General features: G+C 38.6%; 13 protein-coding genes across 22 annotated transcripts; 8 read left to right on the forward strand and 5 right to left on the reverse strand.

The window, feature by feature from the left end:
- The first annotated feature begins 743 nt into the window (after nt 1-743).
- Nucleotides 744-12,937, forward strand: epn1a (epsin 1a). 3 transcript variants are annotated; one of them, XM_041044189.1, is made up of 13 exons: nt 744-812; nt 3,749-3,909; nt 4,197-4,298; nt 4,634-4,792; nt 5,403-5,531; nt 5,877-5,997; nt 6,163-6,320; nt 6,458-6,529; nt 7,812-7,895; nt 8,474-8,753; nt 9,407-9,571; nt 9,818-10,060; nt 10,975-12,937. In XM_041044189.1, exons 3-13 carry the CDS (start codon nt 4,230-4,232, stop codon nt 11,439-11,441), a joined length of 1,947 nt encoding a protein of 648 aa, XP_040900123.1. In that variant the 5' UTR covers nt 744-812; nt 3,749-3,909; nt 4,197-4,229; the 3' UTR covers nt 11,442-12,937. The 3 variants fall into 3 exon arrangements, with proteins under 3 accessions (XP_040900123.1, XP_040900125.1, XP_040900124.1); XM_041044190.1 differs by lacking the exon at nt 744-812 and adding an exon at nt 911-930; XM_041044191.1 differs by lacking the exon at nt 6,458-6,529.
- Nucleotides 12,762-18,000, reverse strand: foxj2 (forkhead box J2). 3 transcript variants are annotated; one of them, XM_041044204.1, is made up of 11 exons: nt 17,774-18,000; nt 17,138-17,496; nt 16,888-16,962; nt 16,673-16,765; nt 16,064-16,222; nt 15,484-15,973; nt 15,238-15,378; nt 15,022-15,123; nt 14,124-14,228; nt 13,890-13,985; nt 12,762-13,458 (listed from the first exon to the last, which is right to left on the reverse strand). In XM_041044204.1, exons 2-11 carry the CDS (start codon nt 17,468-17,470, stop codon nt 13,352-13,354), a joined length of 1,701 nt encoding a protein of 566 aa, XP_040900138.1. In that variant the 5' UTR covers nt 17,471-17,496; nt 17,774-18,000; the 3' UTR covers nt 12,762-13,351. The 3 variants fall into 3 exon arrangements, with proteins under 3 accessions (XP_040900138.1, XP_040900137.1, XP_040900136.1); XM_041044203.1 differs by having other exon boundaries at nt 13,890-14,228; nt 15,022-15,120; XM_041044202.1 differs by having other exon boundaries at nt 13,890-14,228.
- A 279-nt stretch (nt 18,001-18,279) lies between these two features.
- isoc2 (isochorismatase domain containing 2) lies at nt 18,280-21,106 on the reverse strand. Of its 2 annotated transcripts, none has more exons than XM_041044343.1 (7): nt 20,990-21,106; nt 20,689-20,773; nt 20,083-20,207; nt 19,745-19,957; nt 19,113-19,183; nt 18,867-18,984; nt 18,280-18,453 (listed from the first exon to the last, which is right to left on the reverse strand). In XM_041044343.1, coding segments are annotated over exons 2-7 (594 nt in total). In that variant the 5' UTR covers nt 20,690-20,773; nt 20,990-21,106; the 3' UTR covers nt 18,280-18,387. The 2 variants fall into 2 exon arrangements, with proteins under 2 accessions (XP_040900277.1, XP_040900276.1); XM_041044342.1 differs by having other exon boundaries at nt 20,948-21,081.
- Nucleotides 19,205-24,246, forward strand: atg12 (ATG12 autophagy related 12 homolog (S. cerevisiae)). Its single transcript, XM_041044347.1, has 5 exons — nt 19,205-19,301; nt 21,052-21,207; nt 22,293-22,429; nt 22,530-22,592; nt 23,956-24,246. The coding sequence occupies exons 1-5, from the start codon at nt 19,220-19,222 to the stop codon at nt 24,013-24,015; spliced, it is 498 nt and encodes a 165-aa protein (XP_040900281.1). The 5' UTR covers nt 19,205-19,219; the 3' UTR covers nt 24,016-24,246.
- A 1,532-nt stretch (nt 24,247-25,778) lies between these two features.
- Nucleotides 25,779-32,319, forward strand: si:ch211-149k23.9 (germ cell-specific gene 1-like protein). Its single transcript, XM_041044277.1, has 6 exons — nt 25,779-26,995; nt 29,477-29,659; nt 29,862-29,909; nt 30,070-30,222; nt 30,412-30,523; nt 30,638-32,319. Exons 1-6 carry the CDS (start codon nt 26,800-26,802, stop codon nt 31,008-31,010), a joined length of 1,065 nt encoding a protein of 354 aa, XP_040900211.1. The 5' UTR covers nt 25,779-26,799; the 3' UTR covers nt 31,011-32,319.
- rcvrn2 (recoverin 2) lies at nt 32,296-36,683 on the reverse strand. Its single transcript, XM_041044344.1, has 4 exons — nt 36,152-36,683; nt 35,467-36,028; nt 33,306-33,417; nt 32,296-32,777 (listed from the first exon to the last, which is right to left on the reverse strand). Exons 2-4 carry the CDS (start codon nt 35,845-35,847, stop codon nt 32,689-32,691), a joined length of 582 nt encoding a protein of 193 aa, XP_040900278.1. The 5' UTR covers nt 35,848-36,028; nt 36,152-36,683; the 3' UTR covers nt 32,296-32,688.
- Nucleotides 36,684-38,377: 1,694 nt separating this feature from the next.
- LOC121185864 (transmembrane protein 100-like) lies at nt 38,378-40,027 on the forward strand. The gene is made up of 2 exons (XM_041044348.1): nt 38,378-38,578; nt 38,846-40,027. The coding sequence occupies exon 2, from the start codon at nt 38,922-38,924 to the stop codon at nt 39,354-39,356; it is 435 nt and encodes a 144-aa protein (XP_040900282.1). The 5' UTR covers nt 38,378-38,578; nt 38,846-38,921; the 3' UTR covers nt 39,357-40,027.
- Nucleotides 40,028-40,930: 903 nt separating this feature from the next.
- si:dkey-17m8.1 (C-Jun-amino-terminal kinase-interacting protein 4) lies at nt 40,931-51,388 on the forward strand. Its single transcript, XM_041044170.1, has 28 exons — nt 40,931-41,048; nt 42,658-43,052; nt 43,199-43,393; nt 43,549-43,669; nt 43,944-44,014; nt 44,136-44,200; nt 44,375-44,447; nt 44,544-44,713; nt 44,818-45,074; nt 45,600-45,657; nt 45,877-46,029; nt 46,180-46,222; nt 46,377-46,498; nt 46,612-46,665; nt 47,066-47,206; nt 47,334-47,457; nt 47,715-47,801; nt 47,906-47,953; nt 48,108-48,249; nt 48,417-48,459; nt 48,598-48,678; nt 48,777-48,844; nt 48,964-49,112; nt 49,194-49,365; nt 49,711-49,824; nt 49,925-50,023; nt 50,128-50,217; nt 50,355-51,388. Exons 2-28 carry the CDS (start codon nt 42,954-42,956, stop codon nt 50,471-50,473), a joined length of 2,958 nt encoding a protein of 985 aa, XP_040900104.1. The 5' UTR covers nt 40,931-41,048; nt 42,658-42,953; the 3' UTR covers nt 50,474-51,388.
- Nucleotides 51,389-51,496: 108 nt separating this feature from the next.
- Nucleotides 51,497-52,733, reverse strand: LOC121185873 (transmembrane protein 238-like). Its single transcript, XM_041044363.1, has 2 exons — nt 52,555-52,733; nt 51,497-52,157 (listed from the first exon to the last, which is right to left on the reverse strand). The coding sequence occupies exon 2, from the start codon at nt 52,148-52,150 to the stop codon at nt 51,821-51,823; it is 330 nt and encodes a 109-aa protein (XP_040900297.1). The 5' UTR covers nt 52,151-52,157; nt 52,555-52,733; the 3' UTR covers nt 51,497-51,820.
- A 378-nt stretch (nt 52,734-53,111) lies between these two features.
- On the forward strand, nt 53,112-57,608 carry ccdc106a (coiled-coil domain containing 106a). Its single transcript, XM_041044260.1, has 8 exons — nt 53,112-53,198; nt 53,698-53,767; nt 53,859-53,957; nt 54,094-54,315; nt 54,446-54,502; nt 54,656-54,937; nt 55,054-55,221; nt 55,312-57,608. The coding sequence occupies exons 2-8, from the start codon at nt 53,698-53,700 to the stop codon at nt 55,626-55,628; spliced, it is 1,215 nt and encodes a 404-aa protein (XP_040900194.1). The 5' UTR covers nt 53,112-53,198; the 3' UTR covers nt 55,629-57,608.
- A 786-nt stretch (nt 57,609-58,394) lies between these two features.
- u2af2a (U2 small nuclear RNA auxiliary factor 2a) lies at nt 58,395-68,167 on the forward strand. Of its 5 annotated transcripts, XM_041044240.1 has the most exons (13): nt 58,395-58,755; nt 58,868-58,983; nt 59,898-60,039; nt 62,271-62,306; nt 62,635-62,738; nt 62,928-63,079; nt 63,214-63,330; nt 63,437-63,593; nt 63,712-63,791; nt 64,247-64,369; nt 64,788-64,874; nt 65,622-65,870; nt 65,971-68,167. In XM_041044240.1, the coding sequence occupies exons 2-13, from the start codon at nt 58,935-58,937 to the stop codon at nt 66,103-66,105; spliced, it is 1,431 nt and encodes a 476-aa protein (XP_040900174.1). In that variant the 5' UTR covers nt 58,395-58,755; nt 58,868-58,934; the 3' UTR covers nt 66,106-68,167. The 5 variants fall into 5 exon arrangements, with proteins under 5 accessions (XP_040900174.1, XP_040900173.1, XP_040900175.1 ...); XM_041044239.1 differs by having other exon boundaries at nt 58,395-58,983; XM_041044241.1 differs by having other exon boundaries at nt 58,395-58,983; nt 63,437-63,575.
- Nucleotides 68,168-71,322: 3,155 nt separating this feature from the next.
- cacng6b (calcium channel, voltage-dependent, gamma subunit 6b) lies at nt 71,323-79,584 on the forward strand. Its single transcript, XM_041044307.1, has 5 exons — nt 71,323-71,404; nt 73,284-74,079; nt 76,678-76,752; nt 77,573-77,710; nt 77,933-79,584. The coding sequence occupies exons 2-5, from the start codon at nt 73,716-73,718 to the stop codon at nt 78,151-78,153; spliced, it is 798 nt and encodes a 265-aa protein (XP_040900241.1). The 5' UTR covers nt 71,323-71,404; nt 73,284-73,715; the 3' UTR covers nt 78,154-79,584.
- Nucleotides 79,585-111,885: 32,301 nt separating this feature from the next.
- Nucleotides 111,886-118,419, reverse strand: cacng8b (calcium channel, voltage-dependent, gamma subunit 8b). The gene is made up of 5 exons (XM_041044261.1): nt 118,284-118,419; nt 117,214-117,438; nt 114,321-114,404; nt 113,013-113,153; nt 111,886-112,682 (listed from the first exon to the last, which is right to left on the reverse strand). Exons 2-5 carry the CDS (start codon nt 117,434-117,436, stop codon nt 111,886-111,888), a joined length of 1,245 nt encoding a protein of 414 aa, XP_040900195.1. The 5' UTR covers nt 117,437-117,438; nt 118,284-118,419.
- Nucleotides 118,420-131,256: the final 12,837 nt, after the last annotated feature.

Below are 131,256 nucleotides of genomic sequence, written 5' to 3' on the forward strand. Positions count from 1 at the left end.
CATTCTTAATATTAAAGGAGCGTTAGAGTATTTATAACTGTTTCCCCCAGCTTAAGTTTAAAAACCCATTCACATTTTCAGAATAATCCTGAATATGATAATGGTGGCAGTCAGAGTGATGTCTCTTTTTGATTTTCGCACCATTTGAACAACGAATAAAGTTTAAATTAAAAAAAAAAACTATGTTGCAATGAACGATATGCATTTGCCTAGGTTGTCCACTAAATGTAATAACAGGTAAGGAACATATTTTAAACTTTTAACGTTATTATTTATTTAATTTTCATTTCATTGCAGTTACTGTTTGAGGGATTTTAAACATCATCATCTCCGATTCGTTACTTAACAACTAAGGTAACTAGTAGGATAACTATATTTGGCAGATGAATGTAGTGGAGTAAAAGAATAACTGACGCTAAATTGAAAACAAATTGAAAAGTAAAAGTAGAGAAAAGCTGTTCTTAAGTGGAGTATTTGAGTAAATGTTCTTTGATACTTTCCACCACTGTACACATTAACTCGAAACAGAATGTGATTTCTTCTGCCTACATGACATAATTTGAATAATTAAACAACCGGTCAAAATATTACGCGCCTGTCTATCCCCGTAAGGCTTTGAACATTAATAAAGCATTGTTTTGTGTATCTTTTTATTTGGGACTTTAATTCTGGCTGTTAAAAAGTCAATTAATTATTCATGAGTCTCCTACTACATCCCTGGGAAACAAAGCTAAGGGGGGTGCGGTCTTTCCTGTAACCGAGAACGGAAGCGGAAATTCGGCCATCTCCTCGTACAGGCAAGCTACAGCAGGGTCAGTACACACTTTATTTGGTTATTTATTGTGGTGTGTTGTCAACATTTTTTTGGCACTTTGGCCTGTGATTTGAATGTGTATATTCCGCATTGTCCTGAAGCAGGATGTGTCCTCGGTAAGGCTTGTACAGTGTAGCAGCCCTGTTGCCAGTTGCGAGCTAGCAGCAGCTAGCTGGCTAACTGCTAGCTGGCTAATATTTCCTAGCAGCAGTAAGTGATTTCTCCCATCAGTCAAACTGGCAGGTAACCTTAACCTTAGTTTCTAGTCCGGTGGGATTCAGGGCTCTGACGGGGTCTGCTGTTTGTCCGCTCATTGTTACCCAGCTACAATCTTCTGCACCCCTGTTTAAACTTTACCCAGACCCCGGTGGCAAAGTGCTAGGCAACTGTTTCGATTAGCTTGGGTGAGAATGGGAGAGTTGCTTGCTAATTTGCTAATGTAAGCTAACAGCATCAAATGACAGCTAACGTTAGTTGGCCAGCTGGCTTTATTAAGTGTTCCTGAACTTGTCATTCGCATATGGACTTTGTGACACAGATATACTCTTGAGAACACTGTTGTGTAATGTGGGGATACCTGTTAACTCACTCTACCAGCGTCAGTTTACAGTCTCTGGTTAGCTAGCAAAACTAACGTTGGACTGTTTGGTTGCTAGCACTACGGTAGCTAGCTAACTTGGTAGGTGTGACAGGGAAAGCTGCAGTTGTGTGTCTGTGCAACGATTGTTAACGTTATCTGTTTGCAGGCTGACTGGGTGTGGGGAAAACTTCTTCGTTTTGCTGTGCAACGTCAACTGCATGCAAGTGATATGAGGGATAAGTTATCTTATGTTTAAATCCAACTCTTTGCGTCGTTGTGAATTTATATAGAACCACATAGTAGAGGCTGCCTATTGTAACATAGCTGTTACTGCGATTTACTGGTCTTTAATTATTTGATGCAACAGGCCATTAAGCGCGACCGTAGCTAGCTGTGTGCTGATCGCAGTAAGGCACCAGTCTGTCATAGAAGCATGTGAAGCATTTTGTTTTTCTTTCTCTCACTTGTTTCACACAGTTAAACATTTTTTTCTAAGATTTTCTTCCTCATGGGGTCAGAGATTGCAGAGATATGAATCAATGAGAAGCCTGACATATAATAGGTATATTATGTCCCTTATCAAAGATTAGTTGGCGTGTCTGAACTTTGGTCCAGAGCTTCAAGAGTTCCTGAACTGACTTTTGCAATGGTTACCTTATGTTCAGTTATGCAACATGGTCTCATATTTGTCTGACCTACAAATCTATGCCAGCTATATGTGTTGGGCTAATTTAGATCACTTTAAACAAAAGACACCTGTGGCGTTTGTATATCTATACATAGATATATATTTGTATATATATAGATAGATATACAAATATATATATAGAAAATTGCACAGAGAAAAATTGCACAGTCCTGCTTCAGGAAGGACTGCTGGGGGGATGGGGAGAGCAAAACTTTAACTCAGTTGCCAGCCGGTGTTCATGTCCCTGGTTGGAGGGGCATGGTCATCCAGTGGGTGGGATGGGTTCATCGTCTTATGTAGCACAAAAATTGTGCCTTTGTCCGTTTGTTTCTTGACAGATGGCAGTTAAGGGAGTGGCCAGGCACTACTTTTTGAGACTGTGTTAAATTCCCTTTATTGAACTTTCTCCAACAACCTCCTCTTTTCTCCTTAATGCAGTCGAAAAGATGAACATTTGGTTAGAGTATGCAGATTGTGGCAGTAAAATGATGAATGTGGTCAGCAACGACATTTCAGCCTGCTGTATAAACAATCAAATACAAATAATCCTCAGATCACAAAATCATTTTCCACATGCCGTTACTTCACCAGCAGGAGACAGGATGAGTTCGTGATGTTTCTGTCAAATTCAGGCACAGACACAAGTGTGCCATAACAGAAATCACTGGTTATTATACCAGACAATGGTTTTCCCACTTGTCAGTAATCAAGTTTTGCTGATAACATGCTCACTTTACACTCAGCCTCTTGTTTATAACTGACAGGAGTAAAACCTTGCATGTTATTTTTCTTCTGTAGACTGGTTGCTTCAAGTCTTCATGTTCTGAGATGCCCTGGTGCATACTGTTTTATTAAGTTTATATTGTCTTGCTTTCTGTTAGCTGAAACCTCTGTTTCTCTCATTATCACCTTTGTAATACAGTCTTGTCCATCTTGGGTAAACTCTCAGTCTCTGAGGGCTACTAGGTTTTTCCGCGTGGTAATATTAATTCAAGTTGATAGTGTTGTCACTCTAATGATAAGGAACATTATTACTTGGAATTAAGTAAGTGGATACGTTATCATGTTTCTGTTCAGAAAAAAACTAATTACTTAGTATTACTTTTTACTCTGCATGGAAAATTAGAAGTTGCCTAATGTTTTGAAAATGTGAAAGTACTGACTAGCTCATCGCTGAGTTTGACATAATGAAATGTGTAATTGAGCCATGGGTCTTATTCCTAAAATACCTGGATCCCAACTAAGCTGAACCCACTGCTACAGTTTAGGTTTGTCAAATGAGGTTATTTTTTGAAGTATGAAAAACAACACAAGGCTCTTTTTTTCTGGCTCTTATTGGTTTTGGTATAGTTTGTTCATACAACCTGTTGATTCCTAAGAAAATAAAATTGTACTTATTTTATCATTATTTTATCTTCAGGGTCTAAGGGCCTAGACTTTGATAAGTAAGATAAAGCATATAACTAATATGTTGTATCTCTAACTATGAACCGTCTGTGGATCAGCAACAAATCATGTGATTTTTGTTTCTGAATATCTTCTTTGTCCTTATTTTATAATGGTTGCTTTGGAATTAGTCCTAGCATAAGTTTTAGCTTGACTGTTGTGATGCAAGCAAAGTCACTATGCGTTTATTCTTAATGTTGATCTCAATCTTGCTCCATAGTTTTCATCTCCCTACGCCTGTGGTTTTGAGACCCAATGTTGCCACAGGAAGAACCAGACAAACTGAGACAAAACACTCCGTGAATGAGTGGTGCGCAAGATAGAAAAACGAAAGGACACCAAGAGGAGAGACCCATATTCTGCATCTTTCTCGTCTAACAGGTGTGCATGATGTCTTTTGCCCTCTGGTTATACCAGCAGTCACATAATTCAAAATTTATTTCTGGCGTAAACGCCATCTTTCACACTCTGATTGTTCTTCTCAAGGTCTCCCCTCTGCCATTCAGACTCTTGTACTTAGATACATCTTCTCAGTCTTAATAACTCTTAATCTTTTTTCTTTCTTCTACTAACTCTTATTAATTTGTGTCTGTAGTAAATAAAAATGTTCTTTGCCGCATGGCGTTTTGTATTTTATTAACTATACTTCTTCTCTATCTGCTGTTCAGATTGCAGCAGAACTCGGTGGTCAGACCGTTGCCATGTCGACCTCATCGCTACGGCGACAAGTAAAGAACATCGTCCACAACTATTCAGAGGCAGAAATCAAGGTTGAGTGTCCCTCATGTGCTTATCTGGCTTTACTTCTTCTCTCTTCCACACCCACATCCCCCATATTTCCCCGACTTAAGTGTGTCCCATGTATCTCTGCAGCACAAATGACATTATGTAGTTGCTGATAATCTAATATTTCTTTGAAGCAACTTCCTCACTCTTTCCCCTTGTTATATGCAGTGTGAACTAATCTAATGATATTATCCATTCGTTGTTCTGCCTCTCTTGAGCTTGTGACGTGATTGATTTTGTCACAAAGTGATGCCTCAGAATTCTTATCACGGACAGGTTTGATGGAAGATAATTAAACCCCTGCTGTGTTGTTGTCCAGGTTAGAGAAGCAACGTCCAATGATCCATGGGGTCCCAGCAGCTCTCTGATGTCAGAGATTGCTGATCTGACCTACAATGTTGTGGCCTTCTCGGAAATCATGAGCATGGTGTGGAAGCGCCTCAATGACCACGGCAAGAACTGGAGACATGTGTACAAGGTGTGTGTGTGTGTGTTGAAGTTGGGAATATTTGTTTTCTGCCATATTATTTCAGTTTTTGTGAATGTAGTAGTTCTCTCCAAAACAACAATAATGGAATGAAAAAGGTATGTTACCTACCACTGCACGCCCATGACATGTATTTTACTATCTGTGAACAATCCCACAATGCAGTGTGTCCCTGTGGCTTTATTCCCACTGTAATAATGCAGAATGACAATGATTCAGAAATGTCAATAATCCCAATTTGCTGCTCACTACATAGTAAACTGTTGAGTGTCTGTTTTTACAGTAATAGGCAATGAGTAAGCAAGGGAGTGATTTCAGACACAGTCCAGATATTGCTGGTTTTATTAAATGCATGGGGTATAGATTTTTCTGAAACCTAGATTAGGTTTAATGATTTTGCAGTAGTTAGTGGTTTTGAGTTTTCACATTACGACTAATTTTGTGATTCACTACAACACCAGCTGTCTGTGTATTTGAGTGTGAATAGATGTGGAGTGTAATAAAGGGACATGTTAACTTCTCTAATATTTGCATTTCTACTACATGATTATAAAAACCTTTTCTGCAGTTGCTCAGTAGCTGTGATTTGTATTTTCACCAGGCTATGACTCTTATGGAGTACCTGATCAAGACTGGCTCAGAACGTGTTGCCCAACAGTGCCGAGAGAACATATACGCAGTCCAGACCCTCAAGGATTTCCAGTACATAGACAGGGATGGCAAAGACCAGGTACACAAACACACCCATTCACACAAAGCTGTATAGAAAGTTAAACTGTTAGTTTAGTGACTAAGGTCCACATTTGTGGAATGTAGGCACGCTTTGTCAAACATCCCTCTTGTGGTTTATTCAAGGACATTTTACAATGAGTTTCTGATCTCTTGTGCAAACATGCAAAGCCAGCTGTAAAAGTTTTTATGGGTTGTTGATAGCTGAAACTCTGGTAAGCCGTTACACTAACTAACTAAGTTGTACAGTGTAACTAACTTCATTAGTAACTCATTTTATGTTTGTGTAATATTTAACATTAAAAATTATAACTTTAATTGTGTGTTTGTACCTGTATTTTTCTAGGGGGTTAATGTACGAGAGAAAGCCAAGCAGTTGGTGACACTGCTGAAAGATGAGGAGAGACTAAGAGAGGAGAGGATCCACGCCCTCAAAACCAAAGAGAAGATGGCACAGACCTCCAGTGGTGAGATGACTACTGAAACCACTGTTTAAACAGATTCAGCCAGAGTTAGTTTTACACTTTGAAAAAGCTTTGGGCTCACAAAAGCACAAAGGGCCTCCAGTTCAGAGCAGTTAACCTAGGACAAGCTCTCATCTGTGTGTTTGTGTATATGTGCTTCTGTTCTAGCCTCCTCAGCTCCCTCAGCACCAAGCCTGGGGGGCAGCCTGTCACTGGGCTCCCACTCTGGAGGGGCAGATCCTGAGCAGGCTTGGCCACAGAGCTCTGGAGAGGAAGACCTGCAGCTCCAGCTGGCTTTGGCAATGAGTAAAGAAGAGGCAGAGCAGGTAACACAAAGTAGCCTACTAGAGGCACTCGGCTATGTTGTGGTGCAGCACCTGTGTACACAGAGGGATATTACTGATATTATTCACTACATACACCTAGATTTGCTCTCACCATGTAACCCCCTGACCTCTCCCAGACTAGCACGGACCCTCTGGAGGACGCAGAACTCCGCTATGCAATCACACTCAGCAAAGAGATGCACCAAAAGGTCAGGGGCAGAGAGTGTGCCCAGCTGACTGGCCAGCCAGTCATCAACTATCTGTGTTTCTCTTGATTGGAATTTCTCAAACACATATCAGCTATTGATCAATCAAGAAAAGGAATTTCTGCTCATATCATGTGTGATTTTCCTTAAGAGATAAATTTGCAGTCAAACTGTTGAGATAATTTACTTTGCTCTATAGTGTCACATTCTTTTGTAGTGCTTGTGCTCATAAAAAATACTTTTCAAATCCTTGTCAAGATGTGTTAAAACGGCACAAAAGTGAGCACCAAAAAAATAAATGAACGCTAATTTAAATGTTGAATTTGCATGGCATTGGCAAATATTTATCATAATTAAACATGGAGTGCTTTATGAGCATTGATGATTCTTTCCTCCTTGTTACCCTCTCTGATAGCATGCATTCATCTGTAGTCTATGACATACACTCTTTTCCTTACTTGTTACACCTGTCTGCTGTTGTTGTAACTTTCTTGTGCTGTGTTTAATGAGCTTGTTGTATGCAAGTGGTTACAGTCTTGTACCTACTGCCTCGCTTGACTGGTTTAGTTCATAAACTAATGCAGGGTCTTTAAGGGACAATGCCATTGTTATTCTTACTTAGAGGCATCTTAGAAGCCTTAGATGAAGCATGAGACGTGTTCAGTTCTTGGCAGACAAAGCCTGTTTCCTCATGGATTAGTTAATGCACTGCTGTTGGATTGTCAGTCTTCCTTATAATGAGGTTGGATAAAATAGGAATTAGGCAATCCACAAGATCTGTATCAAGGTAGGAATTTTTTATTGATGAGCATTGGTAATGTAAAGGCTGGTCCATTTCTACCCTTTTTTTTTTTTTTTTTGGTATAACTTCTTATGCCCCAGCTCGGCTTTATGATAAAGAATGTCCACTACGTGCAGGTCAAAGACTGGATTCAAATCTCAGTATTTTGTTTATGCTGGGGAGGTCTTAATTTTATTTTAGGTAGCCTTGTGACACCAGTTCTGAATGAGCTTATTTTCTGTGTAAAACTGCATGAAAATGTACAAGCACTCTTTTGACAGAACCAGGTTTTGCAGAAGTAATGTGGGATTTAGAGATTGGTCTATTTGTGTTAATTATCTTTTGACTGTAGGTCATGATTAAAGGTCGAGTTTTCAGTTTCCATTCCCACTGATCCAGATTTGAATTGTGGAATGGTAAACTGATCCTAAATCTGTACCTGTATTGTGCTTTCTGAGGTTGTGTGTCTCAGGTTGCTGACATCACGGTGTGTGTGATTGGCAGGAGGAACGATTGCGCAGAGGCGATGACCTGAGACTGCAGATGGCCATCGAGGAGAGCAAGAGGGAGAAACCGAAGTCAGAGGAGGTGCGTTTAAAATATATCTGTATGTCTATCACTCTCCTGGCTTTACTTCCTGTAACTGTGTCTCTCACTGTCTCTCTCTCAGTTCTTCTAACTTTGTGAACATCAGTGGTTATTTAAGTCTGTCACATTGAAGTCAGCCACAGATTTGAACTTTAATCTTAAAGGTTTCACATGGCAGTGGTGATGCATCAGTAACAAAAACATGTTCAGTTAAATAAATTGGATGCTGAATCTTGACTGGTGTGGGCTTTGTACAGGTTGTCCAATTTAGAAGAGATCAAAATGTATTGCACGCCCCTCATTCCTATGTAAAACCTGTCTCAATGTAACAGTCCCATCCAAATTGGGCTTCACGTTGAATAATTTGTGTTTAGAGTCACAATACTGAAAATGTATACTGCTGTTTGTCACATCAGATAGATTGTCTGTATTTCTCTCCAGTTCCTGTTACTACTCAGTTTTGTGCATTTGCTATTTAAATGCTCTTAACTAATCTCAGTATGTGAGGTAAGTGTGTCCTCAAATGTGTTCCTAAAGTCGGTTACATGTTGTAATCCATAATATATTCTCTTGTTCAGAGCGCTCTGATGGAGCTAAGTGCCGTGGACCCCTGGGGGGGCCCTTCTGCTGCCACTGTTGGCTCTGCCGGCCCCTCGCCTCCACCCACAGTTTCTGCCCCTGCGGCTTCTGGCCCGTGGGGCGCGGCACCCTCAGACCCATGGGGGGTGGCATCACCCACATCTCCTACGAGCTCTGATCCCTGGGGTGGGGGAGCTCCACCCACTATAGCCCCTCCTCCGGACCCCTGGGGAGAGACGTCCAACAAAGTTAACAACGTTGACCCATGGGGAAGCTCAGGTACGCAGCTACAACGCTTGTCACGCATTTCCTCTTTAGCCAGTAAGGTTAGTGGGAATGTCCTCATGACTGAGTATCTAGAGAGAACCGTGTCCTGCTTTGTGGATGAAAGAGGATGTGAAGACCTCTTGACTTGTACTCTTCACACCACCGCTCCATTTCTTGTCTACACAACAGCCCTGTTACATGTTCTGTCATGTCACCATGCTGTCATATCTTCTCATCCACTCACATGCTTTCAGTTTGTAATGAGGAAAGCAAGCATGCTAAATCCATTCTCCCTCTGTGTCTAAACCAGGGATTTTTATCCTCTTGTTTCTACTCAGGACTGACTGTGGCTGTGTCTCAACCAGAGCTCTCGCTTCTCTTGCCCTTTTGTACCTTTTTAATGTATGGGGTAGTTGCTTATTATCTCTCCTTTACCTCCACCGAGCTTCAGATATTAAATAAGCTAAAGTAACATGGTGGACAGAAACAGAAATTCTACCTTCAGCTGTCCTTATTTGTCCAGGCAGTGGTATTGCAGAGGTTAAGGAGAGAAACGTCACTGTTGGAACCCAGCCCAGCTTCCTGCTCCCTCCTTATTGTGAATTGTACCTGTAAGGTGTTGTGTTAACCCTCCCCTCCCCTGCGTCTCCTCCCCTCCCCTGTAGCTGTGACCCCCCCAAGTGCCGACCCCTGGGGCCCCCCAGTGCCTCCCAGCACTTCCTCCTCGGGGGGGCCAGTAGACCCCTGGGCAAGGGACGGGCCTGTCCCTGCCTCTGACCCTGTCACCTCCGACATCTGGAGTGGCACCGCCAAACACACTAATGGCACAGGTACATTCACACTTAAAGCTACATGGACTCACAAACGCAGAGGTACTGGTACATCTTCATAGTTAACGCATACAGCTACAGACCTGTCAAGTGCATGCACACAGAACAGTTGTCTTGTCCTACATTTCATCCTCCTCCAGTATGTGTTGTAATGCTGTTTGATGTTGTTTATTAGTCAACGTTTTTCTTTCAGTGCCTGACTTTCTATTTCTCTTCCTCCTCCACCCCCCCCCCCCCTCCTCTCAGGAGACCCAGATCGACGAGGGTCCTCAGCAACAGGCTGTGACGGCACAGGCTCACCGGTGCCCTTTGACCTGTCATCTCTCGGTTCTTCACTCCCTGTTCGTAAGACTCCTGAGTCCTTCCTTGGCCCCAATGCTGCGCTGGTGGATCTCGATTCCCTGGTGTCATCTAAACCCAAACCCAAACAGCCACCACCTCCCTCCATCTCTTCCTCTTCAGCGCACAACCCCTTCCTTCAGAACACAGGTTAGTCACAACTATCGTGTAAATTGTGTGTAACAAGACTTTTGCAAACCAAAAGATGAGATCATTGAGATCTTTCCCTATTTGTGGAAAGTATTTGGCATTATTAGGTAGGTCCATATAATCTATACAGGGTAAGATACCATCATCAACTTGTTCATATTCATAATTAAAAACATGGAAATGCAGCTGGCAGAAAAGCACCATCTGGTTAAAATACTTTCTAAATAGATCTAATTAAATGTCTCGAACCACAGTGTACTACCATTAACTCATGTGATTGGAGAGTTTGGCTGGAAAAAAACTTGGTTCCTCTGAACACTCCAAATCAAAAGAAGGCAATTATCCACCAACAACTGTGTTGAATTCTCTGTGGTGACCTTGGGGGCAAACCATACTCATGTTTTTCTGAAGTTATACTAAACTAAAAACTTTCTGGGACAATGTGAAAGCAACCATCAAAGAAATAATGGGAAATGCCATTCGAAACAACTGTGCTGTGATGTACCTAGGAAACACTGAGGCAGCTATAAGTGTAAAAACAGTACCTCTCAAAAAACTGACTAGAATAAAAAGCTTAAAAATGAAATGATCCTCAGTTTCAGGGTCCTTGGCCTGAAAAACATTGAAGACCCCTGGTCTAGAGTCTATGAAAAGTCATCTGAACGCATGCTACATCACACGTGTTTAAATTGCATTCTAGGTTAGAAAGGTGTGGTGTCACAAAAACTTGATCGTGGGTACTTTCATCCAGATATATAAAGAAATGTCACAACATACACTTCATAACATAATATATTGGCAAAAATCGGTTGATATCGGTTGAAAATTGGTATTTTCAAGTGAGGTATGTTTGAGGTAAGGTGAGGTATGAGGCTTGTTTTTCTCTGTTGTTAACCCTCACCTCTGACCCTCAGGCTCATCTCCTGCTCCTGGCATGGCAGTGACTCCAGGCAGCACCATCTCCAGCAGGGGGGTTTCCCCAACACCCGCCTCCTCCAACCCGTTTGGTGTGGCCCCGCCTATGACCTCCATCTCACCTCAGCCCTCATCGCTTGGCCTGAGCAGCCTCCGCACCAGTCCTGTGCCTCCCAATCCCATGCTGGGCATGGTGCAACCAGGAATGGGCATAGGGCCAATGAGTGTGGGTATGGGGGCTCCAGGAATGGGCATGGGCATGATGCAAGCCAGCCCCATGGCAATGCCCTACAGCGGCCTCTCCCCTATGGCTCCCCCAGGCTCGGCTCTGTTGGGGCCTGGAGGTGCAGCACCTCCTCAGCTGATTTTGGGTGGGCCCGCTGGAACAGGAGGAGTGATGGGGGCAGGAGGATCAGTGGGAGGTGGGGGAACGACGGGAGCAAGCACCAACCCTTTTCTCCTTTGAGGAAGTGTCACCACTCCTTCACCTGTTTCAGCCTGTCGTACCTGCTGCCCCCTTCATCCATCCCCCTTTCAACACAATTTGTGTCCAAAAAGAAAAATGTCTACATCTCTATATTTAAAGAAAAAAAAACAAAAAATCAAAAATTCAGTTTCTTTTCCTTTGAAAGCATTATTTCATTTCAGAATGATTTTCCACATTTAGTTCCTTTCATTTCAGTATGGGTTATTTTTGGGTGGGAAATAGAGATCTATTTATTTTGTTTTAATCCTGTTCTGTATCTTTCTTCATGTTGTGTTTCATTTTTTTCAGTCCTGTCTGAGATAAAGGTAAGTCTGTGAGAGCAGGGGGCTTTTTCAGTAGTGTCACTCTGTTCTAATATTACTGCACTGAGAGAGAGAGAGAGACGGAGGGAGAGGGGACATAGCCACTAACAAACTGAAAAGAGAAACTGTTGTACCTGCCTCTTCCTCTTTTTTTCCCTCTAGGATGAAAACAAACACTGAATCACTGAAGTGAAACGAGTGCATGAAGGATGATTTTTAATGAACTCCAGACTGAGATACGGACTGAAAAAACCTGCATTAACATTTCAGGCACAATGTGGTCAAATTGTTTCAGTTATTTCACTTTTAATTTAATTTAATGTTAAATGTAATTTATTTTTTTCCAATTTTTGGGAACAAATAAACAAGGAAAATCAAATACGACGATGCCATTTAAATCAAATGCTTATTTTCTTTTTTTTTTTCTTCCTGAAAACTAAAGAGAGCTCTGACATCTGTGGTTTGATGGGGAAAATGATGGGATGATTGCTGAATGTGTGAATGCGCAGAAATGTGTGAATGAGACCATGAATGCTCATTTGTGAGTGTGCAAGTATGCAATATTGCAGATGCCTGTTTCTGTGTATATGTGTCAATATGTCTTCATTTTTTTCCTGTGTCTGATCTTTTTTCAGTGACTCAGAAAGGAAGGAATGACATCCATTATTTTTTGTTTTTAAAAATTGTCACTTGTATTAATACTATGTAATGTTGGGATTTCCAATGAGGTATTATAAGGGTCACACATTTATCTGCCAATCTTATTTCACACTTTTTTTCCTCTCCGTTAATCAGAAACATTAGTTGTTGTTTTTCTTTTCCCACACATTTCACATGGGATCCCTCGCGCACAGGTGTCCCAGATCACCACTGTCCTTGTGTCATCCCTCTTTCCTTTGGGGAGGGAGAGCTACTGATGCTTCTTAACAACAAAGGAAAAAAAAGACAATTATTTCAATGAATGAAAGAAAAAAAAAACAGGGACTTGACAACATGCTCCATGCTGTTCTTTTAATTTAGTTTGATGAATTTATTGTTATTTTATATCAACAAGAAAAATATCTCTTTTATCGGGTAAGGTTGAATTTTGTGTGGTGTTGACTGTGAACATTCACATTTGAAAAGTAAAATGGAAAAAAAAAATCAAAAGAAATTTATGAAATAAAACAAAAACACAGGACGTGTTTGGCTTGTCTCATACTTGCTCTGTAGTTCATGCTTAAGTCTATATCCCATATATGATTTTTTTCTTTTTACTGCTGCAGTGTACAATAATGTGACAAGAAAAAAAAATTACACTTTATTTTCTTTGGTGAACATGTTTACAAAAGTACAGTCCACTGGAAAACAACACCCTGCAAAAGTAAGCTAAACAAAAGTTATTACAGCATATGAATTTGAATACAAGTGAAGAAACAACTATTTCAGCCTTGAAATACAGCATTCAGTCGTATGTGATATAACTGGATCCCAAATCTGCACACCAGTGAGGCAGCCTCTGCATGGAGTTTAGTGTACATGGCTGTAAAGAGTCACATTTCTCTGTAAAGTTCTGTTTTGTTTGTTTCTCCACGCAGACGGTGAGAGTCAAACGAGAGAATCCCAGTCAAAGTCATCCTGGATCTCCTCGCTGTTGCTGTGCAGATTCTTTAATGGAGGGCGCTGTCGTGGTGTCGCAGACTGAGATGGCATCCCTGTGGAAACAGAAAGAAAAACACAGACTAAGTTAGTCTACAAGTAAGAGGAAGTGAAAGAATATTACACTTTTTTTTCTATTTTACTAACTTCTCCTTTACAACGGTCAGACTATTCAACATAAAGGTTAGGTTCACATTTTCTCAAATGTATCTTATATAGAACAGTCACATTTCTAACCCCTGCTATTCATACTGGCTGTGATATTTGGAAGATCCCTTCCTAATATCTTTTTAATGTAAGTGACAGGGGAACACTCCTTGTCAACACTCTTTGTTCTATGTAAAAATGCATTTGGAACAGCCAGTATTGTTCTAAAACTGATTTGAAAAAGGTGAAATTGTCCTTTAAGAGTCTTCCTGAAGCCCTGCTGAATTAAGTTACCATAAAAAGAGAACAACTACTAATCAAAATTATTTCCAGGTCTTACCGGTGTTTGCGGGCTGTGTTAGCTGTGGTCTTTGAAGGCCTGGTCCCTGCATGTGCAGAGCCCTCCTGGGCGGCTGTGCTCCGTTGGCGGGGGGAACTGCGGGAGAGTAGGGGAGGGGTGAGGGGTGAGTGAGGCTGGCAAGGGTTGGAGTGGGATTGGAGGAGAATGGTGGGCCTTGTAAGGAGTGAGGTGCACCGAGGGCTAGAGGGGAGTTATTCCCAGAGGTGATCATGCCTTTCTGAGTGAAGAAGCGGTTCAGAGAATCACAGAGGGATGTGAAGAGCACTGGGTCCAGGGCCCAGTCGCACAGCTCTGCCTGCCTCATGCTCTCCAGCAGGTCTGGAAACAGAAAATGAGGAAGATGTTGCAGACAGACTAATCAAAGCATGAAGGGTTTGAGTTGTAAATGCTCTATAATAAAGTCAGCAAAAAAGCCAGAGCCCTTCAAACATATAGAACATAACATTACACCAAATTTCTATCATTTTGCAAAGGTCTCAACAATTTGTAAAAGTTGTTGCATAATTGCATTAATAATGATAAAAGCATTTTGTTGCTCAGTTCCAATGGTATTTAGCCATGGAAATACTCTTTTATCAGTTTTTATCTGTTGAGATTTCTCCATCCAACCCAACATACAGGCAAATGTGAAACAATATTAATGGCGGTCACCGCACTGAAAAATACTACATTTAGATAAATATATCTATAAATAAATGAAATTGATGGATAATTTTACCTATAAAGTGTCAGAAAATAGTAAAAAAATAAATATTAAAGGTTTAATGTTCAAGTAGATTTTCTTATCTGATCAAAAGTCAAAATCCCAAAGATATTCAGTTTACAATTACATATGACAACAATAATGCATCAAATCTTCACATTTTAAAAGCAGAAACCAGAAAACGCAACACATCCATATTTGAGGATAATAAGAAACTTCGAGGAGCATGCACAAATGAAAGTAGGAAGAAGTAAGTTTTTGGCCTGGGATTGAAAGGACTGTCACTTAGAGTTCGATATCTCAAAACCTCAGCAGATGAAAACCAAAGTGAGAAATAATGGGTAATGGGTTATCTTGTGATTTCGATGAAATGACCTTTTAAATAAGACTGAGGTAAAGAGCACAGACCTGGGTGACCAGAGAGGTCTATGTTTGCCCAGTCTAGATTGCTGGCAATGCGGAAGCTCTCCTTCAGAGAATCTTGGTTACTGAACCAGTCAGGTGGCACTGCTAAAGGAGAAGGGAGGAAGGTGACTTTAGAAAGCAATGAACGTTCTTATGCTATGTTGCTGGTTTTAGTATGATTCAGGCATTTCTGGGTTGATAAGATAATGTTAGACTCACTGTATTGTGAAGGAGGGTGTGCAGCTGGTGCAGATGGTGCAGATGGTGCAGGAGGTGCAGGGTGAGGAGACATTGGTAGCAGAGTTGGAGTGTGTAGTGGGGTAGCGTCATTGTTTGGGAGAGCCAGGGGAGCAACATCCGCTGGAAGAAAAGAAAAGTCATTCATCCAGGCCATTGTGTGTGTGTAGTGTGTAATTTATAAAGCTAACGCACACAAACACACACCTACACACACATCGTACTTACACTGTGAGCCTCCCCTCTCACGCATGGTCTTGAAGAGAGATTTGAAAGATGCATACAAGTCTGGTAAATTCATCTCATCGAAGGTGAAACGCAGAGGAGGATCAGTTGAAGAGTTTAAGGAGACAACAGGAGGGGCGACAACAGACGCAGAAGAGTGAGTGGGGCCCGACACTGTGCAAACAGGTACAAGCGTTGTGCTAGGAGCACAGGAGAAAGTGGAGACAGGTACAGGTCCTGAAATAGCAGGAAAGGACAGGGCGGCAACAGAGAAAGACGGAACAGCAGGAGTAGTTGTAGACATATTGGCAGCCGACTGGGGTGTAGCAGAAGCAGTGGGGATGGATAAAGTTTGGGGGCCAGGTGGATGGGGAGGTGGAAAAGAACTGATGGAAGCCATGGTGGCAGCAGGTGGGAGCCCAGCTGAAGGAGAGACAGATGGATGAGGGACAGGGAGACTGGAGACAGGGTTTGGCATGTAGAGTGACGGTTGCTGTGAAGGTAAAAGACAAGATAATTCATCGGTATGCTGTTAACATTCAGCAAACTTGGTAGAGGGAAATAATGAGGGAAGTGGCTCCACCTTGCACGGGGGAGGAGAGAGTGAGGCAGACTGGGGTGATTGTTGCTCTATGGCTCCCAGACGCTCAGTGTTCAGAAGCTGGCGGTCTGTGTGGGAGGTCGGTTGTGGTTGGTGAGGGGAGGGTCCTCTGTCTGCTTGTGTCCCAGGTACATCAAGAACCTGTAACAGAAAGCAACACAAGAATGTCCAAAACACTCATTAAAAAGTTTACTCAGCTTCAAGTGTCAGTTCACCCAAATAACATGTTCACTAATTACCAACATCTAACAGACATCTACCTCCACCACATTACAGTGCAAGTGAAGAGCAGATAATAGAACACATTATCAACTGTTTTCATTGGGATAATTTCTTTCACAGAAAGTAGTTCCTAAGAGAAACTCTGACAGCATATTCTGCAGGTGATCCCAAGCCCATTACTGCTGGAAGGACATGTTGATTTTGAAAAATGTAACTTTTTTAATTTTTAAGGCTGTAACCACAAGCCAGCATCCGCTCATTGTTTAGGCCTGAAGGCAGAAATCGCAAAAACAGATAGCTCAAACTTTCAAACTCTGGGCAAAAAAAAGCAGAACATGTCTTTGGTTAACTTGAACTTGAACCACGTACATCCTGCCTCTCCTCTTCCTCCTGTGGATAGGGACGTTTAAGTGACCTCACTTGATTCACCTCTGCAGGTCCATCCATCGTCCAATAGGAGCCCTGCAAATGCAGTACAAGTAGTTTAATGCTCTCTTAACCAATCGTCTCTCCATCTCATATGATGCCAATTCTAACAAAAGTTCATACATGCACACAACACACTTATATGAAAAGTAATTCACCTTGCCAGGGTCGTTCTGTGGCCGAGGAACTTTCCTGAAGCATTTATTGAGAGACAGATTGTGCCGAATGGAGTTCTGTTAATGATACATGGTACATAATAAAATAAATCAGTCCTGAACCAGCCGGAAATGCAAATATTATTAAAATTAGGGACCAGTCACAAAACCGACCTCAAAATGTTTATACATTAGTAACAAACTTAAACTATTCTCACACATTGATAATATGTTGTTCTACGTTAAAGCATACCTTCCATCCACGGCCTGCTCGGCTGTAGTATGGGAAGGTGTCACTGATCCAGGTGTAGATGTCATTCAAACTCAACTTCCTCTCTGGTGCAGCTGCTATTGCCATGGCAATGAGAGTGGCATAGCTGTGAGGGGGTTTCCCTTTAGAGTTAGAAGGGGAGGGGTCCTGCACAGAGGGTAGGAAGTCTCCTCTCTCCCTCCCTCTGTCTTTCTTCTTGTCTCTCTCTCCTCCTCCTCCTCCTCCTCCTCTCTCTTTCCCAGAGCGCAGGCTGCTGATTCCCAGCTGAGGCAGCCAGTCAATACTGGTTAGACTAGAGTCCAAGTCAGAGGACATTGTCTCTCTTTTTCTGTGTCCAGGTTCTGGGGGATCAGAAGATCAGGTACTGGATCAACATGGACAAAAAAAAAAAATGGAGTGATGCCGTAGTAGATTCCCCTCTGCCTGTAATACAAAACTGTCAACTGTTCTGTTCCTGTACTTCCAGCCAGTGTCAACAAGTTTAGACACAAGACACTTTGTGCGGCTCTGGAATTTATCCATTCACAAGCAAAGACATTGCATGAATCTGTCTACAGTTAAGTGTGCCAATTTGATCTACATCCTGTATTTTCTGTGGAAGAAGAATAACTTGCTTACCACTCTGTAGTCACTCGAGGCCCAAGGCCTTAGAAAGTGTTAATATTTGATGTTGTCATCTGCTGTACGCAACTGCAGACAAACTGGTGTCCGTCCTCCTCTTCAGATCTCTCTCTTCAGCATGATGAACCCGACAAGGCCTCCAATCATACCCGTGGCTTGTGAAAGTTTGTGTAACTTTTGAGAAATATACACAAAAACTTATCGGAGAGCTTCCTTTTTCTCTCCCTCCCTGTCTCCCTCCCCTCCCGTTCTGACTTTACCAGAATGACGTAACTCACTCCTCCCCCTCCTTGACATCAGTCTTTGAACCCCGCCTCTGTGAGCTGGTCCCACCTCTTCAACCTTTCACCAGCATTTTCTCAAGCTGTGGGCCTGTCAGGTTATCAATACAGAGAAATAACCTGTAAGTTTCACCCAAATTTTCAACTATGATGGTCCAAACCCTGTGTCACTCAAGGCATGAGGGTTTGATTCAGAAACATAAACACAAAAGCACAACAGTACAAATTCAAAGTAGCAGCATCGCTTTATTGGATCAATTTATCAGTATGTTGGAAGCAGTGAAAGTCCTGTACAGTTTTTATGAAACAGAATGACAGGTGATGATCTCCCTACAGAGCGCTGAAGAAGGCAAGGAGGCCGGTGTCAGGGGACGGGTGGGCCAAAAGCTTCTGGATCTGCCAATAAAGTTGATAAAACATATATTAGTGGCTTTAATTACTCAGATTGGCAGTACACTGAGAATCAATTTTTGTATGTTTGCAAGGGCAAGATAATAGCTTTACACACAAAAAAATGCACGGCATTTGGGTGTGATCACTGCAAAATGAAGTCTCACTGCACCATAGTATACAGTTACCTGTAACTGGTCAACAATGTCAGTGATTAAGGTTGTAGGCAGTGTATTTTTGGCAGTCCTGAAGCTGCAGCTGCAGACTGGAAAGTTATTTGCATAACTGTTTTTGACAGCAGTCTGAGGACACCCCATATTTGTTTTTGTTTGATGTATGCTGTCAGGCATATATTTCAGACACATCTAAACAAAGAAAAGCAAATCATGAGTGCGACAGGGAGCAGCTGCAGTGAGCACCTCCTTGAAGTTGGGGTGTTTGGCGTCTTGGACCAGCTGCAGCAGAACAGCCTCTGTGGTGGTGAGGTAAGCTCCGCTCTGCTTCAGTCGGGACAAGGCAAACAAACGGTCTGTCTGGCTGTGGAGGAAACACAAAAGTCTGTATTAACACATACACATCTACAGTTTACATACAAAGGAAAAAATATATTTAATGAAGGTGATGAGAGTGTTGTAAAACAAACAAAAAAAATGCAGCACAGATACCTTCGGGATGAGACGGCATCAGCCACAATGTGAACCTCCATTCCCTTTTCAAGCAGGTCAAAAGTTGTGCACTACGGAAAAAAACAAAGAGCAGAGCTCTGAGGGAGATGTTTTTCCACCTAGCTCATCATTCATTAACTACAACTGTGGAAGCTCTGTGGCATACCAGGCTATGCCTTCTCCAACCAGGTAAGTTGTAGTTTACATCCATGTCTGTTCAGACTCATATAATATATGTAGTGAAGACTCTGAAGAAGCCCAGTGTATCATTTTCTCTCCCTCTCCTCCCTTTTTGACTTGCAACACTAATGTAAAAGTTTCATCTTTTATATTAGGATTTCATGCAAGAATATATAAGACACATGATGCTTCCTTTTAGAACTGTAGAAAAGCCAACTGGAGAATCAAACCTGCAAATGACTGTGTTGCCTTATAAGTAAGGTACACACTTAATAAGATTTCAAATACACTGGGGAAAAGGACGCTTCACAGAAGCTTGATGATGTACCTTTGTCAGCAAATGTACTCAGACTCTGAGAGCATTTAGCTTCCAGTTGTCTTCACGTTGTCTTTTACAATGCAGAGAAGAATATAATGTAATTTCTAAATTGCACAAACAATGATGGTCTTACCGCAATACAAGCGTGTGCTTCTATTCCACACAGTATAGCCTGTTTGGGGTTTCCAAGGGCCTGCAGCTCTTTCTCCACCTCCTCTATCATCATGGTGAATGAAGTTTTAGAATAAGCTGTTAGGTCTCCTGCTCCCAGCTCTGGTACTGTGGGACCCAAACCTTTAGGGTACTGCTCTGTCAAGATGGGAGGAATGCCCAGAACACGGCTTGCCTGTGAGCCGGAGGAGAGAGCAGGCAGACTTAATCCAATCTGTTTAAATAATAAATACTTACAAGCTGATAACTGGTGCGACTGAGGGACACTGAGATAGCTGTGTGATGGTGACTGTAACCAACCTGGAGCAGTCTGGCTGCATTGCTGACAATGTTGGTGAACTGGAAGATGTTGGGTCTGAACTTTTCTTGCATGTCACATAGAAAGAGCACTGCATCCTTGGTGGAGAGCCTGCCGATGTTTGCCACTGCAAGAGCAAGGTCACAGAAAAGGACAAGTCGTATTCAAAACATACATGAAATGGTGTAATATGTTTTGTTTCACCGTCATTAGAGAAATGCAACGAACATTTGCTGAGGAATGATGTCCCACTGAACATCAAAATAGCTCTGAGGTGAAGAATAACACTTAAGCCTTGAATGTCAGGTTTGAAAATTAGTGGCCTCTTATTGCTGTTTGAGCATTATTTGGTAAAGGATGGACTCTCGCTTTGACAGTCAAAACGAACTTCCAAGTACTTGTTTTTAAACAATGGTGCATTTTGTGTATACCTAAGGAGGAAAGACGTTTTCTTCCTTGTAAGAAATATTTCCTCCAGGGTGCTGTACCCTGTTGTTAACGATGAAACCAGTTTCATAGCTAAACACAAATGAATTGGAGAAACCTGCGATCATACCATGTCAAGTGAATAAACTGATACATACTGAAACATGATAAACTTGACTTACTGTTGCTGCTTGAATGGTCCAAATGTGAGGAGAGTGTAGAAAGTTCAACTGTCAGGTAGAAGTATTATTTCCCATGTGACGCCCCCTGTGTAATTGGAAACCAACAGAAAATGTACCTATTTTACTTCAAAGTGAAAGAGGAAAATGCATTTAATATTGGATATGAGAAGATTAAGGAAATACGACGCTAACGTCTGAATTCATCATGAAACAACTGCGTTATTTACAAATATATCCTAAAGTCAAAATTATAACTAACCTAGCATGTAGCCAACAAGAACACGTCCAAGCACCACCTTACCAGAGGGGTATCAACCAATAGGATTACGTGTTGTTGAGATTGATATTTCTCGGAACCAATAGCAGCCAGAGGTCGTCGCGAGTCGCCTCAGAACTACAAGCCAACCCGAAGTGCCCACCTAGAAATGTCTGACAGTGCAGAGTCCCCGACAGAACAACAGAAAGATGAGCCACAGCCACCGTCAGACGACTCGACGACAAATGAAGAGAAGAAAAAAAGTAAGAAAGCGTAATATATCAGATTTAATCACCTGTTTACAATGACTGTTGCTGATGCTATAGAAAACAATTCATGGTATGTGACGTGAGAAGCGAATGACAAAAATTTTGGCCAATAGGGTGGCTGTTTTGTTTCAGTCCAACCAATAAACATTTAGCTTCTTAACATGTGGTACTACCGGTTTGGGGTATGGCTAAAGCTAATGCTAATATTTATGAAGGCAGTATATTATCTTTTTTTGCCTTACAGGTTACATATTCCTACAGCGAGTCAGACTGTTTCCCAATTTATAAGCTGTCTTTGACGCTTATAAGTCAAAGTCTTAACTACATATCTTGCACCTAAGAAGAAGTTATTTTGGCTAAGTTAGCTTGAAACTGCCAAACTATCAGTTTACTGATAATATCTAGTTTAACGTTTTGGACCTTAAGTTTGTTCAGGAATCGCTAGAAATAACCTCCTTTTTACAGTTTCAGCAACACTTTACTGTAAGTCCCTGTCTTTAGCAGTTATATAAAATATATAACACCCTATAATATCGTTGTAAGCAAATGTAAGGACATTTAAAGTGTTTATTAATGAACAATATTTGTCTGCAGTTATCACTGCACTACGTCAAATACATTAATAAACACTTGAATCTGCTTGCAACTACATTGTAATGTCTTTCAAACAAATGTTTATATACCACTTAAAAATGCGAATAACGTTAAGATTTTAAAGAAAATCGAATCATATTACAATAAATAAAAAATGAACAATAATGTTCTTTGTGTATAATGTTAGAACCCTGAGCTAAAACTTGAACATGAGTTTATTTTTAGTGGTTAATTCCTGAGGATGCAAAGTTTTATGCTTTACACTGCCTATTTTGATTCATTCACATTTTATAAACTCATAAGATTAAATATCTTTTGTGTGTAAAATGCTTGGATTTCATTAAAAAAAAAACTTTTATATGGAGGTCATTCATCCACACAAAAAGCACTTCACAACAAATTTCCCTGAACAGTTAACATGTAGATTTGCCTGGACTTGTCTGGGTGACAGCAATAATTTCACTTTCATTTTCCTCATTTCATAGTTGATGTGCTGTTGAAGGCAGTGGGAGACACTCCTATAATGAAAACAAAGAAATGGGCAGTAGACCGGGGGAGGACAGTACAGTCTCTGGCTCAGTTCATCTCTCGTTTCCTCAAACTTGATGCTAGCGAACAACTGGTAAGAAATACGTTTCTTTCTGGTTTATGTCCGAAAATCATCAGACTTCCATGTCTTTCAAGTCTTTACACATAACTGGATCTATTTTTTTCCCTTTCAGTTCATCTATGTTAACCAGTCTTTTGCCCCCTCGCCTGATCAAGAAGTAGGTGTCCTCTTTGATGTGAGTACATTTAAGCACCTGTTTTAATACCCTGTGATTGTAGTGTGCATATGCACAGATTTAGAGTTTATTTTCCTTAACTTAAACACATATTAGACATGGCACGGTGCTGCAGTGGTTAGCACTGTTGCCTCACAGCAAGACGGTTCTGGGCTCAAATCAACCAGCTGGGGCTTTTCTGTATGGGGTTTACATGTTCTCCCTGTGCTTGCGTGAGTTCCATCCGGGTACTCCGGCTTCACAGTTAGGTTAATTGTCGACTCTAAATTAAATGAGTGAGTGTTTATGGTTGCTTGTCTCTATATGTCAGCCCTCTGATAGACTGGCGACCCTGTCTCTCGCCCAAAGTTGGCTGGGATTGCCTCACGCCCTCCGTGAACCTTAAAAGGGAAAATGGATGGCTGGATTTTCATGGCAACGCTGTGTGTTAGTAAACAATCTTGAACTCCAAAATCCACTAACTTTTTAAGAGCTTTTTTGTCTGAGCTCACGGCATCATCAACAAATATATATTCCATTCCAGATCAATTCACTCATGAAGAAAATAAGATGCGGTTTAAAGCTCAGAGAAGCTAGTAACTGAATATTTGAATTGCTACACAAATGTAAACCATTTCTCCAGATAAAACTGCAACATGCATACCCAAAAGATGGTTTTATTCATGTTTGCTAGACTACTTGCAACAACAAGATGAATTTAAGCCTTTTTTTTGGTTTGTTTTCTTTAAGTGACGCAAACTTACACAACCTTATCAGTAAGACATTTTCAAGAATGTTGACCCACTCTTCACCTTTTCAGTCAACTTGTCTGAGACTGTTCTTTGCTTTAATGTGTGTGTTACCTGGTTATAAGATCAGTCTTAACAAGAAAGTATCTTTAGTCTCTTTTATAGGTGACATGAGATACTTACATGTTCTAAGACCTTATCAGGCTTCAGCAGGGAAGAGATTTAGGGTATTTAAACACGGTATAACTGTCATTACAGTTATACTGTGATATTGTATGGTGATATAGAATGGGATCTTTCACATAGAAGTGAATGGGTCGTGTTGTGCACTGACCAGCAGAGGGGGTAATAAATTGGAAGCCCCATGTGACACATGCCAAAATCCTTGGCCACTGATTAACGTCTTGATAAGTAACAGCGAAGAACTCAAAGTCCAGATTTCACCGTGGCCATTTGGTCATCCCACTGCTCTCACTACTTGAGTCTCTTTTTTTTAAGGCTGGCAAATTTAGACAGTGAACAGTTTATTAGTCTCGTAATTTTGAAACTACATTAAAACATAATTTCTGTGTCTGAGTGTTTGATTTAATATTTACCTTTATGTCTTTTCTTATCTCTCTTTTTCTCTGTTTCAGTGTTTTGGTAGTGATGGCAAGCTGGTTCTACATTACTGTAAATCTCAAGCCTGGGGTTAAACTCCTTTTCTACAACTCCTCATTTTCTGACCTCTCCTTTCTTTAATTCATCCCCCAAACATGCACACAATGTTACCTTTGCATCTTTGCTATTTGTTGTTTTTCAGGTTTTATGTACATACATATTGTAAATAAATTATTGTGACAGTGTAAAGCTCTTTCCACAATTTCTTTCTATTTAGGCGTCACATTTGGCACCCAAAAATAAACACTTAACTTGTGGGCACAGGATTTGGCTTTGCACAGTTCTGGTGTTCTGCTGATTATGGGAAAAGCACAAGTGCGAGTCCATTCACGTGGATGTTGGCTCACAGTTTCATCCTCCCTCTTAGTGTAAAAATTACGTGAAAGACAAAGTTGTAACGTAGTGGAACATAAAGCAATCATAAAGGTTTCAGGAAGTTGAAATGGAATCACCTCTGAAAAGGGACAGATGTAGGAAGAGAGGGGGCACTGCAGTAACAGATGGACTTAGAGGGATTACATGATTCAGGATGGGTTTCTGACATAAATTCCCAAGAAAGACAGGAAAGAGAGTAGAGTGGAGTGGAGACAGACTCTCTCTGCTGCTCCACCAGTCTTGCATCTCCATCTGACTATTGGCCAGGAGGATTAAAAGGGCGAGTGCAGCTGGAGAGGTAAGGGTCACTGATGCTCATCCTGGAGGAGGAAGACTGGTGACACATACAGAGGGGAAAGATGAAGGGGGTAGTGACACGGAGAATCTGTTCAAGATGGAGCAACTAAAAGCAAATCCTTAAAGAGCTTTTTGATGAAGGGCTCTTGAGCGAGGCAGAGATAACCGAGGACTGTAGGTTCAGAGGACTGCAAGAACTGAAAGTTGTTTTTCTGACCTGATGTACCACAGGGGTACTTTGGTAGGTACTTGCCACTGATTATTTTAATATTACTAGAGCTGAAATGAATAGTCAATAATCAGAACTACTGTTTTGATCATTCTTTCGATAACTTTTTTAAAAGAAAAAAAACTAAATAGTTGTTCCAGCTTCTCAAAATCACTTCATTTGGACATATGTATGGATATATGTAAAGCTTTCACTAGTCATAATACAGCTTTGAGATATTTTACTTGTGAATGCAGGTTAAATGAGACAAATGGTGTGTGTCCAATTTTCTGTCTGACAAACCTGTCAATACATCTGAAAAACAAACAGCAATCTTAAGTTACAGTTAACATAACTCAGTTTATGTCAAAGAATGAATTTCCAAGTTCTCTTGTAAGGCTAAAATAACTATTGATCTCATGGTCTTCATCCTAGACGTTGGTAATTCTCGCAAAATCTTGAGTGGATTTGCCCGCATCCAACTTATATTGGGCACACTGTATGTTCAGTATTTTATCAGTATGATCACACAACCAAGACTAAATTTGTAATGTTTTGATTTTTTTTTTTTTTTTTTTTTTTTGTTACATTAGAGAAAATGATGGTGGTAATGTATTATGAGACTGAGCGGTCCCTGTGCTTTTACTTTACCTACAACCAGATTTATACAGATTATAGGCTAGCATTGAAAATGCAATGTTATAATTGGCACAATACTGTTTTCATGCTTGTTAGTTGTGCCACTATGTTGGTTTATTTTTACTGTCACTTATTGTCAATATTCAGATCAGCACCATGAATGGGTTCTTATGTAGATCAGTGACTGGGCCAAATTCAGCTGGTGTAATCTGTGTTCTGTTGTATTTCAGAGGCTGTGAGCTGAGAGAGAAGGTGACAGCAGATATGGTCAGAGTCACACTGAAATACACCTAAAACAAACAGATTAAAGCAGATTATCAGGGATTACTTGCAAAAATTTCATTTAAATCTGTGGCTTATCCATAATTTCATCAAAAAAGTAATCTCTTGTTTTTGCTCCCCTCCGTCGTGTCTTCCATTTAGGATCCCAACTGTGGAGCTGATAATGAGTGGCAGGGTCAGGCCTGAGTGTGTTAATCAGGATGTAGGAGGACATTAGTGTGGGTCACCAGACAGCACGCATTACTTATTTCTCCATAACCCCCTTCTTATAAACAACTGGAGAACTTATGTGACCTCAGACTCCTTCTGACTCAAGGAACATTCAACAAAATTACATGTCACCATATGGACACCTCGGTTTTAGTCTTTGAGTGCTCCATTCAACCATTTAATTTGACTTTCTTGTTAGGTGACAAATTCCATTTGAGGATGTCCTCTATTTCATCTTTAGATACACAACTTTTAATGATAAACTGAGGTCAAGGGATGTATGGCCACATATTTCACCCCAGGGATCAATAGTAATATCACATTAAAGCTGTATGCGCAGCATATTCTTATGTCCTTGCATCCCACTCTTCTCTCCTCTTGTGAACCCTCTTCTACCTAAATCCTCTCTTGTTCATTTTTTTCTTCCATCTGTCCTTTCCCACGTGTATCAGCTTCAGAGCATCTTGTCCTGCTCCCTCCCCTTTCGCTCTCTTTATGGTCCTCTCTTTTAATCACTCCGACTTTCCAGTATCTCTTTGTCAGCTTTGTTTTCTTATCTTCAGTCTGTACTGTTACGTCACGTTTATCTTTGCTTTCCATTTAAACCTGGCAGCTCATCACCTCTTAAAACCACCCCAAAGCATCTGTCCTCCCCTTCTGACTCCATCTGTGACTGTATTCATACCCTCTGTCCCGTTTGTCTTATTTTCCACATTCAGTCTCCCCCTTCTGCTCCCTCTTTGCCTTACTTTATCCCTTCCGCTCTCTTTCGAAACATTCCCCTGCCTCCCTCTTGTCCTTCGTGGCCATGCTGGAGCGTCTGTCTCGTCGCTCTCGGTCCCTACTGTCTCTGACCTTGACCACTCTGGCTCTGGCCCTCTCTATCCTGGCTCTCTGCACCTCCTACTGGTGTGAGGGCACTCACAAGGTGGTCAAGCCCCTCTGCCTGTCACCCGTCAAAATGAAGAACTGTGGTCAGAACAACAGCGAGCCTTACACCACAGGTACTGAGATGCTACTTCTCTATATCAAAAAGTGTTTTTGTTCATCCTTATTGTGCTTTCTAATGCCTTACTGTTTATCTTTATTCTTTCTTTTAAGTATACTGTAACTTAGACTGCTCTTTTACTATTATCACTGGCCCTTGGACACAAATTTATGCACATAGATATATTTTAATACATCTATTTATGCAAGCAGCTCCCTTGTGATTTTGAGTTATTTGTGTCTCAACGGTGACTATATTTATCTCATAAATAGCCATGCTGCTAAGCCCTTTTTAGGTAAAATCTTATCTTTAACTTACTCCTGGGCATCACATATTCTAAGATGGTCATATGTTTTTAGTGTAAAATATTAATCCGTGAAATTACCCAGTAACTATACTGTATCTACAATAGCTTTCAAATAAATTTAGTGGAGTAAAAGTAGAATTGTCAACCTTGAAATTTAAAGAAGTTAAAGTATAAAGTTGCGTAAAATGGAAATACTCAAGTAAAGCACACACATCGCACTGGCAAATAGCATTCAGAGCACTAAGCTTTGAGTTGGCCTAAAGCGAAAGAAAACAACACAGAGTTTCCCTCCTGTCGACCAAGAACAAGTGGATACAGCGTACAAGGCGTAACAACACTGAAACCTGAAATCTGATGAGTGGGAAAAAGTTTTCTGGTCAAAATCTGTTTCAACATGTTCACGGTCATGTAACAATTTTTTATTCACAGCATGAGTTCATGGATTCATCTTACCTTACGTCAACAGGTGTGAGGTTCTCTCGGCATTAGGTTTTCGTAATAGCCACAGCCACAGGTTACTCCTTTTCAGACATACACTGTCAAAAGGATCATTGTTTTGGCCTCTTAAAGATGCTTTAAGAAACATGACTTTTGTTATTTCCAGTGGCCTAATTGCTAATTCTCACTCCAACAACAAAAAATTGCAAAAATTGGGCAAAATGTAATGTAAATGTAAATGTAAGCTGCTTCTTGGTGTAAAGCAGATGGAGTTTGCTCACTGACTAAATTTTAATCTGCTTATTAAGTCTGACTTTTTCCTAATTTAAGAATGAACCCTCATGCTCAATAAATATGATGCCTCTTGGACAGAAATGTTTCTATCCAGTCTTAAATTACTGTCTAGAGAATTCACACCATCCTTGAGGCAAACTGTTTGCAGTACTGGATAGGAGTACCAGATAGAATGGATACATACATGTGTACAAAGTGAGTCTACATTGTGTGTACAGTAACATATTATGTTGTGTGTGTATGTGTGATCAGTTTGTTATTGTTTACTATTTAAGGAAGTCTTCTAAAATGCAGCTTTCTGATGTTGACTTTACCAAAAATTTTGGCTTTGACTTTAGAACCTGATTATAAGTATTGAATTTTTTTTTAATCTTTGCACACTGCATAACAATCAGTACCTAGAACTAATCTGGCTGGATAAACTGACAGGCTTCTCCCCCTGTTACAAAATGATTGGTGTGTACTTGGTTATGATGGTTTAATCTCTTTTTACCTATATATTAGTGTGACAGTGAATTTAATTATGGCTTAGTATTAATCTGTGGAGGGTGAGGATGGCTCCCAAAGGTTTATTCATCCGTGGAGGAGAGGGTTACACTGCCTGCTCCCTGGTCTTTTTTTCAACAGATATGCTTAATCCACACTGAGATTAACAGCTCTTACTGCATAAAGGAATCAACTTTGATCACTACGTGTACTTTGTTTACTTGCACAAAAAAGATCTACCTTTATTCACAGTGGTGGATTTAACTGTCCCTTATGCTCCTAAACCTGATTTACCAGTACACATTTTGGATGACAAAGTGCTGACTGACAAAGCTGCGTGTGATTACAAAACACAGTGGCATGTTACGTTAAAGGCCAGGGTGTGATTAACAGTCCTGCAAATGTTTTGTGCCCCCTTTTTTCTTCCCTCTCTCATTTTGATGTACATACTCTTTTCCAGTATATTTCCATCAACACACACCTGCATGCAAAGTGTGTGTTTGCTAGTCCGTTCTCTCTCTAGACTTTTGGTGCATTAAGTTTTTGACAAAGGAAAACACTGAGTCAGCAAACCTTTTAAGATTGTTGTGAAGTAAGAGTGCATTTACAGTGCGCACCACTGTGTGTTTGTGTATCTGCTTGCCTGAGCATGCATTTACAGTCAGTCTGTGTTTTGGATTTTCCTCAGAGTGGATCAGTTGTCAGTGCATGCATCTCACAGGATGTACGTCCTGTGTTTGTTTGATATTTGCATGGTTTTTCTTCTGTACATGTGGGTTTCCTCCCTCATTCAGAGGAAATGCAAGTCTGGGCAGGTTTAGAGAATATAGATGTCCCATGAGTGTGAGTATGACATCTCCAGAGAGTTTTGAAGAGCTGGTGACTGACCCAGTGCATGTTATAAAAAGTTTTATACATATATATGCAACCAAAATGTTCTTCTCAGTGTCATCTTCTTGTGTTGTCACACAGAGAGTCCCACTCAGAACCCCTTCAACCGCACACTATCTCCAGCCAGAAGAGAGGAGCTGGCCAAGATCAGACAGAGGCAGCTGGCCAACGCTGTGCACTATATCTGGGAGACGGGAGAAGACAAGTTTGCATTCAGATATTTCCACACTGGCTTCTGGGAAAGCTGTGAGAAACACAGTGATGGTGAGACCACAAGGCACATGTGCAGTCACACATAAAGTGGCTTACTTGAACCTGGCCACAATAGAAATTAAGCCTTCAGGCCAGTAAAGGCACTTTTAGATTTTAGCTTTATATACACACAAATGCTCTTTATTTAAACTGATGTAATGTTTCCCATACTCTTCAAATGTTTTGTTTTCAAATTTGTAAATGTTGTTGGCAGGGGAGAAATGTCGCAGCTTTATAGAGTTAACTCCAGGGGAAACACAAGGTGAGTTGTGTATCAACTAAGTTTTCTACTGTAAAATGTCCATTTTTTGTAAACCTGTAAATATTGTAATTAAATGAATGGTTCTTTTACTACAATATTAATACAGTTTTCTGAATGGATGTGTGTCTATCCATTGTGTATATGTTTGTACATGTTGCAGGTGTGCTCTGGCTGTCAGTGATTTCAGAGTTTACATACATTGGCCTGCTGGGGATGGGCTTCTTACTGATGTGGTTGGAAGTTTTGTGCTCACATAAAGAGATGCATTCGCTAAAAATCAATGCCTATGCAGCTATCTGTACAGTGCTATCAGGTGAGACATAGTGTCCCTCAATTTTTCTTTATTTTATTATTTCATAATCACTTCCTCCTCCATTTAAGCACAGTAATCCTCTATCTCTCCCCTCACCTATGATTTTCTTGGTAATCTCTACTTTTCTTTCACTTGGCTGACAGTTTTTTTTTCTGTCTTTTTTTGTTGTTGCTTTCACCTCACATGTAGGTCTTCTTGGGATGGTAGCCCATATGATGTATACCACAGTGTTTCAGATGACAGTCATTGTGGGCCCCAAAGACTGGAGGCCTCAGTCCTGGGACTATGGCTGGTCATTTGCGTAGGTGTCTGTCCGTTAGCACAACAGCCTGTATTGTTCTAACGTGTATAAAACACCAGTTGTAATAGTATGCTTCTCTTTTCTCCTAATTATTCTCTTATCCTCTGTTACTAGTCTTGCCTGGGTGTCCTTCAGTTGCTGTATGGGTGCAGCTGTTGTCACACTCAACTCCTACACAAAGACCATCATAGAGCTTCGTCGCAGACAGAGGCTACGATTGGAGGAAGCGAGAGCCGGCAGTCATGCCCCATCCTATGATGAGGTTGTTCCAGGGGGAGGGCTCTACTCTGTCAGTGGCCTATTGCAGTGTCCAGACGGCATGATTGATGTTGCATGGGCCCCGAATGGCAGCATGGTTGGAATGGGAAATGGAGATGTACCAACGCTGGTTTTGGTGGGAGGCTGTGGGCCAGAGGGGTGTGAAGACTGTGAGAGAGAGATGGATGAGATGGATGAGGCCATGGACCGAGTTGATTCACCGTGTTAGGGAGTCAGTTACATCCATCAACTAAAAGGGCTGAAAAACTGAAAAAGGAAAGACACTGTCACTGTGCTGGAGAAGATCTTGTTTTTCTTTTCTTCCACTTTGATTTTCAGTGAACTTTGGACCAACCAAGCTTGAAGGCGTTGAACTCCACACATCAAAATCTACATTGTATGTATAGGCCACACTAACATGCAAGAGTGCATGTTTTCTTGGTATTTCTCTGTGCCTCATGGTAGGAAAGTAAATTGTCTCTATATTTTATTGTTTATATGTTATTTTATTGCCCAGATAAGTGGCAGATGATGACATGACATGACATGTTATTTTATTGTTTATATATTATCTTGCAACATATCAGGATGACAGTCATCTCAGTGATCTTTTCAAAAACAGGATGGATGTTTCTTTTTCTGTTGATCCCCAAAAGAGCAGCCTGTTCTTAATGGTAAATATACAATATATTCTCAATATAAATTCTTCTCTCTCTATGACAAACATTTCAGTTCAATGCATTATTACCAGAAGCTACAACAAACACAGTCTCTGTGCAGATGCACAGACAAACCCATAAGACAGACACATAGAGATAGAAAGATTACAGAGATTTTGAAAAGTCTGCTCTCTGATGTTGAACAGAAGATTATGTGTAAACCAGTAATCCCGAGTTGGATGGAAAGAAAGAGGAACAGAGTGAGGAGAGATGGAAGGCATGTGAAGGGATGGAGATGGATAGGGAGAGGGGTGGAGGGGAGGGGGGCAGGTTGTTGGGGGTCAGGATGAAAGTTGGATGGAAATGCAAGCACGCACACCCACAGACTACAAACATACACATTTGAACAATCTGCACCATGAAAACATCACACTGTCAGGGAAATAATGGTTTGAAATGGATATTACTTAATATGTTTCTCTTCAAATTATATAGGAAATAATTTCTAATATGTTAAATAAATGTACTTAAATTTACCTCAAATGCCTGTAGGTTACTCATTTGGTATAATCCTGGATTTACTGTCTGGGATAAATACAGCTGAAAAACTGAAGACCTAAAGCAGCATTTTTGTCAACCACCCATATTTTATTACACAGCATGTTTCTAGGTCAAAGAAGAATTTATTGTTTTGTGAGAGAGATAAATAAATTGACTTTCAAAGCACACATGTATGAGAAAACCTTTTATTTATTGTACAGCGATTAGAGTACAACACTTTTGAGCTACAGCCGCTATGAAGACATTTTAAATTAGGTAAAAAAAAAAAAAAAGCTTTAAGCTAACAATCTGGTATGATACTTATATAACTGCCATTAACAACCAGCCAGAATGTTACTTGAACCATTTAAAAGTTTAACAATAGAACATATGTATGTGTATATATTATGTATTGCATCAATATAGTCATCCTATATTATTCTTTTTGTCTGTACACATTTTGAAACACTATGCCATAATTTGCCTCTATAAGCCTCTATTTGATATAAATTCATTGACAAACAACAAAGGAAAATTACTGAAAAGTTAGTTGCAACAAAGACACTGCAGAAAAGAGTATTTACACAGAGGAGCTGAGTGGATTAAAGAGGAGGGAAGAGAAAATATATGTGGCTTTTAGAGGAAGAAGGAAAAGTATGGAAAGAACCTACTGAGGGAAAGAAGAAGAAGGGATGAGTAGGACTGGCTTTACTGTTTGATTGGTTCATAGTGGATGAGACGCATTGCATTCTCGTTTTCAATCACTCCTTTGATGAATTCTCCCTCAGCCAGTCGCTCTGTAAAGAAAAAGGAAAGAACAAAAAGATGTTACAATGGGAAGTGAACAAGACATACAGCGAGGAGTGTGGGGCAAACATGAGGTTGAATAATGACTGTATATCAGCAAAGAAATCTGGTCTTATCTCCTGTGTGTGTGCTTGTGTGTGTGTGTGTGTGTGCGTGCATGCGCGTGTGTGTGTGTGTGTGTGTGTGATAGTAGCATGCAATGCAGTGGAGTCGCTTAAGGTTTTGTGGTCCATGGCTGGAACATACATATTAAAGCTTGCATTACACAAGAGATGCTGTAACTGGGGATGTGTCCCCAGGTGGATTTATTGCTTGTATTATTGTTAAGCCAAACAGCTGATTGTAAAATGTAATCTTCGCTACAGGATGTGGGAACAGCTGCTGAGGAAAGGTAGTAAGAGCTTACACTGATTTTATCTCTCTAATGTAAGTACATAGTGATAAGAACACAATGGCCTGTCATGCACCGTGGGGATATAATGTGTTTACACGCGTCGCATGTGTGTTGTTTCCGTTACCGTTGTCTTTCTTTTCAAAGTAAGACCACAGCTTGTCGGCTCTCTTCTCGGGTGTGTTCTCATCCTCTGGTAGCTTGCTCTGCTCCTCCTTGGGGATCAGCTTAAATATGGCCTGAGAGGGGGTTGGGTATAAGATGGGTGATAATGTCAACTCAGCACATAAAACAAATGTGAACAAGTTAAGAAGCATGTGGCCTGTAGGACAAGTGAGTAAGCTCACAGCACTCTTAAATTAATTAGTGTCTGCGTACGTGTGGTTTGTCGAGGCTCCGATGTGAAACAACTTGACGTTTAGTGAGAAACTACAAGCCAGTAATTTCTCCCTATGACTCTAGTCTACTCCCTGAATACTCACTGTCTGCTCTGTGAAATTTGGCTGAATACAGCCACATCAAGTAGCCTCTCCACATTCAGGCCTGTGTGTCATTTTTCAGAGATAGTTAATCTGCAAAGGGCCACTTAGAATCCAACGGATTGTAAATGACTGTGCACTTTAGGTTCAGGCCTTTAAGTGTGTGTCCCACTTAGAGGGGAAGAACTCATCTCCCACATTTAAGACACCTAGATTAACATGGATTAGTGCCAAGACTCAGGCAACAGGCCAAACACCAAGATGTCATCTCTTTTCTCTCTGGACTCTCCCTCCATCTTGCCCCTCAGATCTTGTGGTCTCTACAGAACGAACTGTCAGCACGTAGAAAACAAAGCCATGATGTTGTAGCCAGGTATAAAATATAAATCCAAGCAGTGAGAAGCAGCTGCTTACCACCAACTGAAGTATGCTTGACCCTGTTTGTACCCTTGTCTGGCCTACCAGTGTAGTATGCTATACATTTTTGCAGTTTCTGCCAAAATTTTGGCTATTTCTGCCTTTCACACGTATGTTTCCTACATCACATCTGGAACAGACCAGCTCTTTCAAAACTGTTCTGCAGTTCCTGTGCATATAGCTGATCTATTTTTTTCCCTACCTCTAGAGTGTTTTACAGATTAGGAACTATCTAATTGTGTTGTATGTTTTTGAATTTCTAGCAGGGCTTTAAAATTCAACTATTTTGCGCAGTGGTTGTAAACATGATGCATATGGACGCCAGCCAGTTGGCCAAGAATTAAATCCCATTACAATGCCAGCTGGAATCTTGGATGATCTGTCTAAACCTCTTACAACTCTATTTTATTTGTCTTAAAACAAAAGATAAGAAAAATGACTGCTTCCATCACACTGAGTTTTGATCGTATGAAAGCAATGACTAACAATTATTCTGCAGCATGGTATACAGTCAAAAGTGACAGTCTCATGAATAATAGAAACATGGATTAGACTCAGGGATGATGAGACTCTATTGGAAGTTCAATTTAAGAGTAGCCTTGCTTAAGAGTGGGAGTGCCTATATTGTCTGAGAGCTAAACCTGTAATCACAGAGATTATCAGGAGTTTGAGGCTCAAATAAGCTGGCTAATTGGGCAGGCAATTAGGACTGAGACCTACATACCATGAGAGGGATGGCCACTTTCCAACAAACAGAAACACATCTAAATGGTCCTTAAGGACAATGGACAAAATAACAGTCCAACAATAATTCTACAAACCTCAAAGTTAATGCCACAGAACTGAACCACTGACATAGAAAATTCAAGAAAACTGAACCTTGTAAGCTTTGAAATATAGTGTTACAAATGTAAGGTAATTGTGTTTGATTACATTGTCAGTTCATCCTGTAATATTTTCCTTCTAATGTAGTTTTGACAGTTTAGAATAGAGCATTTCCCTGAAGAATGTGAGATAGAGGATATTCTGGAACTATCCGATATGATCTACTATAAGTAGATAAATATTATGGTAATGGATATGGTATAATTATTAAACAAAACATATTTCTTGTATCAAGCACGCTCAAGTGAATATTGTTTTTGAGTTTTTTTATTTTCTATTCTCCACCATAACTATCTCAGTTAGCTTTTGAGAGAATAGTAAAAAGCCAATATGAGATATATGTTTAGAAGTAGAAAAGAAAAGGAGGCATTTTTTGAGCAAGATATATTACCACACTGTAGAAACTGTGAATAACATTAACTGCTTTTTGTCTTACTAGAACCATGGTTAAAGTCAATCAGCCACTGGTTATCACGTTTCAAACACCACCTCATGAATCACTCTCACCTGGCAGATCTCTGTCACTTCTGTCTTGTTGATGTATCCGTTCTTGTCTACATCAAACAGCGAGAAGGCCCATTCCAGTTTTCGGGTCGTCTTCCCAGTGGAGGTCATGTGCAGAGCAATAATGTACTCCTTGAAGTCCAAAGTGCCGTCATCGTTGGTGTCAAAGGAGCGAAACACATGTCGTGCGTAGCTCTTGGCGTCGCTTTCAGGGAAGAAGCGGGTGTAGATCTGCTCAAACTCCTCTGGAGTAATGCGTCCCGTTGGGCACTGCTTCTGAAAATTCTCGTACCACTGGCAGATCTCATTTTCAGTGAATTTGGTGCTCAGCTTGAGGTCCTCCAGGATCTCCTTGGATATTGCGCTACTGGTGGCATTTCCCATGGTAGTTGATTTTAGTGCCTTAGTGATATGTCAGTTCTGTCAAACTCCTCGGCAAGAATCTGCCTCTTGAGTTCTTCAGAGGCTTTCCTCTTCTATGGTGCTTGACCGTCTCCTTTGTCCAAAATATGTTCTTGTTCACTGGCTTGACCTCTTCTTTTGATGTTAGAGGCCAAACAACACCCTGTAGGTGTAAAAGAAACGCAATTTAGAAATGTGATACAATCTACTTATGAAAACTTGAAATTATTAACATTACTCTGTAAATAACATTGTCAGGATGATCGATAATGCAGAGAAATCTTACCTGTGTGTTGAGTCAGGAGATGATGGCTGGAGAATTGAGTGTCTGTCTCAATAGTAAGACAGAGTGAGATAAGGACGGCAGGGGTAAACTCGCTCCAACAGTAGATGACTGAGTTAATTCTGTTAATGCGGGATTTAAGGTGGCTGAGCTTTTGACTGAAATGAACCCCCAGATCCTAATTTCCTATATTGGGTCTGGAAAGATCTACCTTATTTGACCATGCTGAATTCATTCTTACATTAATTTATTCATACTGGTATGTCTTAGGGTGTTTTCTTAACAACTTTATTTAATTACACAATATTAATCATTTAACGGAGGTTCAATTTCACAGTATATTTGTGGTTATAAATTGAGAAACTGAGAAGTATTAGAGTGCCATGAATCATAAAAACTTAAACACTAGTTTGGTAAACTGGTCAAACAGACTAGCAAAATGTTGAGGGAAACTGTGAACACGGCCTCAGGTAGATTTTCAAAGCTAGCTTTAGGTTTTCCAGCAGTATGTCTGCTATTTCAGTAGTGGCCTTTCAATGCGTTTAGTTGACCACTAACGTCTAATTCCAGACTACCATCTGTCTAGGCAGTTTAACTCCCTCTACCTCCAATCCCACCTACGCCCCTCTCATCATGATTACTGGTGGCCTTCTCTGTGCATGACCTCCTTCCTGTCCTGTGTAAGCTATGATGTTACCCTCTTTTGAAGACTGATTTTCTGTCCTAGACTTGACTCTTTCCTTCTTGTTTTACACGCCAACACAAACATACACACCTATTACTCCGCCTTCATTTTCACTGGTACAAACTTTTCTACCCAGTCCCTTGTAATTCAGTCCCAATCCTTTGGGTATTTTACTGTATGTCATTGTCAGCGCCCATCACCTTACAGCAGGGGTCACAGTAATCAGCATGTCAAACTCACTTCATGATACTTTGATTGACATGTTTACATCATCAGTTGTTGCCTTTGTGTCTGCTTTGATTAGACTGAAATTTATCTTGATTGTAACAACTAACTAACTGTTCCGGATTAACTGCATTAAAAGCATGGTGGTGGGGATGACGCTCTTTGATTATCATTCATGTCTTACTTTTGCCACAGGATTTTCTTTGCTCCATAAATATGCTCACTGAGTCTATTTTATTGGATTACTCACACCCCGCCCTGTCCCACCCAATCCAACACTTAGCCAATTATCATCATCTTCATCCTGTGAGCGCCATGGCCAATAGAATTACGCCCTCCTCTCCACAAAACAATCCCTGACATCTGACCTATACCCTAGGCTGGACTAATTGCTAGAGCTGGAGCAAGCAAGGATTTGTGGTCACTTTTGAAATGTTTTTCTACTTGTGGAGAGGGTGTGGACTCATTTAATGTGAATGTCTGGCATCTAATCACAATAATGGCACTCTGAGAGTGTCTGACATTTGATAAAGGAATGATAATAATGTCTCTTTTGTAGCTGTTGCGTTGCTTTGCGGCCCTAAATACGATATATATTTGTTTTGAAGGCAGTATTGTATAATACACAAAAAAACTCTGTAGTAACAGGTGAAATTTTATCTATTGTGGAAGTCAACAATTCTAAAAATATCTGCAATAGGCTAGCGACTCAACTCTGGCGACATCCCAGTTGGCAAGGTAGCATTATAGCCTATTACCTGACCTGTGAAACGTCAGCACTGACATATATACTGCAAATGTGCTTCAGTCAGCATCAACACACCAGATTAGGCCCATTCGTTCATGTATTACTTGAAGCAATTCTGTGTAATAATTAATGGTTCATTTTCTGAGTGAATGTGACGAGAGGGAAATCATTCTTAAAACAGACAATTCAAGGAGCGTATTTCCCAGTCATGTTTCAAGATAGTCTCAAAGTTTACCAGTACACCTCAGGTCCCAATGTATTAGAAGTAAGAGCACTGGTGCAATAATATGCTCCTCACTACCAATGACATGAGGAACGGGAACACTTAACAGGAAACAGGTTTAAAAAAGAAAAGCCCTTTCACAGTCCAAACAATGTCTTGGTGGAACAACACACAAATCTCTGGACTGAAAGAGAGAGGAAAAGAGGAAGGGAGTTGTTCCTAGATAAATATCTGGTAATGGGTTATAATGACGCTTAATGACAGACAAGAACTTCCTACTGAACACAAGGAAAGAAGGGAACAAACAAATGACAACAATCTTGACAATTGTGTCCACCATCTTGCAAGGCCTCAAGTTGTGACGTATTTGATAAAGGTAACAGCACTTGGGCGACCTGCTCCCATTTCTATACCCATTATCCAGAGAGAAAGTGGGCAGCACCTTAAGGTTTTCACTCACAGAGAACAAAAAAATCATATTTGTGAATTCATAGGACCACCACTTGTCACAATTTCTGCTGAAATCTAAGCTTCTGACTCAACACTGAGGTAAGCAATGCTATGATTTTTAAGGTGAAATACATTTTTGTTTTTCTAAATTTATCAGTAATGTCTTGATTTTGCAGTTAAGAGCCAATCCATGTATATATACTATGCATTTTACCAGTCTTTGTATCTAAAATTAAATTGAGTGCTTGATTTAATTCACTACAGATATTCTTAGAATGATTTCAGCTATTTTTAATTTAAATTAAATTGTTGTAATATCATTATTTGTCCATATATCCTTAATCAACGCTCTGTGTTGCGATGTAGGTGTAACAAAGAGGAAGAAGCTGCAGTGCCTGCAAAATTCACATTTGGCTATCTGACAAAGGAATTAATACCAACCATGGCAACCAAGAGGGAGATACTTGATCCTTCAGCTCTATCAGACATCTCTTCTTCTGTCACCTACAACCCTAAATCTCAGACAGTGACCTTACCAGGAGGGATCACGTCAGTGGCGGGCATCACCGTGGTGACCGGGGGTGCTGAAATGTCCTGTGGATCCTGTATGCTGGCCTTTTGTTTTTGGAAAACTCTCATCGGCTTCAGCTGTGTAGCCGTGGGACTGTGGGACCAACTGAACCTGTCTACAGGAGGAATTTCGCACTTACTGGGACTGGGATTTGTGATTCTGGCATTCAGTTTCGTGGTGGTGGGAAGTGTAGTGGCGTATGATCTCCTGACAAGGAAAAAGAGAGAGGTGACACGAGAGCACAGGGAGGATGGAAAAGAGGTTCTTGTAGAGAGTGAGAGGGTTGTTAAAAAAGTCACTGTTTAAAAAAACCCATTAATGACAGAATTTAAGATAAGCTGATAAATATAACTTTTCTGTATATAGCATACAGTCATACTGGGCAGGAAGAAACATTCCTGTTGTGCACACTCCATGTCAGTACCACTCTGCCTCCTGCGCTCCCTTTTTATCTTCAAATCTAAATTATGTAGAAATGCAACTCATGTGTTCCAAGGTAACAAAACAAAGCCCCTCAATTTTATGCTACTCTCTACTCCACTACAATTTACTGGGACATTTGTACTTTTTACAGCACTATATCTCATCACCAGCTCTAATACCTGATACTTTGATGATCAAGATACACACAGAAGATATGAGCAACATTTGAAATATGATTAGCCTAGGCAATAGTAAATAAAGTGGTAAAATATTTTACAAATACATCAGCAATCATGATCCAATAGTATAAGAATAACTTTTAGAATAACTTCTGCACCTACAACTAACACCACTGGCATGGCTCAATATTCATATTTTATTTCTGATTTTAATTTAAGTGTTACTTTATGGGTAAATTAAAGAGGATGTGAAAGATGCAGAACATGTTCTTGTTCTGTAATGAATAAATGAAGAAGTAAAAAAAAAGCAGGACAGGATTGTCTTTTAAATGCCTACTGAGTGCAGGCCGAGAGAAGAGAAACCAACAACATCAACAGAAATCAAAAGGGAGAAAGAGGAGGAGGAGGAGAGGGCAGAGTCGGGGAGATGTGTTGATACCTCCATCTGCTGGAAGAAAAGCTGTGCTTCATCCAGTGATATGATTTACAGAAAATGTTATTTCCTACTATGCCTCACTGTGTGAAATAGTATCTTCACTTTCTGTTTAAGCTGTTTTCATTTTGAATGTTTCAAGCAACATTTCTGTAATAAATACAGGCTTCTTAACAGATGCCTCTAAAAGGCATTTGTCTCTGTTGTCTTTTACCTTTTGATTACACTTGAAACCTCAAAAAACTTTTATATACTAGCACAGTCAGTGGTAACAAGTGCTCTACTTAAATACGCACTTAAAGAACTTGAACTTTACGAAGAGTTGTAAAATATGATGCATTGCTATAAATTAAACTACCCATCAGTTTATGCAAATAGACCTGAAATAGTTAGTGTATTAATCTTTAAATCAACTGACAGAATAATCAGGCATTTTTCATACAAAAATGCCAAACATTTAATTGTTCCTGCGTCTCATGACTAATAAATCTAATGTTATCTAATTATATAATAGTCACAGAGACTATTTTTTTGCATTCAGTTTTACTCTGAATACAGTATTATAATACCTAAGGGTTATATAGGAAAACAGACCAGCTAGTGCTCAGGTATGTGAGGCATTTAGACAGGTATCATACCGGGCTGTGCTTTACTCAGATCACCTGACAGCCTTCTGTGGTCACATGTTAACGTTCAAGTTTCAGGAAACTTTTTTTCTCTGTCTGAAAGCAAAACTGCTCGTGTCCCGCCTCCGCGTGTCGTCTATTGGTTAGAGCAGACGATCGCAGCTCTCTGATTGGCCCCACAGGGGACATGTATCCGCTTGTCAAAATCAAACAACACCCCCCTTCTTCAGACTCGTTTATGTGTAATTGATATCGTCCCTGAAGGAAAAAAAAAACTTTTGGAGTTTCTGTGTTTCGAGAGAGAGAAATTAAAGTTACCAAGGAGTCCGCTGTTAAGGTGAGTTTATCTAACGGCAGTTGAACAGCGCGACGACTCGGCGTGTTGTTTGTTTTTTTTTTGGCCAAGTCACAACTTTGTAAAGTTGCTACCAAAGATCTGTCACGGTGTCCACTGTCAGTCGTGTTACTTATTTATGCAGTGCGTTAGTTCAAGTGTGTCATTTCCAAAGCGTTGCTTTCGTCTTAGCTAACCGAACAGGCTAATGAGGCTAATTATCGGCGTCTATAACCTGTCCCTGTATTTAAGGTTGTCATGTTTGTGTGTTAAAGTGTTAACAGTTTGAATCTCTGCGTGATGTTTGTGGCGGTGTTTCTGTCACACAATCACACACACACACACACACACACACACACACACACACACACACACACACACACAGACGGACTCCCCTTACATAATCCTTACCAGAGATGCATAAATATTAAATATATTTCTTTCATGCGTATATACCAAGGGCTTTAAAACACACTGTCGACACGTTAAAGCCAAAATCTGCTGTAAGAACCATAAATTACATGCAGCTTTGAACTTTCATAAGACGCCTTGCCAAACATGTAGTTACTGTAATCAGGGCTGCAACCAATGATTTTTTTTTCCCAACACCAACCTGCTGGGTTTCCTCGATTAATATATTTTTGTCTACGAGATGTCACATAATAGTAAAATATCCCATCACAGTTTCCTGAAATTCAAGATGACACATTGAGATGGCTTGATTGCGCTATAGCTGAAAGAATTAGCTGATAAATCGATTATTTAACTGACAGAAAATGTGTCAAAAAAAAAGTCTGTTGGTTGGAAAGAACAAGCAATTTGATTATGCCACCTCTGTGACTGGCACTCTGTCATTGCGTTTTGTCATTTTGTAGACAAAATGATTCATTGATCAATTCAGGAGATGATTGGCAGATTAATTGGTCAGATTATTTTAGTTGATATTTTATTAATTGTTAGTTCCAGCCTTGGTTTTGTCTGAAGAGCTATCCAAAAGCCACAGATATTAAGTTTACTATTACAGAGAACAAAGTAAAGAAGGAAATCCTCACAACTGAGAGCCCAAAACTACAAACGTTAATGAATGATTGATTATCAAAATAGTTGTGGAATAATTTTATGCCCATTGAATCAGCAGTTAATAGGCTAATCATGTTACTCTAACTCACTGAACAACTGATGTAAGAACAGACGTCTGTCTGGCTTGAAAAATGTTGGCTTTGAGGGGGAGTAAATACAGGCATGAATTTGTGACCAAGTGTAGAGTGATTGCCCTGTTAGCCTGAACACCTACAAGTGACTGATCTTTAGTCAATGTCTTTTCAATTTACACCCTGACTTAAAATCAGCCATTGGAATTTAAATTTCATCCTCACTGTGCAGATGCTTTCTTTTTTTTTTACTGCTAAACAAACCATGTTAGTCACAGATTATAATAGCAGGAAACCACATGACCGTGTTCAACCAATTACCATCTTACAGTAATTAGTTGGAAAGAAAATACATGTCTAAGCTTGTGTATTTCACAAAGCAGTTGACTGTACTGTTGCAGCAGTACAGAAGAGATTGATTATCATTACATATCATTATATTTTCTTATTTTCTTTTTCAGGATGGACCCTGAGACACCCCCTGACCACAGATAAACCTTACAGTACAGAAACGGCTTGCTAAATGCACTGTAAGAGGATGCTGCCTTTGTCAAGGAGAAACGGAACATAAAGTTGTGGAGGATGGGTGGTGCTAGTGTTAGCAAAAATGTTAGAGAGCTAGATGAACTAGTTGTATTAGATGGTGAGGAAGTGTAGAGTAGTTCTTTTTGCCACTGAGTTGTAAAATCTTAAGCTTTGCCCTTGAGTCCGAGAAACCATTTTGACAGTTAACACAGCAGATGAATAAAATTGGCTGATGGAGTACAATGAGAGAGTGCTGTGTGGGACAGGGGAGGTGGAGCTAGACCCCAACATTGTGAGTGAAGAGGCAGGAAAACTGTATTCAGAGCTACAGGTAAGGCATTTCATTAAGTAATTTTTCTTTTCTGTGCAAATATCATTTCCAAGAAATATATATGCCATGTTTTTCTGAACAAAATCATTTTTTAAATGTGTTTGCATATAACTGGATTCTTACTCTGCTGCTTCACACTATCACAGACAGTTATTGAGACCCATGGGGAAGGTGTGGTGGAGTCGCTGGTACCCATATTTGTGTGGGTCCTGGAGGGGCTGGCCAGCTGCAAAGCCCAGCTGAGAGACAGAGAGGAGGAGGTGGAGAGGGAGAGAGCTGAGCGAGAAGAGCTGCTGGAGAGATACCAAACAGAGAAAGCACTGAGGAAAGACAGTCAAGAGGTGGGAATTGATAGAATTTTGATTCACATCACACAGCAAGTGTTGATGCTGTGTGATGTGGCATGGGTTACATGGTTTTAAAAGTTAAAAAAAAATATAGGTGTTTGACTGTGCTCAGAGCTGGTAAGTCATTTTATTTTGTATGGGTTTTTCAGAGGTATCTGGAGCTGGATGATCAAATTGAACAGGAGAGAAGAGCCATGAAGGGGAGGGAAAAGGAGAGAGAACGGAGAGAGAGAGAGCTGGAGAAGAAAGCAAGAGAGCAAGCAGATCAGTGTGAGTATTTGAATATTAACTGTGACAAATGGCATGTTAGCCACGGATTTCAAACTTGTAATCATTTCTTTTCATCTTTGTTTTTTTCTCCTTCCAATTTCATTCCTCCTCCTTGTGCATCATCATGACTAGATACACTCTGAATCTTACTGAAGAAGAGTTATAGTGTATAAAGTTTTCAGTGATAGTAAACCAGATACCTAGACTGTGTCCTGTTTTATAAGTAGAGAGTGATACTGACAAGCAAAGCTACATTTGTTGTGTTTTCTTACAGTGGTGGCCTTAGAGGAGCAGAAAGCAAACCTGAATAGAGAACTGAGCACTCTGAGGCTTACTCACAATAAGGTCAGATAGTGCTGCTTAGACTACAAACTGGTGTGCCGTTGCATCCCCAGACAGTGTCATATGATATTTAGCATTTTTTTGTCATTGTATTTCTTACATATCACTGATATCTCCCTTTTAGCTGGCTCACACATATCGGGAACTTTTGGAAAAGAGAAAGGATTCTGAAAGAGATTCTCCTTTCAGGTTGTTCATACTTTTAATTTTTTTTTTTAAATCTAAAAGTAGTGGTGTTGATCATTAAGTCACAACGTATAATTCAGTGATGTAAGAAAGTGGTGCAAAGTGTAAGAAAAACATACAGTGATACTGTTTATTCGGATGACTTTTCCTCACTGTGCAACACTACGTTACATTTAGGAATCACATGCGTCCCAAGAATGCTGAATTCCCATCCAACCAAGTTTTGTCAGAATCCAGTGTTAATGAAAAGGTAAACAGATTTTCAATTTTTCACATCTATATTTCAAATAATACACACAAGATTTTGGCAGATAAGTAGCTATGGTGTTCTGCTCTTCTTTACCAGATGATTCAAAGACCACATTCACACTCTGGTCCCCCCTGTCTGGAAGATCTAGTAGCCAAGGAGGAAAAGTCGATTGACATTGCAGTAAAGTCCACCGCAAATCACTTTGTCAATGAAATCATAAGCTCCACTCCTGAGCTGGCACAGTTCCATGGCTGTGTGGATGCAAGGTAGTTCTCTGTAGCTGATCAACAATTTCACACACAGCACATCAGCTGTTCTTGTATTTTCTCACATTTCTTATTCTTTCATTTGACATCATCATCATCATTAGTACCCCTGTTAGACCTAACACAGAGGAGCCACCAGGAAATGAGTCAGAAACCAGCTTGGAGGATGAGATGAGGGAAGTGGACAAGGAGGAAGACAAGGAACATAAAGAAAAAGAGGGGAGGCATGAAAAAGATGAGGAGGTGGAGGAAGATGACAGCATGGAGTGGGATCTACGCAACACTGACTCTGTGTTTTCTGAACTGTCAGAGCTGAGTCGGGATTGTGTGGAAAGTGTAGACCAAGGGGCCAGTGTCAGAGGTAAATTCATATTGAGAAAAACACATTCATAGACAATTTTCACAAACTGGTTGATTCTTTCTCTTCATCTTATCCAGAGGTTTTATTAATGGTTACAAAACACTAACTGCACACGAATTACCCCATAGCATTTCCAGACCCTTCATGTGGCTCATACAAATATCTTAATAACAATGACCATGTTGTGTCATAAAGCTTCACTTAAACGCAAACTAAGTGATCACAGTTTGTGTGTCACCTCCAATGTGATCACAGACATTAGAGGTGACAGAAAGTTGGTTTCTAAAAATAATCTGGCAGCAGTGAGAAACTATTTATATCCTGCTAACCTGAAATACAAGCACATCAATGAAAAGGGTTTCTTGCTGTAGGTTTTGCTTTTTGATGAGTTTTACTTTTTACCTTTTCTTCCATTTTGCTCCATCCCATGTAGAGTAAATAATGACATTTAGACATAGTGCATATTGCTGACTTTAGGGTGTTCAACTTTGTTGAAAATATTTTAATACCCTTTTTTCTGTGTAGGCAGTGCAGACCAGTTTGAAGAGATTGTTTCTTGGAATGAGGAACTGAAAGTCGCCCAGTGAGTCCTGCATTTAATTAAGTACTGTGTGATTTTTGAGTGTACACGGGATTTTCCATACAGTTGTACTTCTTTCTCTAGTAGAAACAAATCAGTAAGAGAAGAAATGATTACCGTTACTTATTTGTTGTAACTGTTTATTCTCTTTACCAAGGTGATTGTGTATTTCTTCATAATCTTTGTTTCTTCGTTTCTTTTTTTTTTGTTTTGTTTTAACAGTGAGTTAGTAGAAGCTGCCCGCAAGGCCTTGATATCTCGGGTAGTAGAGCTGACTGATGACCGTGCAGCTCTTAAACTGGAATTGACCTCTGTTCAGGAAACAGTCTCACGATTAGAGGGGCGGATGAAGGAGAAGGACGAGGAAATTAAGAGGTGTAGAAGTTTGTTCTTGATAGTTTCCATATTTGAACGTTGTTAATTCTTTGAATTTTTTGGAAAAAATTGTTGCATTTATTGCTGCTATAATACTAAATATACTGCTGTTACAACAACTTTGTGCTGTATATCCACTGTTTTTCATAGACTTCGTAAAGAACTGGAAGCATGCCAGTCAGGAGATCCTGATGTAAGGAGACATTGTTATTTTCAAACTTTTATCTCCTGTAACACTGCAGCGGTGAAGATATATATATTTTTTATCCATTAACTGCTCAATGTAAATTATGATGTATAAAACTGATATGTGTACCTTATTAAATAGTATAAATCTTACTAAACAGGGCTCCCCATCCATGCGCCACTTTTCTCGTTCTGAAATGGCTCGTGTTGTTATGGAGAAGAACCAGTACAAGCAGCGTCTGTTTGAGCTGCAGGAGGCAATAAGACATAGTCAGGCAGTCAGGTAATTTTATTCTGTTTAAAGTTGATATCTTTTCCAAGAGAGAGTTTACAATTTTGTCCAACACAGCTGCACATCAAGTTCTTGCTTCATTTAGCATTTTTGTTTTTTTACAGAGCAACAAAAGAAGAGAGATTAACAGAGGACAAAAGGTCAAGTGTTTGGAGGAGGTAAGTGCTTATATCACCTCTCATCCCTTCTCATTGTCATTGCATGTCCTCATAACATACAAAACATTAGCAGGGGCAGTTTTTGTTCCCCGAAACAACAGGGGTAATCTGGTCCTGCTCTGAGATACTGAAAAATTATAGTTATAGTATAGTATGGATAGAGAACCTTAAAAACAACCCAGAAATGGGGGAAACATATGCCATATATAAAAGCTAAAAGAAAACTTGAATTTTGCATTCTGTATCTGTCATTAAAACCACTTGGCAGTAGGTGGGCAAGTCAGAAGGCTGGAGATAAAAAAAAAATGAGCAAACTAATTGCAAGATGGGTAACATGCTCTAGTCAGATGGCAGTTTTTGGTCTGTATAAAATCTGTATCTTATTGTTTCTTTATTAAAGATTCAACCGCTTGTTTGGCCTGTCCAAGGAACCCTTAATCCCAGCTCCTGCTTCTGCATTCGCCCTGCCAGTTTCCCCATCACTCACTCGCTCTTCTGTGGGGTCTCTGCAGCTACCATCTATCAGTCAGACTCAGGCTGAGTAAGAAACCGTTTCTGGCCATGTCACTCTTGTGTACACTCTTCCATTTACGTCATTATTTTCAGCAAAACTGATCCATTTAAAATGGCTCAGTAAAGCTGATTAACAGCCAGAGCTTCCTCTGTAGGTCTACTGTTCTCTCACCTCGTGTCAGGAGGAGGGAGCTCTACAGAGAAATTCGCTCCCATGTTTGGGGTGCTCTGGGAAAACGGCAGATACATGGCTGGAGCACACCACTGGCTAACACACAGGTAGTAGAAAGGTGTACACAGGAAACTGAGAGGGAATGTAGAAGAGTGCATAAGACAGATTGGCTGAAAATGTTCCTTGTTTTGATATGAGTCTGAATTGTGCAGTTTTGTTATTGCACACAATTTTTATTAACTAAACCAAGGGACAAGGTCTGTCTTTAATCCACTGACTTAGCACAGAGATTTTAACATACCCAGAAATGTGTACATATCCACAATCCCTTCGATATCCTGGTGATTAAATGTCATTTTTGTAGGAGTCCCATGAACCTGTCCCAGAGCCTAAAGATGTGCCTGTTCTAGTGCAGTTGAGGCTGTTGGATCAGAGAGACTCCACAGCTAAGGTAAATCTTGCCACTGCAATATTAATATAAACTTGTAAGACTTTACATGATACCCATGGTACAGTTAAACATGGTTCCTCACTTATTCTCTTTTTTTGTCCCAGCTGAACTGTGCAGTTGCAGTCACACCTGAGGTCTCAGGAGAAGCCACAGTAAGTCTGTCATTATCCTGGTTAAATAGCAACTGTAGTCACACTCTAATCACCATGTACATGCATAGTGCCATCCAACCATAACTAACACTTCCCGGGGACAAGTTTCATGCCACTCATCTTTCCAAACTCCATGTTCGTCCTTCTTTGCCAGTGTTCTGTGTGGGTAGTTTCTGGTCCTGCCTCCAGCAGTGATATTACAGTGATTGATCCAGCACGGTCCAACACAGTACTGGATCAGTTCAGCCTCCCTCCCACAGCTCCTGCACTCTGCATTTGTGCGGTACCTCCCATAGGTCAGTGCCAGTGTAATGGGTTTCAGCAGCTGCCTACAAACAACATGTCTAATGTATTCTGTAATTGTATTATCCCCTCATATCATACTGATATTTTACTGGAAAGAGTGAAAAAAAGTAAACACTGCTTGCTAAGCTGTTTCTTTGACACAGTCTTGTTTTTTCAGGTGACACCGCAGGAACTGTGTGGATTGGAACTCAGGAAGGAAGGTAGTAACTGCTGAATAAGCAGCTCACTTCAATAAATAATGCTGTATGTAACTAAAATACTTGTTGGCAAAGCTTCTGACTGACTCTCTCGCTCTCTTCCCCCCCTTCCTCCTTTCTGCCACCATCTCTCTCACACAGTATACTAGTACACTCAGCCTCTGATGGCAGGAGGCGCTGTCTGCAGTCTGTTTTCCTCTCAGAGGGTGTTCATTCTCTCACGTGAGTTGTCTGCTCGGTGTTTGAACTATATGTGAATTAGTATTCATGTACTAGCATTTAATGATAATGATATACTCTGTGTTGACCCAATCTCACAGATATTCCCAGGGTCATGTCGTAGCTGGTTTAGCTGATGGGACATTAGCCTTTTTCTCACACAGTTCAGGTAACTGTTTTCTGTTCCCTCTTAATAGTTATATCTGACTCTGTCAGGTACTCTATCTCTCCATTTTGCAGCACATAACTCAGTGTTTGGTGAGAAGTAATGAGTGTTTTGATTGACAGGTGGCTGGAATCTGCAGTCACACTCGGTGATGCCGCTTGGATCAAACCCTTTGCAGCCCATTCGCTGCTGCCTTGCAAAAGGTAGCCGTCTCTGGGTGGGATATTGGAACAGAATCCACGTGGTTGACATTGACAGCAAGAAGGTTGAGGTAAGACACAGAGGAGTACCAACATTGTTCATGCTCATTATCTTTGAACTCACCAACATTATCCCTCATCTTACTTTGCAGCAAACGTTCTCAGTCTCTGAGCGCAATGAGCAACAGGTCCGTTTCCTGTGTGCTGGTGGAAGTGGTGTATGGACGTCTTGTCGACTTGACCCAATCCTCAGGCTGTTTGACTGGTCCACTGGACGCCCACTACAGGAAGTCGATTTTACTGCGTTGGTCACTAAAGCATTAGGTGCTAAAGCTGTATTTTTTTTTCATTACTAATCAATTTTATATGTAAAAGATACATTCACATTCAGGCATGTACTTTCTGTTTGATCTGGATTTATCTAAAAACAAACAAAAAGTTTTGACAGTTTAGGCTCAAAACGGTTCTACTAACTGGTTTATGATGAGCACTCTGATGGAACTCAGAGAGAAATCTGTTGATACTACCTTTTGTTTAGTTTTTTGATTTGTTTTACGTACTCATGCCCAATCTGAATTGAAAATAATTTTTTTAGTTAGTTTTGTGTCACACAACTTTTGAGTTAAACTCTTTCCCTGCAGTTTAACACATTTCTGTCTCCCTCTGTAGGTCAGCCCTTCCTGACGCTCTCACCTCTTCAGATCTCGGCTCTCACAGTCATCTCCGGCCGTCTGTGGGTGGGCACTGGAGGGGGTGCCATTTTCTCCATCCCATTATCCATTAGTGAGTTTTTTTTAAACTAAGAGTACTGTTACTTGAATTTTATTTTGACTGAAATATGCTCTATCCAGTATTTCATATATCAATATATCACTGTCCACAGCATCAGAAGCCATTTCCATCCCATATTGCTCTGTTGCATCAGCCCAGCTGTGTTACCATGGACACAGACAAGCTGTCAGATTCATCATTGCTGCACCTGGTAAGAATCTGATAGCCGTTATTCAAATATGCAAAACATTTTCAATGACTTCAGGGAGATCCCGCAGAGTGCATTTGAATTCTGTGTTCATCGGTGTCCCACAGGTTGTTTGATGACCTCTCCTGGCAGCAGCACTGTTACTACCTCTCAGCTTATCCTCAGTGGAGGAGAGGGCTACATCAACTTTCGAATTGGTGAGTTGAAAACCTGGGAAATACTATTTTTGTGTCAACTTATTTAAATTTGGCAGTTTTGCACTTCATGTCGAATTAGTTTACCTTTTACTCTGCATATGTTACCAAATGCCTAATTGAGCCATCTACTTCCTCAGGAGACGATGCAAATGACGCATCGGCTGAGTTGTCCCAAACTACACCTCAGCGGTCTGAACGCAGTCACATGATCATTTGGCAGAATCCCACGCCCTCTGTGCCCAGCTCTGCCCTCTGACATTGTTCATCTCCTGGTTCTTTTGGAATAAGATAAAGATGAAGCAGACATAGACTGTACACCAGCAAAGCTAGAGACAACACTGGAAGTGGTGCTCTCATGAAACTGAGCGAACCAACATCTCAGTGTGGCAGCAATTAAAGTATCCTTTATAAATATATAGGACACTGTTTTTTTTTTTACCTCATTCATTTTTCTACTGCTTGTTGAAGAACATGCAGAGCTGTCATTCATATCCTCATTCCACCAAGGGACACCAAATTTTTCAGTCATACATCTTTTGATCATAGAGTTTAACTTCATTATGTGACTGCTCTTGAAGCTGCTGTGTACAGACTTTGTTGTTAACTGTGAACTGGAAACGGATATTACTCTTCTCTCAGCTCAAAGACAATCAGTTTTTTTTTATCTCTTATCTCCTGATGCTGCATTGAGGTTGGTGAAAACTTTTGTGATGTATATTTTGTCAATTTCTGCCACGAGTATGAACTAAAATTCTACCCTTCCACATTGCATGTGGTGTAATTACAAATAACTGCACATTATCAATGTGTGTACATGTGTGTGTCTGATATCTCATCTCCTAAATGAACAATTTGAGTGCCTGTCCTTAGAAATTATTTATTTTCTCCATCAGCTCTTTGCTTGGTGTCTTTCTTTGAATGGCATGAATTGCTTTTTGGTATCTTAATTTGTTTTACGTTTTCATTTAGTTTCAATATATTTTGTAAAATAAGGGAGAGACATTCTTTCAAGTGTCCTTTGAAGTATTTATGTGCAATTACAAGTTTGTGCACACTTTGATTTTATAGCAGCACCTTATCCATCTTGGAAAGACAATCAAGACTAGAGTATTGGTGTTGACTCAGCTGTGTTCAAACACTATCATTAAAAATGTCTTCAGTGGTTAATGTACTTTCCTTCTGAGTGGTGGATTATTGCCATAATCTGGTGCAGCAACACAACACAAACAGTAAAATCAAGTGCTGGAATGAATGAGTCATGAGAAAATTGACAAAACAATACTGGAGAATAATCTTTTTAATCTTTATACACTGGAATTTATAGTAGTGCATATCAGATTATAATCTGGATTGTACTCCACTTACAATTTATTAACCAGAGATACAAATTCTCCAAGTTTTCCATATGAAAACACAATGAATTACTTTTTTTGTGTGTGAGTAACATGTCTGTTAACTCCACAAGAGGATAAACAGCAGTGACACTCCTGTGACTCAGGCAGTTTGGCCTGCCACCTGGTTAAGGGCATCCTAACCTGGGGCCTTTCATGTAACAGCAGTCAAAGTCAGCCGGTTAGTTTCTGGTATATTTTGGTTCCACTTCTTATGTTGGGCTGCTGCGAGTCCTGGGGAGCCTTATTCTGCGGCTTAGAGAGTGGGCAAGGCGGTCCACAGCTCCACCCACAGTTCCTCCCAACTCCTTTTTGGAGGTCAGACCCTCAATGTTGCCACTGTACCACATGACCCAGCCTGCCAGGGACAGTAGCACCAGCAGCGCTCCTGAATACACTAGTAGGTCCCCAAAGTCTTGCCCATGTATCTCCAGTGGAGCAAAGACCCCCAGCAGCAGGGATATCACACCCAACAGGTCCATCAGAACAGCAAACACTAGGGCCAGCTTACAGTGGGACAGGCCGTCATACTTGGTTGCCATAGCTACACTGAAAAAAGAAAGGGAAGGATGTTAAATGAAAAGGTGGCCTTGTGTTCAGGACATTTCTGTTCTTTACATCAACTATCTTCTGACTCCATGATAAAAAAGAAATATATTATTCACGGCATCTACCAAATAATTAATTATACAGCCAAGTGGCCTTTTCCCTCTACACCTAAAGCACACATAAAGTAGTTTTAAAATAACTCAAAAAAGCATATTTACAATTTCCAAATTACAATTCTGGCTTTTGTTTTCTTACACACGCAACAGGCAAAACAAGTGCCACGCCTGTCCCTTGTCCCTAACGAAACGTTTTCTCTATGCAGACTCATAACAAACCGGCGAAGTCTTCATACTTACTATTTCATATTTAGGAAAAATACAATCCCAGAAACACTCACCTTAACGGAACCAGTTTGCGGACTATTCCAAATTCAAATGTGTTTACAATGGAAATCGTGTGTTTTGAAACTTTCCGGATCGGCTGTGTGGGAAAGCCAACAGTCGACACTGAAACCTGACACCGCGTCACCTGTTCTACCTGTCCTGCTGTTTTACTGGCGCTCCGACAACATATTGTGTCACATCTGAAAACAGAAATTTATTACTATTATTATAATACTTACATTTCTTCTCTCAGTGCCCATTTTGTCAGGGTTAAGGTAACGTTAATTATTATTTATCAAATATCTGAAAATTGCCCCCGAGTATGTAAGTGTTCACTGCACTTTAAAAATATATATTTTTTCACATATGTATTATACATGCGTTTTAAAAGCTTCGTCGCTCAAAATTCTGCCACAAGCTACAGAAACAAACTTTACAAATAAAGTCCCTGCAGTACTACATATCAGTACCGTTTACTAAGGACGGTCATTAATTTTATCACTTCCGGAAATGACGTGAGAGAGTGTTAAAAAAATAAAAGAGCGATAATTGTTATTGTTAGCTTGTTAGCTAGCAGATGAACTCGAGAAATGGAGATATGACAGAGTAATAACGACTTATTACATGTGCACGATTAAGTTATTACAAACGTTAAGTGGTATGTACCAATTTCTGCAGAATATATTTGTAGCATAGCGGTTCTGGTAATGTCTGATTGACGGAATTAAACTGTGGAGTGTGCATTAAGAAGGGGATTGTAATTTTAAATTCGCAGCTAAATTTCTGCTAACATTACAGCAAGCTAATAGAGTGTGGAGCTAAGCTCGCTTTCTTGTTACCAGGCCGCTACAAACTTATATTTCAGTAACACATCCCGTTTAACTGTTACACTTTATACGTGCATGGCCGGAGAGGCATATAATAAAACTAGCTTTGATTTGCTGGCTATCTGTGTTTGCATAAAGTACGACAGTCCACGTTATGAAAGCTTATCGATGAACTGTACCTTATAAATAAAATACATATGAACATGCATGTTTGTGTGACTAAGTCTCTACTGTGCATTTGTGAGAAACGTCCTTGTTAGTTCCTACGCATAGCCTGATGACATTTCTTAAAAACCATAAACTAATCTTATATTTGTCTATGGGTATGAGATGGAGGACGGAAACAGGACTGATGCTGCTTCCACATCCAAGAGCCACGCAGGCTCACTCCACCTGCAGAGTAAGATTTAAAAGCTCAAAGCCAATATATTACTGTTCTGCCTTTAGGTCAAGCTCAGTAATTCCTCACTATGCATGTTTTCTTTTCTCAGCTCCAAAAAACGAGGATGCCTATGAAATTGCCATCCCCTATGAGGAGAGCAACTTTGAGCAGCAAGGATTTTTCAATCAGAGTGATCAGAATTTTGATGGTGAATAACAGGATCAGACCTTCAAAGTTTATTTTTAACTGCATAATAATTTAAGATTAAGAGTTACTTTATTACTATTATTAATTTCACCCTTCACACAGTGTTTCTTAATAATAACTAAATAATAACTCCTCAGATTCGCCCCCATCGGCTGGCCCTTCTCCAGTCAACAACTCATACATGGTGATCACAAACCTGCGGACCCAGCTACAGATCTCTCTAGAGAAAAACTCCTGGCTGCAGAAAAGAATTGAGGACCTGGAAGAGGAGAGGGACTTCCTCCGTTGCCAGCTGGACCGCTTCATCTTTTCCACAAAGAGCCAGGGACAAGAACAGAGTCAGAGCCAGTACAGTAATGGTGAGGACAGGGGACAGGTGTCTGTCCAACTAGATTTTGAATAGTTTCTTATTCAAAACAGAAGTCTTGCGAGGTAAGTTTTTCAGAATGGGAAACAAATTCTTACCTATTGGCATTTGTCTCTCGGTAGGTTATGAGTCCAGACGATTCAACTGGAGGGCAAGAAGAGAGGAAGATCGTCCTGCTGGTAAAGACAAATATTTGTTCACTTGCTGATAAATTAAGCTTCCCAGTCATGGTTAGATATGGTTGTACTTCATCATAGCCTGTTTGTTGTTTATTAAGCCTACGTATCTTAGATTGCAGATTCTTAATTATTATGGCTGTCTTCTCCTTACAGAGCAACAGAAGTCAGATGCACAACATTTCCCCTCACGTCAGTTTATCCAGCGAAGGCCTGGACCTCCAACTATGGTGCCTTCCAAAAACCATGTCTCCAGTCCACTAACCAATCAGCTTGCCTCTATGAATGCATTGTTCAGCTCTACACAGTCTCAAGCCCTCTTGCAAGGCCATAGCCATAGTAGTCCCAGTACCACAGCCAGTGGCAGCAGTGGCAACAGCAGTAGTGCTACAAGGTCGTCCATGAATGAAATGAGTGGACATGGCAATGTGGGTCCAGGTAATATTAATCAAATGGCGTAAAGCTCTGTATCACCCTAATTAATATTATGAAATCAGTGTTTCATACATGTGGCTTCTGGTTTTCTTTAAGGAGATAATTCTTTGTCTTACCAGATTCCCTTTCACTTCTGGGAGAATCTGACGAGTACTTGGAACAGGACGCCTACCTTGAGGAGGAAGAAATGATATCAGGGGAAGATGTAATGCCAGATACCATTAACAGCAACAGACACCCGTTGAAGAGAAGGCGAGTCTTCCGAGCCCCTAGAGAGCGGCAGAGAGGTACATGGCATAATTCAACATTTCAGTGCCATAATTTAACCATAATCTGTTATGAAGCTACTGTAGCTGATTGCCATTCTTACTCTTCAGTGAAAGATGCTGCTGGAGTGCTGTTTCGCTACAAGAAAATCCTGCTCACATACCAGCGTCTGAAAAATATGTCCAAAGCCTTCCAAATCCATGGTGTGGACCGCAACACGGTGGCTTCCACCACACCCATTGCTGAGTTGCTACTGGTGGCCCCAGAGAAGGTGGCAGAGGTGGGCGAGTTTGACCCATCCAAGGAGAAGCTGCTGGACTATGCCCGGCGCTGCTACACTGCCCTGGATGAGGAGACTCTCAGCAGGGTGCAGGCCCTAAAGAAGAATAACCTGCTCCTGCCCATCTCCTACAGGTTCAGGCACTGAGGGGAGAAAGACAGAGGGATGGAAAGTTTCTCTAAAACAGTGGCATTGGTGGTTAAGTGAGTAGAGGAGAGGCAGTTGGGTTCTCCTGCAGCAGGGCAGCTCACCTCCGAGGCACAGAAATGTCCAGAGGGATGAGGAAATTTATTAATTCACCGTCCTGGATGTGGCCATGTAGGCTGCAGCTGAGATCTTTGCTTCTCAGACAAACTTTTCACCTCTCACTTTTATTACCAATACAGAACAGGTGCGTCAAGTTCTCTTGACAAATTCTCACCATCATTCCACTAATATTGAGGATGTGGGGGGTGCCTGCTGCAGCTGGAGAGGGAAAAGACATGGTTTTCATTTCTCAAAGAGCAAAATAGCATGTCTGTGTGATTCAGAATTTGTGAACAAGAATGTGTCTTTACTCTTAGGGTTATAGAGGAGATTGCTTTTCTGCAGTTCTTAAATGAGTGTAACCAACATAGCTCATACATGTTTTGGCGTTTAGGTTTGCAGAGACGCACAGACATTTTCTTTCCTGAACTATCTGACTCAGTTTGGAGCCACTGGCTCATTAACTGATTGTCTAGATCATTTCAGTCAGTTCCTGACATCCTAAATGATTTATAAGCACAGCAGTTTTTATGACTTTATTTGTGTGCAATTTTGACATGGTCCTAAAAATATGGTAATCATAATCTCTGTGTATGTTCAAATGACACTGCACACCATAGATTTTGCCATAGTTTTAAGAAATTGTCACCAATCCTTTATGTTTATATTTCTCAGTGTCATTATTCTATTATTTTTTTTATTATCAATCAATCATTTTCACTTGCCTTAAATCACAATTTTTGTGATTTCCTTGTGTTGGAGATATAACTGTTCTTTTTCACTTTCACTGTCTGAAACTCACTACATTAGAATCTGGTCATTTGGCACTCTCTTTTCTGTCTCCATGATCCTGGCAACAAGAGCTACTTGATTTCAGTTAAAAATCAAAAACAGACACACAAATGTTGGTGAAATTGAATGTGTTTGCCTCATAATAATTAGGCCAACTGCTGGTCAAAGGCCCGGTTTTAACAACAGTACTGCTGCATTACTCTCTTGTTCCACTATACGTTGTACCAACCCTTTTTGTAATTACCTGCACTAAAAATACTCTAAATGTCACTTCTTATGCTTCTGATATTGAGGCTCTTGAAATGCTTTTGTGACAGTAATACCTTTTGTAAAAATGTGGTACAGAGCATTTACACTACTTATTACTAAAATGACTGTTTGTAACATTGTGTAACTTTTGGTTCCTTGTGAAAAATTGTGGACATTAATCATACAAACAATTTTACTGTGTGAGTTACAGCATCAGCGAAAGCAACTAGCTTTTGCACACAGAGGATCTGTTATTGCTTCCCAGTGTCCCGCTACAAATGCATGTGAAAAGAGCTCTTTGATGATTCCTAGCTAATAGAGATCTTGTCACAATTCATAATTTTCAAAGCAGCAGACACATTGTCTATATTGTATGATAATGTATGGTGTTTATGCCGGTGCAGTCAAAGATCTCTTGTATCAGAACAGATTAGGCTACAGTGGAATACAGCAACTCTTGGCTTCAATTTTCATTCTAGACCATTTTCATGGTACACAGAGACGGGTTCTCCAGTTTGTGTGTGTAATGTGCAGTGCAACTGCTAAGCAGACCTTGCAAAATCATACCAGGGTGCAATTTATTTTTTAAATAATCTATTTGTATCATTTCTGTGTCTCATATTTATGTATATTGAGTGAAATGTGTATCTCACTTAATGCCAGTTACTCACCAAATGTGTTGAGATTCAAATGTAATTGACACATTTGATTTCCTACAAATATGTAGATTTATTAATCTGTAGAATTGAACACCATCCACTCACTGAAAACAAATGCTTATGATTCACAGACTGTACTGTTAAGACAGAAATGTAATTAAAACATTTGATTTCTTATAAATGTTATTTCTTATTCTGTTCTATCCATTATCATACCACAGTGAATATTCTCATTTTGCCAAGATCTGTGTCCTACCATGACCGAGGGTGTAAATAATTTCTATTATTATTATAGAAAGTATGGCTGCAACTGATGTTTATTTTCATTATTGTTTAATCTGCAGATTATTGTCAGAAAACAGTGAAAGATGTTTGTTATAATTTCCCAGTACCCAAATTTATGTGTTCATATTGCTTGGTTTATATGAACATTTTATATGAACATTCATCCAAAAATCCCCAAATCTTATGTTTTCAGGTAGATATGACAGTTGATCAATCAACTAATCATTGCTGGGATAGGCTCCATCCCCCCTGCGACCCTGACGGATCAAGCGGTATAGAAAATGAATAGATGGACTTCAACTCTAATGCAAAGATAAATGTGTTGAATATATACACTTTTTTTTATTAAAATGACCTTAATTAGGATATTTGTGAACAAGATAATGCAAGAATAATACACATTGAAAACTTAATAATTACGTGTTAATTAGAATTTTAGAATTTACTTTTTTTTTTAAAACATGAATTGTCGTCTTGGCCTTGATCCTTTTTATATACAGTGTATGCTTTAACTTATCTCTTGAAACTAGATGAAACTTTGATCCCACTTCTGACAACATGTCTTTAGCAGACGGTAATGAAAAATAACTTATTGGGAAAAAGAATAAGGGAAGTGCAGAAATATGTGTGATTCCGAAGCTCCTTCTCCACTCACCGGAAACCTGTCATTCATCAACTTCCGGTGTCACGGGGTACCAGGGAGACGGAGCAAAAAAAGCGGGCATACCGAAATCTTTATTGTTTTCATCAGCCTTGAAACATTTGAAAGCGAACGCGTCTGACTTATAAAGTCAAACAACTGCGCCTTACGGGCCAGTGACACCCGTGGATTTGCATTTGGCTTGAAAAGGAGTCTCATTCATTCGGTTTTCGTACTCGCTAGCTGGCTAACGAGGCTCCACACCAGCAGGCCCGTTCTTCTGGACTTTGCTATAAGCTAGTTAGCTAACGTTAGCAGGCTAACCCATGCGAACACGTTTTCTTTCTCAATGATTCTGCTTGTTACGTTGTAAATAAATACCACACCGCGAATGTGTGTGCAGGTAAACAAATTTTGTTGATTCTGTTTTAAGTAGGCTGCTACTTGAAGCTAACTTACTCGAGTTACATCAGCGAGGCGCTTGTTTTTAAAAGTGTTGATCACTTTGTTGCTAGCTTAAGCTAGCCACCGCCAACTGAACAACGCAGTCATTGAAAGCGGAGCAGCGTTCAGACCACAGAGATGTCGGACTTCGACGAATTCGAAAGACAGCTCTCTGAAAACAAACAAGGTAAATGAACCAGTTGCACACAAGCAACTGAAATTACCGAATTGTTGTTTTTTTTGTTTTTGTAATCGACGTTATCATTTCAGTCAGACGTGGATATGTCTATTTACTGGGACAATGTAACCGCAAATATTAGTCCACATTCTTGAACCCTTTGAGATGCAGTGTAGCAGTAAACACTGTGGCTGGGATTGTCAAATAACGTTATGCTTCTGTTGTATGCGAGTGTCGATAGCTGGCTTTATTATATAAAGGTAACTCGCATTGTCTTTTGAAGGCAGGACCAGGCTATATCATGTAGTGTTTCTGCCAATGCCAGCTGACTGAGTAGTTGGGGCAGCCAGCATTCATTCTGTGCAGCTGTTGCAGCTAGTGAACATATCCAGTGTTATTGCCCTATTATTGTCTCCACTTTTCTTACACCCAGCTGGTGACATCGCCAAACATACTACTATACTACAAAGATACTACCTACTAACCTTATTCCACATTAAGCTCTCTATAACCTAGATTTGCATTTACACACAATACTTGCACTTAAGTAGTTGTCTAGGAGCTGGCTAATTTACACATCATGTCATTTTCAACCAAAAGCACAAACTATATACACCTGCCTTTTCTATTATTCTGTATTCAATTGTATGGATACATTGTATTGATTGTTGGGGTTATAATCTTTGGTCAGAAGTGCTACCATATTTCTACCAGTATTGTTACCTATTGTATGTTGGACAGTTTCTTATTTCCTATTTAAACTCTAAGGTCAGTTATGTTACCAGCCTTTAAGATTAAAGCTATTTGGATATTCCCAGTGACACTGATTAGTAGCTATAATTTATTTACTTGTTCGGTTAGCAAGCTGTGTGTGATTCCATGTTTATACCTTTTTATAATATTAGTTAACACTATCCCTGCAGCTGAAAGGGACAAAGAGAATCGCCACCACCGCCGGTCCTCTTCCCGCAGCCGTAGCAGAGAGAGGAAAAGGAGGAGCAGAGACAGAGATAGACGCAGCAGGGACCGCCGTGGGGACAGTAAGGAGCGCAGGCACAGACGCAGGTTAGTACTTTTATACAAATATGGATGTACCATAAAGCTTTGAAAACACATCATCAAATATCCCTCCCTAGTGGTCTTGCAGTTCATGTCATTACCACTGGGTAAAAAAAGAATTGTTTCAGTCAAGCACAAGACACTGTTGAATGGTTTTGACCACATTCATTTAAATGCTACTCTTTGGTACTCTTTGGCTGTTTTACACTTGTGCCACACCTCTTAGCTCACCTGTGTGTGACCGCTAACTCGCTGAACAGCTGCAACTTGCATGCATGTGTGTCCACACCGCCAGCATTGCTGCTACTGCCAGCTCTGGTTTGCCTTTGATAATCAGTAATAAAATGTTTGATTTCATTTTGTTATAATTTTAATTTATGTTTAGAAACAAGATATATATATATATATATATATATATATATATATATATATATATATAGAGAGAGAGAGAGAGAGAGAGAGAGAGAGAGAGAGAGAGAGACTTTAGCCATGAGCTATGCCCCAAACGTTCATCTCATGCAGGCTGTGCAACTTCTCTAACCTGTTAACTTGGGCACAGAAATGAAAAACAAGAATTTCCACAACAGTCACACATGGGGGAGGTAAGCAGTGTGGCATGGGCCTTAGTTCATTAAATGAGTCAGAGCAAACATGGGTCACAGAGATGTACATGAGTTTGCACACACATATGGGAGTTTGGCGTTGCTCTGAGTGCTCACACATATGTGTTTTGCCACACCAGCAAGTCTTCTCAACACCCTCAACTTAGTCTTGCCATCTAACCATTCGCCTACTATACTGTAGGTGGCTGTAAATTCCAAACTCAAGCAAATGCACACAGAAAATGAGTTGGCATTAGCATTGATTAAATCACTCCCACCGTCTATACATTCTGTCACAAAAGAGAGCAAATTAGCAAAGGTTGAGAGCAGTCTGCATGAAGTTGAAAAAACTGTGATTGTGAGGTGTATCCACTGATATTTTTTGACAGACTTTAGATGAGGTAGTTGGGCTCCTAGAGTTAAAATGGTAGAGAACTGACTACTAATGAAATATTATTCCCTTGAATGGGATTTCACTAACAGATTGACTTTCATATAGTCTATTTTGGATAATGTTATTTTTATGATGTCTGTCCCTAAGCCCTCTGTCACAGGTTCTAATAACATTGTACTAATTTTGCCTCAAGCATATGGGACAAAGTTGAGAAAACACAAATCGACAGCTGCTGCAATCTCTTTTCCATCCTTGATGATTGAACACAATAACAAGACCAAGTCATAAATGGGTTTATTAAGAATTTCAGATCCATCACACATTCACATACTACATTTATTGGTATTAAGAGAAGTCCTTTGAGAAGAATTTGCTTATTATTTTTTGATTCTTTGCATATTTACTCTGTTGCATAACATTTGATGTGACACATGCAGCCATGCAGTATTCCTGTGATTGTCTCATGATGAGTCTGAGCTATGCTGTTTGATAGAATCTCTTTAGGCCTTTTGTGGTGGGAATATCTTCATACAAGTGCAAGTTCTTCCCACAACACTGCCAACACCGGTGATAACTGCCTACCAACTCCCAGACAGTTGTTGTCAGGGAAACATGCTGGCTAATGGACTTGTAAAACCTTGTCTTTTTGGAAATGATTAGAAGTTCTGAATGATAGCTTTTGAAAAATATGCTACCATTTAAACAAGTGCTGATACTGAAATCTATGGATTACATTTAGGCGAAATTCATTATCAACAGTTTGGAGCCATGTATCTCTTTAATAACTGCTTCAGTACATTAACACACACTTTTGTAAAACTTGTCAACTCTCTACTTCTTGTTGGCTGTGAATTATTGTGGTTCCTTGTCTCTCAGTGCTAATTTAAAACAAGTCCCTGGGGGTCACCCAGTGTGATCCCTTGGTCAGAAGAAGTAATGTCTCACCGCTTCCATTTGCAGCTGCTGTGTGTTTTTTAGGATATAATTTCTGCTTTCATTGCATCACTAGTTGTTCTCAAATGGTATTGCATGTCAGCAGTGAGTCTCAGAATGTGCTAGTTTGTCAGCTGAACTTGAAAGGACTTTGCGCTTTCAGAAAGACAATGATCGCCAAGGCTCTTCATAGTCTTTTGTTTGGTGAGGGTCGTAGAAATTTGGGTTCTGTTTTTGTGAAGTGAAAATGTTGGTGAATGTCATGATTGATTTGAGAGAAATGTGAAACCCTTCCAATGTCATTTCAGCTCACCATCCAGCTACCCCCAGGACAATGCTGGAAGGTAATACAGCAAACTAACACAAAGCTGGTTTGTGCATTATTGCAACAACTGCAAATTAATGATTTGCCTCTGATTCTAAGTCCTATTGACTCATTGTATAGATATCTGCCTGGACTGGGTTTCTATCCCTTCTTCTCCCTTTACCATCACTTTTACAATGTTTTGATTGATGGAAGTGTCCACAAAAGTCACTAGATTTTGTAGTATACTTTTTTGAAGACATGACCCATCATCAGATCTAGTAGTTTACTGCTGAGCTAATGAGAGATGTCTGTTTGTAAGCATATTGTTCTGCTCTTATTTCACTTGTCTTCTCTTCCTCCAACAGCCGTTCTCCGCACCGTGAAAAGAAGAAGAAGGTGAAGAAGTACTGGGATGTCCCTCCACCTGGTTTTGAGCACATCACTCCCATGCAGTACAAAGCCATGCAAGGTAACAGTTGTCTGTGTCTTTTCGTATTTGATCCATTTATAATATTCTTCTTGTCTTCAGAGTTGAAATTTGTGATGTTGTACTACACCTTGTTCTACTGCAGTACTTCAAGCTATTATGTGGTTAGGGTAGAATCTATACATATAATTAGATTTTTGAATGTTTCCTGTCTTTGACTTTTCTCTCCAGCTGCAGGCCAGATCCCAGCCACAGCCCTCCTGCCGACCATGACTCCAGATGGCCTGGCTGTTACTCCCACCCCTGTACCTGTGGTGGGCAGCCAGATGACCCGACAGGCACGTCGGCTCTATGTGGGCAACATCCCCTTTGGTATCACAGAGGTGAGGAACAGGACAGTGTTTGGCTTTTGAATACTGAATACCTCATATGTCTGTTTCATCCATGTGTTTTTTTTAATTGAAGTTCATTATTAATTAAAATTGTTTTCTTAACTTTATCTCTATCTTCTGTGTAGGAGTCCATGATGGACTTCTTCAATGCCCAGATGCGTTTGGGTGGTCTTACTCAGGCCCCTGGAAACCCTGTCCTTGCAGTACAGATCAACCAGGATAAGAATTTTGCCTTCCTTGAGGTGAGGCAATACCCCCATAGACATGTCATTTGTTCCCCCCTGGGTGTACCTTTGTCTGTTTTGAACAGTTTTGATTTCAATCACCTATAATATTCTTTCTGTGTAGTTTCGTTCAGTGGATGAAACAACACAGGCCATGGCCTTTGATGGCATCATCTTTCAAGGCCAGAGTCTCAAGATTCGCCGTCCCCACGATTACCAGCCTCTGCCGGGCATGAGCGAGAACCCCAGTGTCTATGTGCCTGGTACACAGACAATTAATGGTTTTTAACCCTATCTACTTGTGGCATTATTCATAAGTAATCAGTCTCATTCACTACTTGAGTTTGTTTGCTGTGCTTCTCTTGATGTTCTTGTCTGTTTTCCTTGTGTCTCATGTAGGTGTGGTGTCCACAGTGGTGCCTGACTCGGCTCACAAGCTCTTCATTGGTGGCTTGCCCAACTATCTGAATGATGACCAGGTCAGTAAATCTGCATGAAACAACCTGGGGTACAGCTGATGTACCCCACTTGTACTGCACAAATTCCTTTCTAAAATAGGATTTGCTACCCCCAGCTACTAACTATACCTGGATTCCCTTATTGATTACTGCTCAGAAAATTCAGAGTGCCCTGGATTATCTTGTGTGCTTCATCCTTATTGTTGAATCATACTCTGCTTCATAAAATTGTATGCTTTTGGAATCTTTGACATTTTCAACATTATTGGACCATGAAAGCAAAGTGACAGAACACTGGGTCTGAAACAGAAGAAATATTATATTTTGCTTTTAAAACTTGCAGTAATAAAGCCCTGTCATCAGCAGCAGTGCTAAACTTTTAGCTGTGTACTTCACATGATGGGAAAGTCTTGTGTCAGTGGAAGTTTTCGTAAATGACTGAACTTTTAGTGACCCTTCTGTCTCCTGTGTCTCAGGTGAAGGAGCTGTTGACGTCATTTGGCCCCCTGAAGGCCTTCAACCTGGTGAAGGACAGTGCCACAGGCTTATCTAAAGGATATGCCTTCTGTGAATATGTTGATGTCAACCTTAATGATCAGGTAAGCAGCTCAACAGAAAAAACATGTTAACAGGATATGCTTTAGCACTGGTGACAGCTTTTGCCAGAGGCATTATATTTTTGAATTATCTGTCTATCCCATTCTTGTGAGCATGGTTTCTCAAGAACACCTTGAGGTAATCTCTTGAAATTTGGCTTAAACTTTCATTTGGACTCGAGGGTGAGCTGATCAGAATTTGGTGGGCAAAGGTCTCTGTGACCTCACAAAACACGTTTCTGGCCATAACTCAAGACTTCCCATGCAAATTTCTACCAGGATAAAATGATGAAATGATTACATTTTATATTCAAAAGGACAAATGTCAACTTCATTGTGACATCATACTGTTTTTCATATTTCACATTCGGTCGGACACTGAATTGCTGACTAAAACTAAAGCTTTATCCTATCATTACAGGCTATTGCTGGGCTGAATGGCATGCAGCTGGGAGACAAGAAGCTCCTGGTGCAAAGAGCCAGTGTGGGATCCAAGAACGCCACTCTGGTGAGTGTCCAGGGGCTGGACAGATGACAGCAGGGTGGTGGGAGGCTGGATGCTCTTTTAGGTTCTGAAATGGATGAGCACCAATTGCTGATCAGACCTACTTTAGCAATTTACTGCTACTCTTCAAACACACATGCATACATCAGAATCTCTTCTCTTGAGTAAAGTTAATTGTACGTTTTAGTCCAAGCAAAGATTTGACGCACACATCATATATTGTCTTCTGTACAGTCTGTGCCAGTGTTGTGCGTGGTTTCATGGCATGAGCAGTATGCACAACACTGCACTGAAATTCAGTCAGCTTTAAACCCACCAGTATGACTGATATTTAACCTTGCATCTACTCACGCAAAAGAAGCAACAAGGGCCAGATAGGGCCACACACTATTTTTGTTGTCTTGATGTAATTCAGTAAATCTCTTTCCCCTCAGTTTAATAACAAACAAATAGCAAACAGACAGAAAACAAACCAAAATGTTTTGTCATAACAATAGGCGTTGCAGCACTTTCAGTATTATTCGTTGTGTAAGCTAAACTTTATCTAAAACTTCCATGTATGTATAATCCGGTTCAGAGGGATATGGTACAGTATGCTGAATGTGAACCAGTGCTTCAAGGAGTTTCTTAACAGTGGTGGCAGTAGGAAAAGTCCTGTCCATATCAGCATGTGAAAATGATGTTTCTGAATGACATTGTGGATGTCCTTGAGAACAAACTGAGAACACTGAGAACAAACTGCCCTTCCAGACAAGTATGAACCAGACCCCAGTGACGCTGCAGGTGCCAGGTCTGAACAGCTCAGTGACTCAGATGGGAGGCCTGCCCACTGAGGTGCTGTGTCTGATGAACATGGTGGCCCCCGAAGAGCTGCTGGATGATGAGGAATATGAGGAGATAGTGGAGGACGTCAGGGACGAGTGCAGCAAGTACGGCCAGGTCAAGAGCATTGAGATACCTCGACCTGTGGATGGCCTGGAAGTACCTGGGACTGGCAAGGTAGGAAGTTGTTAATGTAATGAGAATACTATAAACAATCATAGAAAATATGAAGTCATTAACCTCATGTTTGTTTGTTTGTTTTTTTACCATTCTGTAGATCTTTGTGGAGTTCACATCCGTCTTTGACTCCCAGAAGGCCATGCAGGGGCTGACAGGAAGGAAGTTTGCCAACAGAGTGGTGGTGACCAAATACTGCGATCCAGACGCCTACCACCGCCGGGACTTCTGGTAGAGGAGGCAAGAAATGAAAAGGGTAGGGTAGGGTAGGGTAGGGAGGGGGGGCGGGGGGGGGGTGTACTACCTATATCCAGTTCAGCCCCCTGATTGATTTGGTAGAGCTACATTTCAGGTAGATCTGAGAAAAATAAACATTTGACAAATGGTTTTGGTGACATCTAATTTATCATTTGAGATCTACATGAAATGTCCAGCAGTTGAAACAGATATTTGGAATTTGGACAGGAGAAGACTGGGGAGGGTTTATATTCAGACCACAGGACAGGGGGCAAGGTTTGGGTGGTCAGGGTGCAGCTGGGTGGGCGGGGGCGTCAAAGATTTTTGAGAAATGTGTGTAATAATAGGTTCTGGGGTGGGGTCAACAATTTTTATACTTTGTGAGACAGGGATGTCATTTTGGGTGGGAGGGGGGTGCCACACTTTAAGGTTTGTATTTAAATGGAAGTAGCCTGTTTTAAGTACATTAGGAAGGGGTTGCAGTAGGGAACTAACTGGATGATTGTGATTGGATGGAGGAAACAGGAGTGTTTATTTGTGAAAGGGAGATGTGGGGGAGATGGAGAGGAAGATGAGGCCATTTTGTTTGACCATCTAATGTAGATATACAGTAGCTGTAACATCCACTTCAGTTTTGCCATCATCATTAGAAAGCCAAGGGGAGAGTCTTTATTGTTTTGTTTTTTTATGATTGGACATTTCCTCATGTTCCTTCATTTTCATCAGACTACTGCCCCCCTCAGGACGATTGTTAGAGAATCTGTTGTGTATTTGGACTCTATCTGAATGTCAGCTGTAATTGTTCCGATACTGTGTGTAGCTTCTCTGATTTGAGCTGTAATATCGCCTTGTATTCAGGCTGCAGAAAAACATGAACTGCAGAAAAGAACATTTTCGATTATCGCAGTTTGATTTTCTTTTTTTTTTTTTTTTCTATTTCCTGTAACCTTTTCACACCCTTCCTTTGTGCACAGCTTTTTAACAGGTGAGGTTGTGTTGTCTCCACAGTTTGGTCCTGATTTAATTTGAGAGGAAATAAACAAAGAAAGACTGGGAGAGGCAAACAGATTGGTATCTAATGGGGATTTCTCTCTTCCTTACCAAAAAGCCTTAATATTATTACACGTCAATTTGCTATGGAAAGAAATTCGGCTTGCCCCTCTATCAACGATGTCTCTATGTTCGTAAATGTCACTATCTCGTGCTATAGCTTTGCATCACCAGTTCTCATTCTTCCTTATTTACCTGCAGGTTTGGGATGTAAGATGTGTTGGATCAGTTTTTTTTTTTTTGTGCGACATCTCACCTCTTTGACAAGACCAAATAAACATGTGACTAATACCCACGACTCATGTTGTGCCACAGCGTGAAACCAAAACCATGCAACAACACAACAGCTATTCTGTCACCTTCCAGCCTTGTTAAAAATAAATACTCAGATTAATTGATAGGGAACAGCTAGTCCACACTGAAGATTAAAAGTAAACCAAACACTGCAATGGCTTTTCTCAGACATTCAGTGAAAGCTTGCAGATAGAGAACTCCTATCTCACACTTAACTAAATTTCAGCAAAGAAACTAATGGTGCATTTTCCTTTTCAGATGTCATGATTTTATGGTTTCACTATGTTTGTCTTTGGGGGATTTTCACAAAATCTTAGAGGTAGTTGTCATGATGTTGGAAACTGTCCACATGTACTTAAAATCTGCTTTTCTCTAATCTCCCTCATCTTCTGCCCTTGTTTCTCTGAGGACCACATGTTCACACTGTATGGGCTTGAGACTATGCTTTCATTTGATACTGTACTTTGGGTTGCTTAAGACAGCGCTGAAGAGAGTTAGTGTCAGTGATAACACTTTCGAGATGTTACTCCTTACTTTCTGAAAATCTGCTTTTTCAGTGTCACTGTGTCATTTAATTTCTTCTTTTTCTCTGAAAAAAAATGTGATTTCTTAAATGATTTAAAACCTTAAAACCACATCTAGTTTATAAAAGCAGAAACAGTCTTTCATTTGTCCAATTTGTTTTCAAATGTTGATTAAAAACTGAATTTACATGATGCTACACGCTTCCTTTCTTATGTACAACCACCAGAGTGCAGCACAGTTTTATTCAACCAGCAAGTGATGACATTCACAGTTAATTATGGAGATGGAGTAGACTGGAGCCATGTCCAGTCAGTTTCATTCAGATGATGGCATAATTTATCAAGCCCTGTAGTTAATGGAAATGTCTGAACAATGGAGCTATTTTACAGTCATAAAATACTCTCATATAATGAAGAATACTGGCAACCCATTGGTTGCCCAAATATGTATTTTTTGTTTTTAAGGTACAATTCAAACACGGAAATCATCCGGATCATCTCGGGGTCTTGTTTCGAAACTGATTCACTGTTATACTCCAACTCATCCAGTATCCAGTCTATCAACCAAGACAGTCCGAGGTACATGTTCAGTCAGACACAGGTATCCAAAGTTTTGGAACTCTTTCATTTGGTTAAATTTGTACCATTCTCAAAGTCTGTGAAAGTATGTCTAAAGACACTTTTGTTATCTGTATTATGTTTCTCCAACTCATGTCATAACCCGTATATTTTTAGCAGTGTAAATATGTTTTTTTTTTCATTTTAAGTTCTTTAGGTCGAAGTAATCAGGAAGTCCCTGCACATGAAGTGTCACTGTTTATATTTGTCATTTGCTTGATTCAAACCTGTGCAAATAAGCTAAACTTAGGAATAGTATCTTTCTCTTACATCAGCAGCAGCATCTGTGCTTCCTGTGTCAAAATCCACCCAGAAATAGACTGAAGTTATTTCGTCTGTTTTTTTTTTTTTTCTTTCATATTTCACTCAGTCCCCATGAGTACACAGTCTTGCTCAGCAGCAATAAACGCCATAAAGGCTGTATCCAACTGGGACATATTCAACAGGGAGTTCCTGTAAAACGGTTACAAGAGAGCAACAAATCTCTGACATGGAATAACGCCCTGTGTCAGCTCTATACTGCCCATCTCCATCTGCATCGCTGCACCCCACTGCACAAAGCCCCAGCAGTAGGGCCACTGATGCAACACTCTCTACTCTGTTGTTGCCTGAGGGTACAGATAAAACAGCATCTCTCTCAGGCAGCTGAAGCCATATCCACCAGAGGAAACATGTAAAACTGACCCAGCCTCTTATACATCAGGACATTCAGGCTGCTAAACATGTGACCTATAAATGTTATTAGCAGCCCTGCACAGGCCTGATGCAGCAGTGAAGATTGTAAATATATTATCTCCCTCTAGTGGTGAATGTAAGACTCTGGTGATCGTCATTGTCATTCTAGGCAGTGCCTCTCCATTGATCTTCATTCAGAAAGATACAACACTGCAGCAGTGGGAGAGTGCAACACTGGTGTAGGATGGATGCAGTACTCTGTGTACATCTACCCGTTTGCATTGAGCATATGGGAGTAGTCATGGGATTTGTCAGACAGGCAAACTACACCTGCCAAGAGCAACATCGGTCACAAACATGGAGACCTAGTGGGTTGAGTAACACTGTTAATTGACATAAAACCTAATATGACTCACCTTTGTTTGCACCATTTGCAACAGTGATTTAATTACTTGAATGTTACAGTACTTCTGAAGCTTTTGAGATATTTGTCTCATTGTCTCTGTTTTTGTTACCATCGATAAAGCTCTGGTCTTTTCATGAGCTTTATAAAACAATAAGAAAAATATGAGATACTGCCAAATGTATCCTTTAGCTGGAGTCAGCAACATCATGGTGGGGAAAGGATGCAGCTGTGATGTGCACTAGTATGGCCAGTATGTGCATGGCTGCATACATAAGTATATATGTGTGCAGTTCAGTGTGCTCAAGCATAAATCAGCACTGCTGAGAAGGGCACTTGAGTGATGTGGAGACAAGATTGTTCACATCAGCATACTGTAGATTATTAATGGCCTCAGACTGTGTGTGGACACTTTCTATCAATCTCACATGATGGACGAGTTGAGATAGGCTGCATAATTAGAGGCAAAGTCAGTTTAAAGAATAGACACACGTGTGCATGAAAAAAAGATTGCTGTCCTCCAGCTGAATCTATCAATCATGGTTGTCATGTGCCCAACATGCTTCTTTCTCTAAAAGAAACTCCATCTGCAAACTGCACCAAAATCAGCACTGTGGCTTCGCTGTAATTTCTCCCATAAAAAAAAAAACAGGAACAGGACTTGACTGTTTTGGACATTGTAGGTGTTTATTTTCCTGTCACAGCCTACAGCCTGTTTTGTCCCTTTTGTCTGATTCTCTCCTGTTTTGTCTCTCTGTCCTCAGCTCACTCTCAGTTTGTGCCCCCCTTCCCCTCCTCACCCCCTGCTCCCCCTGAACGTAGCTGGCTGCTGGGGTTGGCCTCTCTCTAGCTGTGCCACGTATGTAACCTAAACTGCGGAAGAGCCAAGCAGGGCTGGGCCACGACAAAAAGCTTTCCACAAGACCTGGCTGAGTCTTTAGTCTCACTGGACCTTGTTCAGCGAGGAATGAAATGGGGCAGCACATTCTCATTTTCCTCTCTGAGCTGCTTCATTTTCAGCCGGTGTAGTCTGTTTCTGCACCTACCTCAGACATTAGTGTTCTGTAACCATTTTATTCCTCTGTCATCTCCTTTTCCCGTCTTTCTTTTTCTTTGTCCACATGCGTCCCTGCCAGCTGTTCTTTCCGCCTCCCCGTTTCACTTTCACTCTCTGTCTCTGTGTCAGATTTTCACTATCCTCACAGGGTATTGTGTTGCTGTAAAACACTGTCCTGGCCCCTCTCACATAAACACAGGCTCCTCCTTCGCCCTTACTTAATGTCATTAACAGGTGGCTGTCTAAAATAGACACATACATACACAAACAGCAAGGCTGTCTCAGATACAGACATGTTTTTAATCATCCTGGCAGGACTGTCGTCATGTGAGCGGACCACCCTGCAGCACCTTCACTCACTGGTTTGAGATTTCAAAGATGTACAGAGTAGGAACAGGGTGCAGTCATTGAGACAGGACATGCGTTGCAGGGGCAGTGTGAGGGGCACACACACACACATTTAATAATCAACAGTGTGAACCAACCAGATTGCAGCCCCCCCCCCCCCCCCCCCCCCCCCCGCCCCCCTTACACTCACTTTCCATAACCCTTACGTACCTCATTCCCACCCACTTTCCCTCTCTCTCTCTTTCACTAACTCTCCCATCACCACTCTCCCCCTCTATTAAGTTTCAAGCGTCTCTTCCTCCTGAACTGAACAACACACACCAAACAGGTCAGACTTATGCTTCTTTTCACTCAAGTGCATTTGCTAGTTGTTGCTTTCTTGTGCTCACAAGTCACACAGGTGGCTGGGGCTGTTGTTGGTGAAATGATAGAGAGAGTTCCTCATTTTCACAACATAGAATGTACCCGTGTGTACAAGCGTATACTTTGCTCAGCTGCTGTAGAACTTAAGTCAGCACACCGTAGTTTTTGTTGTATCCTAAACCACAAAAACATATATAAGCACACTGCTTTATGTAATCCTTTATTACAAAGTAAGGATTTGTCTCAGTTATCCCCCCTTACAGTAGCCTGGCATACCCCCCCTTTAACTCCCCCCTCCCACCACCAGTCCTCCAGTGGTTAATATGGATGTAATGTGATCGAGGTTTGTAATTGTATGACTACTAACTTGGCTGTCAGCAGCTGCAGTCTTCATATTCTTTATTACAGTTAATGTTGGAGGGGTGTTCTAATGCACGGTTGCTATTTCAAATCTTTGGTTAATTAGAGACAAGAACAGATCTGCTTTTTTGTTAGCACTTTAGATATAAAGATTATATCACTTTACAATGGTTACTGTCAGTCAGTGATACATGACAAATCAATACTGTTGTTCATCGACCTTTGTCAGAATAACATCATGATGATGACAACTTATGTGATTGGTCTACAAATTTCTGTTGTCCTTTCATGATTCCAAGCAAGTTGTCATAAAAATTGCAATTACTGACCACCATTAGTACACCATTAGTGGTCAAAACAGTCTCACCACAAAGTCCCTTTGTGGTAATTTCAGTTATTTTAATAGTATCACATGACCTTCCTTAGCAAATGTAGTTTGCTTTTTCATATGAACTTTTTCACTCTCATTAGCTTGATTGTGAGCTATGATTTTTTTTAGATAGATAGATAGATTGATAGATTGATAGATAGATGACAATATTACTTAATTTTGAATTGAAGTACACACTTAATGTTTATATTCCGCAAAATATTGTACACAGTACTCTTAGAAGGTGCATGTGGTGCCTTGCCTATATAAAACCTCTGATGCTGTCAGCGCAAAGCTCTGAATTAAGTGATCTACCAACTGTGTGTGGCCTGCTGGTGCTGCCTTCCTAACTGGCCAGGCCTCTTACCTCCACTATGTGACCTGTTGGACTGCACAGCAGAGTTAATCACCACAGCCCCCACTCTGTCAGAGGGTTCAGGCTTGAATTATCACCTCTCATGCACCCTGCGCAGAGTGGCGACGCTGTTGTGCCCTGTCACTCACGTTGTTTAAACTGCTCCAAAGGCCCTTCACTCACAGTTTGGAATAACAGAAACAGCTTTATAAGCCAAGGCCCATCTAAAGTGCATATGTCACACACACTTACAAGCATGCTGAAAGTCAGCCATGGCTTGGACATGGACAGTCATGGTTGCAGATTCCCAGTGTTTCCTGGTACACATAATGCAGGATTAGAGGTATTTGTGGCAACCTATTTTCCCCTCAGATCAAAGGGGATCTGTGTCTAAGCCAGAGTGGCTGTAACTGCTCAGGGATGAGGTCTGTTGTCAACTCCTCTGGGAAAAGAGAAGATGGGTGGTCCAGTCTGGCACTGTATTGTTATCTCTTACCTTGACCCTATACCAGCTAACTCCACTGGCTCATCCAGCCCAATTGTTTCTTCATCTGAAGCAAAATCTGCCTTTCAGGGAAACGCCATATGGCTTATCTATTGTTGGCTGAGAGTGTGTCATATGGCTTTTAGGGAGGGAATACTGTAGTTGCTGATAAAGCTGTTGGAAATTAAATATTGCGCTGGTGATGAAAGGATTTTGCTCTTGTGAAGCATATGCCGGCTGCTCTTTCATCTTTCTGTTTCATCTTTCTATTTCAGAGGACTGGATGGAAAACAGACACTGGCTCTCCTGGTCCTACCTCCATCTCTTCCCATTTTCTCATTTCCTTACTTCAACCGCCCTCTGCTCCATTGTGGCTCCATTCATATCTCTTTCTAAGAGATATGAATCTCTTAGAAACTCTGTCTAATTTAAGTGTACAGTGCACGTATTTTTTACTTGATCTGTTCACTGCTTTTGCTCAATTTACCCATCCATCACAGGGTATTTGATAACTGTGTCTCCTCTTTTTCGATATACTGTTATCACTTCTAAATCTACACCCTATCCAACTCGAATCTCTCCCCATTTTCCTCTTTCTTAACCTTCCTTGCATCTTTTCATCTATTATTTGCTCTCCTAATCTTTAGCCTGACTCTGTTGTCCCATTCCCTGGTCTTCCTGGTTGGGCCTGGCCAGTTGAGATCAGTATGTGGTCCAACTTCTTTGTACAGCAGGATGAGGAGGGGCGCATTGGGGTAGCAGGGGCTGGACAAGGTGGGGGTTTGGGTGGAATGAAAGGTGGAAGGGGACAGAGGCGAGCCCATAAGATGAGTGACAGCCAGGAGGGGAAGATCAAGCTGGCCTTCTTCGTGTCTATCATTGGGGTGACCCTGACAGTTTTGGGCATGGGGACAGAGTTTTGGGTGGAGCTGGCCCAACCAAAGAATTTCAGCGGCAACCAGACCTGCCAGATGGCCCACTATGGCCTGTGGAAGGGCTGCATCCGCACCCTATGGGTGGCTGACATAGACCCAGAGAGGACGAGCTGTGGCCCTGCTGAGCTACCTGGAGGTGAGACCTCTGGCTGGTGTGTATCTGTGTGTCTTTGTGAGTTTGTGTTCTTCTGTCTGTCTGTTCTCTGTGCTGTCTGGAAGGTGAGCAGGTGAGGTTTCTGGAGGGAGTGTGTCGGTTTTGTTTCGCTGACTGTCTGCTCACGTCTGCTTTTCTGCAAACTGAATCGCCCAGCCATGCAAGTCTACCTTGAGGCTTCCTCTATGCTACAGTACGTGCATCAGTATGGAAGTGAATTGATAGAAAAGGGTCAAAAAGATGTAAGTTGTCGACGTCATTGAGAAAAAAAATGTGGACATGATTTTTCTTTGGCATCATCACTAATGTGAAAACAGAGGGAGCAGGCATATCTAACATGGTGTATACCCTCTGGGAATATGCTTACATCTGTAGGTTTTTAATCTGAACCCATAAGGGAGAAGTCGAAACCATGCCATCACCATAGGTTTAAATAAAAATAATTTGCGTTCCCTTAGCACAATGCAGAACTATCTGCAACAATGAATTTTGACATACATTTATAATGTTTTTCCCTAAATGTATGCTGCATATGTACATCCAGTGTAACCTCACAACGGGATAGACAGAGGATAGTTACGAATGTGAAGCTGCCTGCATGCATATGTATCTAGGTCATCCTACAGATAATGTGCAAATTGAATCATTAAAGAAATACGATGCTCAGAAGCGGATCCTTTGGAATGAAACAGTGCATGCAGAGGACCACAGTAAAGCTCTTTTCAGTCCATCCATAACAATACAAATGAGTATGCAGGAATATCTAGCATTATGCAATAATATCTTTGTGATTTATAACATTGTCAGTGTAATGAAGCATTATTACTTTCAAGGTTTTCTCTTCACTGGGTACCTAATCAGCTCTTGTTGAACACTCGGTACAGACAGGTGATAAAGGGGCAGACCATCCATGTTTAGAGTTTTGACAGCTCCTTTCTAAAAGCACTTTATTCGGCTTGACCGTGGTTACGTTCTCCAGAGTACGTCGATTAGCTGCACAATGACCTATTTCTGTCTGAAAAGCGAGTCTAGAGTTAGAGAGAGGCAGGTTTTGGAAGACAGAGACAGGCAAGGCAAGGCAGGCTTTAGGAGGAACTGCTCCTGGGATCGCTGCCTGTGTGCTGAGAAACCTAAAAATCTCAACATTCGGCAGAGATCCACATCAGAGACCACATCAGAGATCACATATATACATAGATACTATTCATATACATCAGCTTGCATGATGTGTCACTAGATTGTTTTTACATGCAGTTTTCAAGGACTACTTCATCTTCCCTGTCAAATGTCCTGCATCTCTGGCTGCCGCGCAGACATATATCTCTATGCTTCCAAGATGGTCTGTTGGTGTGTGAGTGCAGCCAGTATGCTTCTGACAATCTTTCTCACACTGTTGGCCCATGCCGCCTGTCGCAGATGGCTGTGGGCTCCTCATGTTTGGAGAAAAACAACTGTTTTTGCCATCTCTTCTTCTCTGTTTCACGTCCCTGTTTACATGCCTCTGGCTCCTGTCCCGAGCAAAGTGCGGCCCGCTGATGTCGTGCCTGTCATCTCAAGACCAGCTATCCATCTTTGCTGCCTGCTGGAGAGGAACATGGCAGCTCAATAATTATAGCCTCAGCAGGGGTAGCGAGAGCAAAATCAGTTGACTGTGATAGTGTAATGTGTTTAAAAATCAGTAGGCTGATAAATGGAGTGTCTGCTTCAATGAAAATGTTTGCAAATCTGTTCATGCACAAACATATTTGTGTGTGAAAGAAATGTGTGAGAAAAGTGTGTGTGTGCACAAGCATGTGGTCTTCTTGGACCACATAATATTCAGTGGGTGAAAGTCATCACTATGTGCTTGTGAAGCCAAGTGGAATCTGACTACTTCACAGTTTTTGTCTAAATATAGAGGGGGGGGGGGGGGGGGGGGGCAAGGAAGAGGGACAGACAGGGACTGAGGGAGAGTGTATGTCTAATGCAGTATTAACCAACCCCTCTGTGTTTCCTCCCCCTCTTGACATCTCCTGCTCCCCTCACCTCCTTCTCCATCTGTGGCTTCCCCCTCTCTTCCCCTTCACTCACCACCCCTCCATATGCCCCCAACTCACTCCTCCTTTTCCCCTCTATCTCACCCTCTGAGCTTCTATCCATCTCTCTTGCATCCTCCTTCATATTTTGCTCACCCCACATATCCTTTTCCCCTTAATCACCAGCGCCTCTCTGTTTCTATCCTCCATCTGCCCCTTCTCTCTGTCTACCTCTCCTTATCCCCTTCTGCCATCCACCCTCAGTGTTTTGCTGTCTCTCACCCTCTCTGGCGGCACCATATGTGCAGTGCTGGGCAGTGTGTGTGTGTCTGTGTGTGTGTGTGTGTGTCTGGGTATTCCAGTTAATGCTCGACACTTGGATATAAATAGGAATGATGCCTGGAAGGACAGAGAGCAAGGATGCATAGGAGGCACATCACAGAAGACCAGCAGCCATCCATAGGAGTGTGTGTGTGTGTGTGTGTGCGTGTGTGTGTGTGTGTGTGTGTGTGTGTGTGTGTGTGTGTGTGATCTCTTTGTCTTATCTTTTCTTTTTTACCCACAGAATCCAACTGCACCTACTTCAAATTCTTCACCTCTGGGGAGAACGCAGTCATATTCAAGAAGACAACGAACAAGAGTGAGACATTATACCTTCCCCTGCAATTTCTGAAATACATACAAATACACACAACAGTTCCACAGCAGCTGCTATTAATATAAAGATGCTCACAGGACCATGCTTGTGGTTTTTGCATGTTTTAGCCCATTAACTTCTGCTGCCACCCATTTTCCACAGCAATCCCATAAGCTATCACACTGATTAATGTGATTACCTTACCATCCATGGAGCCACTGGTTTCAGTGCAGTTTGAAGATCAGCTGGCTGAGACTTGATACTTACATTATACATGGCAATCCACCTAATATTACAGTCTGCACTCAAATGGTCGATAAACCAACATGTCATTCCAAGAGACATTTCTTCTCCTTTTCACCAACAAGCCTCATTGCTAAAGTTCTTATCTGTTGAGGATAAATTAATAAAATACGAACAATATCTGTGTGTCAAAAACACAAAACTGGCATTAGCTTTGGTAGAATGCTTTTTGTGTTGCACCTGTTCAGGTTTACAATGCCAATAAAATCTGTTTTAAATGAAGCCAGTACAAGAAGAGGCAGGATTCACTCCATTTTTGTATTTTCATATTTCAACTATAGTACAGCGACCTAGTATAGCTATAGGTCCAGTAGAATCATACTCTGTGAGGTGGTGCAAATGTTGCAATGTCCAATTCTGCTAAATGACCAGTTTCCACACAGCATTTCACAAAACCTCTTCTGTCTTTCCTGTAGATTTCTTGCTGTATAAAGTTATTGACAACAGCTTCAAATACACAAAATCTTTTATACACTTTTATACCCTTTTCTTATTTTCATGTCTCTGCTCTCCATTACAGATCTGAATCTAGCAGCAGCTATCTTGGCCCTTTTGAGTCTGACCCTGATGGTCATGGGCTCCATCTGTATCGCCATGTCCCTGAGCAAAGGAGTGCAGTTCTTTCTCAAGCCAGCCTCCTTCTGTTTCATTCTGTCAGGTGGGACTTCGACTCTGGAGTGGATTCAGGGCTACCATTTTACACTGAAGCAGAGTGATATGTGGCAAGATTATGATTGGTATTTATACTCACTTGTTGTAGATATTACTTAAAATGTCATCCACAGCGCAGAGAGGATATTGTAGTAAATTATCTCCTGATGTAGTTTTTATTTTGTTTTAATTTCTCTCACACCTCCAATTCTTCTTTCCCTCTGTTCAGGTGTACTTGTCCTTCTCTCTATCCTGGTATTCCACCAGTCTGTGCTGGCCTTGCTGTCCAGTGATCACTCAATACCTTTACACCACAAGCTGTCCTGGTCAGTGGCCTGTGTGGGCTCAGCGGGAGCCGCTCTTATTTTCGGAGGTTTCCTCTTCATCATCCTCTCTCTTCCTTTCAGCCCCTGGCAAAAATGCTTGCCACACAAGAATAGCGCCACCTAGCACTTGACTAACGAAATATACGTCTAGTGTTTGTGATATTTTGCTTGGGAGCAAGTAAAGCATACAGGCCCATTTCCTGAGGACTGCAACTTTGAGCTCGCTCTTGGTATTCAATTTGTAAGAGAGGTTATACTAGGTCTTAATCAAGCATTTGAAGAAAAGTCATTAGCACATGAGGAAGCCCTTTAGAGTTAGTTTAAAATTTGTTTTGGTGTTTCATAAATAGGAAATACATGGAGGGAGTGACAGGGCTACTGCTGGCTGTTTTAGCTCTATGGTGTGCTTACTTCAAGAAGTGTCAAAAAAGGCTTCAAAAAGGCTTCAAACAGCCTACCTGTAGCCATACAGCCACACAGGAATCTAGTCTTTCCGTTTCACTAGAGTGAATACTTTTTTTTTAAATCATCAGTTTTAAAATTTGCTTAATGTAAAAGTGTTTGTACCCTTTTGAAAATGAAAGCCCATTTCTGCCAAGAAAATTTTAAAAAACACAAAAGAACTCACTAACAGGTCCTTTTTCCATGCTTCAATGGCAGTGTTCAATATCGGAACCCGATACCGATACTGGATTGGATCAGCCCCGTCCCTGTTGTCAGCTAACTTCTTCCATTGCTCCCACTAGATTTCTACAGCTGCTGTGGCTTTGTAACCTGAATGTAAACATGTAATTTTGAGGCACTTGCTGAAACAACTGACACTGTCCTTCTTCTTGGTAGAACAGACTCTAAGCAAGACATGACACAGTATTATGAGTTGACTTACCGCTTCATAGTTCTGACTTACTTACTGGGCATTTTTATTTATTTATTTTATCTACTGTATTTTTTTTTCTCCTGGCAGAAATGGCCTTCCATAGTTTAAAATTTCTAAAGCACCATCAAGATGCATCACCATCAGCGTAGCAACAAATAATTACTTTTGATAATGTTCAGTATAATCAGTATAGAAAATATCCTGATTACTTTCAAAGAAGTTGCTTGTCACATCTGCTATATGTTGCCTTATGAATAGAGCCAGTGAGCCTGAGAGAGGTTTTAGTTGTCATTATGTATTACATATGTGTGTTTTACAACTATTGAGTGAATGCTGTTTCATATATATGAATGTAAGATGGATGAAATCAACTGTGAGAAGAGATTAAAATAACATTTTGTATATGAGAGAATTGTGTGGACTCACACTGTAAGCTCAACTCTGTACATAAAAATGAATGTGTTTATATTTTATGAATGGCCACTGTTTGTTGTGTTGTGTCAGTTACTTTATTTGCGATATGTATGCAGTAAATACACTTTATTTGTTATAGCATCCTCACCTTTTCTCTCTACAAAGACATGCTATTTTACACAACATACACTGCACTCCTTTCTACTCATATGTATCCACAGTATGTGGCACTAGTTCTGCTTTTCATTAAAGGGATTTGACATGAAATGATGGCCTCCCTTTTGTTTGTTGGCGTGACACACCGCCTGCCCTCAAACTTGACTTTCACCCATTTTCACCCTTTCACAGTGTGACTCCTGACATCTCTGCCAAACATCCCCCTCCCCCAAACCTGCTCCTCTATAATTAGGCCAGAGCTCATCGCAATGCATTTCACTGCAGAGGTTGGGAAACCTTACCCCTGAATTTCAACTATGTAGCCGTCCCCCCCCCCCGGCCTATCCTCATACCTCTGTGCCCTCTCCTCTCCCTCTCCACCCTTCACCTCAGTGCACTACTTTCCCTGCTGTCTCCAGGGGAAGGCCAGAGTGGCTAATACTCCACCGCTCAGCCCCCACGCACACAGACAACCCATCAAATCAGAGATATCCCAATAACTGTTCTCACACCTGGCACGCTGGGGAGTCGAGTGGCATCCAGGCAGTCACATTCACTCACATGCTCACCTTCATGCACACACACTCATACACACATGCTTTTAACTCCCCATGGACAGAAACTGAATCCACATGACACACTATCCTGGTTGTATATATAGCTGTTAATAGTTCTACTGAGACTGTGTGACAAGTGGTGCACGGGCACTAGTTGCATGTTTGTAAATGGAAGTGGGGTTCCTGGAATTCTTGGGGGACCTGTAGATTGAAAGTGAAAGCTCACAGAACAGGAAAACCTCAGCTGCTATTACTGATATGTTGCCAAAATATTATTTTAAGACATATTACCCCAAACTGTAATAAGGAATGGTGCCTGTGTATTGGATGACATGAGTTTGCTTTTGCAGCCTCTCATCTTTCTTCCTTCAGTCTCTCATCGCTGCATCACTGTGGCTGTTACTAGATTGAGAAAGGTATGATAATAGCTGGGTAGGGCACTCTAGATAATCCTCAAGGTCCAGAAGCATTGCTAACAATCTTAGACCCCTTGTTAAGGATGTGACACTGCCCTCCCGCTGCCCTTATGAATCTGTATCATCTCTTGTCTCTGAAGGGACTCTTCCAGCTTGATCCACTCTGGAAGTATTGTCACATTCATTCCTCCTGACAGTGATGATCCCTCTGAGGTCAAGCAGAACCTGCCCAGTGGGCTGAAGAGACCAAAGCAGACCTTGACAGCATTTTATAATTGTTCATGCAAAATCATGCATGAGGTACCAGATGGGCCCATCAGAAAAAAAAAAGAAAAAAAAACATAATGTATTCAGGAAGGGCAGTGGTCACAGAAAAGCACACTGAATTAAAGCTGTAAGCAGCGATGGGCGGGCCCTCGCACCCCTTGCGACCCGTGGGAGTTGCAGCCAAGCAGCAGAGTCCTCCTATGTCGTTTCCTCTCTCCTGCTCATCTCCCCAGAGTAGCACAGCAGTATACAGCAACAGAAAAGACATGGGCCCCCTTCCAGCAGGGGGCGATATGAGTGTTTCATGTGAGCATATAAATGAGTTGAGAGTCTGAAGGTTATCCTGACTGTAAACTCTGATCCACAGTGAATGAAGTATGTGGGAGATGCAGGCACAGATAAATCCATTTCCTATGTTTTGGCGAAGGGTCAATTTCGTGGTGGCGCCACAGCCAGACCGTGTAACCCAGACCAAAGTTTTTCACAACTTTTAGTTATGATGGCCTTAAGAGCAAACAGAGCAATTTTCAGCATGATCGGACCATTCTCCTAGGATGATTTTGTTAAAGTACAAGCTGTGTGAAACGCAGAATGGTGGCATTTTTCCAAAATGGCGGACTTCCTGTACATCGTAGAACGTTACTCCAAGAGACTTTTTATCCCGTACTTATATTTTCTCACTCTAGGGGATGTTACAGAGCTGTTTGGCCACACTCGGTCGAACGGAAAGTGATTTTTTTTAGCAAGACCTCAAAATGTCATAAAACAAGTCATAAGGCCTCAAAATATGCCAAAAAAAGAGATTTTTCAATAGGACCTCAAAAGGTCATAAAAAACGTCATAGTATAGTAAGGCGTCAAAAAATGCCAAAAAAAGTCAAAATTTTTTTCGACCTCAAAATGTCATAAAAAACGTCATAGTATAATATGGCGTCAAAATCGGCCAAAAAAAGTCAACATTTTTTTCGACCTCAAAATGTCATAAAAAACGTCATAGTATAGTATGGCGTTTTTTTTTTCGGACAAAAAAAGTCAAAATTTTTTTCGACCTCAAAATGTCATAAAAAACGTCATAGTATAGTAAGGCGCAAAATCGGACAAAAAAAGTCAAAATTTTTTTCGACCTCAAAATGTCATAAAAAACGTCATAGTATGGTAAGGCATCAAAATCGGACAAAAAAAAGTCAAAAAATTTTTCGACCTCAAAATGTCATAAAAACGTCATAGTATAGTAAGGCGTCAAAATTGGACAAAAAAAGTCAAAATTTTTTTCGACCTCAAAATGTCATAAAAAACGTCATAGTATAGTAAGGCCTCAAAATCGGACAAAAAAAGTCAAAATTTTTTTCGACCTCAAAATGTCATAAAAAACGTCATAGTATAGCAAGGCGTTTTTTTCGGGCAAAAAAAGTCAAAAATTTTTTCGACCTCAAAATGTCATAAAAAACGTCATAGTATAGTAAGGCCTCAAAATCGGGCAAAAAAAGTCAAAATTTTTTTCGACCTCAAAATGTCATAAAAACGTCATAGTATAGTAAGGCATCAAAATTGGACAAAAAAAGTCAAAAAATTTTTCGACCTCAAAATGTCATAAAAAACGTCACAGTATAGTAAGGCGTTTTTTTCGGGCAAAAAAAGTCAAAATTTTTTTCGACCTCAAAATGTCATAAAAAACGTCATAGTATAGTAGGGCGTAAAAATCGGACAAAAAAAGTCAAAAATTTTTTCGACCTCAAAATGTCATAAAAAACGTCATAGTATAGTAAGGCGTTTTTTTCGGGCAAAAAAAGTCAAAAATTTTTTCGACCTCAAAATGTCATAAAAAACGTCATAGTATAGTAAGGCGTCAAAATCGGACAAAAAAGTCCAAAAATTTTTTCGACCTCAAAATGTCATAAAAAACGTCATAATATAATAAGGCGTCAAAATCGGACAAAAAAAGTCAAAATTTTTTTCGACCTCAAAATGTCATAAAAAACGTCATAGTATAGTAAGGCGTTTTTTATGGGGAAAAAAAGTCAAAATTTTTTTCGACCTCAAAATGTCATAAAAACGTCATAGTATAGTAGGGCGTAAAAATCGGACAAAAAAAATCAAAAAATTTTTCGACCTCAAAATGGCATAAAAAACGTCATAGTATAGTAAGGCGTTTTTTTCGGGCAAAAAAAGTCAAAATTTTTTTCGACCTTAAAATGTCATAAAAAACGTCATAGTATAGTAAGGCGTTTTTTTCGGGCACAAAAAGTCAAATTTTTTTTCGACCTCAAAATGTCATAAAAAACGTCATAGTATAGTAAGGCGTTTTTTTCGGGCGAAAAAAGTCAAAATTTTTTTCGACCTCAAAATGTCATAAAAAACGTCATAGTATAGTAAGGCGTCAAAATCGGCCAAAAAAAGTCAAAACTTTTTTTGACCTCAAAATGTCATAAAAAACGTCATAGTATAGTAAGAAGTCAAAATCGGCAAAAAAAAGTGAATTTTTTTTTTCACCTCAAAATGTCATAAAAAACGTCATAGTATAGTAAGGCGTCAAAATCGGCCAAAAAAAGTGAATTTTTTTTTCGACCTCAAAATGTCATAAAAAACGTCATAGTATAATATGGCATCAAAATCGGACAAAAAAAGTCAAAAATTTTTTCGACCTCAAAGTGTCATAAAAAGCGTCATAGTATAGTATGGCGTTTTTTTCGGACAAAAAAAGTCAAAATTTTTTTCGACCTCAAAATGTCATAAAAAACTTCATAGTATAGCAGGGCGTAAAAATCGGACAAAAAAAGTCAAAAAATTTTTCGACCTCAAAATGTCATAAAAAACGTCATAGTATAGTAAGGCGTTTTTTTCGGGCAAAAAAAGTCAAAATTTTTTTCGACCTCAAAATGTCATAAAAAACGTCATAGTATAGTAAGGCATTTTTTTCGGGCAAAAAAAGTCAAAATTTTTTTCGACCTCAAAATGTCATAAAAAACGTCATAGTATAGTAAGGCGTTTTTTTCGGGCAAAAAAAGTCAAAAATTTTTTCGACCTCAAAATGTCATAAAAAACGTCATAGTATAGTAAGGCGTTTTTTTCGGGCGAAAAAAGTCAAAAATTTTTTCGACCTCAAAATGTCATAAAAAACGTCATAGTATAGTAAGGCGTCAAAATCGGCCAAAAAAAGTCAAAACTTTTTTTGACCTCAAAATGTCATAAAAAACATCATAGTATAGTAAGAAGTCAAAATCGGCAAAAAAAAAAGTGAATTTTTTTTTTCACCTCAAAATGTCATAAAAAACGTCATAGTATAGTAAGGCGTCAAAATCGGCCAAAAAAAGTGAATTTTTTTTTCGACCTCAAAATGTCATAAAAAAACGTCATAGTATAGTAAGGCATCAAAAAATGCCAAAAAAAGTCAAAATTTATTTTGACCTCAAAATGTCATAAAAAAACGTCATAGTATAGTAAGGCATCAAAATCGGCCAAAAAAAGTCAAAAAAAATTTTTCGACCTCAAAATGTCATAAAAAACGTCATACGGCCGTAAGTCATCAAAAAATGCCAAAAATTGTCAATTTTTTTTTTACCTCAAAATGTCATAAAAAACGTCAAAGTATAGTAAGGCGTTTTTTTCGGGCGAAAAAAGTCACAATTTTTTTCGACCTCAAAATGTCATAAAAAACGTCATAGTATAGTAAGGCCTCAAAATCGGACAAAAAAAGTCAAAATTTTTTTCGACCTCAAAATGTCATTAAAAACGTCATAGTATAGTAAGGCGTTTTTTTCGGACAAAAAAAGTCAAAATTTTTTTCGACCTCAAAATGTCATAAAAAACGTCATAGTATAGTAAGGCGTTTTTTTCGGGCAAAAAAAGTCAAAAATTTTTTCGACCTCAAAATGTCATAAAAAACGTCATAGTATAGTAAGGCGTCAAAATCGGGCAAAAAAAGTCAAAATTTTTTTCGACCTCAAAATGTCATAAAAAACGTCATAGTATAGTAAGGCGTTTTTTTCGGGCAAAAAAAGTCAAATTTTTTTTCGACCTCAAAATGTCATAAAAAACGTCATTCTATAGTAAGGCGTTTTTTTCGGGCAAAAAAAGTCAAAATTTTTTTCGACCTCAAAATGTCATAAAAAACGTCATAGTAAAGTAAGGCGTCAAAATCGGCCAAAAAAAGTGAATTTTTTTTTCGACCTCAAAATGTCATAAAAAACGTCATAGTATAATATGGCATCAAAATCGGACAAAAAAAGTCAAAAATTTTTTCGACCTCAAAGTGTCATAAAAAGCGTCATAGTATAGTATGGCGTTTTTTTCGGACAAAAAAAGTCTAAATTTTTTTCGACCTCAAAATGTCATAAAAAACGTCATAGTATAGTAGGGCGTAAAAATCGGACAAAAAAAATCAAAAAATTTTTCGACCTCAAAATGGCATAAAAAACGTCATAGTATAGTAAGGCGTTTTTTTCGGGCAAAAAAAGTCAAAATTTTTTTCGACCTTAAAATGTCATAAAAAACGTCATAGTATAGTAAGGCGTTTTTTTCGGGCACAAAAAGTCAAATTTTTTTTCGACCTCAAAATGTCATAAAAAACGTCATAGTATAGTAAGGCGTTTTTTTCGGGCGAAAAAAGTCAAAATTTTTTTCGACCTCAAAATGTCATAAAAAACGTCATAGTATAGTAAGGCGTCAAAATCGGCCAAAAAAAGTCAAAACTTTTTTTGACCTCAAAATGTCATAAAAAACGTCATAGTATAGTAAGAAGTCAAAATCGGCAAAAAAAAGTGAATTTTTTTTTTCACCTCAAAATGTCATAAAAAACGTCATAGTATAGTAAGGCGTCAAAATCGGCCAAAAAAAGTGAATTTTTTTTTCGACCTCAAAATGTCATAAAAAACGTCATAGTATAATATGGCATCAAAATCGGACAAAAAAAGTCAAAAATTTTTTCGACCTCAAAGTGTCATAAAAAGCGTCATAGTATAGTATGGCGTTTTTTTCGGACAAAAAAAGTCAAAATTTTTTTCGACCTCAAAATGTCATAAAAAACTTCATAGTATAGCAGGGCGTAAAAATCGGACAAAAAAAGTCAAAAATTTTTTCGACCTCAAAATGTCATAAAAAACGTCATAGTATAGTAAGGCGTTTTTTTCGGGCAAAAAAAGTCAAAATTTTTTTCGACCTCAAAATGTCATAAAAAACGTCATAGTATAGTAAGGCATTTTTTTCGGGCAAAAAAAGTCAAAATTTTTTTCGACCTCAAAATGTCATAAAAAACGTCATAGTATAGTAAGGCGTTTTTTTCGGGCAAAAAAAGTCAAAAATTTTTTCGACCTCAAAATGTCATAAAAAACGTCATAGTATAGTAAGGCGTTTTTTTCGGGTGAAAAGAGTCAAAAATTTTTTCGACCTCAAAATGTCATAAAAAACGTCATAGTATAGTAAGGCGTCAAAATCGGCCAAAAAAAGTCAAAACTTTTTTTGACCTCAAAATGTCATAAAAAACATCATAGTATAGTAAGAAGTCAAAATCGGCAAAAAAAAAGTGAATTTTTTTTTTCACCTCAAAATGTCATAAAAAACGTCATAGTATAGTAAGGCGTCAAAATCGGCCAAAAAAAGTGAATTTTTTTTTCGACCTCAAAATGTCATAAAAAACGTCATAGTATAGTAAGGCATCAAAAAATGCCAAAAAAAGTCAAAATTTTTTTTGACCTCAAAATGTCATAAAAAAACGTCATAGTATAGTAAGGCATCAAAAAATGCCAAAAAAAGTCAAAATTTATTTTGACCTCAAAATGTCATAAAAAAACGTCATAGTATAGTAAGGCATCAAAATCGGCCAAAAAAAGTCAAAAAAAATTTTTCGACCTCAAAATGTCATAAAAAACGTCATACGGCCGTAAGTCATCAAAAAATGCCAAAAATTGTCAATTTTTTTTTTTACCTCAAAATGTCATAAAAAACGTCAAAGTATAGTAAGGCGTTTTTTTCGGGCGAAAAAAGTCACAATTTTTTTCGACCTCAAAATGTCATAAAAAACGTCATAGTATAGTAAGGCCTCAAAATCGGACAAAAAAAGTCAAAATTTTTTTCGACCTCAAAATGTCATTAAAAACGTCATAGTATAGTAAGGCGTTTTTTTCGGACAAAAAAAGTCAAAATTTTTTTCGACCTCAAAATGTCATAAAAAACGTCATAGTATAGTAAGGCGTTTTTTTCGGACAAAAAAAGTCAAAATTTTTTTCGACCTCAAAATGTCATAAAAAACGTCATAGTATAGTAAGGCGTTTTTTTCGGGCAAAAAAAGTCAAAATTTTTTTCGACCTCAAAATGTCATAAAAAACGTCATAGTATAGTAAGGCGTTTTTTTCGGGCAAAAAAAGTCAAAAATTTTTTCGACCTCAAAATGTCATAAAAAACGTCATAGTATAGTAAGGCGTCAAAATCGGGCAAAAAAAGTCAAAATTTTTTTCGACCTCAAAATGTCATAAAAAACGTCATAGTATAGTAAGGCGTTTTTTTCGGGCAAAAAAAGTCAAATTTTTTTTCGACCTCAAAATGTCATAAAAAACGTCATTCTATAGTAAGGCGTTTTTTTCGGGCAAAAAAAGTCAAAATTTTTTTCGACCTCAAAATGTCATAAAAAACGTCATAGTAAAGTAAGGCGTCAAAATCGGCCAAAAAAAGTGAATTTTTTTTTCGACCTCAAAATGTCATAAAAAACGTCATAGTATAATATGGCATCAAAATCGGACAAAAAAAGTCAAAAATTTTTTCGACCTCAAAGTGTCATAAAAAGCGTCATAGTATAGTATGGCGTTTTTTTCGGACAAAAAAAGTCTAAATTTTTTTCGACCTCAAAATGTCATAAAAAACGTCATAGTATAGCAGGGAGTAAAAATCGGACAAAAAAAGTCAAAAATTTTTTCGACCTCAAAATGTCATAAAAAACGTCATAGTATAGTAAGGCGTTTTTTTCGGGCAAAAAAAGTCAACATTTTTTTCGACCTCAAAATGTCATAAAAAACGTCATAGTATAGTAAGGCGTCAAAATCGGGCAAAAAAAGGCAAAAATTTTTTCGACCTCAAAATGTCATAAAAAACGTCATAGTATAATATGGCGTCAAAATCGGACAAAAAAAGTCAAAATTTTTTTCGACCTCAAAATGTCATAAAAGGCGTCATAGTATAGTATGGCGTTTTTTCCCAACAAAAAAAGTCAAAATTTTTTTCGACCTCAAAATGTCATAAAAAACATCATAGTATAGTAGGGCGTCAAAATCGGACAAAAAAAGTCAAATTTTTTTTCGACCTCAAAATGTCATAAAAAACGTCATAGTATAGTAGGGCGTCAAAATCGGACAAAAAAAGTCAAATTTTTTTTCGACCTCAAAATGTCATAAAAAACGTCATAGTATAGTAAGGCGTCAAAATCGGACAAAAAAAGTCAAATTTTTTTTCGACCTCAAAATGTCATAAAAAACGTCATAGTATAGTAAGGCGTTTTTTTCGGGCAAAAAAAGTCAAAATTTTTTTCGACCTCAAAATGTCATAAAAAACGTCATAGTATAGTAAGGCCTCAAAATCGGGCAAAATAAGTCAAAATTTTTTTCGACCTCAAAATGTCATAAAAAACGTCATAGTATAGCAAGGCGTTTTTTTCGGGCAAAAAAAGTCAAAATTTTTTTCGACCTCAAAATGTCATAAAAAACGTCATAGTATAGTAAGGCGTCAAAATCGGGCAAAAAAAGTCAAAAATTTTTTCGACCTCAAAATGTCATAAAAAACGTCATAGTATAGTAAGGCCTCAAAATCGGACAAAAAAAGTCAAAATTTTTTTCGACCTCAAAATGTCATAAAAAACGTCATAGTATAGTAAGGCGTTTTTTTCGGGCAAAAAAAGTCCAAAAAAATTTTGACCTCAAAATGTCATAAAAAACGTCATAGTATAGTAAGGCGTCAAAATCGGACAAAAAAAGTCCAAAAAAATTTTGACCTCAAAATGTCATAAAAAACGTCATAGTATAGTAAGGCGTTTTTTTCGGGCAAAAAAAGTCAAAATTTTTTTCGACCTCAAAATGTCATAAAAAACGTCATAGTATAGTAAGGCGTTTTTTTCGGGCAAAAAAAGTCAAAAATTTTTTCGACCTCAAAATGTCATAAAAAACGTCATAGTAAAGTAAGGCGTCAAAATCGGCCAAAAAAAGTGAATTTTTTTTTCGACCTCAAAATGTCATAAAAAACGTCATAGTATAATATGGCATCAAAATCGGACAAAAAAAGTCAAAAATTTTTTCGACCTCAAAGTGTCATAAAAAGCGTCATAGTATAGTATGGCGTTTTTTTCGGACAAAAAAAGTCTAAATTTTTTTCGACCTCAAAATGTCATAAAAAACGTCATAGTATAGCAGGGCGTAAAAATCGGACAAAAAAAGTCAAAAATTTTTTCGACCTCAAAATGTCATAAAAAACGTCATAGTATAGTAAGGCGTTTTTTTCGGGCAAAAAAAGTCAACATTTTTTTCGACCTCAAAATGTCATAAAAAACGTCATAGTATAGTAAGGCGTCAAAATCGGGCAAAAAAAGGCAAAAATTTTTTCGACCTCAAAATGTCATAAAAAACGTCATAGTATAATATGGCGTCAAAATCGGACAAAAAAAGTCAAAATTTTTTTCGACCTCAAAATGTCATAAAAGGCGTCATAGTATAGTATGGCGTTTTTTCCCAACAAAAAAAGTCAAAATTTTTTTCGACCTCAAAATGTCATAAAAAACATCATAGTATAGTAGGGCGTCAAAATCGGACAAAAAAAGTCAAATTTTTTTTCGACCTCAAAATGTCATAAAAAACGTCATAGTATAGTAGGGCGTCAAAATCGGACAAAAAAAGTCAAATTTTTTTTCGACCTCAAAATGTCATAAAAAACGTCATAGTATAGTAAGGCGTCAAAATCGGACAAAAAAAGTCAAATTTTTTTTCGACCTCAAAATGTCATAAAAAACGTCATAGTATAGTAAGGCGTTTTTTTCGGGCAAAAAAAGTCAAAATTTTTTTCGACCTCAAAATGTCATAAAAAACGTCATAGTATAGTAAGGCCTCAAAATCGGGCAAAAAAAGTCAAAATTTTTTTCGACCTCAAAATGTCATAAAAAACGTCATAGTATAGTAAGGCCTCAAAATCGGGCAAAAAAAGTCAAAATTTTTTTCGACCTCAAAATGTCATAAAAACGTCATAGTATAGTAAGGCATCAAAATTGGACAAAAAAAGTCAAAAAATTTTTCGACCTCAAAATGTCATAAAAAACGTCACAGTATAGTAAGGCGTTTTTTTCGGGCAAAAAAAGTCAAAATTTTTTTCGACCTCAAAATGTCATAAAAAACGTCATAGTATAGTAGGGCGTAAAAATCGGACAAAAAAAGTCAAAAATTTTTTCGACCTCAAAATGTCATAAAAAACGTCATAGTATAGTAAGGCGTTTTTTTCGGGCAAAAAAAGTCAAAAATTTTTTCGACCTCAAAATGTCATAAAAAACGTCATAGTATAGTAAGGCGTCAAAATCGGACAAAAAAGTCCAAAAATTTTTTCGACCTCAAAATGTCATAAAAAACGTCATAATATAATAAGGCGTCAAAATCGGACAAAAAAAGTCAAAATTTTTTTCGACCTCAAAATGTCATAAAAAACGTCATAGTATAGTAAGGCGTTTTTTATGGGGAAAAAAAGTCAAAATTTTTTTCGACCTCAAAATGTCATAAAAAACGTCATAGTATAGTAGGGCGTAAAAATCGGACAAAAAAAATCAAAAAATTTTTCGACCTCAAAATGGCATAAAAAACGTCATAGTATAGTAAGGCGTTTTTTTCGGGCAAAAAAAGTCAAAATTTTTTTCGACCTTAAAATGTCATAAAAAACGTCATAGTATAGTAAGGCGTTTTTTTCGGGCACAAAAAGTCAAATTTTTTTTCGACCTCAAAATGTCATAAAAAACGTCATAGTATAGTAAGGCGTTTTTTTTCGGGCGAAAAAAGTCAAAATTTTTTTCGACCTCAAAATGTCATAAAAAACGTCATAGTATAGTAAGGCGTCAAAATCGGCCAAAAAAAGTCAAAACTTTTTTTGACCTCAAAATGTCATAAAAAACGTCATAGTATAGTAAGAAGTCAAAATCGGCAAAAAAAAGTGAATTTTTTTTTTCACCTCAAAATGTCATAAAAAACGTCATAGTATAGTAAGGCGTCAAAATCGGCCAAAAAAAGTGAATTTTTTTTTCGACCTCAAAATGTCATAAAAAACGTCATAGTATAATATGGCATCAAAATCGGACAAAAAAAGTCAAAAATTTTTTCGACCTCAAAGTGTCATAAAAAGCGTCATAGTATAGTATGGCGTTTTTTTCGGACAAAAAAAGTCAAAATTTTTTTCGACCTCAAAATGTCATAAAAAACTTCATAGTATAGCAGGGCGTAAAAATCGGACAAAAAAAGTCAAAAATTTTTTCGACCTCAAAATGTCATAAAAAACGTCATAGTATAGTAAGGCGTTTTTTTCGGGCAAAAAAAGTCAAAATTTTTTTCGACCTCAAAATGTCATAAAAAACGTCATAGTATAGTAAGGCATTTTTTTCGGGCAAAAAAAGTCAAAATTTTTTTCGACCTCAAAATGTCATAAAAAACGTCATAGTATAGTAAGGCGTTTTTTTCGGGCAAAAAAAGTCAAAAATTTTTTCGACCTCAAAATGTCATAAAAAACGTCATAGTATAGTAAGGCGTTTTTTTCGGGCGAAAAAAGTCAAAAATTTTTTCGACCTCAAAATGTCATAAAAAACGTCATAGTATAGTAAGGCGTCAAAATCGGCCAAAAAAAGTCAAAACTTTTTTTGACCTCAAAATGTCATAAAAAACATCATAGTATAGTAAGAAGTCAAAATCGGCAAAAAAAAAGTGAATTTTTTTTTTCACCTCAAAATGTCATAAAAAACGTCATAGTATAGTAAGGCGTCAAAATCGGCCAAAAAAAGTGAATTTTTTTTTCGACCTCAAAATGTCATAAAAAACGTCATAGTATAGTAAGGCATCAAAAAATGCCAAAAAAAGTCAAAATTTTTTTTGACCTCAAAATGTCATAAAAAAACGTCATAGTATAGTAAGGCATCAAAAAATGCCAAAAAAAGTCAAAATTTATTTTGACCTCAAAATGTCATAAAAAAACGTCATAGTATAGTAAGGCATCAAAATCGGCCAAAAAAAGTCAAAAAAAATTTTTCGACCTCAAAATGTCATAAAAAACGTCATACGGCCGTAAGTCATCAAAAAATGCCAAAAATTGTCAATTTTTTTTTTTACCTCAAAATGTCATAAAAAACGTCAAAGTATAGTAAGGCGTTTTTTTCGGGCGAAAAAAGTCACAATTTTTTTCGACCTCAAAATGTCATAAAAAACGTCATAGTATAGTAAGGCCTCAAAATCGGACAAAAAAAGTCAAAATTTTTTCGACCTCAAAATGTCATTAAAAACGTCATAGTATAGTAAGGCGTTTTTTTCGGACAAAAAAAGTCAAAATTTTTTTCGACCTCAAAATGTCATAAAAAACGTCATAGTATAGTAAGGCGTTTTTTTCGGACAAAAAAAGTCAAAATTTTTTTCGACCTCAAAATGTCATAAAAAACGTCATAGTATAGTAAGGCGTTTTTTTCGGGCAAAAAAAGTCAAAATTTTTTTCGACCTCAAAATGTCATAAAAAACGTCATAGTATAGTAAGGCGTTTTTTTCGGGCAAAAAAAGTCAAAAATTTTTTCGACCTCAAAATGTCATAAAAAACGTCATAGTATAGTAAGGCGTCAAAATCGGGCAAAAAAAGTCAAAATTTTTTTCGACCTCAAAATGTCATAAAAAACGTCATAGTATAGTAAGGCGTTTTTTTCGGGCAAAAAAAGTCAAATTTTTTTTCGACCTCAAAATGTCATAAAAAACGTCATTCTATAGTAAGGCGTTTTTTTCGGGCAAAAAAAGTCAAAATTTTTTTCGACCTCAAAATGTCATAAAAAACGTCATAGTAAAGTAAGGCGTCAAAATCGGCCAAAAAAAGTGAATTTTTTTTTCGACCTCAAAATGTCATAAAAAACGTCATAGTATAATATGGCATCAAAATCGGACAAAAAAAGTCAAAAATTTTTTCGACCTCAAAGTGTCATAAAAAGCGTCATAGTATAGTATGGCGTTTTTTTCGGACAAAAAAAGTCTAAATTTTTTTCGACCTCAAAATGTCATAAAAAACGTCATAGTATAGCAGGGAGTAAAAATCGGACAAAAAAAGTCAAAAATTTTTTCGACCTCAAAATGTCATAAAAAACGTCATAGTATAGTAAGGCGTTTTTTTCGGGCAAAAAAAGTCAACATTTTTTTCGACCTCAAAATGTCATAAAAAACGTCATAGTATAGTAAGGCGTCAAAATCGGGCAAAAAAAGGCAAAAATTTTTTCGACCTCAAAATGTCATAAAAAACGTCATAGTATAATATGGCGTCAAAATCGGACAAAAAAAGTCAAAATTTTTTTCGACCTCAAAATGTCATAAAAGGCGTCATAGTATAGTATGGCGTTTTTTCCCAACAAAAAAAGTCAAAATTTTTTTCGACCTCAAAATGTCATAAAAAACATCATAGTATAGTAGGGCGTCAAAATCGGACAAAAAAAGTCAAATTTTTTTTCGACCTCAAAATGTCATAAAAAACGTCATAGTATAGTAGGGCGTCAAAATCGGACAAAAAAAGTCAAATTTTTTTTCGACCTCAAAATGTCATAAAAAACGTCATAGTATAGTAAGGCGTCAAAATCGGACAAAAAAAGTCAAATTTTTTTTCGACCTCAAAATGTCATAAAAAACGTCATAGTATAGTAAGGCGTTTTTTTCGGGCAAAAAAAGTCAAAATTTTTTTCGACCTCAAAATGTCATAAAAAACGTCATAGTATAGTAAGGCCTCAAAATCGGGCAAAATAAGTCAAAATTTTTTTCGACCTCAAAATGTCATAAAAAACGTCATAGTATAGCAAGGCGTTTTTTTCGGGCAAAAAAAGTCAAAATTTTTTTCGACCTCAAAATGTCATAAAAAACGTCATAGTATAGTAAGGCGTCAAAATCGGGCAAAAAAAGTCAAAAATTTTTTCGACCTCAAAATGTCATAAAAAACGTCATAGTATAGTAAGGCCTCAAAATCGGACAAAAAAAGTCAAAATTTTTTTCGACCTCAAAATGTCATAAAAAACGTCATAGTATAGTAAGGCGTTTTTTTCGGGCAAAAAAAGTCCAAAAAAATTTTGACCTCAAAATGTCATAAAAAACGTCATAGTATAGTAAGGCGTCAAAATCGGACAAAAAAAGTCCAAAAAAATTTTGACCTCAAAATGTCATAAAAAACGTCATAGTATAGTAAGGCGTTTTTTTCGGGCAAAAAAAGTCAAAATTTTTTTCGACCTCAAAATGTCATAAAAAACGTCATAGTATAGTAAGGCGTTTTTTTCGGGCAAAAAAAGTCAAAAATTTTTTCGACCTCAAAATGTCATAAAAAACGTCATAGTATAGTAAGGCGTTTTTTTCGGGCAAAAAAAGTCAACATTTTTTTCGACCTCAAAATGTCATAAAAAACGTCATAGTATAGTAAGGCGTCAAAAAATGCCAAAAAAAGGCAAAATTTTTTTCGACCTCAAAATGTCATAAAAAACGTCATAGTATAGTAAGGCGTTTTTTTCGAGCAAAAAAAGTCAAAATTTTTTCGACCTCAAAATGTCATAAAAAACGTCATAGTATAATATGGCGTCAAAATCGGACAAAAAAAGTCAAAATTTTTTTCGACCTCAAAATGTCATAAAAAGCGTCATAGTATAGTAAGGCGTTTTTTTCGAGCAAAAAAAGTCAAAATTTTTTTCGACCTCAAAATGTCATAAAAAACGTCATAGTATAGTAAGGCGTCAAAATCGGACAAAAAAGTCAAAAATTTTTTCGACCTCAAAATGTCATAAAAAACGTCATAGTATAGTAAGGCGTTTTTTTCGGGCAAAAAAAGTCAAATTTTTTTTCGACCTCAAAATGTCATAAAAAGCGTCATAGTATAGTATGGCGTTTTTTTCGGACAAAAAAAGTCAAAATTTTTTTCGACCTCAAAATGTCATAAAAAACGTCATAGTATAGTAAGGCGTTTTTTTCGGCCAAAAAAATTCAAAATTTTTTTCGACCTCAAAATGTCATAAAAAACGTCATAGTATAGTAAGGCGTCAAAATCGGACAAAAAAAGTCCAAAAAAATTTTGACCTCAAAATGTCATAAAAAACGTCATACTACAGTAAGGCGTCAAAATCGGCCAAAAAGATTCAAAATTTTTTTCGACCTCAAAATGTCATAAAAAACGTCATAGTATAATATGGCGTCAAAATCGGACAAAAAAAGTCAAAATTTTTTTCGACCTCAAAATGTCATAAAAAACGTCATAGTATAGTAAGGCGTCAAAATCGGGCAAAAAAAGTCAAAATTTTTTTCGACCTCAAAATCTCATAAAAAACGTCATAGTATAGTAAGGCGTCAAAATCGGACAAAAAAAGTCAAAATTTTTTTCGACCTCAAAATGTCATAAAAAACGTCATAGTATAGTAAGGCGTTTTTTTCGGGCAAAAAAAGTCAAAAATTTTTTCGACCTCAAAATGTCATAGTATAGTAAGGCGTTTTTTTCGGGCAAAAAATGTCAACATTTTTTTCGACCTCAAAATGTCATAAAAAACGTCATAGTATAGTAAGGCGTCAAAATCGGGCAAAAAAAGGCAAAATTTTTTTCGACCTCAAAATGTCATAAAAAACGTCATAGTATAATATGGCGTCAAAATCGGACAAAAAAAGTCAAAATTTTTTTCGACCTCAAAATGTCATAAAAAGCGTCATAGTATAGTATGGCGTTTTTTCCCAACAAAAAAAGTCAAAATTTTTTTCGACCTCAAAATGTCATAAAAAACGTCATAGTATAGTAAGGCGTTTTTTTCGGGCAAAAAAATTCAACATTTTTTTCGACCTCAAAATGTCATAAAAAACATCATAGTATAGTAGGGCGTCAAAATCGGACAAAAAAAGTCAAATTTTTTTTCGACCTCAAAATGTCATAAAAAACGTCATAGTATAGTAAGGCGTCAAAATCGGACAAAAAAGTCAAATTTTTTTTCGACCTCAAAATGTCATAAAAAACGTCATAGTATAGTAAGGCCTCAAAATCGGGCAAAAAAAGTCAAAATTTTTTTCGACCTCAAAATGTCATAAAAAACGTCATAGTATAGTAAGGCGTCAAAATCGGACAAAAAAAGTCAAACTTTTTTTCGACCTCAAAATGTCATAAAAAACGTCATAGTATAGTAAGGCGTTTTTTTCAGACAAAAAAAGTCAAAATTTTTTTCGACCTCAAAATGTCATAAAAAACGTCATAGTATAGTAAGGCGTCAAAATCGGACAAAAAAAGTCAAATTTTTTTTCGACCTCAAAATGTCATAAAAAACGTCATAGTATAGTAAGGCGTCAAAATCGGACAAAAAAAGTCAAAAAAAATTTCGACCTCAAAATGTCATAAAAAACGTCATACTATAGTAAGGCGTCAAAATCGGCCAAAAAGATTCAAAATTTTTTTCGACCTCAAAATGTCATGAAAAACGTCATAGTATAGTAAGGCGTTTTTTTCGGGCAAAAAAAGTCAAAAATTTTTTCGACCTCAAAATGTCATAAAAAACGTCATAGTATAGTAAGGCGTTTTTTTCGGGCAAAAAAAGTCAACATTTTTTTCGACCTCAAAATGTCATAAAAAACGTCATAGTATAGTAAGGCGTCAAAATCGGGCAAAAAAAGGCAAAAATTTTTTCGACCTCAAAATGTCATAAAAAACGTCATAGTATAATATGGCGTCAAAATCGGACAAAAAAAGTCAAAATTTTTTTCGACCTCAAAATGTCATAAAAGGCGTCATAGTATAGTATGGCGTTTTTTCCCAACAAAAAAAGTCAAAATTTTTTTCGACCTCAAAATGTCATAAAAAACGTCATAGTATAGTAAGGCGTTTTTTTCGGGCAAAAAAATTCAAAATTTTTTTCGACCTCAAAATGTCATAAAAAACGTCATAGTATAGTAGGGCGTCAAAATCGGACAAAAAAAGTCAAATTTTTTTTCGACCTCAAAATGTCATAAAAAACGTCATAGTATAGTAAGGCGTCAAAATCGGACAAAAAAAGTCAAATTTTTTTTTTCGACCTCAAAATGTCATAAAAAACGTCATAGTATAGTAAGGCGTTTTTTTCGGGCAAAAAAAGTCAAAATTTTTTTCGACCTCAAAATGTCATAAAAAACGTCATAGTATAGTAAGGCCTCAAAATCGGACAAAAAAAGTCAAACTTTTTTTCGACCTCAAAATGTCATAAAAAACGTCATAGTATAGTAAGGCGTTTTTTTCAGACAAAAAAAGTCAAAATTTTTTTCGACCTCAAAATGTCATAAAAAACGTCATAGTATAGTAAGGCGTCAAAATCGGACAAAAAAAGTCAAATTTTTTTTCGACCTCAAAATGTCATAAAAAACGTCATAGTATAGTAAGGCGTCAAAATAGGACAAAAAAAGTCAAAAAAAATTTCGACCTCAAAATGTCATAAAAAACGTCATACTATAGTAAGCCGTCAAAATCGGACAAAAAAAGTCAAAATTTTTTTCGACCTCAAAATGTCATAAAAAACGTCATAGTATAGTAAGGCGTTTTTTTCGGGCAAAAAAAGTCAAAAATTTTTTCGACCTCAAAATGTCATAAAAAACGTCATAGTATAGTAAGGCGTTTTTTTCGGGCAAAAAAAGTCAACATTTTTTTCGACCTCAAAATGTCATAAAAAACGTCATAGTATAGTAAGGCGTCAAAAAATGCCAAAAAAAGGCAAAATTTTTTTCGACCTCAAAATGTCATAAAAAACGTCATAGTATAGTAAGGCGTTTTTTTCGGCCAAAAAAAGTCAAATTTTTTTTCGACCTCAAAATGTCATAAAAAGCGTCATAGTATAGTATGGCGTCAAAATCGGACAAAAAAAGTCCAAAAAAATTTTGACCTCAAAATGTCATAAAAAACGTCATACTACAGTAAGGCGTCAAAATCGGCCAAAAAGATTCAAAATTTTTTTCGACCTCAAAATGTCATAAAAAACGTCATAGTATAATATGGCGTCAAAATCGGACAAAAAAAGTCAAAATTTTTTTCGACCTCAAAATGTCATAAAAAACGTCATAGTATAGTAAGGCGTCAAAATCGGGCAAAAAAAGTCAAAATTTTTTTCGACCTCAAAATCTCATAAAAAACGTCATAGTATAGTAAGGCGTCAAAATCGGACAAAAAAAGTCAAAATTTTTTTCGACCTCAAAATGTCATAAAAAACGTCATAGTATAATAAGGCGTTTTTTTCGGGCAAAAAAAGTCAAAAATTTTTTCGACCTCAAAATGTCATAAAAAACGTCATAGTATAGTAAGGCGTTTTTTTCGGGCAAAAAAAGTCAACATTTTTTTCGACCTCAAAATGTCATAAAAAACGTCATAGTATAGTAAGGCGTCAAAATCGGGCAAAAAAAGGCAAAATTTTTTTCGACCTCAAAATGTCATAAAAAACGTCATAGTATAATATGGCGTCAAAATCGGACAAAAAAAGTCAAAATTTTTTTCGACCTCAAAATGTCATAAAAAGCGTCATAGTATAGTATGGCGTTTTTTCCCAACAAAAAAAGTCAAAATTTTTTTCGACCTCAAAATGTCATAAAAAACGTCATAGTATAGTAAGGCGTTTTTTTCGGGCAAAAAAATTCAAAATTTTTTTCGACCTCAAAATGTCATAAAAAACGTCATAGTATAGTAGGGCGTCAAAATCGGACAAAAAAAGTCAAATTTTTTTTCGACCTCAAAATGTCATAAAAAAACGTCATAGTATAGTAAGGCGTCAAAATCGGGCAAAAAAGTCAAAATTTTTTTCGACCTCAAAATGTCATAAAAAACGTCATAGTATAGTAAGGCGTTTTTTTCAGACAAAAAAAGTCAAAATTTTTTTTGACCTCAAAATGTCATAAAAAACATAGTATAGTAAGGCGTCAAAATCGGGCAAAAAAAGTCAAAATTTTTTTCGACCTCAAAATGTCATAAAAAACGTCATAGTATAATATGGCGTCAAAATCGGACAAAAAAAGTCAAAATTTTTTTCGACCTCAAAATGTCATAAAAAGCGTTATAGTATAGTATGGCGTTTTTTCCGGACAAAAAAAGTCAAAATTTTTTTCGACCTCAAAATGTCATAAAAAACGTCATAGTATAGTAAGGCGTCAAAATCGGGCAAAAAAAGTCAAAATTTTTTTCGACCTCAAAATGTCATAAAAAACGTCATAGTATAGTAAGGCGTCAAAATCGGACAAAAAAAGTCAAAATTTTTTTCGACCTCAAAATGTCATAAAAAACGTCATAGTATAGTAAGGCGTCAAAATCGGGCAAAAAAAGTCAAAATTTTTTTCGACCTCAAAATGTCATAAAAAACGTCATAGTATAATATGGCGTCAAAATCGGACAAAAAAAGTCAAAATTTTTTTCGACCTCAAAAAGTCATAAGAAGCGTCATAGTATAGTATGGCGTTTTTTCCCAACAAAAAAAGTCAAAATTTTTTTCGACCTCAAAATGTCATAAAAAACGTCATAGTATAGTAAGGCGTTTTTTTCGGGCAAAAAAATTCAAAATTTTTTTCGACCTCAAAATGTCATAAAAAACGTCATAGTATAGTAGGGCGTCAAAATCGGACAAAAAAAGTCAAATTTTTTTTCGACCTCAAAATGTCATAAAAAACGTCATAGTATAGTAAGGCGTCAAAATCGGACAAAAAAAGTCAAATTTTTTTTCGACCTCAAAATGTCATAAAAAACGTCATAGTATAGTAAGGCGTCAAAATCGGACAAAAAAAGTCAAATTTTTTTTCGACCTCAAAATGTCATAAAAAACGTCATAGTATAGTAAGGCGTCAAAATCGGACAAAAAAAGTCAAAAAAAATTTCGACCTCAAAATGTCATAAAAAACGTCATACTATAGTAAGGCGTCAAAATCGGCCAAAAAGATTCAAAATTTTTTTCGACCTCAAAATCTCATAAAAAACGTCATAGTATAGTAAGGCGTTTTTTTCGGGCAAAAAAAGTCAAAATTTTTTTCGACCTCAAAATGTCATAAAAAACGTCATAGTATAGTAAGGCGTCAAAATCGGGCAAAAAAAGTCAAAATTTTTTTCGACCTCAAAATGTCATAAAAAAACGTCATAGTATAATATGGCGTCAAAATCGGACAAAAAAAGTCAAAAAATTTTTCGACCTCAAAATGTCATAAAAAACATCATAGTATAGTAAGGCGTTTTTTTCGGGCAAAAAAAGTCAACATTTTTTTCGACCTCAAAATGTCATAAAAAACGTCATAGTATAGTAAGGCGTCAAAATCGGACAAAAAAAGTCCAAAAAAATTTTGACCTCAAAATGTCATAAAAAACGTCATACTACAGTAAGGCGTCAAAATCGGCCAAAAAGATTCAAAATTTTTTTCGACCTCAAAATGTCATAAAAAACGTCATAGTATAATATGGCGTCAAAATCGGACAAAAAAAGTCAAAATTTTTTTCGACCTCAAAATGTCATAAAAAACGTCATAGTATAGTAAGGCGTCAAAATCGGGCAAAAAAAGTCAAAATTTTTTTCGACCTCAAAATCTCATAAAAAACGTCATAGTATAGTAAGGCGTCAAAATCGGACAAAAAAAGTCAAAATTTTTTTCGACCTCAAAATGTCATAAAAAACGTCATAGTATAGTAAGGCGTTTTTTTCGGGCAAAAAAAGTCAAAAATTTTTTCGACCTCAAAATGTCATAGTATAGTAAGGCGTTTTTTTCGGGCAAAAAATGTCAACATTTTTTTCGACCTCAAAATGTCATAAAAAACGTCATAGTATAGTAAGGCGTCAAAATCGGGCAAAAAAAGGCAAAATTTTTTTCGACCTCAAAATGTCATAAAAAACGTCATAGTATAATATGGCGTCAAAATCGGACAAAAAAAGTCAAAATTTTTTTCGACCTCAAAATGTCATAAAAAGCGTCATAGTATAGTATGGCGTTTTTTCCCAACAAAAAAAGTCAAAATTTTTTTCGACCTCAAAATGTCATAAAAAACGTCATAGTATAGTAAGGCGTTTTTTTCGGGCAAAAAAATTCAACATTTTTTTCGACCTCAAAATGTCATAAAAAACATCATAGTATAGTAGGGCGTCAAAATCGGACAAAAAAAGTCAAATTTTTTTTCGACCTCAAAATGTCATAAAAAACGTCATAGTATAGTAAGGCGTCAAAATCGGACAAAAAAAGTCAAATTTTTTTTCGACCTCAAAATGTCATAAAAAACGTCATAGTATAGTAAGGCCTCAAAATCGGGCAAAAAAAGTCAAAATTTTTTTCGACCTCAAAATGTCATAAAAAACGTCATAGTATAGTAAGGCGTCAAAATCGGACAAAAAAAGTCAAACTTTTTTTCGACCTCAAAATGTCATAAAAAACGTCATAGTATAGTAAGGCGTTTTTTTCAGACAAAAAAAGTCAAAATTTTTTTCGACCTCAAAATGTCATAAAAAACGTCATAGTATAGTAAGGCGTCAAAATCGGACAAAAAAAGTCAAATTTTTTTTCGACCTCAAAATGTCATAAAAAACGTCATAGTATAGTAAGGCGTCAAAATCGGACAAAAAAAGTCAAAAAAAATTTCGACCTCAAAATGTCATAAAAAACGTCATACTATAGTAAGGCGTCAAAATCGGCCAAAAAGATTCAAAATTTTTTTCGACCTCAAAATCTCATAAAAAACGTCATAGTATAGTAAGGCGTTTTTTTCGGGCAAAAAAAGTCAAAATTTTTTTCGACCTCAAAATGTCATAAAAAACGTCATAGTATAGTAAGGCGTCAAAATCGGGCAAAAAAAGTCAAAATTTTTTTCGACCTCAAAATGTCATAAAAAAACGTCATAGTATAATATGGCGTCAAAATCGGACAAAAAAAGTCAAAAAATTTTTCGACCTCAAAATGTCATAAAAAACATCATAGTATAGTAAGGCGTTTTTTTCGGGCAAAAAAATTCAAAATTTTTTTCGACCTCAAAATGTCATAAAAAACGTCATAGTATAGTAAGGCGTTTTTTCCGGACAAAAAAAGTCAAAATTTTTTTCGACCTCAAAATGTCATAAAAAACGTCATAGTATAGTAAGGCGTTTTTTCCAGACAAAAAAAGTCAAAATTTTTTTCGACCTCAAAATGTCATAAAAAACGTCATAGTATAGTAAGGCGTTTTTTTCGGGCAAAAAAAGTCAAAATTTTTTTCGACCTCAAAATGTCATAAAAAACGTCATAGTATAGTAGGGCGTCAAAATCGGACAAAAAAAGTCAAATTTTTTTTCGACCTCAAAATGTCATAAAAAAACGTCATAGTATAGTAAGGCGTCAAAATCGGACAAAAAAGTCAAAATTTTTTTCGACCTCAAAATGTCATAAAAAACGTCATAGTATAGTAAGGCGTTTTTTTCAGACAAAAAAAGTCAAAATTTTTTTTGACCTCAAAATGTCATAAAAAACGTCATAGTATAGTAAGGCGTCAAAATCGGGCAAAAAAAGTCAAAATTTTTTTCGACCTCAAAATGTCATAAAAAACGTCATAGTATAGTAAGGCGTCAAAATCGGACAAAAAAATTCAAAATTTTTTTCGACCTCAAAATGTCATAAAAAACGTCATAGTATAGTAAGGCGTTTTTTTCGGGCAAAAAAATTCAAAATTTTTTTCGACCTCAAAATGTCATAAAAAACGTCATAGTATAGTAGGGCGTCAAAATCGGACAAAAAAAGTCAAATTTTTTTTCGACCTCAAAATGTCATAAAAAACGTCATAGTATAGTAAGGGGTCAAAATCGGACAAAAAAAGACAAAATTTTTTTCGACCTCAAAATGTCATAAAAAGCGTCATAGTATAGTATGGCGTTTTTTTCGGGCAAAAAAAGTCAAAATTTTTTTCGACCTCAAAATGTCATAAAAAACGTCATAGTATAGTATGGCGTTTTTTTCGGGCAAAAAAAGTCAAAATTTTTTTCGACCTCAAAATGTCATAAAAAACGTCATAGTATAGTAAGGCGTTTTTTTCGGCCAAAAAAAGTCAAAATTTTTTTCGACCTCAAAATGTCATAAAAAACGTCATAGTATAATATGGCGTCAAAATCGGACAAAAAAAGTCAAAATTTTTTTCGACCTCAAAATGTCATAAAAAGCGTCATAGTATAGTATGGCGTCAAAATCGGACAAAAAAGTCAAAATTTTTTTCGACCTCAAAATGTCATAAAAAACGTCATAGTATAGTAAGGCGTCAAAATCGGACAAAAAAAGTCAAATTTTTTTTCGACCTCAAAATGTCATAAAAAACGTCATAGTATAGTAAGGCGTCAAAATCGGACAAAAAAAGTCAAAAAAAATTTCGACCTCAAAATGTCATAAAAAACGTCATACTATAGTAAGGCGTCAAAATCGGCCAAAAAGATTCAAAATTTTTTTCGACCTCAAAATCTCATAAAAAACGTCATAGTATAGTAAGGCGTTTTTTTCGGGCAAAAAAAGTCAAAATTTTTTTCGACCTCAAAATGTCATAAAAAACGTCATAGTATAGTAAGGCGTCAAAATCGGGCAAAAAAAGTCAAAATTTTTTTCGACCTCAAAATGTCATAAAAAACGTCATAGTATAATATGGCGTCAAAATCGGACAAAAAAAGTCAAAAAATTTTTCGACCTCAAAATGTCATAAAAAACGTCATAGTATAGTAAGGCGTTTTTTTCGGGCAAAAAAATTCAAAATTTTTTTCGACCTCAAAATGTCATAAAAAACGTCATAGTATAGTAAGGCGTTTTTTTCAGACAAAAAAAGTCAAAATTTTTTTCGACCTCAAAATGTCATAAAAAACGTCATAGTATAGTAAGGCGTCAAAATCAGACAAAAAAAGTCAAAAATTTTTTCGACCTCAAAATGTCATAAAAAACGTCATAGTATAGTAAGGCGTCAAAATCGGGCAAAAAAAGTCAAAATTTTTTTCGACCTCAAAATGTCATAAAAAACGTCATAGTATAGTAAGGCGTCAAAATCGGGCAAAAAAAGTCAAAAATTTTTTCGACCTCAAAATGTCATAAAAAACGTCATAGTATAGTAAGGCGTCAAAATCGGGCAAAAAAAGTCAAAAATTTTTTCGACCTCAAAATGTCATAAAAAACGTCATAGTATAGTAAGGCGTTTTTTTCGGCCAAAAAAAGTCAAAATTTTTTTCGACCTCAAAATGTCATAAAAAACGTCATAGTATAATATGGCGTCAAAATCGGACAAAAAAAGTCAAAATTTTTTTCGACCTGAAAATGTCATAAAAAGCGTCATAGTATAGTATGGCGTTTTTTCCAGACAAAAAAAGTCAAAATTTTTTTCGACCTCAAAATGTCATAAAAAACGTCATAGTATAGTAAGGCGTTTTTTTCGGGCAAAAAAATTCAAAATTTTTTTCGACCTCAAAATGTCATAAAAAACGTCATAGTATAGTAGGGCGTCAAAATCGGACAAAAAAAGTCAAATTTTTTTTCGACCTCAAAATGTCATAAAAAAACGTCATAGTATAGTAAGGCGTCAAAATCGGACAAAAAAGTCAAAATTTTTTTCGACCTCAAAATGTCATAAAAAACGTCATAGTATAGTAAGGCGTCAAAATCGGACAAAAAAAGTCAAAATTTTTTTCGACCTGAAAATGTCATAAAAAACGTCATAGTATAATATGGCGTCAAAATCGGACAAAAAAAGTCAAAATTTTTTTCGACCTCAAAATGTCATAAAAAGCGTTATAGTATAGTATGGCGTTTTTTCCGGACAAAAAAAGTCAAAATTTTTTTCGACCTCAAAATGTCATAAAAAACGTCATAGTATAGTAAGGCGTCAAAATCGGGCAAAAAAAGTCAAAATTTTTTTCGACCTCAAAATGTCATAAAAAACGTCATAGTATAGTAAGGCGTCAAAATCGGACAAAAAAAGTCAAAATTTTTTTCGACCTCAAAATGTCATAAAAAACGTCATAGTATAGTAAGGCGTCAAAATCGGGCAAAAAAAGTCAAAAATTTTTTCGACCTCAAAATGTCATAAAAAACGTCATAGTATAGTAAGGCGTTTTTTTCAGACAAAAAAAGTCAAAAATTTTTTCGACCTCAAAATGTCATAAAAAACGTCATAGTATAATATGGCGTCAAAATCGGACAAAAAAGTCAAAATTTTTTTCGACCTCAAAATGTCATAAAAAGCGTCATAGTATAGTAAGGCGTTTTTTTCGAGCAAAAAAAGTCAAAATTTTTTTCGACCTCAAAATGTCATAAAAAACGTCATAGTATAGTAAGGCGTCAAAATCGGACAAAAAAGTCAAAATTTTTTTCGACCTCAAAATGTCATAAAAAACGTCATAGTATAGTAAGGCGTCAAAATCGGCCAAAAAAAGTCAAAATTTTTTTCGACCTCAAAATGTCATAAAAAACGTCATAGTATAGTAAGGCGTCAAAATCGGACAAAAAAGTCAAAAATTTTTTCGACCTCAAAATGTCATAAAAAACGTCATAGTATAGTAAGGCGTTTTTTTCGGCCAAAAAAAGTCAAATTTTTTTTCGACCTCAAAATGTCATAAAAAGCGTCATAGTATAGTATGGCGTTTTTTTCGGACAAAAAAAGTCAAAAATTTTTTCGACCTCAAAATGTCATAAAAAACGTCATAGTATAGTAAGGCGTTTTTTTCGGGCAAAAAAATTCAAAAATTTTTTCGACCTCAAAATGTCATAAAAAACGTCATAGTATAGTAAGGCGTTTTTTTCGGCCAAAAAAAGTCAACATTTTTTTCGACCTCAAAATGTCATAAAAAACGTCATAGTATAGTAGGGCGTCAAAATCGGACAAAAAAAGTCAAATTTTTTTTCGACCTCAAAATGTCATAAAAAACGTCATAGTATAGTAAGGGGTCAAAATCGGACAAAAAAAGTCAAATTTTTTTTCGACCTCAAAATGTCATAAAAAACGTCATAGTATAGTAAGGCGTCAAAATCGGACAAAAAAGTCAAAATTTTTTTCGACCTCAAAATGTCTTAAAAAACGTCATAGTATAGTAAGGCGTCAAAATCGGACAAAAAAAGACAAAATTTTTTTCGACCTCAAAATGTCATAAAAAGCGTCATAGTATAGTATGGCGTTTTTTTCGGGCAAAAAAAGTCAAAATTTTTTTCGACCTCAAAATGTCATAAAAAACGTCATAGTATAGTATGGCGTTTTTTCCAGACAAAAAAAGTCAAAATTTTTTTCGACCTCAAAATGTCATAAAAAACGTCATAGTATAGTAAGGCGTTTTTTTTCGGGCAAAAAAATTTAAAATTTTTTTCGACCTCAAAATGTCATAAAAAACGTCATAGTATAGTAAGGCGTCAAAATCGGACAAAAAAAGTCAAAAAAAATTTCGACCTCAAAATGTCATAAAAAACGTCATACTATAGTAAGGCGTCAAAATCGGCCAAAAAGATTCAAAATTTTTTTCGACCTCAAAATGTCATAAAAAACGTCATAGTATAGTAAGGCGTCAAAGTCGGACAAAAAAAGTCAAAATTTTTTTCGACCTCAAAATGTCATAAAAAACGTCATAGTATAGTAAGGCGTTTTTTTCGGGCAAAAAAAGTCAAAAACTTTTTCGACCTCAAAATGTCATAAAAAACGTCATAGTATAGCAAGGCGTTTTTTTCGGGCAAAAAAAGTCAAAATTTTTTTCGACCTCAAAATGTCATAAAAAACGTCATAGTATAGTAAGGCCTCAAAATCGGACAAAAAAAGTCAAAATTTTTTTCGACCTCAAAATGTCATAAAAAACGTCATAGTATAGTAAGGCGTCAAAGTCGGACAAAAAAAGTCAAAATTTTTTTCGACCTCAAAATGTCATAAAAAACGTCATAGTATAGTAAGGCGTTTTTTTCGGGCAAAAAAAGTCAAAAACTTTTTCGACCTCAAAATGTCATAAAAAACGTCATAGTATAGCAAGGCGTTTTTTTCGGGCAAAAAAAGTCAAAATTTTTTTCGACCTCAAAATGTCATAAAAAACGTCATAGTATAGTAAGGCGTCAAAATCGGGCAAAAAAAGTCAAAATTTTTTTCGACCTCAAAATGTCATAAAAAACGTCATAGTATAGTAAGGCCTCAAAATCGGACAAAAAAAGTCAAAATTTTTTTCGACCTCAAAATGTCATAAAAAACGTCATAGTATAGTAAGGCGTCAAAGTCGGACAAAAAAAGTCAAAATTTTTTTCGACCTCAAAATGTCATAAAAAACGTCATAGTATAGTAAGGCGTTTTTTTCGGGCAAAAAAAGTCAAAAACTTTTTCGACCTCAAAATGTCATAAAAAACGTCATAGTATAGCAAGGGTTTTTTTTTCGGGCAAAAAAAGTCAAAAAATTTTTCGACCTCAAAATGTCATAAAAAACGTCATAGTATAGTAAGGCGTTTTTTTCGGGCAAAAAAAGTCAAAATTTTTTTCGACCTCATAAAAAACGTCATAGTATAGTAAGGCGTTTTTTTCGGGCAAAAAAAGTCAAAAATTTTTTCGACCTCAAAATGTCATAAAAAACGTCATAGTATAGTAAGGCGTTTTTTTCGAGCAAAAAAAGTCAAAATTTTTTTCGACCTCAAAATGTCATAAAAAACGTCATAGTATAATATGGCGTCAAAATCGGACAAAAAAAGTCAAAATTTTTTTCGACCTCAAAATGTCATAAAAAGCGTCATAGTATAGTAAGGCGTTTTTTTCGAGCAAAAAAAGTCAAAATTTTTTTCGACCTCAAAATGTCATAAAAAACGTCATAGTATAGTAAGGCGTCAAAATCGGACAAAAAAGTCAAAATTTTTTTCGACCTCAAAATGTCATAAAAAACGTCATAGTATAGTAAGGCGTCAAAATCGGACAAAAAAGTCAAAATTTTTTTCGACCTCAAAATGTCATAAAAAGCGTCATAGTATAGTAAGGCGTTTTTTTCGAGCAAAAAAAGTCAAAATTTTTTTCGACCTCAAAATGTCATAAAAAACGTCATAGTATAGTAAGGCGTCAAAATCGGACAAAAAAGTCAAAATTTTTTTCGACCTCAAAATGTCATAAAAAACGTCATAGTATAGTAAGGCGTCAAAATCGGACAAAAAAGTCAAAATTTTTTTCAACCTCAAAATGTCATAAAAAACGTCATAGTATAGTATGGCGTTTTTTTCGGACAAAAAAAGTCAAACTTTTTTTCGACCTCAAAATGTCATAAAAAACGTCATAGTATAGTAAGGCGTTTTTTTCGGGCACAAAAAGTCAAAAATTTTTTCGACCTCAAAATGTCATAAAAAACGTCATAGTATAGTAAGGCGTTTTTTTCGGGCAAAAAAAGTCAAATTTTTTTTCGACCTCAAAATGTCCTAAAAAACGTCATAGTATAGTAAGGCGTTTTTTTCGGCCAAAAAAAGTCAAAATTTTTTTCGACCTCAAAATGTCATAAAAAACGTCATAGTATAGTAAGGCGTCAAAATCGGACAAAAAAAGTCAACATTTTTTTCGACCTCAAAATGTCATAAAAAACGTCATAGTATAGTAAGGCGTTTTTTTCGGCCAAAAAAAGTCAACATTTTTTTCGACCTCAAAATGTCATAAAAAACGTCATAGTATAGTAAGGCGTTTTTTTCGGCCAAAGAAAGTCAAAATTTTTTTCGACCTCAAAATGTCATAAAAAACGTCATAGTATAGTAAGGCGTTTTTTTCGGGCAAAAAAAGTCAAATTTTTTTTCGACCTCAAAATGTCATAAAAAGCGTCATAGTATAGTATGGCGTTTTTTTCGGACAAAAAAAGTCAAAATTTTTTTCGACCTCAAAATGTCATAAAAAACGTCATAGTATAGCAAGGCGTTTTTTTCGGGCAAAAAAAGTCAAAATTTTTTTTAAACTCAAAATGTCATAAAAAACATCATAGTATAGTAAGGCATCAAAATAAGTCAAGAATTTTTTTGACCTCAAAATGTCCTAAAAAACGTCATAGTATAGTAAGGCATCAAAATCTGCCAAAAAAAATGGAATTTTTGTCGGGGGATAATTTTGGGCAAAGTTTGGTGACTTTTTTAGCATATTCAGGGGGTCAAATTGGCTGACAAAAATAAAAGAGGAGAATAATAATAATCCCTTCAGTCACAATAGGGCTTCGCATGAATTTCGTGCTCGGGCCCTAATTGACTGTCAATTGCTTTTCTCATTATTCTATATGGCAAATACCACCCATCTAGCACTATCCATATATGTGCAAATATTATGAGCCTCAGAGATGGGTGACATCTTTTTAAGACCACAGCATGCCTAAGATTAGCCAAGAAACCTTGAGCTTGAGCAACTACTAAGAGCAATGTCTGCTGACTTATGATGAACCCAGTGTTTGTTATAGTCCTATATATAGTGGAACATAACTAAATAAATTTCGGCAGTTACTTTACTTAAATACAATTTTGCACACACCACTACTGTTCTGGGCCAAATATTATGCTTTTAACTCCACTACACGTATTGGACAGCTATAGGCATTAGTTACTTTTCAGATTAACATTTAACATACAAAGTATGCGATCAATCAACATATGAAGCATTTTTCCAGGTTAAATTACCCAGCACTATAAAAAGCAGTAAAAGTTGACTCCACTTGACACTTGACATATTAATGTATCAAAAATAATGATCCATATTAATGTATCAAAAATAATGATCCAGTAAATCTAATCATAAAATAATATGACACTGACAGGGCCCATTCTTCACACAGAGCACTTTTACTTTTGATAATTAAAGTACATTTTGTTGTAAGTTGCATATTTGACCTCCAAACTTGTGATGCCACAAAATCATCTCGTACATTTGTGCAAGTGTTGACCCTAGAGAAACAGCCTTCTAGTGTCAAACTCTGAATATATATCATGCTGCACAGTGAAGCTTAAACATCTAAGTGAGGGGGCAATAAGCAAAAGCGAGCGAAGGGCGACTTTGGAGTATTTTTTTCAGTGTGTGATATTGCTACTTTTACTTAAGTAAAGGATCTGAATACTTCCTCCATAATTGTTGTGGCCTGTCTACACATCTTGAGAGATAAAACACAGCTATCTGCTTAGTCTGTACTCCAGAAGAGACCCCAGCCTCTTTCTCAGCAAAAAAAAAACAAAAAAACAAAAACACAAAAGACAGCAGTCTGTGAATGTTATTTTTTTTATAAACTTCGTGCAATACAGTGTTTGAGTTTATCACACATTTAGATAAACCATAATCATTTGTCTAGATATATCTATTCTCAACTACATACTATTCATATTGCCCACATAAATGCTATCTGTGTGCAGTTTTATCACATTTTTCTTTTTCTGAAATGAAATCAAAGAAATGAAAACGTATAGAATCTGGAAGCGTCTGGTTGTTTTGTTTCTTCATTACATCATGTAGCAGGTGTGTCCATGGTTTCAACCCAGATCTGCAGTCACTCCGGACAGTTTGGGGTTGGGGGGTTACATGTGTTTACATTCTCATCAACATAAACAGAAAAAGTCAGAGTTCAGACTCAGGAGTCGGTGGTCACAGAGGAAGCACAGTGAAAAGAATCTTTGGGGAGGTTAAGGGGTTGTCTATGTGGTGAATCTGTTACTGGTCATGTGACAAGGTAGGGGAGACACTGATCATATGATCAAATATGGGCAGGGGAGGGGCCAAGAGTGGCGCTTTTGGGGTGGGCGAATGAAACCACCCAGTAAGAGTCCGGGAAGGGCACCAGAACGAAGCACTTCAGCCAAACCTGCCCCTGCCCAGAATGCATACCTAGTTTGAACAGTGGTCCCGAAAATGTATCTATAGACTTTACAAATATATGTATGCATAAATTACAATGTACAAGTATTTTTTAAACCCTCTCAACCCACATATACATGTTGTATTTTTTTGCCACTGAAAAAGATGAGTTGCATGTGTCACTTTGGGACTCTTCATAGAAAAAATGATTAGGTCTTTTTGTTTTTCTGCTCAGGCAGCAATCTTTACCTGATTCTGTACAAATGCATTATTCTATGTCTCTTTTTTCTGCTTCCTCCAATCAGAGGTTTCTGTTAATGCCCAAGAACAAACATCTTCAACACGACTATAGCTACAAGTACTACTGTTAACACTGATTAGAATGGAAATAAGACTAACAGAGGCCCATAGAAAACTCAGACTTGTAATAACAATGAAGTTGGTCAGTTGTCTCAGTCACTCACGTTATTGTTGCATTTCTTTCAGTATCAATATTGGAAGACAATTTACAGTATTCACATCTGACTTCATGTTATAAATGAAAATTATATAATATGGGGGTTAAAAATATAATACAGGCTCTCATTCTCCCACATATTGTGCACACTCATGCTTGACACTTTGACACAGTTACACACAGCTCACTGACAATCCCAGTGGCTCTGCATGGAAGAAATTCACAGTAAAAGTTGTCAAGATCTAAAATTACAGTGAAAAAAAAAACAAACTTGAAAATTAAAATTTCATTCCAAACTATAGTGTTTTGCAAATACAGCTAGCCTGTAATAACGCTAAGAATAATCACAACAACAATTTTACATTAATGATGATCTGGTTAAATTAGCAGTAATATTGCACAAAAAAATATGAGAAACATTTTCATAATAGCCCAAGGTTAACTGCGTTTGATCATTAACAAAATAAATAATTTCTAGCACATTAAAATATCAAAATAGTTTTATTGTGAAAGTTCATTGTTGTTGTTATTATCACTCTGTTATTACTCTTCTTCTTTTTGTTCTCAGTGAGATTGAGTAAGCTAAATAACAGTGAACATAGAGGGAGAGATACCGTTTCATTTGTCTGTCTGTTTGCCTGTCTTTCTGTTGGTCTTCCTATCTATTTCCTGTTGAGCCACCCAAACAATGCTCCTCTCGATCTGTTCTCCTTCCCTACTATTCATCCTCCTCTCCCTTCCTCCTCGCCTCCCCCTCTAATACCCTCTCACTACACAGGCGTTGTCTTCCTATTGAGGGTGTTAGAGTTGCTCTCCCTGTCTCCCTTCAGCCTGTCCAGAGTCCCCATCCCTCGCTCCCTGTCTACTGTGGATGAGGTGAAGGGTGGAGGGCCGGAGCCCACAGAGTTGGGCATCGGCGCATTTGAGTTGGAAGAATTTGAAGGATTGTGGGACTTAAGAGAGGGAAGTGTACCACTCATCATCACTCCCCCTCCACCCCCATCCTTTGGGAAGCAGTTGTGAAGCTGGTAGAGCGTGGCCCTATCCACCGTTCCATACATGGGCGGCAAGCCTCCAAGTTTGGGGTCACGGGACAACGTGTAGAGGGAGATGTCGCCTCCAGCCAGGGCCGTGTGGGAGCGAGAGTGGGGATTAGGTAAAGTAGATACTGAAATGGGGCCCTGGGAAAGCAGCGCAGATGGGGGCAGGCCAAAGTTCTTGCCCCCACCTCCCCCTACAGGTGAGGGGTCTCGGGAGCGGGAGGGGTCGGTGGAACGGGATGAGGAGCGGGATCGGCGGCGGAAGCGGTAGCTGGGCAGGCGGAGCATGGCGTGTGTGGTGCTTTTGAAAATGTCGGTGCGCGAGCGGCAGCGCAGCTCCTTGTTCTTCTCAATGTAGATGTTGACAGCCAGCACCCCAACCATCTCGGCCATGATGAAGGACAGACCTCCGAAGTAAAAGGACCAACCGTAAGAGTACTGCCACTTCTTATCCTCATCCTTCTTAGGTGAGATGTCCCCCAGTGCAGCTGAGATGTACACGATCACACCAATTATGTTACTCAGACCTGAGAGAGCACAGAAATACAATGTTTACAAAGGAGCTAAATACATTCAGAAAGACTGACTTACAGGACTAATAAAACCTTTGTTTGACATAATCATTTGTGACATTTTCAGTAACGACAATTGGAATGATAGGGTGTGAATTTAAAAACCTCTATTAAACTGACAGAACAGTCTAAACATGACTACACATGCTACACACTCCCAAACAAAGCATAAAAACTGTTATGGCACATGATATTTTCCAGACCACCACTCACACATGCAGACAGACCTGCACACAAGCAGACACACACATACAAGCACACATATCCACACACAGATGCACATACCTGCAGCCACAAAGAGGATTCCTGCCCCCAAGATTATGTTCCTTTTGCTCTTATAGAAACGACTAGCAGCAATGCAAACCCCTCCCATCAACAGCAGGATGGCACTAAGGATCGGGAAGATGTTGGAAGCCCTGACTACCCCTAAACAGAGGACAGAATAAAGGTAAACAACAGAAATTGGACAGAAAAAGGTGTATAAATATGTGTAAAATGACATGGGACTTCTGCGACAATAACTGAATCTGATACTGATACTTACTGATATCAACTTGTTTTCTGTTCACTATCGCTACAGATTACTACTAATTCCTACTGCTGCTATTTCACATCATAACCCGTATTTCAGCTGGCGAACTGGGGTGGCTTTTATTCTGAATAAGCCACAGGAAACAGAATGTATTTATCACAAATACGCCTCCAAACAAGACAACAATCTTTTTTGCCTTAACAGCTCCTATTTCCTCTGCTGTTGCGTGGACACTTCTATGGTCACAACATCAGATTGCCGTTTCAATTATTTTTTACTAGCTTATCTATTAAAACAGCATGAGTTTGTTTGGATGAGTTTGTTGCATACAGCATACAGCAGCTGGTTCTCTGTTATACTTTTGACAACATAGCTGCACAAGAAATGTTAATTGTAGTATTAAACTTCACAACAATGACAAAACTGTTAATTCATACTATTTAATCCAGGTTTTGACAATGCAAGGAGGCTGAGTAATAGCCACAAAGAAAATAAAAAATTGTTAAAGCTGCTCCATTAAAAATATACACATAATACTTAGTGAAGAAATTAATTACTCAGTTCTAGGCACACACTTGAATCAAACCCTTCCCATGTGGCCTTCGGTGCTTTCAGGAGGTCTGCCAACTATGCACACACATGCACAAATGAACACGCACGCACAAACACACATTAACACTCCTCTCTCATCTAGGACAACTATAGGCCACGGGAGAGGAAATGCCACCTAAATGCCAGCAAAATGTCTCTGCAACATTGTAAACAGAACACAAGCTTTTCTTTATATATGCACGGGCACACATGTAGCATATCATAGAGCAGAAAGATACCACTGCAGGGCACTGTATACGAACTAGGGCACCCCTTCTCCCTTGACTTTCTGTGCACATTCTCACATGTTTATTTGTTGCTGAGATTATCGTCTGATGAACAAGCAATAAAAACACCTAGCTTAACAGATAATGGACAGTTTAGGCTTATTTCCCCTTCATTTCTCTGCTTCTTAGCAAAGCCTTCCTCTCCCTCATCATCCACACCTTGTAATGCTGGTATTGACTTACGTAAGACGTACTCTGCCCCATCATGGTCAAAGTCTGCATCCTCTGGGAAGTGGTTGATCTGAGAACACACTCCTCTCTTCACTCCTGGGATATAAGAGAAGAAACAGCAGTGACCAGACACAACAAAAGACAAGAACTCACAACAGCAACCTCAAGAAAAGAGAGCAGCAAATATGCTCCTGAAAGACAAACTGGTTGACCCCTGAACACAGTCATATCTGTGCAAGAAAATATGTTCTTAATCCACCTATATGTGCCTGATGATAAACTTCAACATACTGATAAAAAACATCACAAAGGTTAATGGTTCTACTGGGAAATGCAAGTTAGTAACCTCACATACATACAGTACATACAAACATGTAAATACATATAAGTATGCAGACACACAGGCAGACAGATAACTACCCGCTGGGGTCTTGCATGTAGACAGACAGACGAACGGAGGGATGGACGCACGATGATGACAGCACACCACTGTTGCTGATGGATGGATTGTGAGAGAGATGGAGTGATGGAATGAAGAGACACAGATGGAGGGAGAAACGGACAGATGTAGGATGAGCTGGTCTCTTTCTCACAGCTCTTATAATTCCACAGGTTGGTCTGCAAAGAAACAGATGGAGGCACAAAGGGGCGGGACATCAGTTGAGCCACACAGGTCAGTGTTATCGTCCTCAGACTCAGGCTCAACGGACTTCAGACTGTTTTAGGTGAAACATATCCTGATGCTAATGACAGATTTTCTCAAGTTTCTAAAAGCATGTGTTAACTGAAAGACCATGGTGGTGGAAGAAGTACTTCAGGTTCTTTACTTAAGTACTAATGCAACAATACTCTGTTGCAAGTAAAAGTCCTGCATTCAAAAGTTCAAAAGTCCTGCATTCAAATCAAGTAAAAATACTAGTTCTGCTATGTCAACTATGTCAACTATGACTGATATATATATATGTGACATATTCAAATTTCTATTCATTTTGTACATATTTTTCTAGAATTTATTTTTTTAAATATTGAAGCGTTCTACTTCTCTGAGCCTCAGACAGTTACACAGCAATTATATGAGATCATCCGAGAAGTTTCAAAGGGAAATCACTCATTGGTCGAACTGCAAGGGGCCCCAGCCAACCACCCAGCCAAAAAGACTTGGAGCCACTGGATTAATACATAAAAATGCTTTGCATTTTTTAAAGTCTGTAAATATTTTATATGTAAAATATTAAGCTGAAAAGAAACTAGAAAATAAATAGTGGAGTAAAAAGTGCAATATTTCCCTCTGTGCTGTAGTGGAGCAGCATAAAATGGAAAAACTCAAGTAAAGTGCAACTAAGTCAAAGCTGTGCTTAATTACAATAGAAGAGTAAATGTAATTAATTACATTCCCTCACTGGAAGACTGGTCTCTTATTCCCTGAATGACCTGAATGAAAGCTCTAACATCAGCTCACAAATTAGTGCGCTATATGAACAAAACCCTACAAATAAAATAAAATAAAATAAAATAAAATAAAATAAAATAAAATAAAATAAAATTAAATAAAATTAAATTAAATTAAATTAAATTAACTTAAATAATCATTATTTGAATATTTCAGGACAACCGCACCTTTGGTAAAACCTGCAGGTATGCTCGAGAGGAGGACAGGACACATCTCTATCCACAGCATAATGTGCCACCCACCCGTGGGCATAAATCTTTTAGAACTCGCATGTCCTGCATTTCCACTCCAGCTACACCTCACTGCACGACTACTGAGCATCTATCTTGGCTAAATACTCCACAGATATCAAGGATACCTGACCTCTAAGCCATACCAAGACACTGTCAGCTTTAATGCACCACAATGTGAGAGAAAAGACTGAAAGAGAGAGAAAACTACATGGAGGGAAAGAAGAGGAGAAACCACGGAAAGATGAAATGTAATGTTTAGGGGAGAGACAGAGGGATAGCAAGTGGAGAAACTGAAAGAGTGAGGCAATGGAGGGAGTGGGTGGGGGTGCACTGCAGAAGAGCTGCAAGGGCTAGAGCTTATCTCTAATTGGCTGCTTTGCTATCAGGAAGCTTAGAGATGAGGACAAATTAGCTTTGTACAACAACCAGGCCCAGGATGGGCCGGTGATGCTTTATATGAAGAGCCAAAAGGTTTGCTGCTGCACTCCAGCCCAGCCTTAACTGTTGAGTGTCAGCCAGTCAGCGTAATGTATAATGAATTAGCAGCTTGTGTTGCAGTGACAAACTGAAGATTGAGAAATGGCTACTGCCAGTTTTATGTATCTTCTTCCACTGGGAATGAGAAATTGATGGGCATGGGGGATATAGGCCTTTTGTTTCAGCACTTGAATGAAATTACCGGAGCCTGAACCAAAGACAATGATTAATGGATTATTTTGAGTGAGGGTTATGCTTCAGTATCATGTAATTTTGCTGCAATTATGCAAAATTGTTTTCTTGTCACTATAGCATGGTTTAACAAATACCAATATATAAATACAGCAGTGCTGCAGCTTTCTGACCAAAGTTTCCTAAAGTCAAGTTAAAGGCTGACTCTTCTGAACTTCTGCAATTAAAAAAAACAAAAAATTTAATTGACAGAAAATCTGTTTTCATTATACTTGTCACAGCAGAGGCAGAAAGACAAGACTTTGTAGTAACAACAAAGTCTAAATACAAAAATCTTTATACATTTGATGATCTATTTAAAGTGGTTTAAAAAGTAAATACATCTGCTGTCTATATAGCATCAGATAAAGGGGTGCAGCTGTTGTCATCCTCCTCTGACCTTCCCTGAGCATCACTTCAAGCCACACAAATCCTAGCCCTTACAGCTCAATCTGAATTAATTCCCAAGGAGACCCAAAATGAGACCCAAAATGTCTCACAGCTTCTTCTCTACCTTCCAGGCAGCATATCCTCCATAGTCCAGAGTGGGTGAGTGCCCCAGGGTCCTTCTTGTCTTTGTTGTGGGGGTCATCCTGGGTGATGTTGGCTGTGCTGTTGCAGATGAGGGCACGGGAGTACAGCCAGTAGTCCGTCCCTATTGCCACCGTCATCAGGCCGAAGGCAGCGAATGCCCCCACGGTGGTGAGAAGGATCTGGATCCCCTTCTCACACACCATGCCTTCATAGAGAAAGGATAGAAGCAGGAGGAAAGGAGGGAGAAGAGGAAAAGGGTGGACATTGGGAGGGCAGAAGAGAAAAAGAGAACATCAACAGGTGTTTATCATGGAATCAGAGAAGAAGAAAGAACCGGATAACCAAGCAGGGGTGTGTTTGCAATCATACACAAAGTGTAGTTTATTAAAAAAGACAGCCAACATGCAGGTGAGATGATGAGGGGCAGGAAGAGGTGAGGGGCACCAGTGGGAGGGAGAGAGGGAGGCGATGAGAAAAGATGAGAGCCAGGAGGAGGCGGATGTGGGAGGTGCATAAGTGGGTCTATGATGTGTCCTTGGAGGAGAGTTGGATGACTCTGCTGACTCCGCTTAACAAGACAGAACTGATGTGAAACACAAAAGATCACACCCTCCCAATCTCAGTCTACTCCATATTCATGACCCTGACACCCCCCCCCCCCCCCCCCCCCTCCCTCTCAGAATCAGCAGGGCTGGAGATGAATACACAAACACACACACACACACACACACACACACACACACACACACACACACACACACACACACACACACACGCAGCAGCTCTAACATGACCTGTTAAAGTCTTTACTAGGAAGGCAATGTGGGCGCACTTTTTACATACAAACACACATGTACAGTACACTTACAACTCATCACATTGACCCATTCCTATAAATTTGCCTCAGTCTACAGCTGCAACTGTAGATATTTTCTCCCACGTTTAACATCAAACGTTCCTTTTTCACGCTGATAGAACTGATACTGTCAGAGTTCTTACTAGGGTAAAGCACCATCTGAACGTGCAAAGAGTGACAAAGTGAGACTTTACCTGACGGCGAGTTTCTATCCTTCGACTCAATTTTGAAATCTTTCTTTTCCTCGTCAGTGAAGAACGTGCTGTCCCCTCAATCCGGACAGCATCCATCGACTGTTCTCACCCGCTCCCCTCTCTCCTTCTTGCACTCGTTCTCTCTCTTTGGTGTCTTTCTCTTTTCCTCTCTCCCTCTCTTATTCTTTCTTGCTGGAAAGGTGGTGCCGGTGGAGGCTGTGGCTTGAACGGTTGACCCGCTCTCTGTCCGTCCGCTGTTAGTAGAAAGCTTGAACCAGAGAGCCCATGGTCACTGCTCTGCTGCTGCACATGAAATAAAGCAAAAGACAAGGACACATTGCAGTTTAGTTTATTTACAGAAGTATTATTAGGTCCTAAAGCTGCAGATGAAAAGTGGCATTATATAAAATAAAATACAACATATAAACTTATGTTCAGTACCTTTATTCCATAGAGTTTAAATAGTATAATTAGACGTGTAATCATTTTATTAGGTCTGCAAATAACAATTATTTTAATTATTGATTAATCTGATGATTATGCTATCCTAATTGTTGTGTTAAGATTTTATTAACGCTTGTTTGATGCCTTTTGAGACTCATTCATTACTTGCAGTTTTCCTGCTATTTTTTTAAATTTTGCTTTTACTGTCCTGTGTTCACACAGAACAAAAAGTGCATTCCTCTCATTGAAGCATCCGGTATGAAAAAAGGTTGAAGGACACCATGTCCACAATTTATCAACTGTTTGGTCCAAAAAATAGTGATACTTCTTTTCACACTTCCACCAGAAGGTATTCAATTCACTGTCCCATAAGACAAAACAAAGCAGCAAATCCTCATAGTTGAAATACTGGAACTGAGATTGCGTTTTTTTTTTTTTTTTTTTTTGCATTTTTAGACATGCAAATGGATAACAGATCACAGAGTAACTTTATAAATCCCCGGAGGGAAATTCTTCGGTTACAATCAAACTCCCAATGGAAAGTGAATAAAATGAAACATAGTATACAGAAGAGTTGGAAGATAGAGGTAAGATTAAAAAAAAAATTAAAGATAAATAAAATAAAAAAGAATAAAAAAAATACTACATTACCCACCCCTTAGAATATACCCTAAAATCAGAAAAAATAAAACATATCTTCATATTTACATATGTACATGAAGTTTAATATCAAAGTATACATAGTATACATGGTGTCTGTGATTATTAGAGTTCAGAGTTACATAGTTTGATAGCAACAAGCAGGAATGATTTCATGTGTTGCTCTGCTGTGCAGCGTGGAAGACTGAGTCCGTTGCTGAACGAGCTCCTGTGTCTGATCGGCACATAGTGGAGAGGGTGTGACGTCCAATATTGTCCTTATTTTGGACAACATTCTCCTCTCCAACACTGTGGTCAGTGAGTCCTGTTGACTGTGGTGATCCACTGAATTTTCCTTTAGCATCACCATAACATTAGCATTTAGCTCAAAGCGCCACTCTAAGTCTTGTTGCTTGAAAATAACTTAAATGATTAACCTGTAATGAAAACAGACACCAATGAATTTCTAATCAATCTTCTCAGCTCTACATTCAATACTACAGATGCTTTATTTTAAATTTGTAGAACCATATTGTGACTGTGTTAGAACAGATAGAGTAATTAGTAGGGACACTGTTATAGGCTGAAGACAGAATGACTCCAGAGTGAGTTGTACTGCATCTACTCTGAATAAGAGGAGCAAGAGGGGGAGGCAGAGAGGACCAACCCGACATTGTTACCATAGCAACATTGAATTCCAAAGTCTGGATCAGCATAGAGCGAGGGGGGAAAAGGAGAGGGGCAGGCAAGAGATAGAGGGAGAAAGAGGCAGAGAGAGCAAAGCAGGGAGAGGACAGAGAAGAGAGAGAAAGAGGACAGAGATGGGAGAGAAAGAGGCAGAAATGAAGGGGAAAATTTCAAGTCACTAGCATGAGTGTTGGCTCTGAAACCCCAGACAGACAGACCAGTGCGCTAATGCTCTATCAATAGATTTGTGTGTGACAACTGCGACACAGATGCTCCCAGACACACACACATACACGTGCACTCACAAATACAGATGAACAGGGTCTCAGAGTCTTTTCTTGATAATTTTTTTTTTAATTGTGCAGATGAAGCAGCACCCATTATTCAACAAACATTATTTAGCAGACATAATGCAGTGCAGGGAAGTCTGTTAATATTTTATGATGCAATATGGCACCGTGATCAAAATAGGTTACATCCTGTTTGCATTTGGAGACCCAAAACAGAGCTGCCTCAGAGACAGAAGGAGAGATGGAAGGAGAGACGGTGTGTTGTGTGTGTTTTATGTGTGTGTGTGTGTGTGTGCGTTGTGTGTATTTTATGTGAGTGTGCACATTTCCTCTCCAGTGCATCTGAGGATGGGTCTAGTCCAATCTTATTGAATCCCAGTAATGTTCCCCTCAGCTCCCCTCAGTTAGACAGTTAGCCTCATATCTCTGCGTTCAGGCTCCTTATTATGTAAACTGTCAAATGACACCACCACAGTGCAGCTTATTTATACATCGTGGGTTCATATGTGCAAGCAAACAAGTGAATGTGATTATGCATGTGTTCCTGTCTGTGTGTGTGTTTGTGTGTGTTGTGTGACCTTCCAACCCTATCAACATACTGTCTCTCCCTGAGGTAACTACACATCCAGAAGGGATTATACTATCTCCAAGTCCTAAAAATGCAGTGTCTAGTGTGTGTGTGTGTGTGTGTGTGTGTGTGTGTGTGTGTGTGTGTGTGTGTGTGTGTGTAGTCTTTGACTCCAGTATTTAATGAATGACCTTAAGAATAACCTACTAAGTTATTCCCCGTAGCAAAAACTCCCCTGAGTAGGAGATCATAATTGTCATTTAATTATCTGTAATTTCTATTTTCCACCAATAATTAAGAAAGAGGGAACGCTGGGAATGAGAGCAAGAGACCGTGAAAGAACAAGAGGGCAAGAAAAAAAAGAAAGGGACTGTATAAAAATTTTTAGTGGGAGCAAGGGGTTCAGGAATGGGGGAAGTTGGATTTTGTATTTTACAATATAGCTGGACTTAAGAAATATAAGTACATGTTTCATTTTACCACAATGCTGAGCTTCCCAGAGAGAACTTACCCTTATAGTGTTGCTTTTATAGTATGTTTGCAACACTCAGAGGACTCTGGGCCAGCCAGAGGCCAATTAGCAGCAGCAGGATGTACTGCAGCAACAAAGGCCAAGAGCATAGCTTTGGGAGCTCGCTGCTGCAGGAACCATTACAAGACCAGGCCCTCACTTGTCAGGAAACTTCAGTTGTAATCAGATCTACCTGCGTGACTCATCCCCAGCATGGCAGAATACCTTGCTTGTATAAAATGTAAGCACACGCATTGAGTTGTGGCTCCAATAATGCAGCCATAAATCACACAGGAGATTTGAATTTTGTAGCAGCTGTTCCATTAGGTATTCATTGCATAAATCAACTACCAAACTGCTTGTTAAATAAATGATGACATTTGTAATAAGGTTTTCCACACATGTAAAAGGCAATGGTCCTGTGTGGGCATGTGGGAATATTTTCAGTGCAAATACACAACAAAGTCATAGTCACACCATACTGACTGTTGCATGTCCAGGAGAGGAGATATGAGTCGTTTCCAAATGCCCCAAATCAGGATTGTAGTTAGTGAAAATGACATGAGCTAATACTGATTGCTTGACCAAAAAAAAGAAAAAAAAAAAAGAAATGCACTAGGCCTACTTATGATGACAGCTCTAAAAATATAAGCAGAGTTTTCTATTCTGAGTGCTTGATGGCAGCAGTGAACATTAAGAAAACATGCCTAAATATTCAGAGCAGTGACCGAGATGATTTCTCTCCTTAATCATGAGATAAAGCCATACACCTGAGCTCATTGCTGAGATCCCGCAGCTGGCACACACACATTTACATCTATACACACTCACATGTAAACACACACACAGGTGCATAGAAAAAGATCAACACGCAAACAAACCCTTGGCATGCAAGCATATATGCAGCCTCAAACCCCCACCACTGTCAAAATGATGACAATAAAATCATAAAATGGGTCATCTTTAAAAGGCACTTCAAAGCAGAGCAGAACTGTCATTAAGCTCATGTGAAGAGTCCACCATGATCCTCAGACTGCATGTGACCAAGGCTCTGCCTGTCCGAGCAGAACTGCCTGAGGAGGCAGTGACAGTAACACCTTGGTCTAAGAGGCTCCAAAAATAAAGTGTCTCTGGATGACCTGACGCTCATGAACCCTTGAACATATGCTTAAACACATGCGCACGTGCAACCATGCACATGCATAAAAAATCCAAATTCACTGAGAATGTACTCTCAGCAGAACTAATGCTACATGGTCCCTGATATTCATATTTTTATACAGAAAGAGGTATGTTGTTGTATGTATGTTCTATTCTAAAAAAAACAAAAATAAACAAAAAAACCTAATTTCATTGCACATGACTGTGTAATGACAATAAAGTCTATTCTATTCTATTCTGTTCCATTGTTAATTTATTATCCTGCCATATATACTAAGTGCAGCAGAGAAGAAAGAAATTAACGTGGGAAAAATCTGAATATGAGCAGATTTCAAAGCTACAAAAAGAAAAAAAGAAAAAGACACTGGCCGTTAATACAGGCAGTAGGGCGGCAACTAACAATGATTTTCATTATAAACTAATAGAAATTCATTCTCGACCTTGGGAACAAAAGTTTGCCAAAACATCTCAAATATTTAGGCCTTTTGGGGGATGTGCTTATTTGCTTCCTTGCTGAGGAAAGATGAGAAAACCGCTACCTCACTCAGTCTTTATGCTAAGCTAAATTAACTGCCAGTTGGCTCTAGCTTCATATTCCTTGGCTGGGCATGGAGTCCTGTCATCACGAAAAGTGACTCCAGGGAGTCTGCAGCTAGCCAAAAAATGTAGTTCCAGCACCTAAAACCAAAGAGATTAAATACGCAAGCTAATTTCTGAGCGTGTGGAATGCAGGTTGGAAGATTTTTCCACCCTTGGACAGACCCAGGTTACCCGTTTGCCCAATTTCTAGTCTTTATGCTAAGCTAAGCTAACTGGCTTCTTATTTGCCGTACATGCCTGAGAGTGATATCAATATTCTCATCTACCTCTCAACAAGAAAATGATACTCATAATCTTATTTTAGAAAAGCTCTAAACAATCTTTCACCTCATGGTCCACTTACTAGCCTTTTCAAGAGCCTTCAACCACATCTCATGGTTTTCATAAGCAAATAAAGTTGATGATATGTAACAAGGGAGCAAACTCTTATGAACCTTGAATTAAGATTTGTTAATTGAGCACTATATTAGAGTGCTACACCTTAACTACTCTGTGTATGTTAGAAACTCAGGTGTAAGTAATCTCAGCCACATAATCTATTTGACATAAATCAAGTTTTATCTGATGAACTTCAGTATTTTATATACACACACCCACACCCTGTTGTATTCAGTGACTATGCTTTGATCACAGGTCCCATGTTGAGCATCTCCAGTCCAGTGAGCACGCTTGCCTGTCAGACATTCTAACGCTTTGTCTGCTATATGTTTACGCTGCATGCCTCTGCACACAGACAGCTCTGCATACAATATATCACTGACACGATATGGTTCACTCACAGGCTCTTACAACCCTGCTCTCAGAGGGTGCACTTAAAAACACCAAAGCTGGGGGTTAATTGATGAACGGGTCACAGCCATTGAGACAGGAGCCAATTAGAAATCTTTGGATAAAAGCCTCTGCTCACTAGAAGGATAAAATATGCTGTGTACTGAATCAAGCAAGCCTGTGTTAAATTTGTACTTATTTAAATACATTTTTAGGTTGAGACTCTCACTAAGTACAATAAGTAAGCATCAATCAGTGGTGCAGAGATCAGAAGTTACGCAGTAATGTGACAAAACAGAGGTATTTTGATAATTAGATTTGTTTTGAGACCCTGAGACTACCTTGAGGTATCTGGCTCCATCAGGAAAATTGCAGCAAAGGCATTGATCCTCTGAACAATAGCTACATGACAGATGTGATGATCACTGCAAAACCGCTTCTCTTCAGAGAAAAAGAAACAAAACAGAGAGTGAGAAAGAGACCTGACCACCGAACCAAATACAGTATGAAGCCAGCGTGAAATAGCGAGGCAAAACAAGTTGAAACATTCAGAAGTTACAGAGATTCTTTCCAATTGTTCTGGACCGCTCGCGCATTAGATGATTATGATTTGGCCGGTGCTAAAACACAACTACAGCCTGTGTGGGCTACGCACCAGTATTGACTGCAGTGAGTCACCTTACAGCATAAACAGCAGATCTGAGAGCCGGCTAAGTTTTGAAAGTAATCCAAAATCCACAGAGACGATCATCAAAGCCACATACACACATCACACACATAGTACAGACGATGTTAAGCACGTGGGAAGCGGAGGGGCTGAGGGGGCGTGACCAACAGATGGCGGGGCCAACCACACCTCACTGAAAGATTCACTGAGAGGTGAGCAGTCAATGACAGCACTATGACTCAAAGAATTACATTTTCTCATCACTGTTTGGAACACCTTTGATTTATCACTGCACATAACTTGGATGTACAGGCCCTTTGAGGTACTAGAATGTGTCAGCATTAAACTTGTAATTTACACTGTTGTGAAAAAACACAACACTGCAGTTATTGTGCAAACTAGATTTTAAATGGCTGGTGTGAACTCCACGTGTTTCTGATGCATCAGGTGTACAAATAAGGTTCTCATTCACAATTATCTGTTCCCTAATTGTGTTTAATTATAGTAGAATGTGCAAAAATGTCTATTACACTGGCAGTCAGCGCCCACATTCTGACACAGACACTTCACACATGAGTGAGATAATCTAAATATTCAAAAGTTCAACAGTAAACCTGTGACACTGCCCACATCAAGTGAGAGCAGAGTGGATCTGCATTAAAACCATAAAGGAGCAGATGCTGATGCCCATTTACGCTGGCTTTGAAAGGGAAAGACTCCTATGCTAAAGAGATGCAGCACTTAAATCAAAAGCTCAGCTCAGCAGGGAAAAGCTTGTGCTATAGTCACCGAAACTGCAAATAAACACAACAGGGTATTTCACATCAAAGAAACAAAACAAAAATCTCTGAGAAAACATTCAGACCTGTGCCTGTCATGGTCTGCAGCCCCGGTAACGACAGGTATAACTCACTACCTTGTTTTTTGACACTGCACAGTAACTCCTGAGTGCTGCAGTGCTCACTCCTATAGCATCTGCAATTCCAGACATTTCACTCCACCTTCAGCCCAGATGTGATCAGAGCTGTGATGAAAAATGAGTGATCAATGGGATGCCAGATGTTTGGTGCCCTTTGCCTCTACATCTGCACAAGGAGCACAGGTTGGGCCAGGGAGGGGAGTCGGTGCGATGAATAGAAAATGATCCTCACAACACATCACATAACATGATGTGGCCCAGGTCCAACATGAAGCTAAGATGTTGGCCGTGCTCTGTGAGGAGTCCAGCAGCAGATGCTGTGCAGACCAGTGATTAGACACATACAAGCTCAGAGCAACGGGGACTGAGAGCATGCAAAGCTCAAGTATAGTGATGCGGACTGCGGTGCATTCATTAATAGAGTAAGCCACACACATCACCCTGCCTGCATAGGCTACACGGTGGAAAATGGACGCCTAGCATCAAACGGCCGGTACAGAGAAAACTCAGTAGACTGGGACACACACCACACATTAAGACGCAGATCCACAGTCACAGGAATAACCTAACTCCTGATTATGGGATAAGTAGCATTTCAGCACATACAACAGATATGTTAGTCCCAGCACCTGCGGTGCGGATGCAAGGGAAGCTTCATAAGAGCTATTATAAGGGTTTCATTTGCATAATAGACGTTGCCGTCGCTAATTATAGGCCCGCACAAATAGGTGGGAAAAATGATCATTTTGTATTCAATCAGAGAGGTGGCAGAAGTCTCAGAATTATGATCATTATTTTTTTCTTTAAATTCCGTAGTGTACACTGACAGTAGTGGGCTAAGTTGCTGGCAACGTGAAACAAATCAATGTGGCGTGTAAATTACACCGGATGAACTGTGATCCGTTTGGCTCCAAAGTGAAAACAACAGTGACACTGTGTAATTATAATCATTAGAAAAAGCGTGTAGAGGTCTTACCTGCAGGCTCTTTTTTTTTTTTTTTTTTTTTTAATTTCAGAGATTCGCAGCGCGTCGCACTCCCAAAGAGAAGGAGATGGAGGGAAAAAGAAGAGAGGGGGTGGACGGTGGATGGGCTGAGTAACGGGTCTATCGAGACAAAAAATAAATAAATAGCAGAGGCTGTGAAGGATTTATGAAAATAAGAAGCACGCGAGCGACTGAAGGCTCAATTCCTGATTAAATTTAAATCAGCGAGTGATGGGAAAGGATTGAACATGCATAAAGAAAAAAAGGCTAATACAAAACACGTCACTGAACACGGATTTGTCTACAGTGGATGTGGCCGCTGCTTGTGTGTACTCGGGGAGAATGCGTCTCCCCCTCGTCCCCCCTCCCCTCCCCTCCCCTCCCCTCCCCTCCGCTCCGGTTGGACGAGCGCTCGCCTGCCTGTCTGCTCCGCGATCTATTTCTCCCACACCGAGCCCGACGCAGGCAACTTGTCGCATCCCACCAAAACTCCTGAGCGATGTGAATGATGACGGATAATGTCAGTATCGACACAAGATGATTTCTGCTACAGTATGTTGTGTTACAAGATCAGGGCGAAGGTTTACCCCCCTCCACCCCCAATCTCCCCTCCCTCTCTCATATTGAGGAAACTGGCCTGGATGTGCTTATTGGAGCGTGTGCAGCGTTTGTAAGTAGCCTATTAGCCATGACCACATATATATGTGTGTGTATGTGTGTTACTGATGTCGATATTTTTTGCTGGAGAGCGACTCGATGGAGCGCCAGTGGGACACTTTTCCTCTGTGATGATGATGATGGGGACCGCGCTGGTAGTTCTGGGAAATGCAGCACGAGCGAAGCCCTGCAGAGAGAGAGAGAGAGAGAGAGAGAGAGAGAGAGAGAGAGAGAGAGAGAGAATGTGTGCGTGAGAGAGAGAGAGAGAGATGTTAAATCGTGGAGTCAAATATCCACAGGTCAATATCTGTGTATTAATATTGACGGAAATTCAGCAGGGGCTGTACGATAATTGTGATAATTGACTATTACTGCCATCATCATTTGGTCACATGACTTTAATGATGAGGAATCTCTTTGTTTACGATATAGACTAGATTATGTCACCCACAGATCTATAAATATGGAACCAGTGGCTGAGCTGCTGGTCGCACAGAGCAGTTAGGATGCACAAAACCGAGCAGACAATGACCTTCAGTAGCTTCAAAATGGCTTTGCTGCCCAGTTCACCCCTTCCTCTTTCTCTCTCTCTCTCTCTCTCTCTCTCTCTCTCTCTCACACACACACACACACACATACACAGAAAGGGGAGAGGGAGAGCTAGAGAGAGCTAATACAGAGTGACAGGTCTTTCATGCAGTAATGGTGATGGTGAAAAGAGAGATCCACTCAACCCACACTACCACACACACATAAAGTCAAACACATACTAACACACATAAGCAGACAAACAAAAGAAAAAGGGACAGAAGCAAATACACACACAGACCTGCACACACAATTCCACAGTGAAAAGCACATTATTACAGAAAAGTGGCCGCACAACAACCACAAGTCACAATTTAATCTCAATTGTTTACACTAGCAGTCAGACTTCATTCATCAGGAGAGATGTTCTCTCACACACTCACACACAAAACTCTCAGTCCTGGAAGTCAGACAGCAGAGTGCTCACGCTTTTTAGTTTTATTGACCTGTGGATATTTGACGTTTGACTTCCTAATGTAACACTTCCCAATCTCGCTCTCTATCACACACACACATACACTTACTCCTCCTGTGTAATACTTCAAAAGAGATTTATTCAGCATAGACATGCCAGTTTTGAACTCAAGAAATAAATTTAAAGATTTTTTCACTTTCCTTAAGTGAATCTACTTAATATTACAATTTATTCTAACATTTTAATGCTGTATTTTAGTTTCAGGCTCCTCATGATAAACAATTTTTAACCTTCACGCATACGCAAGCACATACTCCAACAAACGCAGCCGCGCAAAAGTGCATATACCCATAAAACACTCTGATCAATTATTGCCCTCAGGCTGTGGTGGCTTGCCGTGACTGAGGAGGGAGCCTGGTTAACACCCAGTGGTTCACTGCAGTGTAGTGTGCACTCACTTACAATGATTCCCTTCATCACAGAGACCAGCCAGAAAACCACTCTTTATGTATTATATTAATTCCAATTCCTACTTTCTCACCCAAATCTTTTTGCAGCAAAACTACATATTTGAATAGAACATGTTTAGACCATATTTGAAACACATCCCAGCAAATATAACCAGGGAGGGCACCAACATAGTGAAATCAATCCATGTTAAAAGTTTAATTAATGTATATCAGAGGAAAGTGAGAGACAAATGTCAACACTTTCAAGAACAGTGATCTTATTACGATTTCTACTGAATTATGTAACTCCAGATTATACAGCATTGGTTCCATTGAAGCACTGAAAAGCATTTGTTTTACCCATTTTTTTTCTCTACAGAGATGGTCGCGCAAGAAAACTAGGCTTTCTGCAGAAGCAAGCACGGCTACACCCTTTTTTATATAATCATGTAGAGGCAAAGAAAGAGGCTGGGGGTAGAGAGAGAAAAACAAAGATGAAAAAGAAAAGAACTGCTGCAGTTTAAGAGGCACCAAATGATTATCGAATGGTTCTAAACATTAAAAAGGGAAGTTATGTGTAAAAGAATAACAGAACAGAAATGCTTCTCTGCTGTCCACAGTCACAAAGGTCATGATGGGGACAGCAGCAGGCTAAAGATTAGAGGTTCGAGAGGTGGACTTCAAACCAGAAGGTTTTTAGATGCCTGAAGGCTGGGAAAATCTAGATAGGGAAACACTTTGATCTTCTTCAATAGCTACGGCTGAGGTGCCCTTGAGCAAGGCACTTAACCCCCTAACAGTGGAACCAACAGCAGAAGGCTACAGTTACACTGGACTTCACCTCAGTATGAATTTGTGCATAAACTGCAAAAAAAAAAAGAAAAGAAAAAAGAAGCAGGACAGTGTTGAAAACCCACATGCTTGATTAACAAAGCCCTGCAATAAATAAAATAAAATAAAATAAAATGATATCTCAGTGATCTCATTTTACATTTTCTCCTGTCAGGTCTTTACGATTTCCATCCCACACATCCTCTGTAGGACATCAGTGTGTTTCCCTCTCTCCAGCATCACAGTGATAATGAAAACCCGCCATTACACAATGATACGGTGGTTTAAATCAGATATATCTTACCAACATATCCGTAAACATGATGTACCTTAAAAACAAACAAAACATAAATATTCTAAATTGAAATACCACTGTTTTTGACAGGCAGGTTCTTCTTTTCTTGAGAAGAATTCATGTTCGAGATTATTGTTATTCTGCACCTTTGAGATCCTGAACAGTATTTGAGCAGCTCAATCAGAGCATTACTCTTCAAGAGCATCTGAAAATACACATTACTTGCTAGAAAACACCCAGTATAGCCCTGTTTATAACATGTGTCCTATCACACAGCCTGCTACCTTGCGATGTTTGAAAGAAATGCTACAATACAGAAAGTTAATACATGGAAGAACCACTTTGTCATCCATTATCTGTTTGTACACCAGCCTCCTCTTATGAGTGTACACAGGAGGAGTTATTGACAAATATATGAATAAACCCTTCTGCTTATAACTACATCATGGTGCATTATAGCCTAAACTATTCATTAAATGTTTACATCCTGCTTATAAATGTTGAATAGGGGAAGTGTTGCAGAGAAAACAAAATAAATGAATAAGAATCAGCAGATTAGCCCTTGATGGAGATAATCAGCAGCTGCAATCCAGACACAAGAAAAAATGTATAGTCTGATGCATTCTTACAAATGACCCCCAAATATGTTGGAAGAAGTGGTCTCTGCTTTATGTATTGTCAAAACTAGAGGACCTGAATTTCACAAACAGTGGTATTGTCTTTTGAGCAGTAAGTGCAACTGTAATTAATACGCTCATCAAGTGAGTTTTCCAGACATATATTAACAGCGTTAAAAAATACTTGTAACCACTCTGTGAAGCTTATATCTAAATCTGTGTACAGCTCAAAATGTCGTGTTGCTGCTGACATTCAGAGGAATTTCATCTCTGGATAGACAACAGCTTCAGTCCAACCCCTCCGTGCTGTGCAATCTATTGACACACAGTGCAGGTCAGTGAGGAAGGAAAGGTGCATGAAAAAGTAGTGAACTAGACCCAAGGCTGGCCCAGGGTCAGTGCAGAACAGTGGCCAGTAGAGGGCATCAGACCCTTGCATCAGTGTTGGGTGGTTCCTCCTTCAAACCAGTGTGCGCTGCATCCAGAGGGTGTGTTGTTGGTTGTAGTGTGCCTGTTGCAGAGTCTTCATCCAAAGCATAATGAGTCAGATATCGTCTTGATGTGACTTGTGCCAAAGCTTCATTCATAATTTACAACAGCTATATCCAAGTCCTTGTGTGTTTTATGTACAAGAAGTTAGAAAGTTGTATCTTAAACAAATATGTAAAACGTAAAGTTGATTTCTCCTCATGATATTTCAGAACCTCATCCACTACTGTTTGTGATTCGTTTTACAAATGCTAACAATATTCACATACAGTGCTCTCATTTCAGAATTACTCTATTGTTAACTAATAATTTTTAATATTATAATACTATTTTGACATTGTGAGTTATGAAACTGGATCGATGATGTAAGAAATTCAGAGAAGACAAGAATAT

Source organism: Toxotes jaculatrix, chromosome 8, assembly GCF_017976425.1.
Source record: "Toxotes jaculatrix isolate fToxJac2 chromosome 8, fToxJac2.pri, whole genome shotgun sequence".
Taxonomy (NCBI): domain Eukaryota; kingdom Metazoa; phylum Chordata; class Actinopteri; family Toxotidae; genus Toxotes; species Toxotes jaculatrix.

What these genes read in the sequence shown, in the direction of transcription:
- epn1a (XM_041044189.1), top strand. Translation starts at nt 4,230, where the DNA reads ATGTCGACCTCATCGCTACGGCGACAAGTAAAGAACATCGTCCACAAC. An exon ending in GTAAAGAAGAGGCAGAGCAG is followed by an intron (nt 6,321 to 6,457) that starts GTAACACAAAGT and finishes GACCTCTCCCAG; the next exon opens with ACTAGCACGGACCCTCTGGA. An exon ending in GCAAAGAGATGCACCAAAAG is followed by an intron (nt 6,530 to 7,811) that starts GTCAGGGGCAGA and finishes TGTGATTGGCAG; the next exon opens with GAGGAACGATTGCGCAGAGG.
- foxj2 (XM_041044202.1), bottom strand. Translation starts at nt 17,470, where the DNA reads ATGTCCTCTGACTTGGACTCTAGTCTAACCAGTATTGACTGGCTGCCT. An exon ending in AGGAAGAGGAGAGGCAGGAT is followed by an intron (nt 16,223 to 16,672) that starts GTACGTGGTTCA and finishes TTTCTGTTACAG; the next exon opens with GTTCTTGATGTACCTGGGAC. An exon ending in TCTCTCCTCCCCCGTGCAAG is followed by an intron (nt 15,974 to 16,063) that starts GTGGAGCCACTT and finishes TTACCTTCACAG; the next exon opens with CAACCGTCACTCTACATGCC.
- atg12 (XM_041044347.1), top strand. Translation starts at nt 19,220, where the DNA reads ATGTTTTTCCACCTAGCTCATCATTCATTAACTACAACTGTGGAAGCT. An exon ending in TTGATGCTAGCGAACAACTG is followed by an intron (nt 22,430 to 22,529) that starts GTAAGAAATACG and finishes TTTCCCTTTCAG; the next exon opens with TTCATCTATGTTAACCAGTC. An exon ending in AAGTAGGTGTCCTCTTTGAT is followed by an intron (nt 22,593 to 23,955) that starts GTGAGTACATTT and finishes TCTCTGTTTCAG; the next exon opens with TGTTTTGGTAGTGATGGCAA.
- isoc2 (XM_041044343.1), bottom strand. An exon ending in GATGCCGTCTCATCCCGAAG is followed by an intron (nt 18,985 to 19,112) that starts GTATCTGTGCTG and finishes TTTCCTCCACAG; the next exon opens with CCAGACAGACCGTTTGTTTG. An exon ending in AACACCCCAACTTCAAGGAG is followed by an intron (nt 18,454 to 18,866) that starts GTGCTCACTGCA and finishes CTTTATTGGCAG; the next exon opens with ATCCAGAAGCTTTTGGCCCA.
- si:ch211-149k23.9 (XM_041044277.1), top strand. Translation starts at nt 26,800, where the DNA reads ATGCTGGAGCGTCTGTCTCGTCGCTCTCGGTCCCTACTGTCTCTGACC. An exon ending in TATCTGTACAGTGCTATCAG is followed by an intron (nt 30,223 to 30,411) that starts GTGAGACATAGT and finishes CCTCACATGTAG; the next exon opens with GTCTTCTTGGGATGGTAGCC. An exon ending in GACTATGGCTGGTCATTTGC is followed by an intron (nt 30,524 to 30,637) that starts GTAGGTGTCTGT and finishes CTCTGTTACTAG; the next exon opens with TCTTGCCTGGGTGTCCTTCA.
- rcvrn2 (XM_041044344.1), bottom strand. Translation starts at nt 35,847, where the DNA reads ATGGGAAATGCCACCAGTAGCGCAATATCCAAGGAGATCCTGGAGGAC. An exon ending in AAGTGACAGAGATCTGCCAG is followed by an intron (nt 33,418 to 35,466) that starts GTGAGAGTGATT and finishes ACCCCCTCTCAG; the next exon opens with GCCATATTTAAGCTGATCCC. An exon ending in CTTTGAAAAGAAAGACAACG is followed by an intron (nt 32,778 to 33,305) that starts GTAACGGAAACA and finishes TTTTCTTTACAG; the next exon opens with AGCGACTGGCTGAGGGAGAA.
- LOC121185864 (XM_041044348.1), top strand. Translation starts at nt 38,922, where the DNA reads ATGGCAACCAAGAGGGAGATACTTGATCCTTCAGCTCTATCAGACATC.
- si:dkey-17m8.1 (XM_041044170.1), top strand. Translation starts at nt 42,954, where the DNA reads ATGGAGTACAATGAGAGAGTGCTGTGTGGGACAGGGGAGGTGGAGCTA. An exon ending in ATCAGTCAGACTCAGGCTGA is followed by an intron (nt 47,207 to 47,333) that starts GTAAGAAACCGT and finishes CTTCCTCTGTAG; the next exon opens with GTCTACTGTTCTCTCACCTC. An exon ending in GTTGGTCACTAAAGCATTAG is followed by an intron (nt 49,366 to 49,710) that starts GTGCTAAAGCTG and finishes CTCCCTCTGTAG; the next exon opens with GTCAGCCCTTCCTGACGCTC.
- LOC121185873 (XM_041044363.1), bottom strand. Translation starts at nt 52,150, where the DNA reads ATGGCAACCAAGTATGACGGCCTGTCCCACTGTAAGCTGGCCCTAGTG.
- ccdc106a (XM_041044260.1), top strand. Translation starts at nt 53,698, where the DNA reads ATGGAGGACGGAAACAGGACTGATGCTGCTTCCACATCCAAGAGCCAC. An exon ending in GAGTGATCAGAATTTTGATG is followed by an intron (nt 53,958 to 54,093) that starts GTGAATAACAGG and finishes ATAACTCCTCAG; the next exon opens with ATTCGCCCCCATCGGCTGGC. An exon ending in AGAGGAAGATCGTCCTGCTG is followed by an intron (nt 54,503 to 54,655) that starts GTAAAGACAAAT and finishes TTCTCCTTACAG; the next exon opens with AGCAACAGAAGTCAGATGCA.
- u2af2a (XM_041044239.1), top strand. Translation starts at nt 58,935, where the DNA reads ATGTCGGACTTCGACGAATTCGAAAGACAGCTCTCTGAAAACAAACAA. An exon ending in CCCCAGGACAATGCTGGAAG is followed by an intron (nt 62,307 to 62,634) that starts GTAATACAGCAA and finishes TTCCTCCAACAG; the next exon opens with CCGTTCTCCGCACCGTGAAA. An exon ending in TGGTACACAGACAATTAATG is followed by an intron (nt 63,594 to 63,711) that starts GTTTTTAACCCT and finishes TGTCTCATGTAG; the next exon opens with GTGTGGTGTCCACAGTGGTG.
- cacng6b (XM_041044307.1), top strand. Translation starts at nt 73,716, where the DNA reads ATGTGGTCCAACTTCTTTGTACAGCAGGATGAGGAGGGGCGCATTGGG. An exon ending in CCCTGCTGAGCTACCTGGAG is followed by an intron (nt 74,080 to 76,677) that starts GTGAGACCTCTG and finishes TTTTACCCACAG; the next exon opens with AATCCAACTGCACCTACTTC. An exon ending in CTTCTGTTTCATTCTGTCAG is followed by an intron (nt 77,711 to 77,932) that starts GTGGGACTTCGA and finishes CCCTCTGTTCAG; the next exon opens with GTGTACTTGTCCTTCTCTCT.
- cacng8b (XM_041044261.1), bottom strand. Translation starts at nt 117,436, where the DNA reads ATGGTGTGTGAGAAGGGGATCCAGATCCTTCTCACCACCGTGGGGGCA. An exon ending in GAGGATATGCTGCCTGGAAG is followed by an intron (nt 114,405 to 117,213) that starts GTAGAGAAGAAG and finishes CTTATATCCCAG; the next exon opens with GAGTGAAGAGAGGAGTGTGT. An exon ending in TGGGGCAGAGTACGTCTTAC is followed by an intron (nt 113,154 to 114,320) that starts GTAAGTCAATAC and finishes TCCTCTGTTTAG; the next exon opens with GGGTAGTCAGGGCTTCCAAC.